The 111,580-nt window shown below is 37.7% G+C and overlaps 3 protein-coding genes across 3 annotated transcripts; 2 read left to right on the forward strand and 1 right to left on the reverse strand.

Annotated features, from left to right (window-relative positions):
- Positions 1–40,693: 40,693 nt before the first annotated feature.
- On the forward strand, positions 40,694–79,000 carry LOC140135638 (carbonic anhydrase 2-like). Its single transcript, XM_072157212.1, has 8 exons — positions 40,694–40,926; positions 63,850–64,056; positions 66,746–66,864; positions 68,002–68,097; positions 72,922–72,984; positions 74,352–74,403; positions 76,390–76,499; positions 78,728–79,000. The coding sequence occupies exons 1-8, from the start codon at positions 40,872–40,874 to the stop codon at positions 78,881–78,883; spliced, it is 858 nt and encodes a 285-aa protein (XP_072013313.1). The 5' UTR covers positions 40,694–40,871; the 3' UTR covers positions 78,884–79,000.
- A 5,684-nt stretch (positions 79,001–84,684) lies between these two features.
- Positions 84,685–97,528, reverse strand: LOC140135644 (peroxisomal multifunctional enzyme type 2-like). The gene is made up of 10 exons (XM_072157217.1): positions 97,386–97,528; positions 95,476–95,516; positions 95,073–95,119; positions 94,142–94,220; positions 91,310–91,479; positions 89,373–89,496; positions 87,955–88,064; positions 86,996–87,137; positions 86,428–86,534; positions 84,685–85,540 (listed from the first exon to the last, which is right to left on the reverse strand). The coding sequence occupies exons 1-10, from the start codon at positions 97,490–97,492 to the stop codon at positions 85,391–85,393; spliced, it is 1,077 nt and encodes a 358-aa protein (XP_072013318.1). The 5' UTR covers positions 97,493–97,528; the 3' UTR covers positions 84,685–85,390.
- A 7,129-nt stretch (positions 97,529–104,657) lies between these two features.
- LOC140135639 (interferon-induced transmembrane protein 3-like) lies at positions 104,658–109,656 on the forward strand. The gene is made up of 4 exons (XM_072157213.1): positions 104,658–104,814; positions 106,556–106,701; positions 107,321–107,455; positions 108,103–109,656. Exons 1-4 carry the CDS (start codon positions 104,805–104,807, stop codon positions 108,310–108,312), a joined length of 501 nt encoding a protein of 166 aa, XP_072013314.1. The 5' UTR covers positions 104,658–104,804; the 3' UTR covers positions 108,313–109,656.
- Positions 109,657–111,580: the final 1,924 nt, after the last annotated feature.

Here is a 111,580-nt window from a genome sequence, read left to right on the forward strand (position 1 = left end):
GTCATACGTCCTACCTTTAAAAACAAACTGAACCCACCGGGAATTTTTGTCATAGGCCTATCATACAAAAATGTCATTTTCCGTGTTAGGCCTGCCTCCGATTCCGTATTTTTTTCCGCTTTCTGTCATATCAACGGAAAACTTCGGACTCTATAACCAAACTCGCAAACGCAAAATCTGAATCAACTGAAATTTTGGGAGTAAGCTTTTTTTTGTGGATATAGGCCTATACTGAAAAATGTAATAAAAAGAGGATGCTGAAATCCCGGAACGAAATCCTCCTTTAATCATACACGGTTGACAACGGAAATGTACTGAATTGAGAGAATTCATGGCGTTCACCACCTAGAAACACTGATTTCAGGTACATACAATATCGAAGCAAGGTCACATCTACAGTCTAGTCTGTGTCTGACGTATCACGTACATACAGTCTTGCACACGTACAGGCGGCATAGGACACGCAATTCGGACGTACGAGGCTGGCGAAGATACAGGGCTGACAGCCCCATTCACAATACACGGTTAGCGATTATAAATGGACAATTAACATACTTGCAGTGGGGTACTTTGCAGAACCCCAACGGTTTTAGAGTAAGATAATTTTGCTTTGACACCACATAACAAATTTAGAATTGTTTGTGAAGATTTCATGATTATGTGTTAATCCAATGGCGACGTCAAAAATAACGATATCGCATCCACCATCATCTGCACACGTACACCACACCATCAAGCTCCCTCTTTCGTCCTCAGTTTGCTCATACGTTCACAAGCAAATTTTTCCTAGATAGAGGGCATTTAACGCAGGACTGCCAGCTTGACACGGGTGCCTGACAGACCCAGGCCAGACTTCCCTCCTCTACCTTGGTTAATAAATGCGTTTCACTATCACTTGTTGGAGTGAAATTGTACAAAATAATGTACGCGTATACTGAGATGTTGATTGCGTTTTAGCCATACCGATCTTTTTATAAAGGAAGGTGACTTGATATATTTGGAAAATCAAATTCTTTAAAACTTACGTAGGGCCTATAAGGCCGTATAAAATTAATGTTTTGGTTCTCGTCCAGAGGATTTTCATGAATTGATGAGGGAGGGAGGTGTTTTTTTTTTTTTTTTTTCAATGTAAAATTAGCATTGTCAGTAGTTTTCGGTCTTCTCCAACAGTGCTCGAGGAAACGATGAGGCCCTTTTTTTTTTCAAATGTGAGATTCTGAGGATAAACCCCTAGAGTACCACAAAAAGACTTGGAAGTGATGCTTGTTCTCTAATAAACTTATTTATATGTATGAAGATTTCATAAATCATTCCAAAGTCTTAAAAAATCTAAAAATCTAAAAAAAAAAAAAAAAATCTGACAAATCCCAGAAATTAAGAAGGAAGGGACGAGAACCAAATTATTAATTTTACACGGCCTAACATAAAATGTACAAGCACTCATGCAAAAAGAACATGTGTATATTTTTTTGTAAATGTGACTAATTCCTAATGGAATTACCGAAATTTATACAGCGTAGAATTGGTAGGCCTATAGTGTACATTGTTTTTATTACTGATAATCATCGTGATCATGTAATATATTGATTTCAAGTGAAAGGCCATATTTTTCTCATAAACATATTGAAATTAGAAGTTCTAACTCGGTGTAATTCCGAAGATATCATCAAAAAACTGCCTAATTAGTCTCAAATTATATGGTATGCATGTATACCATTATTTGAGACTAATTCGGCAGTTTTTTTGATGATTTCTTCGGAAATATACCGATTTGGAACTCCAAATTTCAATATGTTATGAGAAAAATACGAGCTTTCATCTGATACCAAAATCATCATTTTGATGAGGTTAAAGTGAGGGATGAGATTGCCAATCAGGTTACCCACACTGAAAACAAAAACTCGTATTATATAAGCTGAACTAAGCTTTTGTTTAGTATAAAGCCAAGAATTCTCCGCGTTGCGGAAATTCCGCGAAAATCGCGGAATTCGGAGGTAACGCGGAAAACGCATTTCTGAGAAAAAATAAGCAAAAATGACCCCAAAAAGAAAAAAAAAATACAATTGAAACTAGAGTCAACAGACGCTGAGTACAAGCCGCAATTTGACCTTTGACCCCTATAACTTGACCCCTGGGTCACGGATGGGGTCAACTGCTCTTGCATTGTGCTTAGGATGTCATAAGAAATATTCCTGGTGAATTTCAGCAATGATCGGAACTTATACATGGATTTTGATTTTTTAAAAATTTTGATTGACCTTTTGACCCCTTAATGACCTTTGACCTCAATGAAAAAAAACCTTATGTACACCGACAAAATGCATTGTTCCAATTTTAATTTAAAAATTCTATCATGTTCCTTTCTCGAGATAAAAATCCTTAAAGTTATTCAGCTAAAAACAGGAAGTGACCCCTTAATGACCTTTGACCCCCAAAATAAAAAATACCATGTATACATCAGGGAACACTGATTCATGTATGATGGTTATATTATTCTGGTCTGTTTACATTTTAAGATAAAAATTTTTTGATCATTTTTGATAATTTTGGTTTTTGACCGGAAGTAACCCCTTAATGACCTTTGACCCCAAAACTGTAGACATCCTAAAGACCCTGGCTAGTAGCAATGCATGTGTGCTAATGGCGACTCTCTGCTATGTAATTTGTAAAGACAGTGATTTTTTGAATATTTTTAGACTTTGACCGAAATGACCCCTTAATGACCTTTGACCCCTTATCTGAGCACACCCTATAGACACCGACTAAAGTCGAGTCACATGATATAACCATGTCCTCATCGCATGAAATTTGTGGAAGGAGCAGCATTTTTTGTGAACTCAACATTTTTGGCCATAAGGTCAAGGTCAAAGGTCACAGTCAGGTCAAAGTCAAATGTAGGGTTTGGCCTATTCCAGTGGTCATTTGGCTCAAGTATGGTTGAAATCTGTCGAAGCATAAGAGAGCTAGGGCGAAACGTGGCAAGTCACGCAAAATGTCACGAGTTGCCAGAAGAAGAAGAAGAATTGGGAAGAGACAGAACAAGCCGACGTTCGTCGTCGGCTTGTAAAGAAATAAATAAAATACTAAATGAACTGGGTCTTCAAAATTCATCAAAATAAAGTAAAATCCATCATAGATTTACCGTACAACGCCTGTTCTACCTCCCATTGCAGCCATGATACCCAATCACCCATCCCAACTATGCAACATCGCAATGATCGCGTTTTTTTTTTAATGGGGACGTTAAAGGGCGACTACAGTAAAGGTAAGATTCTTGTGAAATTTTATTACGTCAGAAATGTGCTAAAATTACAAAGCGGAGAAAAGCGGAATTTAGCATTTGTAAAGCAGAAAATTCTTGGCTTTAGTTTAGTAGGACCACTAGTTTCCCCTGGTAAACTAGTTTTTAATGTCGAACTAAACGTCCATCTAGTATGCTTGGCTAGTACAGCATGCAGTGAGGGAAATTGTTAGTACGGACATGCCGAACTATGCCAAATTGTGGTACTTTACTAATAAGTGAAAATTAGTTGCACCGCAAAAGTCGGTCCAACTACTAAGTAACTTTTCTGGCTTTACGAATTGGTAGAACGAATGATGGTTGTGGTCCGTACCAAGGGTTGTACTAACGTTGAATTTACCGCCCTTTTGATCACATGACATGACTCTTATGACAAATAAAGCTAGTAGAGCTAGTCTCTACTAGCTTATATACGTCTAGCCCTTTTCTATTCACAGATTATCCATTGTATTTCTTTTGTTTAAGGTTCGCTGCCCACACCACTACCTGGAGTAATGGAGGTGGCTAGCTGCCCAGAGACCATTATCAACACAATAGCTCAAGATAACGGTCTCGGGCTGCGAGCTAAACAAAAGGAATACCATGGACATTCTAGAAACACTATGGAAAGGATCACAACATACATGTAGAATCTGAGTTCGTTACTAGTCTCAGGTAGACTTAGAAAACAAATGCATTTACAGCTCAATTTAAATGCAAATGTTACATGGCAAGAGAAAATTATAGAGGGCTACTGCAGTCCGTATAACATTAACAATACTATTTTATAGAACACCACTGATGCTCAATTAATAAAGATAGTTAAATTTATGCAAATTAAAATTTAATTAGCATAACGAGGTAATACTCATAAATGAAAAGTAACCGTTTCGTTGAATGTATACTCAGTACATGTATATAAACTTGCCATTAGTTTCTAGAAGGGAATCTGTCTTTATCCTTGCCCAACCCAAAAACGCTCAACGGTCCATGCTAATTAGCTACTAGGCAAGAACCCCCGGGATACTACCCGACCAGGGGAGCTTCGCAACTAACCTGCGGTACTCATTACAAGTCAAGAGGCTGGGAGTGCAAAGCCTTACTGTGACCTACCCATAATGGGGAGCACCATTGGACACACGTTACTAGGTGTTTCAAATATCTGAATACTCACATTTTTCTAAAATATAAATTTCATGGTGTTGAAACCCTAGAACAAACGTTGACAACTCTTTGCATTATTCACTAATCATTTGAATAACAACGGTCACGGGGTGAATACACTCCAGCGGATTAAAAACCTACCAAACCACTTCAAATACAAATGTAAATTGAGATCAATAACTATTATTGATTTGATAATGCTGGCGTCTGAGGTGTTAGTGTTTTTAATTCAAGAAAGTACAGTTTGGCATTAAACTTATTTTTAAACAATTATATATACATATTTTGATGCAAACAATTTAATTTTGCTCGCCGTATATGTAAGATAAACGGTTCAAAACAGACCATTACCAGAAATAATGGGTGTGTTGTTCATGACTGGCTCAATGTTAGTTGGTTTGAGGTTTCGACCGCTATCGGGGTCTCAACCTCAAACCAACTAACATCTCACCAGTCATGAACAACACGCCCATTATTTCTGATAATGGTCTGTTTCTCACCCTTTATCTACTACATAGACAACATTTCACACAGCTGCAGACGATACCCGGGGAGGGGGGGGGTCACTCCCATTGTGGCCTGTACACCATCCGCGATAATGAAAACGCGTAAAAGGGTCGTTTTTTGTGGGTAGGCACGATACGCGCGTATCGCGTTTAGGGTGTCAAAAACATGAAAAAAAAAAAAAAAGGGTAGCAAAATTGCAATTTCTAAATACGCGGAAATGAAATTTAGGGTATGAAATTTGATGTTAGGAATGAAATCCCTGTTTAGGGTGTCGTTTTAGCCAAGGGTTAAATCCTTGTTTAGGGTGCTTTTCAAAAGTTGATTATCGCGGATGGTGTACAGGCCACAATGGGAGTGACCCCCCGGGAGACGATAGCACATCTAGCGTTTTGAGATGGACAATTTAGCCCAGATTCTAACCTATTAGAAATGGTCGAAGAAATGGAAAGGTATGTTTTATTGACGTTTTTCCCAAGCTTGTTTTTGAATAACTTACAAACCGTTCGAATTTGAAATGAGATTGTAAATCGGATCACAAATGTCATGATCATGGACCGTGGGTTTATGCATGATATGGTTGAGGCTGCCGTGGCTGCCGAATTCGTGGGAACCTTCATCATGCCGGGTGTAGTAGAAAACAGGGCTCGAAAAACGGGGCCAAATCTGTTTTGCAAATTCTAACCATGTTATAAAAACGGTTTGTAAGTTAATATAAAACACAAGGTTGGGAAAAAAGGTCAATAAAACGTATATCTTTCCATATCTTCGACCACGTCTACCGGGCTAGAATTGGGCTAGTTCCACAGGCTAGTTCAGTCAGCTGAACTAGTCAAACATCATTAGTACAGATTGCCCTATTAAAAAAAATAGTCGTACTTGACATCGTTTTTGATAGTATAGCCCATTAGTAGAACACCCCAATACGGTATTAGTTGAGCCTCTAGTAGGTCTCAGTTGAACTAATTTATTTATTAGTTGGTCAAGGTTGAACTAGTATATTTGATAGTTAGGGAACAACACAAAAGTTCGATGAAGCCCTATAAACGAAAGTCCTTTCGTTAGTGGGGGAGGGGGTCAGAAAGTCCGATTACGTTTGTAAAAAATTAGTTAAAACATCGGTCTAAGTTGATCTTTTTTAAGGATTTTAAAATATATCATTTTCAAATTTTAGTATTTTCCGAAGTACGATATTGACATTTTACAATGGTTTCTGCAAAATTATATATCAATTATGGAGTGCAGTACTCGCAACCTGTAACGCCATGTAAGGTAATTTAATCCCAGCAAACACAAAACGTTTTAAACATGTTATATTTTGGGGGTTTGGTTTTGGTTTTGGTAAAAACGTTTTAATAACATTAAAATGTCGGGTTATATCAGGGAACTTCGATATCTGGGAATTGCGACTCAAAAAGGTCACAATTCACACAAGTGGTATATTTCCCGGCATTTGGTCACATTTAATCAATATGATAAAATACTTTTAATATATTTTATGGTATAAGAACTATTCTATAGTAAATCATAATCAGTTATACCAAGTAACTGATGAGGCATAATAATGCAGGGTATCACACAGCGTCATCATCCCTATATCTTCGTGTCAAAAATTGTCGTGATAGTACGGCGAATCCTCTCGTTTTTCAACAGCTACGCATGGCGATTTTGTTCGAGACGCAGGCTAAGCATACCATTTACACGATATGAGATACCACAGAGCCAGAGGATGATTTAAGCACTTCCCACCACGCCACTGTGTTGACTTGCGGTTAGCACAGCTGTGTGAGTGAACATGACACCACTGCTCGCACATTGCATTGACGGGCATGGTTAAATTTGAATTGGACTGATATATTTAGGATGATTTAAGCACTTCCCACCACGCCACTGTGTTGACTTGCGGTTAGCACAGCTGTGTGAGTGAACATGACACCACTGCTCGCACATTGCATTGACGGGCATGGTTAAATTTGAATTTGGACTGATATATTTACAATAAAAACGCATTCAAAATGCTAGTCGATTTCACATTTTATGTTACCTACAGAAGGTGTGAATTATCCTTTATGCATATGTGACGGGACCGAGCGGCTAGGTCCTTAGCAAGTGGTTTTATAGGTGGGTTTGCCGGAGCTAGAATCCGGCTACGCACTGGAGGAGACTGTGATGGACCTCAAAGAAAACTGCAGTGATATCTCGTTTTACTTCAACAATGTATTATTGATTTATTCATGGCACTTGTCTCATCTATGTAACATACTACGGGTTCTCAAAATATACTTTATCTCCACAAAGTAGTACCATCTCACATATTAATCAACACTAGCTTTCAATCTGGCCAGCAGGCTGTTTCACACGTCACAGTAACCGGGCAGCAGGTAACAGTAAACACAAGTTGCCGTACCACCAATAGCACGCTACACAACGGCAACAATCTGATTGGTAAACCCGGGCCAAATTAACATGCTAGAATACGCCACACCAGAATCTAGAACGGTCCGCAAAGTTATTTAGTACAAAATGAAAATTTGGGCATAGTGGCCCCGCTAATATCGACGACACTTGCGTACGACATGCAAGCATGTAGTGGCAAGGTATCATCACAAAGTTTGACAAATATGATATAAAACACAACTACCTATTGGCATACGAAAAATTGGGCAGCATGGCCCCACGCCAATAGGTATAATACATGCAAATGACATACTAGTATGCATTGGCACATATTAATATTTTGAAAAATACATAAGTTTTTGAACGCAATTGAAAATGTGCACATAGAGGCTCCCCTCTAGGTGCAGACCAGATTTTCAACAATACATAAAAGATGACATACGTATGTATCTTTACGATACATGACGTATATATCTCTATGCATCGTCACTCTTAAAATTACGACATGGTAAACAATATAGATTTCAACAGACTATGTGTTATAAACAATAGCACTATACAAACCATTAGGCCCAACTATGCCATTAGGCCTTGTCACTACCTCCACCACTCAGTATTTGGATTGGTCAACTACTTCCATTACTCAAAGCTCAGGCCCTCCATCACTCAAAACTGGATTGGTCTACTACCTCCACCACTCAAAACTCAAGCCCTCCATCACTCAAAACTCGGATTGATCAACTCTCCTCAGAATACCCGCAGTACCAGGGCACCAGCCCACGTCGCACCAGGACACCAGTCCACGTCGCACCAGGACACCGTCGCACCAGGACACCAGTCCACGTCGAACCAGGACACCAGTCCACGTAGAACCAGGACACCAGTCCACGTAGAACCAGGACACCAGTCCTACCCGACGTGTTCCTCCTCTCTACTACCCTTAACTCTCCAAATATTACTCTCCGCAGCAATTAGGCCCCCAGACCTCCTCTCTGCTACCATTAACTCGCCAAATATTACTCTCCGCAGCAATTAGGCCCCAGACCTCCTCTCTGCTACCATTACCCGATGATGTGTCCCTGGGCTGCGCCACGCTACTGCATGGGCCCCTTGGTCCTTCTCCCTCTTATGGATCCGGGCTACTACCTTTTGATCCATTGCCTCTCTCTTTCCTTTCAGGTTCCTCAGCTGACTCAGTTGATATACCACTCAGAAATAACCCCGGGCGCCTCCGCAGCCTCGGCGTTATTTCCTACGGGGTGTCCTCACCCTTAGTTGATGCACTACCGCTCAGAAATAACTCCGGGCGCCCCCGCAGCCCGGCGTTATTCCCTACTGGGTGTTATTTCCTCACCCAGTGCACCACTCAGTAGATCCACACTCTCACACAGGCCTGTCTGAAGCACTGAAAAGCAAACATACACGTGCACGGAACCATAATATAACACAATCATGTCTGTTGAAATCACATATAAAAATAATAAAAATATACCATATCATCTTACCAATAACTTTCCGTGAGCACTTAATATTCACATATTATAAAAACAAAAATACATGAATATTTAAATATACTTCACACAATTTGTGGGCCTAAATAAGATCATAGGCCCTGTACATGACATGTTTTGTAATAAAACCCTAACTAATTTGAAATAGTATCTGGGTATGACTTGCGTGAGTTTCACATAAATACCCTGATCCAAATGTTAAAGCCTCTATAATTTGACAAAATATAATTTCGTTATTAACAAATGCTTTTAGCTGAGGCTACAATGTTTGCATACTAATAATCATGAATAATATCAAAAGTCAGACAATATAAATAAACACATAATAAATTGTGAAAAGTGAGAAAGAGAGTGAGAGTATTATTTTCCAAACGAAAATAATACAACGCGAAAATATAATAATCCCTATTAATATTATACGCAACTCGCCATCTCAAATAATTAATTAAATCCAAGATCCAAAATAATATTCGGGGAAAACCCGAGTAATTGACGCAATTAGTGCATGTACATGTATATGTGCTACTTAGTAATGCGCTGTGCGGTACGTATACCTTTGACCTCGATGACGTGACTATGCACCAATCTGCACGTACGCCATCTAGCAATAATGGAACCCAAATAAATTTAATTACAAAATAATATAAGATAGACGAACTAAATCAGCCATTTCTCTCTTTCCGCTTTACCTAGAAAATCCTGTTATATACCAACATGAGCAGCAAAGAATACTATATTGTTTAGAACATATGATTTTGAAATACGAACACGATAAAGCATGATTTTGGGGGTGAATTTGTGGCCAAAACGACAAGAATTGAGCAGAGATGCTATGCTTTCCGTATACACGCACACGGAAAATAAAACAACGAAGCATCACTCGAATTGCTCACAGAAAATCGCTCAAAATACATTCTAAAACTAATTTCACGACTCCCAAATCACCTCTGCGTGTTCTATACATGGTGAATAAGATCAATCAATCAATCAATCAATCAATTTTATTTTATCCATTCATCAAGCAACAAGCAACAATATTCATCAAGCTACAATAAACAATGAATTGTACAATTATGAAAATTATAAATATAAATATATACACAGTGTACATTGAAAAAGGTAAATATCAATGAAAAACTTACATGGGCAAGATGATGGATGAGGACACTGCTAAAAGCAGAGCGTGAGGTGCATAATAATCTAAGTTAATTTGGAATGACTTAATTCCCAGAACCATTTATAATAATAAAAATAATAAAAGAATAACGGAAGAACAAGAGAAATATAATTACCTAGAACGGTCCGCACCGGAGTGGGGAAATTTCCACCCTGGCGCGACCGCATGGTAAGCAGCCAATCAGCGAGGCGTATTACCAGTTAATTGATTGATTGATAATGACGTAATGCAATTCGTTTAAATTCGCCTTTAAAAAGGCGCGCTACGTGATTTGGGTAATAAAATTAAAGGATACTAAATAATAATATTTAATATTTCGAATCCCGTCACACATACATCACTTTTGTTCTGAAATCGACCAAGTAATAATGACACACGCACACCATCTTTTGCACAGAATTCAATGGGATTTGAAAAGTAAAGTGGCAGTTGAAACTCTAGTGATAACACGTTTGCAGTGCATGATGGGGCTTCCTTAAATCATCCTCTGCCACAGAGCCTGCCACATAGTTTCTATTCTACACGTTTTTACAATTTGCGCATGATCAGTACCCCATATGATATTGCCATTACAAGAAAATTCGATTTGTTGTCAGGTAAAATCCAGGTTTTGTTTCCAATACACTAACTGGAAATGCAATACACTAATTAGCGGGGATTGCTGTTTGCTGCGGATATATTTTACTGCATTTTATCCATAACGATTTTTAAATTGTTCATCAAAATTGTGATATATTCAACTGTTTGAGAATTACAATTATATAAAGGAACACTTGTAACCCATTCAGCTAAGATTCAGGTGCTGTATAGAATATTAAATCACAAGTCTATAATACAATGTACATATCGACACACTATACCACTTTCTTTATCTGCGTCAATAATAGAATATTGATTTCAATCGAATTGAATACATCTCTCCATTTTGAGTTTGTACTTCACCACTGAGCGATCTAGCGATCGATTTCTAGTCAATCAGATAGGACTCCTTTTCTTGCGTTCGGTGAAATACCAATCGCCCGTCGCTCACCAACGTAGTATTAAGTTTATATATATAATACAGGGTGTCGACACTGTGTATCATCTTTTTCCAAATTGTGACCTAGGTCCCGACATTTAACCTGACTCGAGCAGTCTCATCCCCCTGGTTATATAAAAAAATTTCCGTGCCAAAAAAAGATAATGAAGACAAATATTTTAAAATAGAACGCAATATTCGTTTCTTCCATAAACGTGATCAATATCCTAGCACACCCCTCCCCAACCCCATGCACCATAGCGACGGCCCCTGTATCCTCTATATGAATACGGGTTGGAATTTTCGATATTTGTCACTTACGTTAGAGGGGAGGGGGGAGGGGGTTAGCCTTCTAACGAAAGGACTTTCGTTTATAGGGCTTCATCGAACTTTTGGGTTGTTCCCTTAAGTAGCTAGTGTACCGATGTACTAATATATACCGTAGTTTAGCCAGTCCAGCCGTACTATACCCGGAGGGGGTTCTCGCTGGTTAAAGGTAGCCTATACGGGGATGTGCCACGGTTTTGGGGTACCTTTTCAGCAATTTTGGTATATCGATGGGTGGGTTTTCAGTGGAGACCAATGCGCCCAATTGGGCGGATTTGGGGAATTTGCCCATAAAAGCGCCCAATTAGGGCAAATTTGGGTGCATTTTGGGTGTTTTTTTGTGAAAAATTGGTATACTGATGGGTGGCAAAAACAGCAAAACGTAGGTATAGAGAAAGTCAGCATCCGAAAGTCTGCGTAGCACATCCCCGTAATTTTTTTTGAAGAACCCCCCGGGGTACTATAGGTATAGCTCAGTCGTACTTGACATTGTTTTAACTAACTATTCTTTAGTAGGGCACCCCAAGTTTTGTTTTCAGTGCACCTTTAATTGGTTAATCTCGTTCAACCTGATTTTATTTTGGCGCAGGCCTATTTGTTAGGCCGGCCGTATGTTTTTTTCCAATGTAAAATTACCATTTAGTAGTTTTTGGTTTTTCACAACAGTCCTAGAGGAAAGGAGGAGGATCTTTTTGTCTTTTAATGTGAGATTCTGAGGGATAAACAGTGGCATAGATTTCTTTGTGACATTGGGGGATGGTGATGTAAAGAATTCTTGAAGTATGTCACCTTACATATCTTTTGGCTCTTTGCTGTGTAACCTGCTGCAAACTAGACATCGCAGTATAAACTATCCTTTTTCTGAGACCTCTAAGCTAGGCGAACAATTTACGCCAACTTTTACAACAATTGTAGCACTGACCAATACACAACAAGCAAATCGACCTGTGACCTTCTGTGCCCCATAACTTCTTAACGATAGGTCGTATACACGCACAAACATTACATTTAATAATTCTTCTTGCCGCCCCTTCATCTTCCGCGCCCCTTCTTTTTTGCCGCCCCCTGCTTTTACCCAGTGGCGTAGCCAAGATTTTGGAACCGGGGGGCACAATTTGTAAATGTACCGACGGAAATATTTTTTGCCGACGGAAGTTGTGATTTGTTGACCCCAAAAATTTTTTTTGCATGGTTTGAAAAAGTTAGAGCAAAAAAAAAAGAAAAAAAAAGGATAATAGGCGGTACGCGGTACCAACATTAAAACACAAAGTTTTTACGTATAGTTCAATTTAATTCACAATTTTTCTTCATTTTTTAACAATTCTCCCCTTTTTTCTGTCATGCCCCCTGGGTAAAAATAGTTAATTGTTAACCCAATTTTTTTAAATAGCACAATATGTATGATAATGTAGCCTATGTGTTGCTATCCACCCTGATAGCATGATATGAGTGTATGTTACTATCTACCCCTGATAGCACAATTTATATGGCAGTGTGTGTTGCTATATAGTTGCCTCTGCTATTTAGAGAATAAAGGTATTGTTTTTAGCCGCTGGAGTGCATCTATCGTCTCATATAACACGGGCGACATCATTATTTTAAGTAAAACAACGAGGCGTAGCCTAAAATAATGATGTCGCGTGCTTGGGCAAACATTTTATCACCAAAATGAGCGCAATGGATGGATCTACGATTAGCTTAAGTCGTTTGAACGTAAATACGCATGTTTTTTTAAATTTTTATGGCGGATGAAAAACCTTTAGGGTGGTGCAACCCCCTACTTAGTTCTAGGATTTACTTCACTTATTGCGTTATAATGATTATTATAATGTTGGTCTTCAAATGCCCACGTTTAGAGATAGATATATAGTTTACATTTTACGGGATATACAACATTTTCGATCGTCTTGAGACTACCTTTTTAAATCATAATAGATCAATGGACATCAAATGTGATCCTTATAGTGTTAGTTAGTATTAACATTTGGTTAATGACGCCATTTTGAATATTTTGGGCATCTATGCTCCATTTATAAGTGATTATATTGAGACACGGCGACCTTAGATTTAAAACAAAAATTTAAAAACAAAAAAGTCCCAAGAGCTGAGGTGTCTATGTGATAATTAGATAAAATCAACATAAAATTTGCAATTTTGGCCACCACTTGATTTTTTTAGCATAGGGCAGCCATTCTAGATTTCGTCAACTATCTAAATGACTTGGTCACGTACACTATAGGGGCCGATATGTCACAAACATATACCTACCCAGCAAACGCAAAAACGTTTTTAAAACGTTTTAAATTTTGGCTTTTGGTTTAGGCGAAAACGTTTTAATAACATTAAAATGTCGGGTTATATAAAGGTCATGGTAACGTTTTAAAACGTTTTGCATGAAAACACACTACAACAATATTTTTAAATGTTTTCAAAAAATGTTATTGTAAACTATTTTTGCAAACATTTTTGCCAAATATTGTCTCAATACTTAAATAACATTATGTTAAAATATTTGAACCCAGCAATCACAGAAATGTTCTCAAAATGTTTTTTTCAAAACCTTTTAATAACATTTAAATGTCGGGTTATATAAAGGTCATGAAAACGTTTTTCAAACGTTATTGAAAATATTTTGGGCAAACGTTTTTCGCAAAATATTTTTTCAACCCCAAAATAACATTCTGTTAAGAATGTTTTGTATCAAGTTTTCAAGAATGTTTTTGGAATGTTATTAAAACGTTTTTATACCCTTTATATAACCCGACATTTAAACGTTTTCTGTAAAACAATTTTATTTGCTGAGCAGTAGATGTTTTTTAAGGTTATGAAAATGTTTTATACTCTTAATATACCCTTTATATAACCCGACATTTAAACGTTTTCTGACAACCTTTTATAATCTTTTGCGAATGATGTCGAAAACGTTTTGTGTTTGCTGGGTAGACACCAATATCCCTACCATCAGCCTAAGAATATCTTTCAAGTATTTGTTATTGAAATTCACTATTTTAGCCGCCATTTTGATTTTTGGACAATAGGGCATTTTTTTTAAATTTTGTAAACTAGCTGAATGACTTTGTCATGTCCCCAAACATATAACTGGACACCAAAATCGCCACCACCGGCCTGAGAATGCCGTTCAAATGATATAGACTAATATTCGACATTTTGATCGCCATTTTGAATTTTTGGGCATAGTGCAACCATTTTGGATTTTTATAAACAATATAAATGACTGTTTCATGTCCTCAAACATATACCTACGCCCAAATCACGACCATCGGCCCAAGAGCGCCGTTCAAATAAGTTAGAATAATTTTCGGCATTTTGGCGGCCATTTTGAATTTTTTTGTATAAGGCAGCCATTTTGGATTTTGATAAACTATGTAAATAACTTTTTCTTGTCCACAGACATATTCATAGACACTCAAATCACCACCATCGGCCTGAAAAAGCCGTTCAAATAAATTTGGTTAAAACTCATCATTTTGGCCGTCATTTTGAATTTTGGAACATAAGGAAGCCATTTTGGATTTCGTAAACTGTCTAAATGACTTTCTCATGTCCATAAACATATATTTAGACACCAAAATCACCACCATTGGCCTTAGAATACATTTTTAGTAATTTTGACCCCCCATTGTAGGGACAAAAAAAAAAAAGCACTTTGGGCACATTTTTAATTAAAGTGGACTACGGGAGCGTGTTCTACGCAAAATTTCAGTCTAGAAACCGTATCAAACATAAGTGAACACTATTTCCCATCCGCGCGTGCATGAGAGCCTGACTACGTGTGATAGTCTTTACCATCATGTTGTCTGCCGTAGTGCGCCTGCGCCAAGCCATGCGCTGACTCTTGGACTCGCCGATTTAGTTATGGGGTGGACCCCAAAATGTGAAGTACCGTATATCACCGCAAAACATGGTGTTATGTTGATGAAAAAAATATTTCCTACCTTAAATAGTATAATTTTAGTAATAGAATTTATGCATGAGTGATATAAAACAAATATTAACTGTCTTAAATTTGTGTAATGATCGAAATATAATCACGAGGTGAAAGATGTATTGTTCCGGCTCGTGGAATGGAACAATCCATCTTTCACCTCGTGATTATATTTCGACCATTACACTCATAAACAGTTAATATTTGTATAATTTATGGTAGTGCGTGTTGCTATTTACCCCTGATAGCACAATATGTGTGGTAGTGCGTGTTGCTATCTACCCCTGATAGCACAATATGTGTGGTAGTGCGTGTTGCTATCTACCCCTGATAGCACAATATGTATGGTAGTGCGTGTTGCTATCTTCCCCTGATAGCACAATATGTATGGTAATGTGTGTTGCTATATTTCCAAGTTCAAGGTAACTCGACTTGTGGCTAGAAATCTGACCCCTATTTTGTACGTCTAAGGAAAGCTATTTTGTGGTACGAACCCATATACATTTTTGTAACGCCTATTCTGATTGGCTACGTGGTTCTATAAAGAGTGTATGAAAGCTATAATCTATAAACGTTGTCCAGGAATTTAGTGCACAACTAAGAAGGCCGGTCGAGTGCAGATCCGTCGGAACACGCTTTTCAATACGGAATAGATGCTAACCTCATCGTGACATCATCCAAGCAGCAAAGTTCATTTCCCATTGAAAAAGCTTTATCCGACGGATGTGCAGATCACAAAATGTTAGTCCTCATGATAGTCACGTGACAATGAAAATTTTCAATTAAAGAGCCACACTTCAGTTACTCCAGCTCAACAGGCGTCTCCTAATTATCATGTTTTATTTAAGACCAAGTCCAGTCATTATTATTATTACTAAAATTTTATTTTATTTTATTTATACGACCTCCAAAGTCAACGGCAGTCCACTGGCGGATGAACAGAGGAGAAGGGAAATGGTGGTTATCCTTAGTCCACCCTGAAGAAAGCTACAGTATTAGCCTAGAGGTAGAGGGTGGTCATGTAGTTTGGTGTGCTAGGCTGTCGGAAGTTGTAAGATCATGAGCTTTCTCATTTATCCTCTATCCCACTCATTGTGGCCCTAAACGTGCAGACACCACAGTGGGTGCATAGCGTGCCGTGGTCCCGTGTACCAGACGAGCAATATCTCCATATGTAAAAGTTGCAGGCCTTTTCGTAAAGAGCAGGGGATCAGCCCGGGCTTGTTGTCTGTCACACTCAGCATTGAGGTCAACTTGCGCCGCCCTTAGGGGCTTGGCAGCCTATCGACCCTGGCGCCCTTTGAGGGATGATAAGCCAGAAAGCGTGAATAAATGCCGTTTTTTTATTATTATCATTATTATTAAAACATGTCCTATTTTACAAAATTTCTCTTCCACATCATGCATGGGCGTCAATCCTGGGTGGGGGTTACCCATCTTGTGTGCTTTTGACAACACATTTAAAGACGGATTGACACTAATGCGAGCTGTGTATTAACAAAAGTAATTAATATTAAATTTAAGCACGGTTTAAGACCAAGAGAGTGACCTTATTTAATTATCTATAACATTTATTAATTTTAGTTATTAATCTGTTCGACGTAAATTATGTAGCGTCTTTTTATTATTGTTTTTCTCTTCTTTCAAATCGACTGCTCAGTGCCAGAAGTGGGTAAGTGCAATAGCTGCCCTGGGAACATTTAGGAATATACACACAATCACACATCATATTGTACTCATTATACACCTGTAAGCCACACATGGCAGCTATTACACTTACCCACTTGGTATACTGAGCAGTCGAAATATGGTAGGAACGGGTTACATCTAAATTCTGCAACTATACAGTCATGGACAAAATTATGCCTGGATTTTTCTGCCATGGCATTGCTTAAATCGTGTTTTACTCCATAACGAATCCCCGAAACATGTAAAATCAATCAGGAGATATGTTATAGTGATGATAAGTTCTACAAAGAAATAAGTCCTACTTGAAGAGCTTGTTTCCAAACCATGTTAAGTCCACAACCACATGTTTCTCATAGTGATACAATAGCTTACAATCACAATTACTATGACAAGTTTGACATAGCAAGAATGTCATTATTTACCACAACAATGTTGTTAAACAATATGCAGACTATTGTACTCATTTGAGAAACAAAGGCCTCACACAGTATTGTTACTGTAGTGCATCCATCCACCCACTGTTTGCTTTGTAATGGTGCATCCAACTGAAATTACTATAATTATTAGTATCATAACCAACTGCAATATCGCACAGGTAAATCAGAAACATGTGTTTGTGGACTTAACATGGTTTGGAAACTGCAACAAAACATCTTGTTTTCGTACTATTTCACAAAAAACGTCATATTTTTAAAATATAACGTTTTTTTGTACACACAAATGTCATTAGAGACCTATTTTTTGTTACATGCTGTCATCCTAGTAATTAATTTGTCTGGTAAAGATGAAAGTATTCTAAACCTTTTTCATGACTGTATAAAACATCAATAGGTCAATAACAATTAGGCATAGACAATACCTTTATTTCAATGTTGTTTAAGAGCATATGAAAAATATTGGTTTTTATTCGGCGAGCCGCTAAACATCATGAAAACAATTTATCACTATATTGATCTTAAATAGGCAGTTAGTTTGAATGCGAATGACAATTACCGAAATGCTGAAGTAGTGAATTGACAAGAGCGTCATAATATTTCCAATATTCAAGACAACGTAGCCATGGTTACTCGTCAAAGTCTCAATTTTTAAAATGAAGATATAGTTTCACATAATATACGATGATTGATTACGGTGTAACCGGCGGTAAAGGCTTAATGACCACACTAAAAGCACCTTGAGTGTCTCCATCCAGCCTGTGTCGCCGGTTAGTTATTTTCCATTATTCACTTAACACCTGAACCTTTATAGCTTAGATGTTTGATAGCTCATCAGTATTACTTTCAGAAACTTCCGAGTGATTCCTGACATTATTATATTCTAAACTGTAGTGTTTCAAAATATAACGCTATAAAGGTTTCGCCACTAGGAGAATGGCACTAAATTCGTCGTCAACAATACCACCATGGCAGGATCAGATTGGTGTGATTGAAGCCTCAATATACGCAACAATTTTGTACATTTTTGCCTTCTTCGCAATCGCGGAAACATTATCGTCTGTTTTACAATCCTCAAAGTAAAATATCTTAACATGGCGGCCGGGCATCTTATCATCAGCCTTGCAATAGCCGATATTTTAGCCGGATTTTGCATTATGACTGTTCACGCGACAGCATTAGCTTTACGGACCTGGGACGTCAAAGAACCTCTTTGTCAGATAGTTGGATTTGTAAAAATTGCCACTATCTGTACATCTTTGTCATCTCTTATGGTTATATCGATAGATAGGTATCTGTGTATTATTTACAACATGACTTACGCACGTCAGGTTCGTCGCAAATGGATAGCAGCTTTACTGGTATGGTCTTTTTCCTGCCTTTGGGCATCGTTCCCTTTATACGGCTGGGGCGAATACGATAAACTTGCAAACAAATCTATTTGTACCGTAAATTGGCTAAAAGATATTTCATATTCAATTGCACTTTTTACAATATTTGGGTTCGCACCTATTGGGGTTATGTTGTTCTCATACGCCGGTATTGCTTGGAAAGTACGCCAAAGCCGCTTAAAAGTGCAAAATTCTGGCCCCACCAACAACCATAACAGCAATGCAGGGACAAGCGAAACTGGTACTCATGGTACTCGTGACTCTGGTAGTGATCGTTCTGTTGTTGTTGCTGCGCAGTGTGCTACCGCAAATGTTGGTTGTATTTCAAGGGATGAGATCAGAGTCGTGAAGACAATGTCTGTTATTGTGACGTCTCTTGTGATCTGTCTTTCTCCATACGTCTTCGCGGAACTTGTATCCATCGGAAGGGAACAATTTCTCAGCGCTAGACTTGAATTATACATTACAACGATCTTATACCTGAATAGTTGCCTCAATCCGTGGATATACGGCGGCACTAACAGACGATTCCGATGGGCTGTAAGAGCTCTCTTCCTCAACACTTCTAGTACCAATAATAGATTCTCTGCTTCACATAATTCAGTAGGCCCTACACACTGACAATTGAACGAAATAAAGTAGAATTGTCTTGAGCACAATGTTTGATAATATTAACAAATTCAACCAACTTGATTATCTTCGGCTGTTACTATACATCAATCGATAGGTATTTGTGTATTTTTCACAACATGACTTACGCACGTCAGGTTCGTCGCAAAAGGATAGCAGCTTTTCTGGTATGGTCTTATTCCTGCCTTTGTGCATCGTTATCTTTATACGGCTGGGGCGAATACGATAAACTTGCAAACAAATCTATTTGTACCGTAAATTGGCTAAAAGATATTTCATATTCAATTGCACTTTTTACAATATTTGGGTTCGCACCTATTGGGGTTATGCTGTTCTCATACGCCGGTATTGCTTGGAAAGTACGCCAAAGCCGCTTAAAAGTGCAAAATTCTGGCCCCACCAACAACCATAACAGCAATGCAGGGACAAGCGAAACTGGTACTCGTGACTCTGGTAGTAATCGTTCTGTAGCTGTTGCTGCTCGGTGTGCTACCGCAAATGTTGGTTGTATTTCAAGGGATGAGATCAGAGTCGTGAAGACAATGTCTGTTATTGTGACGTCTCTTGTGATCTGTCTTTCTCCATACGTCTTCGTGGAACTTGTATCCATCGGAAGGGAACAATTTCTCAGCGCTAGACTTGAATTATACATTACGACGATCTTATACCTGAATAGTTGCCTCAATCCGTGGATATACGGCGGCACTAACAGACGATTCCGATGGGCTGTAAGAGCTCTCTTCCTCAACACTTCTAGTACCAATAATAGATTCTCTGCTTCACATAATTCAGTAGGCCCTACACACTGACAATTGAACGAAATAAAGTAGAATTGTCTTGAGCACAATGTTTGATAATATCAACAAATTCAACCAACTTGATCATCTTCGGCTGTTACTATACATCAATCGATAGGTATTTGTGTATTTTTTACAACATGACTTACGCACGTCAGGTTCGTCGCAAAAGGATAGCAGCTTTACTGGTATGGCTTTTTTCCTGCCTTTGTGCATCGTTCCCTTTATACGGCTGGGGTGAATACGACAAATTATCAAACAAATCTATTTGTACCGTAAATTGGCTCAAAGATATTTCATATTCAACTGCACTTTTTACAATATTTGGGTTTGCACATATTGGGGTTATGCTGTTCTCGTACGCCGGTATTGCTTGGAAAGTACGCCAAAATTCTGGCCCCACCAACAACCATAACAGCAATGCAGGGACAAGCGAAACCGGTACTCGTGACTCTGGTAGTAATCGTTCTGTTGTTGTTGCTGCTCAGTGTGCTACCGCAAATGTTGGTTGTATTAAGGGATGAGATCAGAGTCGTAAAGACAATGTCTGTTATTGTGACGTCTCTTGTGATCTGTCTTTCTCCATACGTCTTCGCGGAACTTGTATCCATCGGAAGGGAACAAGTTCTCAACATGTTGCAACATGGCTTACGCACGTCAGGTTCTTCGCAAATGGATAGCGGCTTTACTGGCATGTCTTTTTCCTGCCTTTGTGCATCGTTCCCTTTATATGACTGAGGCGAATATGACAAACATTTAAAACTGTACGGTAAATGGGCTCAAAGACATTTCATATTCAAGTTTTACAACAGACTGTAACAATACAAATTATACAATTGCAACAAAAAAAATCAATTCAAAGGGATCATGGCAACAATATTAAATAGTGTAATAAGTAATATCTTGGCTAACAGGAAAACTTGACTTTACTCGGGCTCAAACGCTATGGTCAATTATCTAAATCGTACAGAAAACGTGTTGGGCCACTTTTGACATTTTCATGCATATCAAGCTTGCATTGCGCAAAATCGACTTTCATAATTGACATTTGCATTATTTTTTGCTTCTCAGAAAAAAATAATAATAAAAGAGTTTTATAAATCTAATGATTATATTCTTAAAGTATATCATGTATATGTAGCTGGGAGAAAAAGCCGACGATCAATTGAAAATTTTGACCTTACATATTGAAGATATGGATGTTTTTCCCCAAAAGACCTAATTTTTTTTGGTGTTTTGGAAAAACAATTCATATCTTCAATACGAAAGGTCAACATTTTCAATTGATCGTCGGCTTTTCATCCCACCTACATACACTTTAAGTATAAATCATCAGATTTTGTCAGTTTTGTAACGGAATAAATCTAAATGAATACGCATTTTATTCTGTTTAATATTTATTCCGTAATTTCCATCATTCTTCTGACTTGCCCTCTATCGGGTAATCCATTGTCTGAGGCCCGGTCTGAGGCCGATCCCGTGTACATAAGTGCGCCCAAGTTACTCTTCACAGTTGTGTAGTAGACCATGAGATTTCATAAAAAAGTGAGGGTAGACTAACCGTCGTTTTATCAGGGGGATGACACTCTTATTCACATTTTCATTTTACAACGCAAACCTATATCGAATCCCGGTGGTTTGCGAATAATGAAATGTCCGCATCCCAGATCAATTAAACCCTGGTATGAATTATTTATTAGCTTTCGCCACGATCCGTTTTGCAATAACATAAAAGCACTTCAAATAACAGCCCGTTGAGTTCAATGAACTACGCCCTGAAACCGATAGTGCCCCGTAAAGAAGCTCTAGCTCCCATTGACCTCTATACAGGTCAGTGAGCTCTCCATACACAAATGAACAAGTACAATAGGACAAGGCCAGCACCTATGACCTGCTTAGTGACATGTTATTTTGAAGTCTTCTAAAGCTTAATATCTTGAAGATTAGTATTCGTTTGTACATATGGACTGCGCATTTATGATGCAAAATATTAGTTCTTATATAAAATTACAAAATATTGGTATTATGACACACGGTATAGGTGATATAAAACGACTAATAAAATCATGTCATCATGGCGTCATGTCAAAGGTTCATTATATCCCGTATGTTTGTCTAAATTAATTAATATTTTCAGAACAATTTCTACACCCATTTAATATGTACTCAGGTGGAACCCGACTTTTTTTAATTTTCATTTCTTTTTATGTAACAAATTCAGGTTTTTCCACTGCGCGCGCTGCCGGCCAATACAAATTTAATGCTAACATTGAATCAACGCGGAATTAAGAATATGCGTTTCTAGTATATACAGCGTCTGACCATAGATGAACTCCTGGATGGGGCAGCTTTAATTAGCATGAGGCCGCATTGATATGTAAATAGCGTATTGTTATTTAAATTTGCGATCAGACGTATTGAGGGCGACAGTCATCTTATCCAGACGGAGAATGGCTGCATATGCCGGCCATGTCAATTTGCTGAGTGAAGGCTGATAATCACCTTTCTGTAAAGGCAATAAGCTAGTATATTTCGTGTACCAATTGGTTATAACAAAAAATTAGTATCATATTAAATATATTAAATGTATAAACTTTGAAAGTTACATGAATTTGAAGAGCAGAGCTTCGAAATCTAGCTAGCTAAGCAGGTGATGTGAAATTCTGCTGCGTGACCCCTTCTGCGTGGTAGAATTATATTCATAAAACATTGAATTTAACAGATATCATGGGCAGCCAACCACGATTTATCAGCATTTAAAATATATGTTAATTAACAAAGATAAATAATAAAGAGTACAAATGGTAATTAACTAGTAAACAAGCCTGAAATCTTAAATGTTGCCACGTGTTTTCCCGAACACATGATATGTGCAACATGTGACCACTATTCAGATTTACCGTAAATATTTGGAGTAGGCCTATGGCTTGCACATCACTGCATATACACTGTGCATTTCTTTACCTCCGTATAAAATCAATAATTCATGTTGGGAGCCAAGTAACATTGTCTGCTCAGTGCAGATTTGTATTTTATTTTACTTGAGAGCATAATAGAAATACATAAGACGAATCATGGCGCCATGGTGGAAGGTCAGGTCGGGTATCAAAGGTTATTATAACTTAAATACTACTTGTATTTCCCACCTTGCCTCTGTCACATATTTCCTTCATATTATTGACAGCAAATGTATTTTCTATACAGAGATGAAGCATACATGAGTAAGCATTTATTGATAGCGTAATTGTTATCAATTAACAAAGGCGTTTCAGACTTTGTTCACTCAGGCATGTAAGGTGATTCGGAAAGAATCTAGGCGTTGTCACTGCACTTGATGTCTTTCGCTCATAACAGCTAGATCGGTACGGAGTATTGTCCTTGTGCGTGTATGCTGGTTCGATTCGTGGCAGTCAGTTAAGTTGTACGTCGGTTATTAATTACTATGTCCGAGGAGGAATCGGGACCAAGCCAAGGGGCCAAGAGTAAACCTACTGGTTCTACACAAGAATTCGCAGGATTGTTGGACAATTTCAAGTCTTACTTTGAAGGCAAACTGGATAGTTTTCGCAAGGAAATTACGGATCAAAGTTCGCTGACCAGGGAAAAAGTGGAAAAGCTACAAACGCCAGAACCGGAATTTAATTATAAAAGCAACAAGAAACAATGGCGCTTCAATACTGAGGTAGGAGATAAAGTTGAAGAAGCGAGCGTATTTCTTGAGAAGAATAAAGTGGGTGAAGCAAAAGAAGTGCTGAAACAGGCTGCGGCGAGTATTAAGCACAGAAATAAGCTGATTCGTCTCGCAGACAAGAGTGACGGGGGCTGGTTGGCGGTAGAAGAATACGAAGAGGATGACCTTGCGTCAGATAGCGAAGATGACAAGCGTATACGGTCAGCACAGAATCGTGGGGCAGCTCGTAAAAAACGCCAAATTCGTCAAAAATCAGATTCGTCCAAGCGCCGTGCTCAAGACCCAAATTTCAAATCCAACATGGCGGGTACTTCTGCTGATTTTTTTCGCGGCTCTAACCAATTCAACAGACGCAGTTTTGGAATTGGATTCTCACCGCAAAGCTCCGGTAACTGTTTTGGATGTGGGCGACCAGGGCATTTCAGAGCAAACTGTCCGTTTAAGCGACCCAGTGGCACCCACCCCCCACCTACTGGCCCCCCAGTCAACAACCACTGATTCTCAGAAATCTCTGCAAAGGACAACAGGTTAGTTTTTTAATTAAAATGTGAATTTTGCACTGGCATGAATTGATATGGTAATGATAAAATAATTGTTCCATGATGGATATATTATCATGCAGGCCTAATGGTCTTGATGATCGTTATTGTATATGGGCGATGGCCTTTTTAAGAAAGCATACCAGTGTGGGTGTGGTCGCTGACGCGGCAAGTAGTCTATGCCTATATAAAAGGTTGGCATAGGATATATTTTTTGTTTCTTTTTTCTTGCCTTGTTTATAGATCTTCCAAGAACATCGGTTTTCAACGCCTCTGATATCATTAATCTACCGGAACTTCCATATTTTTTGGACTTTGATGACATGATGAAGAATTATTATGATTACGAAGCGGGTACTTCTGATCCTTTCATTAAAGGAAGACTCAAAACGTCTGTTCAATTTTGGCGCTCAATTGGTGCAAATGAATTTGTAATAAGTATTATTGAGCAAGGATACAAACTTCCACTTATTTCATTACCAACATCCGTAGTTCTTAAGAACAATAAGTCTTCCATAGCTCATGCAGAATTTGTTTCTAAAGCTATTTCAGAATTAGTAAGTGCAGGGCTAGCAGTGGAAGTAAATAGTAAACCGACTGTAGTTAATCCACTGTCTGTTTCTGTGCAGAAATCGGGAAAACTTAGATTAATCTTAGACTTAAGGCATGTGAATGTCCATACAAAGTATATTTGGAAAGATAAAGTGAAATTTGATGATTGGCAGACTGCTCTTAGTTATATTTCAAAAGGAGATTTTTTATTTTCATTTGATTTGAAGTCCGGTTACCACCATATAGATATATTCCCCCCTCATCAACAATATTTAGGGTTCTCGTGGTTTCTCAATGGTAAAAAGAGATTCTATACCTTCACCGTTCTCCCATTCGGGTTGACATCGGCTCCCTATGTCTTCACAAAAACTTTGAGACCATTGGTAAAATACTGGAGAAAGTTGGGGTTTTTCCTTGTTTTATATTTAGATGACGGTTGGTGTCGGGCTCCAGATGAAGAATCATGTTCTATTATTGCTAAGAAAGTGAAGTCAGATCTGATTAGCGCTGGTCTTGTTCCAAATTGCGAAAAATCTGTTTGGGTTCCCACACAGCAGTTGCAATGGCTCGGGTTGCTGTGGAATAGTAAAGATGGATATCTGCAGATATCTCATAGTCGGATTCAGGATATTATCGAGTCAATCAATTCCTTGATTTCTTCCCTGCCTAAAACATCTGCCAGGAAGTTAGCATCAGTCACTGGCAAGATTGTTTCAACCTTTCCTGTTTTAGGTAATACCACCAAGCTTATGACACGGTTTCTGCATCACGAAATTATTAAGAGAACATCATGGGATGATCTTTTTAATATTCCTTCCAGTAGTTTGAGTATTAACGAGTTGTTTTTCTGGAAGTCCAAGTTCAAAATTCCAGTTAAGCGTGATTTTGCTAAGTATCTTGTCCCACATACCTTTGTTTTTAGTGACGCCAGTGGTACAGGATGCGGAGCTTTCATTTTAGGTTCTGACGTCATCAGTAATCGGACCTGGGACGACACTGAAATATTGGAGAGTTCTACTTGGAGAGAGTTGCATGCCATTCTTTATGCTTTGATTTCTTTTTCTTCAAGGATCACTTCCAGTTCTGTCAAAGTTTTTACAGATAATAAGAATGCAGTTTCTATATACCAATCTGGATCCATGAATTTGAAATTACATGTTTTGAGTCTAGCTATTCACAATTTTTGTAGAGATCGGGCAGTGACGTTGGACGTACAGTGGATACCTAGAGAAGAGAATCAATTGGCAGATGAGATCAGTAGATTTGTAGACTGGGACGACTGGGGCGTGTCATCGGAGTTTTTCTCTTTTGTAGACAACATTTATGGTCCTCACACAGTAGATCGTTTTGCCGATGAAATGAACTCAAAACTACCTAAGTTCAATTCCAGGTTCTGGTGCCGAGGGTCAGATAGAGTCGATGCTTTTTCTTTATCTTGGGAAGGAGAAAACAACTGGATAGTTCCCCCATTAGCTCTCGTCACAAAAGCTATTTTTCATTTAGTCGCTTCCAAAGCAGTAGGTACTTTGGTGATCCCTGTATGGCCATCTTCTTCATTCTGGCCCATTATTTTCTCCAGATATAGTAGTGTGAGATATATAGTATCAAGTGTGTTTGAGATTACAGATTCTCGTGGTGTGTTTATTCATGGTCGTAACAACCGCTCATTGTTTGGGTCAGACACATTTCAAGCACCAGTTATGGTAATTAGGCTAGATGCTAGATAAATTGCATCTGATGACAATTATAAATGTCGTGAAGCATGAACATCGCCATTGGGTGATGGGTAGTTCGATGGACAAATTGCCACTGGGCATCAAGGCCAATGGGCCAGGCGATGGGTTAGTCGCTGTGAAAAAATTGTGAAGAAAATAGCCACTGGGCTAGGTATATTGTGACTGGTGTAAGAGACAAGTCACTGGAATTATATAAAAAGCCATAATTGCAAAGGAATATAATTATATGTAAATAGAATATGGGTTTTTGATGAATTGAGGACATTACAATTAAATTGGACCCGTATCTGTTTTGGCTTTAAGATGCGATTGCATAGCCAACGGCCTTGTTGTTTTGTTTTTGTTTTGCTATTTCAGTTTACGTTCAACCCAAAGCACCTATGAGTAAGAATAGTACCAACATGGCATCTCCTAACATTCCAAACGATTTTCAAAGTGTTCTAAACCATGTGTTACAGTCTTCAAGAGCTACTTCTACATCTTCCAAGTACAATGCGGCGTTTGATTCCTGGGAAAAATGGGCAAGCAACAGAGGTTTTCTATCACTCCCGAGCAATACTGAACATGTCGCAAGTTATTTAGTTTCAATGTTTCAAGAAGATGCACCGTTTTCAAGAATAGAGGCAGCGTTTTACGGTATTAAGTGGAGACATGATATTGCTAATCACGATAATCCTTGCGATTCAAAATTCTTGCATTTAGTTGTTGAAGGTTTAAAGAGAATTCTATCAAAACCAGTTGTCAAAAAATCCCCAGTCTCTGCTTCTATGCTTCTAAAGATTTGTTCACAATTTGCCTATCCTTCCGCGTCATTGCTGGATCTCCGCGTCAGTACATTGTGCTTATTGGGATACGCGGTTTTTTTAGGTTTAGTGAACTGGTAAATATTAAAAGATGTGACATTCAATTGCATGAAGAATTTGCTCATATTTTCGTGGAGAAAAGTAAAACGGATATATACAGACAAGGTGCGTGGGTTATCATATCGGCTACTGGGAAAGTCACTTGTCCGGTAGCTATGGTTACGCGGTTCTTACAATTATCAGGGTTACTGGAGAATGAATTATCTGATCAATTTATTTTTTGTGGGCTTTCTTTTTGCAAGAAATCATCCTCGTTTAAGCTTAGGAACAAACAACTTTCATACACAAGAGCGCGCGAAGTATTCCGTGATGCTATAAAGAAGATAGGAGAGGATCCCAAAAAGTTCTCTCTTCATAGTTTAAGAGCAGGAGGTGCTACGGCTGCGGCTAACTTGGTGTCCCAGATAGGCTTTTAAAAAGCATGGAAGATGGCGTTCAGAGAACGCTAAAGATGGCTACATTCAAGATTCTGACGATGTCAGAAAATCTGTGTCTCTCAATTTAGGCATTTAATGATTGTTGTTATTATGTTTGTATAATCTAAAATGAACAATAAGCATTTGTATCATGACTATATTTTTGGCAAGTCAATAATTGATTCTTGATTAGTGTTAATAATAAAATGTTGAGCATCCTAATGTTTTCTCCTGATTTTCCCGTTCTTTAATACACTTATGAAGGGGAGCTAGCCCTTAGCTGCTGCGGTAAGACGACTCCCCAGTATAAGGATTTCAATGTTTGTGTATATAACATGTGGCGCAAGCGCGTTAGAAAATGTTTTATTCGCGTTTAAGCAGCGCGTATTTAGCGAATAAATGTATTTTCTATACAGAGATGAAGCATACATGAGTAAGCATTTATTGATAGCGTAATTGTTATCAATTAACAAAGGCGTTTCAGAATTTGTTCACTCAGGCATGTAAGGTGATTCGGAAAGAATCTAGGCGTTGTCACTTGATGTCTTTCGCTCATAACAGCTAGATCGGTAAATTTTCCAGAAGTGGGTAAGTTTTCAGATTTGATTTGATTCGGTAATAAGGAGGCCTACAATAAAGTCAGGCCTAGTGCGTTTTATAGACTCCGGCCCTTAGCTGCTGCGGTAAGACGACTCCCCAGTATAAGGATTTCAATGTTTGTGTATATAACATGTGGCGCAAGCGCGTTAGAAAATGTTTTATTCGCGTTTAAGCAGCGCGTATTTAGCGAATAAGTCATAATTTTGACTTTGCTATTGCAAAATGTCATTTCATATCAAATTAGTAGACTTCCTTTGAAAAAACATATCACTGGTGCCTGATGGGAATACCCGTCCGCCATTTCATTAAACTGGATCGTTTTCGCGTGATTTGTGCCCAGATGTATTGGGGGCGCGCTATACTCTCATTGAACAGGCAAAGTTCGCAAAACTAACAACGTTGTTATTTGCCAAACTCAATTAACATGATCCATGGGGTCGAACATGAATTATTCATAACGAGCTATAACGGATCGATAACTGGCCTCACTTTCTAGCTAGTAAACCAGCTGAATTTTTCATAGATTTTGCGTTGCTAATAGAACAACCGTGAATTTAGTGTCACCCCCTTGGTCTGACTCTACCTGAGGACCTAGCCTGAGTCCCATGGGCTCCAAGAATGGCTCTCCATACACAAATGAACAAATACAATGAAGGGTCGCCATTGCTCTCCATACACAAATGAACAAATACAATAGAGAGTCCGACTGCCATGCAAACGAGCCAAGTGTCCTCTCAAGGTATGCTCTGTGGTTTTATCTTTCCTGTTTCTGTTTCGGTTTCCGGTTTCGGATCTCATTGTTATTTTGAAGTGTTAGCATGGTACGCGTGAACAATCCTTTTATTCTAGTCTTTTGTTGACTACAGAAAAGTTGAACGAAGATAACTTCCGTTTCGGTTTCGGGAGTTATGTTAATTTCTGACATGAAAAACGTGACATGAGAGGGTTGATGCTAATCTAGACAAAAGAAGTGTCTTAATTTTACAGTCGTAAATTCGTGATAAATTTTACGGCTTCAATTGACTTGCGTTGGGTGTATAGGTACTCCAGCCTAGGCGGGAGTAGCTCGTGAAAATAGCCCAGCGTAGAAATATACATTAACATAATTAATATAAATTAATCAATAGTAATCAGTGTTGCCAAGAATTATGAATTATGTTCGTGCAATCGCACAAAAATCGGTCATATTATGATTATACATGAAGAGATTAAACGGGGAATTATTTTCGTCCCAAATACACCTTAAAACTTGGTAATAATTATGCAACACCAGAGAAGTGCGTTGAAGTGAAACTAATAGGATTTATTTCATTGGAATTGGTAATCTGATAATTGCTCCAGGCAAAATTGCCAGACTCAAATCTATTTTAAATGTATATTATTTGAGAGAGTGGGGATGATGAGACGAGGAGATGATCTGGTGGAGGAGATGATCTGGTGGAGGGGAGAGGAGAGGAGAGGAGAGGAGAGAGAGGAGAGAGTTTATTTTAATTTTTCCTCGTTGATCACAGGCCTACTGCTAAAACAGAAGGGAGAAGGGTAAAGGAATTACAACATTCAATTCAGATATCCACATAATTCAAAAGATGGCACAGGTGAGAATTGGGGAGGGGGAGAGACAGACAGACTAGAAAGAGAAGAAAGCGAGAGGAGAAGAGGCAGGGGTCCTTTTTTAAATGTCACAGTAATATAGACCATGCATAATGACACCAAATTTGCGTTCGGACCTGATGTAGGCCTATCCTGCCTAGTTAAATGACTGACATGAGTAAGATTGCCCACTTGAGACGCCAGTGTTGCATATAATTGACTTATCCAACCTTGAGTAGTGGATGCCGGCGCAGCCGGTATCCACTACGATAAAAATATTGGACCTGCCTGTCGTCTATCATAGGTAGAGGATAGGCAAAATAAAAATTCCTATCGTTTATTCTCATTCTTAGTCAGTTAAATATTATTTTAATAACTGTAAACAAATTTTTAAGCAAAAACTAAGTTACCGTCATAAAAACTCCCTCATTATAAAATGAACGAAACTTGTTTACAACTTCACGTATTCTGTTGCGCGTACTGCTAGCGCGTTCGCGTATTCCGCACGAGTCTACGCATCCAGCGCGATATATACGCGTACCTCTACACGCGTGTTACGCATTATCAAGACGCATGATGACGTGGGGTCGTCTACGGCCTGATAGACGGCACCCGAAATCATGCGATTGTCCAATCAGAAATGTGTCTACGAACTAGACCACTCCCACTGACTAAGAATGACAGACATAAGTTTGATTGGCATCACCTATTATTACCTCTTCAAATGAGAAGCATGATGCCCCAAACGTAACAATGAAGTCAACTGTAAACACACCATCCCACTTAATCCCTTGCGTTTTCGTTTCTGAACAATAGAGCTCCCGAAACAGAAAAGATAAAACGACAGTTTGTGTAACCTGTCAATAACTCCGATAGAGGGCGTGTTCATAATGGCCAACAAATCCCATCAGACGATGGTGGACTACATTATTCACTGTGGCAACAGCCAATATCGTAAACAAAACAGACAATATGACGGCAACACTGCCTGGACATTGGACGCCCCGTGCTGAGTTGTGTTTTTAGCTCTATTGGCCCCGTTACAGAAAAAAATGCACAAAATATATTTCTCAGTGAATGTATAAATTTTCACATAAAAATAAATATTTTTGGATTCAAAATAAATGTGAAAAAAAAAATTATAGCCGGGAGTGAGCGGGACTCGATCTCGGGACCCTATGCACCGCAGGCGAGACCCGTTACCATTAGACCAAGCGAACCGTGATACACAATGGGGGAAATTTTAGGTATATAGGCCTATCATAAACATACCGTGCGTTATTCATACAAAACATTCAAAAAACAGTACTTACAACGAGGTTCACTGGCGAACCTCAACGGATTTAGACTGATAAAATAGTGCTTAATAACATACGTACAGTTTTGGAATAATTTGAGACATTTTGTGTTTACGTGTAAAACCAATGACAACGTCAAAATTCAGCCAATCTTGGCCGGCCCCCCCTGAAATCCCATTGAATTATGTGCTAAAACTTAAATACATGCATTAAGGGATCCAAAATGAGCGTTTATTGCGTTTCGACAGTATTTTTTGTGGGACATAATAGCATCTCAGACCTATCGAATTGCATTCTGAATACGAAGCATGTCTTTCTGATATCAAATAATTTTCATTTAAAATCACAATATAATACAAATTTTATGACAAATTATAAAAATTTGATATTTTTCAAATTTTTGATATATAACAGTCCTCGAAGTAAATTATATAAATCTAATGATATATTCTTAAAGTGTATGTAGCAGGGAGGAAAAGCCGACGGTCAATCGAAAATGTTGACCTTTCATATTGAAGATATGGATTTTTTTCCCAAAAAGACCTAATTTTTTTTGGTGTTTTGGGAAAAAAAATCCATATCTTCAATACGAAAGGTCAAAATTTTCAATTGATCGTCGGCTTTTCATCAGATTTATAAAGTTTACTTCAAGTACTGTTAAATATCAAAAATATCAATTTTAATGATTTGCCATAAAATGTGTATTAAATTGCGAATTTCAAAAAATCAAAATTATTTGATATCAGAATGACATTCTTCGTATTCAGAATGCAATTCGATAGGTCTGAGATGCTATTATGTCCCACAAAAAATACTGTCTGATGTGCTCTAATCTCCCAAAATAAATACTGTCCAAACGTTCATACCCCAGCCCTTAATGAATGCGAACTGAGTCTTTTTTTAACTATTTATTAATGACAAGCAGGCACTATGACTAAATAAAGACTATAATTGGGATGTATATGTAGAGGGTGCTTTCAAAATGGCTCCTAGATCCCATTAAATTACGTGTTAAGGCTTAAAACAGATACAAATTAATGCAAACTGATTCTGTTTTTAACTACTTATAAATCATGTTAATTAATAGCATAGGTACAAGAAGGCACTATAAGTCAATTTCGACTATTATGGGAACGTACATGTAGAAGGCGCTTGTCAAAATCCCATTAAATTATGTTTTAAGGCTTAAAACAGGCAAAATTTAATGCAAAATGGTTTCTTTTCAACTATTTATCAATGGAATAGGTTTAGGAAGGCACTATGACTGGGACGTAGATATTGAGGGCGCTTTTCAATGTGGCTGCCAAAATCCAGATGATGGTGGATGCGATATCGCTATTTTATACGTCGCCATTGGATTAACACATAATCATGAAATCTTCACAAACAATTCTAAATTTGTTATGTGGTGTCAAAGCAAAATTATCTTACTCTAAAACCGCTGGGGTTCTGCAAAGTACCCCACTGCAAATATGTTAATTGTCCATTTATAATCGCTAACCGTGTATTGTGAATGGGGCTGTCAGCCCTGTATCTTCGCCAGCCTCGTACGTCCGTGTTGCGTGTCCTATGCCGCCTGGCCAAAATCCATTTAGATTATGTATTAAGGCTTAAAACAGGTACAAATTAATGCCAACTGATTATGTTTTCTGAGGTACTAATGAGTACAAACTGATTCTACTTTTGATTAAAATCCTGGGGGTACTCCCATACAAAAGGCATACGGGGATGTGCCGCTCCAATGGGTTACTCTCTTGCAAAAAAATCCTTAGACATGAGTCCCTATTTTTTTGCTGGAAAATTCTTGGACATGGGTCAGTTTTTAACATAAGCAACCCCTTTTCCACGTGCATAACGAGTAAATCTCGATTTTTTTTCGGGGACAATGGGAGTATATTTCAAAAGAAATACTTTATATTTTTGAGAAAATCCTTACAAATGGGTATACCTGCATTTTGGGATGTCATATAGGAAACCATTTTGTGTTTTTTATCTAAAACATTTTACATCCTGATGGATTCTTACAAGCTGAAGCTGATTCTTCAACACAATGGCATTTGCAGAACTTGCAACACGGAGGGCCTTTTTCCGGCAGATGCACCTAATATATTAGCACATTTTGCAGTGCTAGTTCGGTAGGAACTGGCATGGTCTGAGGGCCATATCCGGCATTAGCAACTCTTCAACCTCTGCAAACCCAAATAGAGTTGGATCCAGTACTTGAAGGTTTATAGGCTCAGACCAGCTCCTATGGAACTTGCACTGTAATGTAACTGTGTAAAATATGCTAATATTAGGTACATCTGCCAAGTTCTGCAAATGCCAGGGACTCAGCTTCAGCTTGTAAGAATCCGCCAGGATGTAGGTAAAAAACGCAAAATGGTTTCCTCTATGACATCCCAAAATTCAATATTGAAAGCGGCATAACATGTGAATTTTTAATCAAATTTGGTGGAATGAATGGGATACAGGTAATGTGTACTTCAGATCAAGATCAACCTTCTTACCTGTATAGTTTACATTATTCGGTAAGTTTTCTGTTAGGGTCACTAGCTTATTTTTATATTTTTCGGTAAGATTTCTGTGTGAGGATCACTAGCTTATTTTACAGCAATTTGGCAACCATTATGACAACCACATACCTTTCTTGAGTTTCTTCATTGTCTTTATTGAGTCATACTGCCTTGCTATGCTGTACCTCTTATTTTAACCAGCATTTCAAAGTAGAATCAGTTTGTACTCATGTACAATTATCTATGATATTAATATAAAATTGTTGAAAACATGTACAAGTATCTATGATATTAATATAAAATTGTTGAAAACATAATAAGATGGCATTAATTTGTACTTGTTTGAAGCCTTAATACACAATTTAATTTGATTTGGCAGCCATTTTGAAAAGCGACCTCTATATCTACGGCCCCATTATAGTCTTTATTGAGTCATAGTACCTTATTGTACCTATTCCATTAATAAATAGTTGAAAAAAAATCATTTGCATTAATTGTACCCTGTTTTAAGCCTTAACACCTAATTTAATGGGATTTGGCAGTAATTTTCAGGATGGGGCATGTTCGCCCTATATTTTCCCCGGGCGGACTTACCCCCAAACTGGTGGGCGGACCTGCCCCATCACCGTATTATGCAAAATATGGATAATTATACCATTAAACAAGGTAAAACTACTGAAAAGCATGTTTTTTTTAAAAAGTTATGTGGTATCAGTATTACTCATACCACTGTGTATGTCCTAATCCATAAGACTATAATCCCCCCCAAAAGTTGTAAACATGATACGTTTAAGCTCACTTTGGACCCCTACATTTTACCCGATCCCTGCAACAAATTTAGTGACTCCCCATAAGAGAATGAATGCCCTGTATACTCTTGCTAAATGTTTGCATTGAATATGTTATTGTTATGCAATGTTTAAACTTTTTAAACTTGAACTTACCCCACCATATGGGCGAAGTCGAACCTGCCCCAACATGGGGCAAGTTCGCCACTTGCAAAACTTTTTTGTTTACTCCATCTTGTTGCTATTGTAAGGCCTATAGTTCTGGGATTGTGGTCGTATATAGCTAAGACTTAGGGCTTTCATATGGGCTAATCAGTTCATCCATAACCTTAAAATTGACATAGGCTGATCCAGTGGCGGCTGGTGTTAGTTTTTTTACTTGGTGTCGCCGCCCGGAGCACTTGTGCGACGCAGGGGGGTGTCTGAGGGGGGATGTGCCCCCCTCCGAAATTGAGAAATTTTGAAAAATGAAGTTAAAATGGTGCGATTTGGTGCATGCTTTTAGGGCAAATTAAAAAAAAAAAAAACCTCATCTGGAATATGACAAACACTGAACATATAATAGGTTAATTGATTCTTCAAATAAAACTTACCTTATTATATTGTCATCATGTATAGAAATGTGATTTTGAAACAAATAGTCAACAGTAGTCATCTTGAAATTGAATAAATTTGTAAATTGGCTTGCAGAATACTAGTATATCTTGAGCTACACACTAGTATAGTCATGCTAGCTGGTATATTACTAGTTTCAATAGCATTTTTGGTGTATGATGCATGCATTTCACACCAAAAATATATAGGGCACATCGTCATCATCCCTATATCTTCGTCTCAAAAATTGCCGTGATAGTACGGCGAATCCTTTCGTTTTTCAATAGCTACGCATGGCGATTTTGTTCGAGATAGGCTGAGCGACTCAGGCTAAGCATAGTACGACTATCATATGAGATACCGCCAAGTTCTATTCTACACGTTATATACGATTTGCGCATGCTCTAGTATCCCATCTGGTGTTGCTATTACAAGGAAATTCGATTTGTTTTCAGATAAACCCAGGTTTTGTTTTTAAATACACTAACTTGAAATTAAATACACTAATTAGCGGCCATTGCTGTTTGCTCTGGATACATTTTTACTGCATTTTTGGCGTAACGATTTTTAAATCGTAAGTTAAAATTGTGATATGTTTAATTTTGAGAATTACAATTATATAAAGGAACACATTTAGCCCATTGACCTAAAATCCAGGTGCATGTATTATAATATTCGATCACACGTGTATAGTCACAATGCATATGTAAACTTTCTTTATCTATGTCAATAATAGAATATTGATTTCACCAACGGAGTATGGACCTGTATGAACAAATATTTATAACATAGGGTGTTGACGCTGTGTAGGGTGCAATAAATTCTTGCTTAGTGCTTAGTAGGTCTGCATGAGGTTACATTATTATACAGGTTTAGTTTGAACAATATTTTGACATAATTGTGGCACTGACTCACCCTGAATGATCACACACCATGACACTTCCATTAAACTTAATCCAAAAACCTTGAAACCACAATAACTTTCTTACAATAAACCACAGTCTATATTCCATCTGTGAATAAACAAGCTGATGTCTATAGACTCCACAGAAACCTCAACTTTTTGACTATTGAGTAAGGAAATTCTTCTTGACTCTGTGGGCCACATAAGATGTTGAACTGTGTTGAAGATTATGAAAAGAGGAGCGAACCTATTTTCTGCACCACGGTGTAGTGTAGGGGTCGCATAGAAGCTAATGGAAAAGCTTTTATAGTCATTGCATAGTGGGTTTATGTGGGAGAGGAGCGAAACTGGAATCTGAACCATTTTGAGGTTGCCAGTTTACTTCTAATTATGCACTGGACAAAAACTTAAAAATCCCTATGATACACGGTTAAGACTCACAGAATAAGCTAGAATAGCCATTTTTAGTGGAATTTGTAGGGTTTTATTGTGTTTTAAGTAACATGATAATTACATATATTTGATCACACTATTTTTTGGAATTCTAGGGTGGTGCGCTGCACCACCATAACCATATCAAGATCCGCCCCCCGGTCCCCGCACTCCGTGCATCCGCGGGTATTCATGCTTGTCGAAAATTTCGCGAAATAAGGGGTGTATTCAGATGAAGAAACGCGATTCGCGAAACACACAAAAAAGGGGTGTTTTTTCAAACCACGTGTTCGCGAAATTGAAAAAACAAAGGTATTTCCATCGAGCAGCCGACGCGTTTCTGCCAGAAAAGAGTATATTAGAAATATCATTCGCGTTTTAGCGAAAATAGGGTATTGTCGAAGGGCAAATAATTCGCGAAATCGCTAAAAAAGGGTGTTTTTCCCTAAAACTTCGCGAAATGAGATGCAAAAGGGGGTGTTTTTAAAGTTCACCGACAAGCATGAATACCCGCGGATGCACGGAGTGCGGGGACCGGGATCCGCCCTGGGCTGATCAGAAAAAAAATAGGGCGAACACTCCCCGCTATAGCATGATAAGTAAGCCCGCATCTTATGTGCGAAAACCTGTGCCATTGAAGAAGCGATTCATGCTTTTCTACGTGTGAATAATGAACAAATTTTAATCAACTGATTCCTGCTAGAATTATGTTTGCAAACACGTAGCTTTTATTAAATCAAGAAAAGAAGGGTCGGAGTATTCAGTTACATGATTACTGATATTTTATAAATAATTTTTGTCTGAGTGTTACGACTTTCAAGTCAAGGCTCCCCGCTCTTAATCATCATGATCATGTGACACCTGTATTACACATCGCTGTTTCATAGAAATGGTGATGTCCATAGGGTAGTGAAAGGAAATGCAATGAAATTATTGCATCAAAATAAACGCCTTTATATTGGTAAAATAGCACCTGTCTATTTCAATGTGCGTCTCACATTAAGGTATCGGATAACACCCTCCGGGAACACCCTTTGCACAGTATTTTTCTGAGACATGAGAGCACATCAGACATATCGAATTGCACTCTGAATACAAGGCTATCCTTCTCATATATTACCGCGATATTATGGCGATATATTAATACACATTTTATCTTAAATTATTAAAAATTGATATTTTTTATTTTATTTTTCATATTCCAGTCCTCGAAGTAAAATTTATAAATCTAATGATATGTAGGCCTACTTAAAGTGTATTGAAGATACACATGACATATTTTGTTCCCAAAATGACCTACATTATTTAGGTCTTTTTGGAAAAAATGTATCTGATGTGCTCTCAGGCCTCACAAAAATACTGTGCAAAGGTATATCAAACCACGTGGCTGCTAACAACAACCAGCGTTCGAAATAGGGCCGGTCAGCCGGCCATTGGCCTGTAACTTTTTGGCCAGGCCGGTAACTTTCCTGACTGACTTTTTAAAGCTCAAAGTTTTAGTTTTAAACATCTATCTGTCATTATTTGTTGAATTACTTACCAAGCACGGTATAAAATAAATTTAATAGTTTCAATCCGAAAAAATTCAGTCCTGATCTTGCCAGAAACATTTCAACGGTCAAACCACCGCTTAGACCAGCCTAAGTTTTATTTTGTACATTATATTAGTAGGCCTACCAACGTATTTTGTCATACTTATTTGTGACGAGATGCCCGTTTTGAAAGTACTTTTGAACAGCATGAGTCGAACTCTAGAGTCTCTGAGATCAGTAATGTGGATCATGATTCAATTATGTAAGAAGTTTACGGTGAAGTGGGCGTGCTAGAATTACGTTTTGGCAGGGTGTGCGGCTGGAACTCTGAAGCCGCTACCCGTTCTTGACTACCATCTTATTTCTCAAATCGGGACCCACGTTTGATTTTTACCTATAAAAACGGCTGATTAGACAGTTTTTGACCAATTTTTCTCAAATCAAGACCCTGCATGTTTCAGGATTTTTTTCTCAAATCGGGACCCATGTTTAGGGACGTGTTACAGTTGCCACTTTAGTTTGGACTCCCAAACTTACAACTGCGACAAATTCCCAGGAACTGGGGTAAAACTAAAGGTAGTAACCCACACCTTCCTGAGGTACCTATTCAGAATTATTATTATAACTACACAGTTCATTTTAAATATGCATGACAAATAATTCCTTGGTTTAAAACGTCACTATTTAAATTGTTGTAACTTGTAATTGGCGGAAATAATTTGATATGTGTCCTAGCTTATAATTTCCCGTTTCAAAGCTCTAAAAAGTTTTGGCCGGTAACTTTTCACCCGAGCCTGCAACTTTTCAGAGTTACAGGCCCGACTGGCCTGTAACTTTTTGGGGCATATTTCGAACACTGACAACAACGCTCGCGCTGATAGTATGAATATCCCTAACAGCTCCCCACTGTACACCTGGGTGGAGTGAAGCATACGAGATTAAATGCCTTACCCAAGGATATAACACTTTAGCCGCGATTATCCCACGACCTTGTTATCACTAGGCCACCTAAATCCCGTTCATCGTGTTTTTATAGTAGGCCTATTATACTTGACTCTTTTTTTTCCAAACGAAAGTGGGCTTAAAGAATCGGACACATATCAGACACAGCAAATTGAATTCTGAATACTAGAAAATATCCTTCTGATATCAAATAATTTTGATTTGTTTAAATTCGCCAAACAATAACAATTTTATGGCAAATTATTAAAAATGGATATTTTTGATATTTTTGATATTAAACAGTTCTCGAAGTAAACTTCAAATCTAATGATATGTACTTAAAGTGTATGTAACTGGGAAGAAAAGCCGTCCATCATTTGAAAATGTTGACCTGGATATAGATTTTTTGGTTCGGTGGCCACGGTAGGGCCTATGCCCCTGCATGTACTGGGATCGTAACTTACGATTTGGGTCCGACACTTTAAATCAAGTCAGTGTTCACGTGTTTTTCATGAACGTCAGACCACTCGAATTCGAACTTTACATGTGAAAGGAGCGTGTGCCATGGTTTGAGTCATATTTATCAGAATAGCATTAAGATACCTTAATAGCACGTTGAGCAGACAGAACCGCGGGGGCACTCAACTTTTGAAGTGACGGGTATGTGCCTGTCAATATGGTCCCTCTTTTGTAGTCGAATATAGCTGATGAAGCCTTTGTTTAAAAGTCCTACCCGATGACTCTCCTTTTTAAGTTCGCCTCCCCATTGACCCTAGAATGTTATCTTCAAAATGCCATAAAACAATGTAAAAACTTCACAATTCTCAAATTTGTATTGAAAATTTGGCAAAATTGAAAAAAAAAATGGAATTTTGCCCAATGGTTTGAATATCTGATGACCAATTTTTCAATTATTTTGACCCAATGACCCCCTTTTCCATTTCTTTATACCAAATATGATGAGCCCCCTTTTTTCCAAACTATATATGCGATTGGCCCCTACTTCCCGACGCTGGTAGGCACATACCCGTCACTCTAAATTTGAGTGTACCCCGGGACAGAACACGTGTATCAAGTTTAATCGGAGACATCGGAAATAGAGAAAAAAAGTTCACTATCCTGTCAAGCAAACTGTACACGGCCCGTGATTGGTTTAGAAGCGCATAACTAAGGGAGGGTGACGCCCTAGTTACACGATTCTAACCAATTACCGGTCGTAGTTTGATTGATCTGGACGTCAAATGCGATGCGAACTAGTTTTTCTCCTGGGGTTTCTCTTTTCTATTTAACTCGGTCTTTTTAACCAAGTCCACCCCCACATACTAGTCGTATATAGAAAATTCATATTTCTAGTCTAAGGAAACGTCATCACTGTGGGCGTTTAGTATACTAGGCTCCTCCTTTATCAACAGCAGAGGATGCCGGTTGCTCAGTAACACGATTGCCAGTTCGTTTTCAAATACGATCGTGGACACATCGTCACTCAAATGGCTCTCATTTTAATTCAAAACTAGACATGTTATATAGAGAAGTACTGACTACCGTATGAGGATTGTACGAGAAAAGAAATATTGATTTGAAATTTAGGTGATTATAATTGCTCACGGTTTTCCATCATGACCACGGCCCAATTTCATTGGGGGTACGATTCATTCAGCGCCGAATGTCAAGGTAAGATGTTACTTTTTATTAGTTCTTTTAAAAGATTTTGCATCTTAAATTTTAAAATTTCACAGGAAATTGAACGCCTCATGTTTAATTTGAATATCCACCGGAAAATCTTCAGCACGCATGTCTACACATGAGTGCCTTTTTCCCAATAGAAATCTGTAGATTTCTATCTTTCCGTTCTGGTCTTAACCAAGTTAACTGGACATGTTTGACGCGCCTCTGGCTCATTTGGTTAAATATAGAACGTCGTGCTATTATAGTCATGGATACGCATGTTGCCGGCGACTTGCCGGTTCGAAACCGATTAGATGGACTTGGTTATTTACTATGTGCGCTGGGTGCTCTAAGATTAATAATCATCTCAAAAAAATAATTACCCCCTTTAAATAATGGCCATTATTCAAAAACGGACTATTGTATTACAAATCTGTAAAATGCGTTGGAAGCAGAATTTATTTGTACACATTTTGACCTCATTTGTAGCAATTGACTAAATATTGACGTCACAGCGTACATTTAAATCAATGTAACCCAAGATTTGAAAGTTGCAGTAAATTCTGTTGATTTGTATTCAATATAATGGAACGAAATCTGTGTAATGATATCTGAGTGTTTTTGTATTGCTGTAAGTGCAACTTTCAAATCTGGACCTCACTACATTAAATTGACCGATGTTTTATTGTTTTCTGGGCTATCGTATCAAATGAGGTGTTCAAAATGCGCAGAAATAAAATCTGCTTCCAACGCATTTTACAGATTTGTAACACAATAGCCCGTATTTGAATAATGGCCATTATTTAAAGGGGGTAATTACTTTTTTTGAGATGTTTATAAATATAAAACATTGTTAATACTTGCTGATGTTTTCATATGATTTCTGCATTAAATAAAGTAACAATTTAGTGTCTTTCAATTTTTTTTAAGTTGGCCGACTGATTTTGTTGTTTTTTTACCACAGTATAAAACATTTTTTGATTTTTAGCTTTGAAAGTGATCTGTACTTTAAAACTTCATTTTTTCAACTGTGTATTCAAATGATTATATTGATAATTATGATATGATGGTGAAATAAACTTGAACTTGAATGATTTACCAACTGTTGTATCATGAGGCACAGGTGGATGGCGAAAGGAAACAAAATGTTGTTAGTATATATAAAGCAGCTTTGCAATAATTAACCGTAGGCTATTCTCGTTGAAAGACATGACCTTAATTCAGGTAACTCTATTTCAAAGTCACAGTTTCAAGGTCATGTCGTCATATGGATGTATGGATTACAACTGGAATTCCCCATTTCCGAACGATGTGCCAGAATTGCTTGCCCCCGTTCTTGGTGTGCCAACAATTGTACATTGTTTAATTAAACGTTTCTTTGCCGTCTTTAAACCCTTTTAAGAGGGTATTAATGAAAAGGATAATATGCGCCGTAAATTACTTGGCAAATTTATCTTGACCCTCGGGGTTCATATAGGGCTATTATTATTTCACAACCCTAAAGTATTAAAGGGGGGTAACCCTATTGGTTTTGGATATGGATTGTCTTTAAAATTACATAATAATATCAAATATCTCCCCCTTTATGCTGCTTTGTGAAAAAACGAGAGCATTTTCAGCGTAAATGTGAATAAATAGCCAAATTTGCAATCCAATACCTTGTATACGTGAATTGCATTCTGGGTAGGCATGCAACAACAACAATTCCCGTTCGTATGACGAATGCTGACATGCTGCAATGCCCGGCCCGTATTGAACGGAAAATATTTGTTTTTTTTTGTTTTTCGTACCGTTTCAGAAAAAAGGAAACAAAATATATTTCCCCTTGCAATATGTACATTTCAAATTAATATAAAAAGTTTGGGTTAAAATGGAGAGGAAAAAAACCTTCCGATACCGGGTTTTGAACCGGGTACCTCTTGGGTAAAAGAACGGCGCGCTAGCCAATTGAGCTATTTCACCAACTGAAATAATCAAGGAATTGTTTTAATTATATACGGCGGACCGTCTCCTCAGCACTTAGCGTAGTCTCCTACACAGCCAGTTTGCGTCGGTCTGACACTCGTCGATCCTCGTGATAGCCACATACAGTCTGGCCGCGAGACTACACTTAGCGTAGTTCGCTTTTTTCTCTTCCCATGATCCGAAGTAATTTTTATTGTTTACAAACTGGTATAACAGTAAAAACCGCTGTGATTCATGATTTCTCCGGAAATACATCGACTTGGAGCGTCAAATTTCAGGATAGTAATGAGAAAAATAGTATCTATTATGTGATACCAAAACCTCATCAACAATGAAAAAAATCGGGGGATGATGCTGTCGATCGGGTCACGGACCTTTAAACTATGAGGAGGTATTACGTGAGATTTACGTCCCTTAAACTGTGGGACGAATTCGTCTCCGGGGGGGGGGGGGCACTCCAACTTTGGAGGTGACGCAAAGACCCCATATGTTTTTACGAACACATGCTCTGTCACCCGAAGACCCCCTATGTTTCCATTTGATCTGTCACCCAAAGACCCTTACAAGTTCAATTTGAACAGCAACTTTCATTTATCACTGATTTTGTTACGTATTTTGAACTAAAAAAAAACCCCGAAATTTGAAGCCATTTAGAACTAGATTTTCGATTTTCGAGGTTTCTGTGTCGCTGTTTCGGTTATCACCCAAAGATTCCATTTAAAAAAGGTCATGTTCTCACCCAATGACCCCATATTTTTTACATTTTGCTCTCACCGAATGCCAAAAATCATGCTCTCACCCAATGACCCATATTTGTTTACATTTTGCTCTCACCGAATGCCGCTTAGTGCGAAAGCGCCAGCCCTACATCTATATCCATTTCAAATTTAAGTGCACCCCCCCCCCCCGGGATTCGTCTTTGTCAAAGACGCTCGGAAAGGGCGAAATGAGAGCGAAGCCCAAGCATGTTGTACTCCTAAACATGTTGGACTGTTGGTAGCTTGCGTGTATTATTATTTTCTCCAGTCTGTAACACAGAAGAATTTAAGTTAGAACATGCAGCACGATTTTGTGCTAACTTATTTCTTTCACATACATTTTAAGTGGGGAAATATCGCACGCAATTGTATAGGACTACTCCCTATTCTAGAAAAATACTGCACCTCTTGGATGAAAAAAATTATCCTGTTTTGCCAAATGAATTTAGCTCAATCCTAATCCTAAAGTTAGTTCTAATTGGCAATGAAAGTCAAATTTTAATATTTGGTCAATAATATTGGTAAATAAGGGCCCAAAACAAGTGTTTTTAGGGCGGTTTTTTGTATGCTATGACAATCAAGCCCAAAGACTTGTACAAAGACTAACTTCAAGTTATGCATTCTAATGTTTTGGAAAACACATTTTCTAATTTTTGGAAAACACATTTTCTCATTTTTTGGAAAACACATTGTCTAAACTTTTTCACAACCAATTATCAAAAATAACATACAATATTAACATTATGCGCAAACTCTTAGCCTATACAGGCATTTGGGTGCATAGACTTGTGCCAAGTCTTAAACTTCAAGAACTGTAAGAAAACATGCAAAATTGCATGTTTGGGCCGGCTTAAGGTTATTAATTATTTTAAACTGTTGTGATTTGGTAGTTCACAGCATCTTACGAATGGTAGTGCGCTTTGGCAAAAACTGCATTGCTCAATTCATAGCGAGCGTGTAGAAGAATTAAAATGTCACAGATATACTTTTATAGGTGCTGCGGTTCTTGAGTTACGTTGTAAAGAGGGCTGAAACAACAGCACTTTTGTAAAACGTACATAACTCATTAACAACAATAAATTAAGCAAGTTTGCAAAATATACGATTTGTAAAATGAACTTTTGCAAAACATCAAGGTGTTAATTTTCAATAATATATTGATCTAGATAATGAAAATCGATTTTTTTGGTTGCTTCGACCAACAATACCCTTAATGTAAAAATATTAAAATTTGACTTTTATTGCTCTTGGGATTTAATTATGGTTGGCAAAACAAGATAATATTAATTCCAAAAAATGAGTGTTGTATTTATCTGGAGTTTGAGTAATTATAAATCAAACTAGACATCTTTGATGATGACACTGAAAATTTCTAACACAATTAGGCATTATATTATAATCCAGGTAAAGGTAAAGGTAAAGGAGGCGAACCTGTATATAAACAGTGAACGGAGTGCCCATCTCTCTTTCATTGGCGATTGGGCCAGACTCCTCCATGCAATGTTGCTATAGGGGGATCGCTACACCTCCTCCACAGCGAGTCTGTTACCTTCCCAGCATTTAAGAACGCCGGTACCCATTTATACACCTGGGTGGAGTGGAGTAATCGAGATAAAGTACCTTTCTCAAAGGCACAACACGATGGCGTCAACGGGGCTCGAACCCGCAACCTTCTGATTATGAGTTTGAGCCCGTTCCGCTCGGCCACCGTGCTCCCTTGAAGATATATAATAAACTTCCCACAATGCATTTCGTCCGTGCATAAACCTGGATTTTGTATTAAAGCCATATTGTAACATTTTCTATAGAAATAGATCAATATTTCTTTTCCATAAAATGTTAGCTTTTACTGTCAGAGATAATGTTGGTTTAATACAGAAAAGTAGTGTATGATAACACACGTATATTGTACTATAAACCTTGTTATGACTATTCTTTGAGTATTTTACTTGTGATAACCATCTGTGCAATTTCACTGAACATGCTGAATGCGTTCATAATGTATAACATTGTGTTGTTTCTCAAAATTCGCACTATCGTATAGTCCACTTTGTGTGGCGTGTTATGTTGCAACAGGGATTCTGCTTTCTTCACTGATGATATTCCTATGGTAACACTCTACCTTCAAGTTCATGGTCTGATCAACAGGATCTGTGGCCTGACTCAAAATCTCTCAGCGTGCAGTATATTAATGTCAATCGGAACGTAGGCATAATCGGAAGTAATTAATCATAAAATTATATCTTATTTAATATTTAACACGTTATATTAAAGTCCTTGCGTAGATATTATGCTTGGCAACCTATGACATTATCGAAAGATGAGGTGTTAAAAAAACGAGAAAAAGGAAATTAAGAGAAAAGGGAAGAAAGAACAAGAAAACGGAAAGGGGGAAAGAAGAAACATGTATAAAAATAGATTCAAATCCGAGGGGAAAAACATGATAATATTAAAACTAGTCTTTTACCAAGACTAAATATAACTGAATTTTTCGAATTTCCATTTACTATTTTTATTGTACTTATTATTTATTATTCTCCTATTTTATGTTACGTTTTGCATTTCACAGTTTCAAAATGTTAATGACTTGTTAGGGTTACAGTAAATTACAGCGTAACTTAGCGTTATATAATAACAAATTAATGACATTTACTCCCGGCATTTACTTCACATTTTCCAATTTTATGATCCATAAGTATCTTGAACTTATCTTAATGTCACCAGTTGCTAATGCTTAAGGCAGGTCGGGGGAAGCATAAGTTTGCACTCAAATATTGAGACAAATCAAGTTGGCACACAAGTGGAATGGTATCTAGCCTTGATATAAGTGGTGTTATTTCATGCGCATGATTTTTCTCCGAAGGGCGAAACGCTCAAAACGTTCGCTTTGATATATTGTGGGTCTTAACTCAAGAGCCGTACACATGGAAAGATTTCTATACAAAAACGATTCTCTTATAAACCATCATGCGCACAGTTTCCACCTCGATACACCTGAGTACACATTTTCGTCCAAAATCTTCCAAGCAGAGAACAACACTGTCTCCGCACAGTCTTTGATTGCACTACACGGTTGAGTGCATAGCAATGTAACAGCTGAAAAATGGGCCTCTTTGATCGGTTTTTGTCGAAACCTCAAGGGTTCCCTTCATCCAATCAGATTTTTTAAAATATCAAACGAAAGCTAACACTTTCCCCTAAAAACACTTTTCGTCACTAGGTCAACAGGTAACACAATTCAATGTTATAGCAAGGCCAATGTGGAAAATCTGTTGAAAACTACCCATCCAAGCACATTTTTTTGACCAAAATGTAGGTTCTAAAAGTTAAAACCTCCAGTGTTCCTTACAATATTTTTCAAATTTTATGTCATTAAATGAAAAAGCACACATTAGGGGGGGCTATATTGTCCATATACTAGCGTCATTAGAATGAGCAATGGCCAATTCTCTTTAAATTGCAAATCTCGTGCAAAAAGTTACTATTTTCGCCTGTTTTGTCATACGGTTGTAAAGTCAATGAACTATGACTTTGCTAAAGAGCGCTAGTTACAAATTGATATGGAATCTATTGAAATATATGTGACCTGCTCTCATCATGCTCATTAAGTTGACAAAATAACTTTCTGAGATATAACTTGTTTTGTGGGAGCCGGTCACATTATATTATTATTATTTTATTGGCTTCCGTGACTCGTTTCACACTGCGGTTTTTTCGTTTACAGCTGAAACGTGAAAAATATAGATCCTCCCACTCACCTTAAACAACAGATATTGAAACAAACCAACGTCATCAGTTGCATGATAATGTGTTTTTCAACGTTTTTCCCAAGGATGATCTTTGTGAGTCATTAGTGTGTAATTTAACACTAGGTCTATTTCCTTTACATTTCAGGCCATTTATATGTCAGGGTGTCAGTATCTTACGCACACTAGCACAGACTGTATTTATAGACAAAATAGTATTATTTCGAGACAGCACAGACTATATTTATAGACAGCCATCATTTCTATTATACATGTAGCAATAAATTTCCAGCATTATCAGATTCTACATTTTCATGTCTATTTTTCTCTTCTAATTTTGCTTCTCCTTTAATAATAATGCTTCTTCTCCTTCCTTTCCTATTTTGTCTTCCTTTTTTCTTCCTTTTCTCATTCTGTTCTTCTTCTTATTTTCCTTCATCATCCTCTTCTCATTCTTCTTCTCATTCTTCTTCCACGGTGACACCCTTCTATTGGATAGTTCCCTGGGGATAGATAGTTCGTGAAATCATAGATTATAATCTACTAGGCGGTTACCCGTATTTCGCGGTTCTCGGCTGTCATAGTTATTGGCTTTTGTAGATCTCAAACCTGGGCTTCCTTGGCCAAAGTTACACCTACCGACCAAGTTTGAGCTCCATAAGCAATTTGAAATCTTTGTTTTTGACCTATGACCTCTCAATCGTAGGTCTGACAAAAAGGTCACAATGGAACTTTTGTTTGTTAGTCCAATTCCACCTACCCACCAAGTACATGTATGAGCTCCATAGGCAATTTGAAATTGTTACCTTTTTGACCTTTGACCTCTTAACCTTAGGTCTGAAGAAAAGATCACCGTGGAAACTTTTGTTTGTTAGTCCAAGGTCCACCCACCCACCAAGTTTGAGTTCCAGAGGGCAATTTGAAATTTTGACCTTTCTTGACCTATGACCTCTTAACCGTAGGTCTGACGAAAAGATCACCGTGGAAACTTTTGTTTGTTAGTCCAAGGTCCACCCACCCACCAAGTTTGAGCTCAATAGGAGCAATTTGAAATTATTACCTTTCTTGACCTATGACCTCTTAACCGTAGGTATGACGAAAAGGTCACCGTGGAAACTTTTGTTTGTTAGTCCAAGGTCCACCCGCCCACCAAGTTTGAGCTCCATAGGAGCAATTTGAAATTGTTACCTTTCTTGACCTATGACCTCTTAACCGTATGTATGACGAAAAGGTCACCGTTGAAACTTTTGTTTGTTAGTCCAAGGTCCACCCGCCCACCAAGTTTGAGCTCCATAGGGGCAATTTGAAATTTTTACCTTTCTTGACCTATGACCTCTTAACCGTAGATATGACGAAAAGGTCACTGTGGAAACTTTTGTTTGTTAGTCCAAGGTCCACCCACCCACCACGTTTGAGCTCCATAGGGGCAATTTGAAATTGTTACCTTTCTTGACCTATGACCTCTTAACCGTAGGTCTGACAAAAGGTCATTGTGGAAACTTTTATTTGTTATTCCAAGTCCCATCCACCGACCAAGTTTGAGCTTCATAGGGGCAGTTTGAAATTTTTACCTTTCTTGACCTTTGACCTCTAAACCGTTGGTCTGACAAAAGGTCACCGTGGAAACTTTTGTTTGATAGTCCAAGGTCAACACAATGGCATGGCTAGATTTGCCGATTAAAGTATTTGAATTTAGACTTCAATTGAACTTGACCCCGTCCTTGACCTTTGACCTTTAAAAATATAAACTCGTTCGGTCTCATACCAAGCTGCACCCACCCACCAAGTTTGAGCCCCGTATGACCTACGGCGGCCTCACATTAGCAGTCACAGACAGACAGACAGACAGATCTACAGATCTACAGACAGAGAATAGCGTATTATTATATAGATCATGAAATGCTTACTTCGCCGACGTCTAGACGATTGCATAGCTATATATTTATTACGCGTATTGTATTTATAGGTTAATGAACGCGTATTGTATTTATAGGTTAATGAACGCGTATTGTATTTATAGGTTAATGAACGCGTATTGTATTTATAGGTTAATGAACGCGTATTATATTTATAGGTTAATGAACGCGTATTGTATTTATAGGTTAATGAACGCGTATTGTATTTATAGGTTAATGAACGCGTATTGTATTTATAGGTTAATAAACGCGTATTGTATTAATAGGTTAATGGACGCGTATTGTATTTATAGGTTAATAAACGCGTATTGTATTTATAGGTTAATGAACGCGTATTGTATTTATAGGTTAATGAACGCGTATTGTATTTATAGGTTAATGAACGCGTATTGTATTTATAGGTTAATGAACGCGTATTGTATTTATAGGTTAATGAACGCGTATTGTATTTATGGGTTAATGAACGCGTATTGTATTTATAGGTTAATGAACGCGTATTGTATTTATAGGTTAATGAACGCGTATTGTATTTATAGGTTAATGAACGCGTATTGTATTTATAGGTTAATAAACGCGTATTGTATTTATAGGTTAATAAACGCGTATTGTATTAATAGGTTAATGGACGCGTATTGTATTTATAGGTTAATAAACGCGTATTGTATTTATAGGTTAATGGACGCGTATTGTATTAATAGGTTAATGGACGCGTATTGTATTTATAGGTTAATAAACGCGTATTGTATTTATAGGTTAATGGACGCGTATTGTATTTATAGGTTAATGAACGCGTATTGTATTTATAGGTTAATAAACGCGTATTGTATTTATAGGTTAATGGACGCATATTGTATTTATAGGTTAATGAACGCGTATTGTATTTATAGGTTAATGAACGCGTATTGTATTAATAGGTTAATGAACGCGTATTGTATTTATAGGTTAATAAACGCGTATTGTATTTATAGGTTAATGGACGCGTATTGTATTTATAGGTTAATGGACGCGTATTGTATTTATAGGTTAATGAACGCGTATTGTATTTATAGGTTAATAAACGCGTATTGTATTTATAGGTTAATGAACGCGTATTGTATTAATAGCTTAATGAACGCGTATTGTATTTATAGGTTAATAAACGCGTATTGTATTTATAGGTTAATAAACGCGTATTGTATTTATAGGTTAATGAACCCGTATTGTATTTATAGGTTAATGAACGCGTATTGTATTTATAGGTTAATGAACGCGTATTGTATTTATAGGTTAATAAACGCGTATTGTGTTTATAGGTTAATGAACGCGTATTGTATTTATAGGTTAATGAACGCGTATTGTATTTATAGGTTAATGAACGCGTATTGTATTAATAGGTTAATGAACGCGTATTGTATTTATAGGTTAATAAACGCGTATTGTATTTATAGGTTAATGGACGCGTATTGTATTTATAGGTTAATGAACCCGTATTGTATTTATAGGTTAATGAACGCGTATTGTATTTATAGGTTAATGAACGCGTATTGTATTTATAGGTTAATAAACGCGTATTGTATTTATAGGTTAATGAACGCATATTGTATTTATAGGTTAATGAACGCGTATTGTATTTATAGGTTAATGAACGCGTATTGTATTTATAGGTTAATGAACGCGTATTGTATTTATAGGTTAATAAACGCGTATTGTGTTTATAGGTTAATGAACGCGTATTGTATTTATAGGTTAATGAACGCGTATTGTATTTATAGGTTAATGAACGCGTATTGTATTAATAGGTTAATGAACGCGTATTGTATTTATAGGTTAATAAACGCGTATTGTATTTATAGGTTAATGAACGCGTATTGTATTTATAGGTTAATGAACCCGTATTGTATTTATAGGTTAATGAACGCGTATTGTATTTATAGGTTAATGAACGCGTATTGTATTTATAGGTTAATAAACGCGTATTGTATTTATAGGTTAATGAACGCATATTGTATTTATAGGTTAATGAACGCGTTTTGTATTTATTTTGTAATATGATATGCATTACTCCAGTCCATCCAGTACTATACAAGAACACTTTGATGTAAAGCTAACTAACTATATAATTATATACAGGCAGTAGTTATTAAACCAGACAGTATTTTTAACTCACATAGAAAACTTTGTTTCATTTGCTGCTGTGTGTGTGTGTGCTGGATTTTCTCCAATTGGGTACTTACACCTTGTCCCATTTTGGATGCTCCTACCTACACTACTCTATTTTTTCATCTTTCAACCTTCTCTACCTTAAACTTCCTTTCGCAACACAGCTAGTTAGGAAAGGTGAGCCAATTTAGTTGGCTTGGTAGCTTGTTCTTTGTCTGGTGTTGTTTTTGGATTGGAGCTTTCGTCCTAAGTTTCGTAGAGGATGGGAGTTCTTATTCCACATACTAGGGTAAAGGCGCTGAATTCCAGTACTGATGGGCACATAACCCATTTCACACTGGCGGTACAGGATACAGATCTCCAGTGTGAAGGTGGCGGCGCAACCCCACACGGACATCAGGAAATGGGCGATGCTGTCAAATTAAATCCGGACTGTGGACTAAAAAGTTGTCCACAGACCGACAACATCGTCCATTTCCTTTGTCGGGTAAAAGCTAGTGTGGGTGCCAGCTTGTGCTGTGACTTTTATTTCTTCTCTTCATCTTTTCTTTCTTGCTGTCCCAATCATAGTGTTTTGTGTAGGAATGTGGATTCTCAGGGGGCGCTGAGACCCCCTGTAGGTATAACAGCAAGAGCTGACTTCAAGAACTTCTCTCTTCCAACTCGGAGCTCATCCAGCCTCTACCATGTTACCTCGCCAGTGTGGTATGAGTAGGCAGAAGGAAGGGACACTTTTTTTAGGGTGAACCTTCTTTAACCCAGCTATGGGTAAATAGCGAATACTAGCTATGGGTTAAATAGTCGTCAATGGTCAACAGCATTGATGTATGTGTTGCGCCGGAGGAATCAACGGTATGGTCAACGACAAAACACAATTACACAAAGCTCACATCTGGCATCCAGGGAGATGGTTTGTGTCAAGAGGAGGCTAGTACTGAGAAAGAACTCAGGAATGGCCCTCTACTGTTGGTACGGAAGAACCTGGCCACCCACCGTACTATTTGGCCTCGAATGTAAACATGAGAGTACAAAATCAAAAGAAAACGTGGGTATCGGAAGGTGCGACCCGCAGGCCGGAAGATACGTCAATGGCTACCGGGGAAGAGTACACCTGTTGGTGATGACAGATCAGGATTGAAGCCTCCTACAGGAAGTCCTGTTCTTGATGGTCCCAGGAAGGAAAGGAACAGCACCCATTTAAGGAAGCCAATAAATATTGCTACATGGAATGTACGCAGTATGTCAGGAGGAAAGATTGAAGTTGTGGAGAAGGAGATGGTTGCAAACAATATTAAGATCCTAGGAGTAACAGAGTTGTGGTGGCTTGGACGAGGGAGGTTCACTACAGATGATGGAAGTATGTTCATCTATTCTGGAAAAGATACTGGAAGGAAACGAGGAGGTGTGGGTTTCATAATAGAAAAAACCACAGCCAAGTGTGTTTTGGGATATAATCTAATAAATGAGAGAGTGATGACTGTCCCAGCAAACACAAAACGTTTTCGACATCATTCGCAAAAGGTTATAAAAGGTTGTCAGAAAACGTTTAAATGTCGGGTTATATAAAGGAATATTAAGAGTATAAAACGTTTTCATAACCTTAAAAAACACTTTTTGATAATCTACCGTTCAGCAAATAAAAATGTTTTACAGAAAACGTTTTAATGTTGGGTTATATAAAGGGTATAAAAACGTTTTAATAACATTCCAAAAACATTCTTGAAAACTTGATTCAAAACATTCTAAACAAAATGTTATTTGGGGGTTAAAAATATTTTGCGAAAAATGTTTGCCCAAAATATTTTCAATAACGTTTTAAAAACGTTTTCATGACCTTTATATAACCCGACATTTAAATGTTATTAAAAGGTTTTGAAAAAAAACCATTTCTGTGTTTGCAGGGTTAAAATATTTTAACATAATGTTATTTAAGTATTGACACAATATTTGGCAAAAATGTTTGCCAAAATAGTTTACAATAACATTTTTTGAAAACATTTAAAAATATTGTTGTAGTGTGTTTTCATACAAAACGTTTCAAAACGTTATCATGACCTTTATATAACCCGACATTTTAATGTTATTAAAACGTTTTTACCTAAACCAAAAGCCAAAATATAACTTATTTAAAACGTTTTTAAAACGTTTTTGTGTTTGCTGGGTAAGACTGCAAGGACATCCTTTAAATATTTCAATCATACAAGTTTATGCACCAACATCAGATGCATCAGAGAGCGTGATGACAGACTTCTATGAGATGGTACAAGGAGTTATGGATAGTATACCTAGAAGAGACATCAAAAGGCGAGGGGTTCAGTATAGTTCTCAGCTGTTTGAGGCACAAGATGACAAGGTGTATGTACAGTGTGAAACGAGTGAGGAAGAACCTCCACCATTGAGATCTGAAGTTGAGCTTGCCATGGAACAAATGAAAAATGCTAAGTCACCTGGCATTGATAATGTAGCTTCTGAGTTGTAGAAGGCAACTGGGAAAGAAGGATAGACCTAATGTGGCGTCTATGTGGTATCATCTGGAAAAAGAAAAAATGGCCGAGAGACTGGTGCAGGGCAGTATTTATTCCACTGCCAAAGAAGAGAAATTTAAGTAAAGTGTTTCTGAAGATCATCATCAAGAGAATGAAGAACAAAATGGGGCAAGAAATATCTGATGAGCAGGCAGGATTTCGTGAAGGAAGGGGGACTAGGGACCAAATCGTCAATATCAGGAATGTGATTGAGAAATGCAGAGAGCATAGACTTCCTCTTTACTTGTGCTTCATAGATTACAGTAAAGCTTTTGACTATGTTAGCCACCCTCAGATGTGGGAAACTATGAAAAAGATGGGTTTCCCAAGTCATCTTGTGGATCTGATCAGCTGCTTAAGACCAAGAATCGGCAGTCAGAACAAGTAGTGGGGACACAGATTGGTTCAAGATTGGAAGAGGCTTACGACCGGGATGTGTGCTATCACCAAACCTACATCTACTCTGAAGACATAATGAGAACAGCTTTGGAGGGGTTTGGAGGTGGAGTGAAGTTTGGCGGTACAAGAATTACTAACCTACCTGAGGTACGCCGATGATACCACTCTTATTTGTAGCAGCAGAGTAGAGCTGATTGATCTTTTGAAGCGCATCAAAGAGGCCAGCGAAGAAAAACACCTTCTCCTGAACACAAAGAAGACAAAAAAATGGTTGTAGACAGAGAGCGGAAAAGTGATGAGTTTGTGATAGATGGACAGCAGATTGAGGAGGTGAAGCAATTTGAATATCTGGGTTCAATGATTAACAACAGTGGTGAAAGCACAACTGAAATTAAGAGAAGACTGGCTATTGCAAGGACAACTGTGCAAGTCATGTCAAACATATGGAAAAGCAGAGGCCTATCCATTGACCTTAAGGTACGCTTACTTCGTCCATTGCCACTTATGGATGCGAGTCTTGGGCTATGACCAAGAATGAGAGGCTTTTGAGATGTGGTGTTACAGGAGGCTTCTACTAGTGACATGGAAAGACAGGAGAACGAATTCCTGGATCCTCGACAAGATTGGTACAAGTCTAACCATCAGAAGCGGCATAATGGAGAGAAAGGTGAAGTACTTTGGCCATATTGTCAGGAAACATTTTGCAAGGGGCTATGGAAGGCAAACGAGGAAGAGGACGTCCACCAACATCTTGGACTAATGACGTGAAGCTGGTTTCTAACCAAGGAATGCAAGGTGCAACGCACTTGGCATCAGATCGAGTGAGATGGCGTACTCTTGTGAAGACCACAGCAGCGCTACACAGCGCCACCTGATACAGAGAGAGTGTGCAGCATTAGTTGTGAAGAGTCACTGATTGTGTGTCTGAGAAATGAAACTATTGGAACAGAGGAGGCTTAAAGGCATTCCTACAATGCACTATGATTGGGAAATTTGATCAATATAACCTAATTTTAAAGGCAAAGTCCCCATTGCTACACACACAAAATGGTAATTTTAAAACTGCAGCCAACGAGCTAATAGTTGAGACTTATAACTTATATTTGACTTTCTTACAGGAAACATTCATTATTGTCCCACTGCATTAATTTTATTCATAAGTCTCAATGTTTTGAATGTTAAATAAAAGGATGAAAACACCAGATATTTGCACACAATCCCAATGCAAGGTATGGTCAACTATGCCACACGTGTACAAAGGCCAGACATACCAAGGTCAGAAACCCCAATTTAGTGACATTTCAAAAAAGCGACATGGCAAAGACAACTCTTTAGGCACATACTTTGTTATTGTTAAGCTAAAGCTAAAGCTGCCCTCGCGAAGTAAACAACGCAGACGACGCAGACCCATCGTTATTAATCAGTGACGAACAACGGTGACATGATTGAATCCCTAATTACAGAACACCTGACTGCTATGGGCTCAGGTGCAACTTTTAAAACGGCCTCTTTTCTTACATAATTAACCATTGTGACTGAACGCAATGATGTGTGACGCTAGAAATAGGTCCACAGGGGTAAAACAAACAGGGCTATACATATCTTTTTACATTTTTACATTTCGTAAAATATTTTTCGACTTATTTTAAAAAGTATTAGGGGGAACTTAGAAGTTGTGTTACCTGTATGTAAATTTGAGAATTAAGAACAATACCACCAATAGAAATGCTCTTTATACCTAAAAATTTCAACTTTCCCGGTGTATATAATTCTGGGATACTCTGTATTTTGAAGGAAGATACCGTAGACCCTCACGATTTTCAGTTTGTTTTGCAAGTAGGCCTACTCAGTGGCATCTCTGGGTGGGGTATGGTGGTAGGGTATTAGAGTGGGATAGGCCTATAAGGGTAAGGTGGTAGAGATTAGAGTGATGTGGGTAGTGGATTTTAAATCCATTTTGTGCTACTAACAAACCCTCTCTACCATAGTATCCACCTCAAAATCAAACTATAATTATGATAATCAATTTCTTGCATTGGTTTAATATTCAAATGGCACAGACAGACAAACAACATCGCAAAAAAAAAAATTGGGCACATTGGGCCTATACAAGGTTCTGAACATGCCGACCAAGACAGCACAAATGCCTAAACCAACCAATCAGAACACACCAACCAGAATCACACATCGCTACCCTTCCACAACCCGTATTTACCGAGAATCGCCAATGCAGGGAACCGCGAAAGCCGAGAACCGCTCTAGTTGTTTTGCTTACGATCATGAGATGTTTTTATATTTTGTTCAAAAGGTACAGTGAGTTCGGCAATCAAAGCCTTTTTGGCAGATTCATTATACAAAAATATGTCCGGGCGTTGAGATGTAGGCAAAATATTTGGAGGTATTGTACACCCGGAAGAGGTCATGCCCTTGATGTCCGCAAAAACCTTCACATCGTCGTTTTTAGAAAGGGAGATCAAACACTGAACAATGTGGTTCAGGATCGAATCGTGTCTCCAAGTATACCTCCCTTGCTTAAATCATCATTCACAAAAATACTATAGTGCATGTATGCAGTTTAGTATGCATAGATGCTAGTTGTGGACCTGATTTCCTTGGTGAACTCCCACCAAAGGGCAGTGCACTCACTTTTCATTTAGGGCAAGTACGTGAAAGTAAGTACGCATAAATCTACACCACATTTCGCCATACTGCATTTTAGAAACGCTTGCTGCTAGAATAAGAAAATTTGTAATTGTAATTATTGCACATGTCACGGCAGCCCTGTGACCTTTCCGGAAAAAGGCGAGTGGCAGGTTTTTCAAATAAATATTTTCTGTGTAAAAACTGTACCATCAGATAGGTAATGGAATATATGAATATCATAACAATTTTTGATAACAACTTGCGTCACAATTGATCTACTATAGAAGGTAGAGAATTTATTTCAATCTTATATACGCCATTTTGTTTTTGGAATTAACTGAAAATAAATTCTGTAAAAACGGTATTTTTTATGTAACATTGACATTAGACCCCACAAAAGATTACCGCTTTGTTGTTATGATAATCTAATCTTTTGATTTCGTAAATAAAATTAGGGGTCTAATGTGGATTCTGGATGCAAACTGGAACAATCCAATCCCTTGTCAAAAGCATTAACTTCAAAATGGAGTTCGGATGCACTTCGTAATACAACTTCCGCCAAGAGCACGTGGCCGAAATCAAAATCGATTTTATGTATTGTGTATGTATCATAGGACGCCGCGTATTAATTGTCTCTATGCGCTTGAGAATTCAACAATATAAATAATGGTAGCTCTATTATAATACACATTAATGTTTTAAGCAAATAAAATTCCAAAATATAGTACGTTTTCTGCCTTTGCTTGTCACGTGGTAGGCCTATGTTGAAGTTGCGATTATATGTTCAAATAAGTTTCAAATGGATAACAACAAGACAAGTGGCCGAGTGGTCTAAGGCGCTAGGCTCATAGAGTTCTAAGCGGTGCGCCGTGAGTTCGAACCCCGCCTCTGCCAAACTTTAAAAGAAGTAAATTAAAATTTTACTTTTTTTAAATTTCATATTTGGGAAATGTGACTGGGAGAATTCATGTATGGCGTGGAGTGGTGTGACATAAATCATTGCCAGTTTATAAATTGAGCCGAATCTCTGCAAGGCAAAGTTACAAAATTTAAATGGTAAAAAATGTTTATTGGCTTTGGGTATGAGAGTATTGTATTTCTGGCATTACTTTGCTGTCACATCCCAAGATCCAATAACATTAATACAGATAAAAGTCAATGAACTGAGAACTCGGCCATTGTGATGTAAAACAGCAGGACCAATGAGATGCCTTGTTACGTTAAAACAGAAGGTAATTGTCTCGGCTACATCTCCGGGCCTCCATGCACTTTCATGACTATTCACCCAAGCAACTATTCGACAACCTAGTGTACAAGAGACAGGCCTCTTAACAGTCTCTTTCTCACACATATAATTCACGCTTCAAACAAGTTTTACAAACAGGATATGATGAGAACTGGTACTGGACGTTTTGATCAATCTGAAAATATAGTTCTTGCGGAACAAAAATTGAATATGCTCCAATCTTGTCATCATTTTTGTAATTTGATATATCTAGCGTAAAACGTACCCTACAATTGGAGTCCACTGCCCCCTAGCACTCAGTAGCAGTGATCTAGATAGAGGGTCTATACCATGTATACTAACACCTCAAGGTAACAAATATGGGTAGACATGGGTGTTGAATTCGATCATTTTTCAAAACCCCTTGCTCCTAGACTAATAAATTTTGGTAGCCTCCTGGCCTAGTAGTATCAGTATGAAGTCGACATAGTCAGATAATTTATCTCACCATCATCCATGTCAACTTCCTGAAAGACCTCCTCAAGGTCATTGTCCGAACTGGACTAGGTACGTTGTCATAGCAACTAATGGATTTTACCACTTGTTTAAGGTTTAGACCTTTTTAGCATACTAGTATAATACAATTATTACATCAGTGCACCTGTCCCATTACATGCCATTTAACAACTGCTTTTTTATGTGTTTCTACACCCCATGCAACTAGTTCAGCTAAATTATATCAATGTTAATCGTTTTAAACAAACACAAATGATTCATTTGATGCTTGTTTAATGTGTTTTTGTCGACGCATTTATACATATTACAAAATGATTGCAATTCACTACCATGAGTCAAGAAAAGTAGATTTTGATTTATTTTTAATACCAGTAGGCCATACCAAGGGGGTGACACTAACTTCACGGTTGTTCTATTATCAACGCAAACCTATGACAAATCCCGCTGGTTTGCTATTTAGAAAATGAGGCCAGTTATCGATCGGTTATGAATAATTAATTTCGATCCCTTTTAGGGTTGGCAAATAACGACGCCGTTAGTTTTGCGAACTCTGCCTGTTCAATGCGAGTACCAAGCTTGAAAGTGCGCCAGCTAGCAGAGCAGGGAGCAATCCGGTGATGGCGCACTAGTATTTCCCATCAGGCACCAGTGATTTGTTTTTACAGAAAGTCTACTAATTTGATAATGGAATAACCTTTCGCAATAGTAATGTCGAAATTAGGAATTGGTGTCAATAATACGACGGTAGTGTATCACTTGAATTTGATACGATATTCAGCCAGCGATTTAGCGATAAAAAACCTTTGACCACTGACCTGACCTGAAGCACGTGAGGCGCCATATTCGTTTGTTTTATTTCCTCGTGTGATAATAAATATCATTCAAACTATAGTTGTCGGCCGTGAACGTAGTTTATAACTGGCCTAAGAAGTTTGTTTTAAAAATAAGTAAATAATCATCACTCACCGTTCTATTTGATCTTGTGGATTTCCCAACACGTAATAAATTGAAACGCCACTACCGGATTGCTCTCAGGTAGTAAAGCGGGCGCACTTTCAACCTTCGAAGCTTGCTATTCACTACCGGTAGTAATATTAATTAAGTGATGTCACTGATGTGCAGCGTTTCTGGAATAGCACTTGCATCGTGCATGTATAATTTGAATGTAGCTTGCTGTATTCAATATGTGCATGCATATTACAGGAGCTTAGGTCCATCGAAAAACAATAATGAATAATTTAGGAGATTATCAGGGGCTGTGAATAATTATGAGTCCTGGGGAGGGTAAAATTGGGGTGAGGGGTGCGATTTTGGCCTTAAAACGCTTTAAAAGGCTTAGGATAACCAGGGGGCGGGTACTTGGATTATTTTTCGACGGAGATGTGCGGCCCGAGCTTCCGAACCCATAACCATTTCTAAGGGTCACGATTTTACCGAAAATAGGTAGGCCCCCTACCCATATCTAAGGATTGTCAGGTAAGGACCCATATCTAAGGATTTGAGCTTGAAAATAGTAAAAGCAACATGTTTTCCGGCATGTTTTTCACACATAGCACCGAAAATCTAAAAGAGAGACCCATGTCTATGGATTTTTCGTGGAAAACCTTATACGTGAGTTCCCCCCCCCCCTGGGGGGGAGGGGGGAGGATAATAGTAAAGGTCCGGAAACGCTTATGATATGGAAATTTTATTTTGAACAAAATTCTTTAATCACTATTGACGGTTTCGCCTACCATGGTCAATAATGAGTAAAATATCGGTTTAGTTTTTAAAAAAAAGTTTTTTTTTACTGTAGGCCTACATCTACAAATCTGATGTATTTAATCATTATTTGGGATCCCAATAATTTGAATGTGCAACAGGGGGTGGTCACAATATTTTTTGCAGGCTGAGAGGGGGAAAGCGATTTATTTATTTATTTATTTATTTATTTATTTATTTATTTATTTATTTATTTATTTATTTATTTATTTATTTATTTATTTATTTATTAATTAATTAATTATAATTATTAAGGCTTGTTCAAGTAACTCACCTCTAACATTTCACGCACTCACTTGCACCGGCTCAACAAATCAATCAATCAGTTAATTAATCAATCAATTCACAAACAATGAATATGAATAAATTATATGATATTCAATTTCAATCAATAGACATATCATATCAAACCATCAAACAATGAATAAATGAACTGATCGACCAAGAGCCCTTTTTTCTAAAGAGTGTGAGTGAGTGATTAAACAAAATAAACACAAGCATAATTATTTACATAAATAAACAAATAAATAAATAAATAAATAAAAATAGAAATAAATAAATAAGAAAAATTTGAACAAATGGTATCGTAGCATTGCATTCACAAAAACAAACATTGCTGACAGGAGGACTCGAACCAACAACCTTTGCATCACCAGTCTGATGCTCTACCACTGTGCTACGACGTCGTCTAGTGGTGAGGACCTAGTTTTTAGCCTATACAGTGTTCGTCTGTGACAATGCCGCCTCGTGAAATGAATTGAAAGTTATTTTGATATCAATCTTTTTTTTTTCAATAGGGCCGTAACATTTTGTTTTGAAGATCTCAATTTTATTTTCTTTAGAGCAGAGACAAATATTTCCCCTTTTCTACAATTTGAGCCCAAAATAAGAATCTACGTCTTTTATTACTGATTTAATGTTACACGTCTCACAACAGATATTTAGCTGGCTTGGCGGTCTTGCACTGTGCTTTTTAACCGGGAGGTACCGAGATCGATTCCCACCTCTGCCTGTAATTTTTTTTCAAGCCTGGAAAATAATAAGTTTATTTGGCTTCACAACGCTAAATTATTCATGACTTGCCCAACCTGGTGGTGTAAAGTGCTCCCCATAACATATGAATATTAAGCAATAACACAATGGCTAATTTAAATCAGAAAGCGTCACAAGCAAATGACGGAATGCCCTGTCCAGGAATTGCTTCATGGCCATACGCTGGCGAAGTTACGTAATAAATCGGATTAACTGCCACAGCAAAAACAATTTTGAACATATCGCGCTTCACTACAAGCAGGTTGCATTCATCACCTGTGTATGTCTGCAATCATAGATTGAATACAATACTGGTCTTTTCAAAGATAATAATCTTACAGGTGCAAGTGATCAGCATGATATGGTTCAATGCAGAGGTATATTCAAAAATTGTTTTGACCTATTACTATGGTAGTTAATCCGATTATTACGTAACTTCGCCAGCGTATAGTGGAACTTTGTCCTTTTTAAGGACTCTTCTTGTTATCTCATGCCCTATTTATGATCGATCAAAATTTCGTCATACTCATCGAATTTTGTGATCAAACAGCTTCCATCGATAATTTTTTGTGATAATTTCATCGAATAAATCCCATCGAATCAGGTGGAGCTGTTCGATCATATACGTACAGTCACATGCAATGAAAAGATCAAATAGAACAGTAGAAATAATGTTTCGAGAAACTACAAATTTAACAAAGTTCTCACGACTTACATTGTGGAGGTTGGTGGTCTGTCGTGACCAGCATCCATTGTTGTCTTCGCTTGTTTCGAGGAATTTTAGCATAATTTGAATTATTTTTGATTGTCAATAGATTCCAGTACCTTATCATGTCGATCCACTTTTAGAGAAGTCGACTTAAAAATAATCCCGCTGTTAAAATTAGGCATGAAATTTGTGTTTCTAGTGTAAGATTTATGATTTTGACAGCCTTGATCCTGGCCCGTGAGCTTTTTGGGGGTCAACGTTTAAAACTAAGTACGAGTTCGCTAATGAAAGATTTATCCCAACTCTATAAGGCACGTCGTACGGGTCTTTATATTATATAGGCCCTATAGTTTTGTCAGAATTCCCCGTTCTGATTTCACCATTTTTCACTTCCGACTGCCAAAAGTCAAACTCAGTACTTAAAATCGACCGCGATTTTGAATAATTGGCAGTCGGAAGTGAAAAATGGTGCTATCAAAACGTAAAATTCTGACAAAATTATATTAATTCCTCAACAAAAGTTTGGAAAGTTTTTTCAAGCATCCATATATCTCAGATTATTTATGATATGTTTATATCGTGTTGCATATCAATAAATAACTAATTTATTGCCCTTTACGACATGTACAATGACACCACTTTTGAAACAATTTTTATCATCTTTATCCCGGCTGTATTCACGTCTTGTGAATATACTGGGGACTCAAACAGAATGTGCCAAATTGACCATTATTCTATGCAGCAAGCTGCAATTCCTATATCTTCGCAATTTGGGACCTAATGCAACCCTCAAAGATAAGATGACATCGCTCGCTCCACAGAGCCAGAGTAATCAACGACTTCCCACGAAACAGGACAGAGAGAATGGAATGGTCTGCCATCAGCCCAGACCTCAAACCGATTGAACACTTGTTTGACCAGCTTGGTCGTGCTTTTCGTGTCAGAGTAGCCAACATGACCAATGCAATCACATTGAATGACCTGCGACGAATCCTGGTTGCAGAATGAAATGACATCCCAGAGCAACGTATGACCATGCTGGTGAGCAGCATGGGGATGAGGTTCCAGGCTGTTGTGGCTGCGCATGGCTTGTCCACCCACTGTTAATGTTAGTGACTAGTGTTGTTTGAGCACAGAATAATGGTCAATTTGGCACATTCTGTTTGAGATGCCACTATGTTCATCAGACGTGTTCTCAGCCGTGAAAAACGTGATTGTTTCAAAAGTGGCGTCATTGTAAAGCGGAATAAATTAGCTGTCCATTGATGCAACACGATATGTGTCACAAATAATATGAGATATAGATACTTGGAAAAACTTTTCAAACTTTTGTTGAGGAGCTATATAATATATCTGTGTTTAGCTTTTATAACAAAGCTCCGTATTTCAAATTCAAACTCCACTGTGAAACTCCTATAAGTAGGTAAGCTTAGAATTTTAGCGAACTGTCCACATTTTTAAAAACGACGCATACACCATTGTACACGGAATGCAGCACATTTTGATATGAAAGTGACGTTCCTGATTGTATATAACATAGGAAATATCGTTATCGTAACATAATTGGTCTTATATTGTCTATTCTCTATATTCAGTCAATTTCACAGGACCATTGGACTGGGGTAAGAAGTATCCATATGCATTATATGGCAAGAAGCAATCTCCAATAGACATCGACACAAGTACAACAAGGATTGACCTCAATTTGCCTAACCTGCTATTATCCTACGACCCGTCCAAATGTGTGACGATAACGAACAATGGACATTCATTTGCTGTCAGTGCACAAGAATCAGGAACAAGTAAGAATATTTATGACCTGCCACAGCGAAATAAGCGTAAAGTCGCAAGTTGGTAGTTTCGAGACATTCTGCCTGCTGAGTTGATGTTCTTTGTTTGCCCCGCACCTGTATATCTTCTGTGAATGGCCCATTGTGCCGCCATTTACAAAGGACATACATGTACAACCATACGTAGTGGCTGGAACAGGTGCATGTGAAACAAAGAAAACTAATGCAGCAGCCAGGACGTTGTGACTTTACGCTTATTTCGTGGTAGCAGGTCACATTTAAACATTTACACCACGTCTGATTTGATCCTATACACGAATCCAATTTCACGCATTCCTACACCTCAATGGCAGCCATTACCTGGGTCCCCGTCGGCTCTATCTCACCTAAAATGTGAAATGATGCGGCCTTGGAGGGTATTTTAAACTGCATTCTATCACCTGTGTTACACGTAAACAAACGAATAATGACAGTGTACAGCACAAAAGAATCTAACATCGAATTTAAAGCGGCTTCAATCCACCCAATTGGGCAGTCACTACATCAGTTTGGTGCATGCGGGGACCCGTCATGGCCGACCAAATCCTGACCATGACTTGGCTCGTTGGATTCGTCTATAGTGCCCTCTGTGCCCGTTTAGGTACCGATGGCTCTATCATAACCGGGTGATGTAATAAACTGTATCAAGCATAATAATTAACATTTGCATAAATAAACAACGAAAGCATGGTGCATGGTACGATCATGATGATAGGGAGAGCCATCGGTGCATCGATATATACCGTAAAGATTCGCCTAATGGTGCGTATAACTGGAATTTTTGTCACAAGCTAAACGCCCCCTTCAGTGAGAAAAAAAACACCAGCAAGGGCATGGACCCTCAACTCAGGTTGGGATTGTCAGAGGAGGAAGTTCTATATTTGTACATGAAATTTGCCCTAATAGGCCTATATTAGGCAAAGGAGCCCATGTGCGGACATTTACCGTAGGCCCTATACTATATCAGTATTTCTAAAAAGGCTTCACTGACATTATAGCGGAAATATAGGCCTATTATTAGAATGCACTATTAAGTATTATAGTAGTCATAACTTGGAAAGGTGCCCGTGATTGTACTGGGTCTACGAAGAAAATATTTATTTCCATCATTTACTTAAAATTTTATTGCACAATTTCCTGTTTTAATTCAAGTTTTAATTATTACATTATAGTCATGCTAGTTTTGAATAGGCCTATTCGTAATAATAGATTGTTTTCATACAACGATTGCATTCTTGCCAATAGTGAAGACTGACTGATGGCAATCATGAATAGCCTATATTCATCAGGACTGTTCAGATCAAACTATAGAGGGGGTGTAACGACCATGGATCTGATGGGATTTTCTAAATTATCAAATCGATTGGGGGACACATGCCCCTATGACGCTACGCCACTATGCAGACGTTTTGATAACTGTTGATTGAGAATTCGTCTCGCAACCCTATTGCCAAGCAGTGATCAGCAACTGCTGTTCAGCGATCTTCCCATCAACGATAGCATCGATAACTGCCAGTTGAAACGTCTAGACTGGACTAGTATCACTATGGACCACAATAGTCTCATTCCAGTGGCCTAGTTCGATAACCTTAATTAAACAATCATGCTGCAAAAATTGACCTCAAGTTTTTGTGCTCAAATTTTCAAAGGTCATTCAATGAATGTACAAATGTATTGGGGTTAAAGAATTGTGCCTTGATAGATGAGCATGTCAATTTGTGGATCCTGCCTAGTATATATGAACAAAGTACAATCAAATGTGCGGAGCCGAGGTTCGAAAAGAAGGTGTAAGTAACATGACTGTACTTCGTATGTTTAGAGCCACGAGGGGCAATTGGGGTCAATTGCGATTTGCGAACAAACTAATTCGGGTTTTTTTTGGAACGAATATGAATGAAAGCAGAACTGAATATTTATAATTAGGCCTATATATAGAACTAATAGTAATAATCTTTATAAAGATACATTCAGATTTTGCACGTCAGAAAAATGACAAACTGTCATAACATCTACGTATATAGATTATAATACAATATATTTTGCTCCATTTTGCCAACATTGTGGAGTTTGCATGAATTTTGCCAAAATAGTTGGTTGGTTGCGTGTGAAATTTTGCCAACAAAGCGTGGTTGTATGACGATTTCAAATTACAAAGAATTCACAATTGTAATAAAACTATTTGGTGCATTGATTTCAACTGAACTCTTAATTCTAATTCATTTTCATAATTATGCTAAAAAATATCGCAAATTTGCAATTTAACACTATTTTTTTTAAATACCAAAATCAAGGTGTTTCCAGAATGTGTGTGTATCAAATCAGTACAAAGATCAAGGAATATTTTTTCCGTTGAGTTGTCGGAGGAGAGACAATAAATAAATAATAGATTATATAGATAAATAACACGATTTCCCTGATTATAGTAAGATTAGTTAAGTATTGTTATAGAGGATTATAGAGGATTATGTATTCAAAACCAACTCTGCCATTAAAGCCTCTAGAAAATCTATAGTGATCCGTAAATTATGAACGAAAATTGGAAATCTAATGACTAAATTAGGGTAAAATAATTTTCTGTTCCAAACGTCAAGCTTATTATTATTATTATTATTATTATTATTATTATTATTATTATTATTATTATTGTTATTGTTATGCGTAGATCTCACTGGCGGACCATTAAGACACAATTACAGACTTGCACAATTCCATTGTCATTGGGGTAGCTGTGATGAGAAGGGTGCTGAACACACAGTCGATGGACACCGATATCCAGCAGAGGTACAAAGTAATATTAAGCATATATTATACAAATCGTCATGAGTTCGGCAAACAGCCGAATCAGTATTCGGCTTTTGTTACGCATGAATTGTTTCTGAATTAGCGAACAAGGGGTGTGCGTGATTTATGTGATGTTGAGGCTCCTAGCCGACCGACTTTATCGACGATCAACGGACAGGAAGCCGCTGACACACCTTATAAAACCTTTAGCATCAAATAGAGATTTTCTTTGTTTAACCTCATTTTATTCGGGGTGCATATCTAATGGGGAGAATTAACATTTTTGTGGGCTAAAAGGAAATATTTGTTTTATAGAAATGTTACAATATTGCATATCTGTTTCACGTACGTGTCGCTAATATTCGAGTATGATCACTGATTAGGGAACAATAGAATTGAATACCTAAACACCAACATGCTATGAAAAACTTAGAAAATAATAAGATACGCGTTTGGTAATAGAAGCCTAAAAATATGTTGCAAAATTAGGTTAGGCACCCTCAACGGTCAATATCTTTTACATGTAAAATAAGACTCCTTGATTTGATTTGATTTGATTTGTTCGGGTTTTGACAACCCTGGATAACCCAAGAAAGCCTCTATTGAAGCTTATTTCCATTGGGGACCATTTGAACACCGGGGCGGGTTGGGAACAGTCAGGGGTTAACACCCTACTCTTTTCGAAACTGGCTGCGAGATACATGTACAGGTATGGCTCTCTGTACACGGGACCGACGGCTTAACGTCCCCTCCGAAGGACGGAGTACTTTCATGATTCATTTACCCAATTCTAAATGAACCATGGGAGAGCGGAAGTCTGAATTTAATCTACAGAAGTTGCCAATTAATTTCAGACTTTTTTCTTCTTTTTTTTTTTTTCCAAGTCAATATCCCAGCAAATCGCCACCGCCTTCAAATGCAAAGTGCAAATATAACAAGAAAATACCCTCTGGGTAATGTGTTATATCCCTTCAGAGAAATAAATTCAGAATTGAAAGGGTACAAAAATGGAATATACCCCTTCAGTAAAATGCTATATAGAAAACCCAGCCCGTCAGTACCCGTTCTTTACTTTCTAAAAATATCAAAACCAAGGTAGTTTTGATATTTTATTTTTCTTATTATCCTATTTTTCAGCTGCACTTAGTACATTGGAACACAAGTTTATACGCAAGCTTTGCAGATGCAGTACGGAACCCAAACGGGATTGCAGTGCTGGGAGTGTTCTTAAAGGTATTACTGTTTTAATGCTAAGTTTGCATGTGCATATTGTCAACAAAGGATTTTAAATTTAAGAAAATTATTTGGGAAAATTCTGGTCATTTTAGAGAACAAAAGGGTTAATCAGTGAGAGCTAATATAAAACCCGTTCAAAACTACAAGAAGGGGTCATTCATTTTAATCTCATGCGAACTACCTGCCGATTGGCCAAAATGAATATTGTGTCCAATTTTGAACCAATCAAGGAGGATATTAATAAGATCATCTGCAAATGCAAGTTTGACCATAGATAGTTAAAAACCTTGTCATAATTGGCAACTGAAATGAGCATTTCAAGTTATCAACCAATCAGAAATGCTGTTAGATGACCAATAGTGCCCAGGGTGTTAATCTCATGCGACTACAAAGTTTCTCCAAGCACCACGATCCACAACTAGTGAGGCACCAGTGTCTGATTATATATAAATCGTTATTGGTATTCAACAACTTCTGTTTATCCAGTTTGACCTTTTTCTCCCTAGACTCCTTTTGCAATGTCATAATATAAAGAGCATATCATTTACAGAGGGTCCTCCACTGGCATCCTCAGGATGTGTCCAAGGAAGCGAAGTTGACGCTGTCTTGCTACATTAGGATGATGATGGCTGGGTGTCAGTCATAGCATAGATCCGCACACTTGCACACACAGTCAAGGCGCTTGGTGTTGAGCATACTCCTGTGGCATGATGTGGCTAATGCATTTATCTTATTTTCCATGATCCATGTCATAGAATATTACCCAAGATTCACAGCCAAGTTAAAGATCTGTATACCGCTGGTGTTAAAAAGCCTAATTTTGGTTGCGATGGATATTGATGGACTTATGCAAAAGTGCTCTAACTTAAAAAAATCAGGCCAATCAAGTGCTTTCCGCCTAGTTATATCGCTGGCACAAGAGCCCATCATTGATCCCAAATATGTGAAGTTGGATACCACACCACTCCACGCCATACATAAATTCTGCCAGTCACATTTCCCCAATATGAAAGTTTTTTTAAAGTAAAATTTTAATTTTAATTTTACTTCATTAAAGTTTGGCGGAGGCGGGGTTCGAACTCACGGCGGCGGACTGCTTTGGATACACTATGAACCCAGCGCCTTAGACCACTCGTCCACTTGTCTTCTTGGAATTCATTTGAAACTTATTTGAAGATATAATCGCAACTTCAACATAGGCCTACCACGTGACAAGCAAAGGCAGAAAACGTACCATATTTTGGAATTTTATTTGCCTAAAACATTTATGTGTATTATTAGAGCTCAATTATTGTTAACTGCGTGTTTTATACAAAAAAAAATCCAATAATAAACATGATAACTGGGCGTCTGTATGGACAATACATTATATCGATTTTGACACGCACGTGCTTGTGTCTCAGTACATTTCCATGGTTAGTAAAATACTATAGAGGAAAACCTACCATTTTCTTGTATACACGTTCGATGTTTTATCAATTACATAAAAATCCATTTTAGACCCCAAATGTTTTTTCAGGAAATAAAAGATTAGATTACCATAAAAACGAAACAGTAATCTTTTGCCGGGTCTAATGTTATATTCACATAGGATTTTCAACGTTTTTTCTATCCTTATTTTTGCTCAATTAAAAAAATATTTTGGCGTATATAAAATTGAAATAAAATTCTCTGCTTCTTAAACGACATCAAATGTGCCCCAATTGGGTATCACGAATCGTTATATATGATGTGCAGTTAATATTCATATTTTCTTTTATACAGAGGATGCTTCAGTTTTGACAGGAAAAATATTTTCTTGAAAACCCTCTCACTCGGTTATTTTAAAAAGGTAACCACGCTTCCCTAGAATGTGCAATAAATTAGCATTAAAATTTTTCTTATTCTAACAGCAAGCGTTTCTAGAATGTATTATGGCGAAATGTGGTGTAGTTGGATACATGCTTGAAAGGCCATCCATACACTTTATATGGTGTCTGTGGCTTTGGGTCGCAGTTCACTGTCATGTACTCAGTTTATGGGACGCTGATAATGAGCCTAGATTTTGTTAAGCCTGTTGTTCTGGTGAGATGAAAGATTCAAACAATCTCGTCAGTAAAATCCAGATCGTTTATAATCTTGGCTGGATATCGACTTGAAGGCGTATACATAAGAGGCGGTAGCCTCAGGTACTCTATGAACAAGAATGAGGCTATTATTGATACGATTCATCAGTCAAATTAGATCAGTTCTGGTACAGATCCAATAGAAATGAAAGTACTTACTATTTCAGTTCCTATACATGCTATATGACCTTGTTCACTCTGCAATGACTGTAGTGTTTCTAGATGCCGGCAGTCGGCAGTTTCTAGATGTCTGCAATGACTGTAGTGTTTCAACACCATCACAGCCACCATTTATTAGAATTGGGCTAGATTAACATCCTGCAGTACCCGGGTGGATTCCTGAAATGTTGCCATCCACCATAACAGCACTTTTCATGATCTTGGATTTCTTGTACACATAGCATTGACTAAGGTTTCTGGAATACCATAGTGGCAAAGAAATTAAAAAACATGAAACTCCTGTTGATTGAATCAAAAGCCTTCTTAAGGCAGCTGTGTACTCTCAGACATGCATGTAGTAAAAGTGCCATAACTTTGTAATTATTCACGCAAGACATATAAAAGTATACATTTTTATAAAGGCAATACATCAATGAATCGTAATATAAATACAGATTTGGTGTAAAAACAACAATTATGAAGAAAATCACAAAAAAGTGAGTTTTTGGCCATTTTTGTTCGGTACATCATAACAAAAAAACACTCTTTCCAAAAATGTTTGTTTTGTTTTTTTCTTAATCTTGAGACACCATTCCAAAAACGTTTTTTTAGTTTTTGATATTGGCCTTATTTTTGAGATATTGACCATATAAGGCATCAAAATGAACTTTTAAAATTCACAAACGCCTATTTGCACAAAATGATGCCTAAAATCGGAAATAGATCAAAATATAAAAAAATGAGAAAACCGTTTCTTAAGTCGATCATGCTTTTTATGATGAGCATAATTGCTTACCTATAGATGCTGTATTTATTGAGTTATCGTGTACCTAAATCGTCATTTTACCGAGAAAATGAACATTGAAATAAAGGCCGTTGAAGTTTAAAGTGGTCACATTTTGCACTTTGATCGAAGCTCACAGGAGAATGCGGCAGTTCTCGGTTTTCTACCTTACATTACGTGAACATCGGGTTAATCCACAGCCCCTTGAGAAGTTTGGGTGAAATCTATTCATATCTTGATGTTTAAATCGGGGGAAAGAACTTGAAAAACTTCACATTTTATCAGCTAAAACGGAGCCATTTGACCGCTAGGTTTTTATGACATCAGTGCTTCCGTGGTGATTCCATAAGATGCGCCGCGCATGCAGATAAGCGTTGCGTATGCGTAGCGTATCTGTGCGTTAACAAATTGCGCGTCTACAAAACGCGATGCGTTGTTGCCCGCGTACACCCCGATGGTACCCCAGACAAACAAGAACCTAGACCTATGACTTTGGTTCGCGTAGTGAAGTCAACACTGCTTAGCAACAACTTTGACAAGGACGCATACCCGGACGCAAGCAAGCAGATATATTCGCGTCTACGGAACATGTCGCATTTGACGCGGGCGATAACGGCGCAGCAATCACGCAAACGAACGCGTCAGACATGTATGCGATATTCTCCGCGCCTAGTAACCCCGTCAATCCGTCAATATCACCTTGGATACGGGGCTTCACCTCCCGCTGTGGTAAGGGATGGGCAGTAATAGGTCTAGGTGGTATGTCTATGGATGGTACAACAAAGATTTTCTTTCCTTTTAAATTGCGGAAACGAGTGAAATAGTGAAATAAAATCCATAAAATAGAGCAGTCCTTGTATTTATAAAAAACATAACAAAGTAAATACATTTCAAAAAAGCTCAATTTCGCGAAAGAAACAATGTCTAGAGTACACAGCCGCGTTAAAATCGATAAATGTGATGGTGAATGGAAGTTGAAAGCTCTGGAAAGATGCAATGATTCTTCTAATGATGTGGATTTGATGTAAGCAATTTCTGCCTGATAACCCGGCCTGGTTCTTCGTTATCATGGGATCTATAATGACGGTCTTGCATACTTTTCCCGCAATGGACATCAGGATGGTCCTTCTATAGTTAGTCATGATGCTGGGGTCTCCTTTCTTTGGAAATTGAACAATGATATTGGTGACCACTGTCAGAAGTGTTGCGACTACTTCAATACAGAATTTGAGTGTGATTTGAGTGCTTCTGAGGTAATCACACAATCCTGCCCAGTATAGGTTTCTTGATCTTCCTGCTCTGGATGGTATCTCTCGTTTCCTCAAGAGTGGGCAGCTTATCACAAATGGGTATGCCCTGTTCCGCATGTAATGGAAGAGCTGATGTTATTGATCCATTGTCATTGTTGCATGAGCAAGGTGGAAAAGTACTCTTTCCACTCAGCAGGTAGTTCCTAGTCACTGGACGGGGCTAATCCATCTTTTTCTTCACCTCTGGGTTAGATCATTTGTTCTTACCAGAGATACTATGAGTGATTTTCCAGGTGGTGTTATAGTCGCCCTTTTAATCAGCTTCCTGCAGATCATCCATCTGCTTTCATAGCGAATCAAAAACGGGGTCATTGTGAGACAGAAAAAGAAACATAAAAGGGGATTATTGGGTAAGTTGAAAAAGGGGGGTCAATGTAGCTTGTGGATTCCCGTCACTCATTTGCAGTGAGGGCCATCCCCGGGTGAATTTTGCCTTTTAATCAAACATATTCTTACTTTTCAGACAGGGAGAGAGCATCCGGCCTGGGCAGAATTAGAGCCCCATTTTAAGGAAATCAGATATATGGTAAGTCATGACATTTTGAACACTCCTTTAAAATAGACCAAGAAATAGTTTTCTTATAATCCCGATTTTTCTTCAAGCTCTAAACCATTCAACTTCCTTTCGTGACTTCCTTGCCTTGAAATTCCTATTCTGAGCAAAATGAATGCATAAAATGTTTAATATATTCCTTCCCCTAGTACCGGTAATATCACAATATTCAATGCCGCATTTAGCTACATTTGAAATTTCTGTCTTGATTCATTAATCATCAAACCAGGGTCATTCAATAAGTTCTGCATCAACTGTTTTAACTAGGTAAATGGTATACACCAGGCACAAAAAGAAACTCCTCAATTATATTCATCCTTGCTGTTCAATAACTTGATAATTTAGGATTATTCTGAAATATACATTTTGTTAATTGGACTTTTTTTCTCATTTGACACCCTGTTCGTGAAAAACATCAAGAATTGACCAAGATATGCGCCTCCAAAGCCCCAACCCCCAAAATCGAAAGTTGCATTTTCAACGATTTTCAATGGGAACGCATCGTTGTATTGCACACAAGCACCACGGGCCAATCAATAAATCACACAATGTAACCGGCACAATGGAATCGTTAAAATTGCAACTTTTCATTTTGGGGTTTGAGAGTTTGGAGGCGCATATCTTCGTCAATTCTTGCTCAATGTTCACAAACAGGGTGTCAAATGAGAAAGAAAAGTCCAATTAACAACATGTATATTGATATGTCAATTACAACGAGGGTAAATGCATATGATATTGATATCTTAATGCCATTTTACGGTCACTTCAATTCGATCTACTTATTGGCCTTTTTTTTTAGATATTTATATAGATTTCCTTCATTTCCGATGCAGCGATTTCATTTTCCTTCGCTTACAATGAATGAAAAAAAGATATTAAAATAATTTATTTTAAATATTATGATATTATGTAGATGAGACTCATGACTATAATCATGATAATCATGAAAATTATGAAACATGTTAGAGGGCTATACAATTTCCAGTAGAGCTTTGAGGGTTGAATGACCTTGTACAAATGACAGTAGGTTGGCCATCATTATTTTTACGACTGGCCCTCGAAGTCCGTGATGTCTGAGACTCGCATACAATCTATGCAAAATCATGCTAGAGTTTCTAGACAGGAAACAGAAGAAAAGGGTGCTTAAAATCAAGAAATATATTAATAATCTGTCACATCTGTGGTAGACTTGCAGTAAACACAACCGGCAATATTAAATACCGATTTCACCTGACCAGCTTTCTATAGTTGGTGATGTGGAATCTACTTGCTTTCCTCGGGTTTTCTCTCGAGGTTTTCCCTCAATTCTGATGGACAATATTTGCTTGCATTTCTTTCAGGGTGATTCTGTTAAGTTGAGAAAAGGCTTCAACCCTGGCAGGTTGTTTCCAGGCAAGTTTTGATTACACTATTTGTATCAATAACATTTGTGACCATCCACCACAAACTGCTCGTAAAGCCGGCAAATTGTATTCTAAGTTACAGTACAAAATGTGCATTAAGGTTGTATTCATATAGGTACCTCTACTTGGTGCTACATGTATCTCATTTTGCTAGTGCCAAACAACTTCTAAACTAACCATTAATCCTATTGTTGAAGAGGAAAATAAGCTTCTACCTATGTCTATAGGATTTTTAAATAGCTCTAGTCTTTGTTTGCTTTGGCTTAATCATGTTCAAGGGGTGGGTTACAAAGCATTGTATTTTGTCTAGGTATGTATTACCCAACAATATTAACAATGAGAGGACATTCCTGAACCTAGTTGACATGGGGGTGATTTGAAGTGACCGCCAATTATACTTGTTTAACATTTATTACCAGCAATGTGGAAAAAGAGACATATATGTAGAACCGAAATAAGGTACAACAAACCATAACTCTGAATGATATATTTCATTTTAAAGCTGATGATATATATTTTCTAAAAACGAAATAAAACAAAATTGACCGGACCGACTTTACGAGCGTTTTGTGGTGGACGGTCACATTTATTCATATTCATGCCCGGGGCACGGTTGCGCAGCGGTCTAAGACTTCGACTCATAATCGCGAGGTAGCTCGAGATCGTGGGTTCGAACCCAGCGTCGTCAACGTGTTGTACACTTAGTCAAGGCTCTTAACCACCTTTGCCTCTCCCCACCAAGGTGTACAAATGGGTACCAGCTTACATTCAATGTCGGGAAGGTAACAGACTCGATGGAGCGATCCCCGGCAGCAACATTATATGGTGGGGTCTGGCCCAATCAATTCGAATTAGAGATAGGCTGCGAATACAGGCTGTGGATTTACCCGATGCTCACGCGATGTGAGGTAGAAAAAAAACGAGAGTTGTCGCATTCTCCCCCGGGTTGCATTGTCTGGAGATTACCATGATTTATACACATGGGCTATATAAATGGCCAGGCCTTTAGTGGGTGAGTTATGTGCAGATTGACAGACACACTCAGCAAGTGGTCAAAATGCCCGAAGCAATGTGGGGATATAAAACGCTGCACGGCCCTACCCCTAGAGCGCACCATCCGGTTAATCCCTGTGTAATCCCAGTTTAGGGAGTGTTCATTAATACTTTGGTAGGGGGGGCTGGTCTTCCTCAAATTTTTCACCCGAAAACTTTTTTGACCCCCCCTCGATAGACCGCTAAACTTTTTGACCCCCTCTTTGGACAGACAAAACTTTTTTGACCCCCCCCCCATTATCGTATAACAAACATTATACTTAAGTGTTGTTTCCAGTGGTGTGGTATCTGAGTCACATCTTATACTTAATTTAGATTTGTCCCAAATCAGGGTGGTTATCTGATTTTACAGGGATAAATGAAATAGAGGATTTATTTGGAGGCACATCAGCATAATTTGAATTAGGTGTATTTTGATCAGATTGGTACATAATCATGTTTGAAGCCTACTTTGAAGAGATATAAAATTCTATGATAAAAAGTGCCAGTATGTGCCAGAAACTCAGATGTTGCATGTTGCTGATCATCTTTAATGTTATATTAATTAATAGATATGTGTACGCTAAGTGCCATAATGTTTTCAAACAAAAGCACTGAAAACGCAAACTTGCCCATGTTAAAAGTGATATAGAGGGTCTCAATGCGCGCGAAAATTTTGGGTTTTAAAGCGGAAAACTTTTTTGACCCCCCTTTCCTACCACCTAAAACTTTTGAGGTTCAAAACTTTTTTGGACCCCCCTCCCTTTTTACCAGCCCCCCACCAAAGTATTTCTGAACACTCCCTTACAATCCCATTCATCAGTGCCCCATATTTCCTGGGATATGGGAGATATTGGCTAGGGGGCGCGAACTTGAATAGGCTTGAATAATGAATGAAACAAGCATTATAATTCACCACAGGTTCATTTTATTTCAATAACAGAAAACAAGCAGGACTACTGGACGTATGATGGTTCGTTGACGACTCCTCCGTGCTACGAAAGTGTCAGATTTATTTTATTTCACGAGCCAGTTGAAATATCGACAGAACAGGTATGTCGCTTGTGTTTTTCTTGCTCCGTGACACACCCAGTAGTTTGATTCAAGCCTTTGATTTACTATATGCACTATGCAATTATTGCTTGGGGTGGGTCTATTACAAAATGTTGACGAGATTAGTAAATTGACATAAATAGGATGGCTGTTGACATGATTAACGGAAGTGTCGTCCAAATGTTTTAACTTTGATTATGACACACGAAAAGGTTGATTTGGTCTTAAGCTACAAAGCATTCAATAGAATACAAAAACCAAAACCAAAACTAAATGAAACACTTGAGTCAAGCGGGTGTCGTAGAATAACATATTGGTTATTCTGTCCTCGGGAGTACAGCATTTATTCCGTAGATAATACGGGAAGATCTCTCGCATGATTATAACCCGGATACCGTAATCACATCATTATATGCATGTTCTGGCTGTAAAAATAAAGAAGATTCAAAGTGCCTGTCCATGTGTCTTGTGAAACTAGTTAGATTAGGTCCAGAGGATGATTTAAGCACTTCCCACCACGCACTGTGTTGACTTGCGGTTAGCACAGCTGTGTGAGTGAACATGACACGACTGCTCGCACATTGTGTATTGACGGCCATGGTTGAATTTGAATTTGGACTGATATATTTACAATAAAAACGCATTCACAATGCTGGTCGATTTCACATTTTATGTTACCTACAGAAGGTGTGAATTATCCTTCATGCATACATCACTTTAGATCTGAAATCGACCAACTAATAATGACACACGCACAATTCTTAAACAACGTCTTTTGCACAGAATTCAATGGGATTTGAAAAGTAAAGTGGCAGTTGAAACTCTGGCGATAACACGTTTGCAGTGCATGTTGGGGCTTCCTTAAATCATCCTCTGGATTAGGTCTAGATCTTACAGTGGAGATGAGTCCTACGGAGAAGGAACCTATTGGTATATACATGCCTTATTCTACACCAGAAGAAACTAGTCAGTTATAGTCATCCTTGCTGTTCAACAACCTGATAATTTTGGTTCATTCTGAAATATACAATTTGCTAATTGGACTTTGTTTTATCATTTGACACACTGTTATCATTTGATACCTGTAAGGTATGCAAATACCAAAGCATACCCAAACCAGTGGAGGTTAGACTAAGGGCGGAGTCCTTGTGCCGTCTTTTCCTTTCCTCCTTGACTCACAACAATATACACCAGGCACAAAAAGAAACTCGTCAGTTATATTCATCCTTGCTGTTCAACAACCTGATAATTTTGTATTATTCTGGAATATATATACATTTTATATGTTAATTTCTCATTTGGCACCATCGAGCAAGAATTGACCAAGATATGCGCCTCCAAACCCTGTAACCCAAAAATCAAAATCGTGGTGCTTGTGTGCAATACAATGATACGTTTCCATTGAAATTCGTTGCAACTTGTGATTTTGGTTCGGAGGCGCATATCTTGGTCAATTCTTGTTCGATTTTCACGAACATGGTGTCAAATGAGAAAGCAAAGTCCAATTAACAAAATGTATATTCTTGGATGTCGACCTTTTCCCATGATACATCACGATTACATCGCAAACCGCTGGCGGCGTCCCTATTGCGAATAGCGAGAATTAATTAACATATAAAATGTATATATATTCCAGAATAATCCAAAATTATCAGGTTGTTGAACAGCAAGGGTGACTATAACTAACGAGTTTCTTTTTGTGCTTGGTGTATATTGTTGTGAGTCAAGGAGGAAAGGAAAAGACGGCACAAGGACTCCGCCCTTAGTCTAACCTCCACTGTTTTGGGTACGTTTTGGTATTTGCATACCTTACGGGTATTCTATATTATTATAGATCCTGGTAAGGACAGCTACATTGAGCTTAATATTAAATGGCCCCAGTCTAACTTTTAGACTTTGATAGGAGAAAAGGAGGAAAGGAAAATAGTAAAAGGATCCTTCCCTAAGTTTAACCTCTATAGTTAGACCAGGTCTAACGTTTTGTGCACATGAACCTGACTGAGTAATAGATATTTAGTTGAAATTAATGTTCCCAAAAATAATAAAAACTTAGTTGTTTTTACCCATTTATTAAGAGTTTGCCTTGGAAAGTTATGTTGTGGCAGTAAATGACATAATAATCTTCACATTATACCTCTTTCTGCGTAATAATAATTTAGTAATATCTTCCTCGGTAAAATTACATGTTTATTGAATGTAGTTCCATTACTTTCTATCTTTTCCCTCAGCTGAAGGAATTCCGCTCTCTATCTTATTTACCAGCAAGCGCTCACAAACGACGTTCTACCTGCCGACTCGTTGACAACTTCAGACCATGCATGCCTCTCAATAACCGTGAGGTCGTCACCACATGGCTCGATAACTTCAATTTTGACCTATTTTGATAAAGGGACGCGAAAAAATGCTTCCAAGTAATTGAAAATTACAATTACAACTCGCCTTGCTTGTATGTACTCTGGGAAATTATTTCAGAGCTTAGGGACCGTTCACAAACACTTGTTGGGGGGTGGCGGTGCTGATGCAAAACAAAAAATTTCATCGCGAAAAATTGTCAGGGCCCCCCTTTACAGACCTCAAAAATTCCAGCCCCCCCGTCTTTTTTGACATGAAACCCCCATAGAAAAGCATATAAAGTCAATTTTCCCAGGAAATTTTGTGGTAATTTTAGGAGGGTCAAAATTTTTCAGGGCTTCCTTTTTGCATCAGGCCCCCCTAACAAGTGTTTGTGAACGGTCCCTTATCGGCACGGTCCCTTATCGGCAAAAGTCGGCTCGCTCTTTGCATGATGGGATACAAAAGGCAGCAAAGGCTATCGAATTCGATACCCGTGCAAGCGGCTTTGCTTCCTTTTGTATAAGTGCAAGCCAACCTTTTAGCTATTCGCCGTAAAAGTGATGATGTAACATATGAACAGGATTAACTACCATAGCAATAGGTGAATACATGTTTTGAATATTTCGCACCGCATCAGTATGTTCACGCGGTACCGCTGCATTGAACAATAGATGTCAAAGAACAGGGATAAAGACCTGGATCATAATTTTATGGAATATTCATAACATGCTGATCACTCGCACATGTGAGATTAGTATACATCATCACTTCTACGGTGAATACCTTAGAAGTCATTTTCAGTGAACGGCTCCAACATATCTCCAAAACAATTATAACTCCATACCATATAAACATGTCGTCGTAAATGGTTGAGGATCTAAATACAAGACAAGATACCATTAAAAACGTGGCAACTGTGCCTTTGTTATAAAAAAGCGGTGTTGAAGCAAAAAAATTCTGAACTTGCAGAGTTACTACTCCAAGATAAACTCCATAATGGATAAAACTTGTATTCAGTTTTGAAGGTTTTACAAACAAATAATAATAGTTATGTCTTCAAATTAAAAGAAGACGGTATGATATTAAAAAGTTGTCATGAGCACGTGTTGCAAGTTTTTAAATCATTCAGTTACCATAGTTTGGATGCATGTTATGAATAGAGAAAATTATATATATTACTTAGTTTTTTCTTCGTATCTCTTTCAAAATTAGTAAACTCACACTTCCCCGTCATAATATTTGGACAAAATAATAATGAAATCAAATCACTACAAAGTAGTGTCTTATGTTCGACTTTAAAACTGTCACATACGTTACAATGTAATACGAGTATACCATAATGATTTACAGAGGGTATGCGGATAAAAATGTGTATTGCATTTTGATGACGAGTTGTTATGCATACAAAAGCAATATGATTCAATTGTAATCATACTTTACTATTAGTTTATTCAGTCAAACATTTTGGCGCTGTCATTTACGTTACCACAATTTAATGTACGATACCGTTGTTTGTTTAAGATTCCATTCTTGTACAATAAACCATAGAACGACACCTAACCTCGTTGTATGCTATATACACTACTACCAGATTATTACGGCCGCCTGCAGAGGTACACCTTCGCCAAGGTACTTGGCTGGTACCTTGCAGTACCAGTGTAGTACCAGTGCAAACCACTGCTGGTGGGTCCTGTGCAGTAGCAGCGGTATTGGTACTGTGTAGGTCCTCTGTGTGTACCAGTCAGGTACCTTGGCGATAGTGTACCTGTGCATGTGGCCCAAATAGGAATCTTGCAGTTTATAACACATTACATCCGGAGTTTGAAGCAAGAATATTCAGAATGATATTGTCAAAATTTTCAATTTTCTTTCTTAATGTATATGGCGTAATATGTATTATGAAAGACTAGGCAGCATTTTCTTTTCCATGTTCAATTCTATTTAATTTTAATCAGGATCTCTGTCATCTTATTTTTTCCCGTCATTTATAATACCTCAATAAATAGATTCACCAGGTTTGTTGGTAAACATTATAAATGATTTCATTTGAACAAAACCAAAACTTTGACTCACTTTTGATGGTTTCGCCTATCATGGTCGGTAGGCTAGGCATCATCAGAATGATGGTTGTTGATCCCTACTTCCGGTTAGACGTATCTAGTCTGAAGAGGGTGTATTATCAGCCAGGAGAGGATCATACACATGACTAAGGAAGTTGCCCCCCTCGAGAATCCATTTGGATCAGAGGACGAGCACCCAATGTCATGAACAGAGATGAGGGGGCCCACTTCCTTAGTCATGTGTATGATCCTCTCCTGGCTGATAATACACCCTCTTCAGTCGGGATACGTCCAGCCGTAAGTAAGGATCAACAACCATCATTCTGATGATGCCTACCGACCATGATAGGCGAAACCGTCAAAAGTGAGTCAAAGTTTTGGGGTTTCTGTATTTAACTAACATATTGAAACTGACATAAGTCATATTAATTGCCGTAAGCGTAGCAATATACATTTCCATAAGCTTACCAATTTCCTCTCAAAAGATGCAGTAGCGTAAATAACGAAAGCGAGGACCAGAAGAGTAAGCAATAACGAGAAAAGTTTATTTGTGTATTTACTGTGTACATTTCTTTAAGCACTGACTAATTACTAGCTGGTCTATCTAGAAAGTGCGAAAAAGATATTCACATTTCCTAGGAAGTCGTGTATTCGTGTTTGACAACAAATTTGTTTACCCGTCTTGTCTTCGTTTTTGGTGTGTTATCATCACGTGATATCGATGTTCACCCCATCAACGGCAGGAAAGTGCCAACTAAAAGAATGGTTTATAGACTACTGTTTTTCAGTCCTATAATTGGCTTTTCAGGCCTCTATTTGCTTGTAGCGTAGCGTCTAACGGATGTAATGACTGTAATATATGTTCCACACTATACAGGAGTTTGACTATTGATATTTAATATTTAGCCAGGAAAAGGAGTGGATTCACGGTTGTTTGATGTATATAGAATTGGCTTCATTATTAACTAAATGCAATCTATAGATGGCGCTATTTATCCTAAATCATATTTCTTTATTTGCAAGGGGTAGGTGCTTAATACTGCCATTAAAACAGCTGAAATAGGTAAAACAAGCAACAAGGAAAGCTTGAAAGAATAATTTCCAGTAACTAAATAGCGCCACCAATTTTGTCATTAATAGATACATTTATATCCGAAAAAGCTATAAAAATACTATAAAAGTGAATAATTTTGTAAAAGAGGGGAAATTAAAGTTGAGAATGACTCAAAAGCATCTGTATACGTTAGTATGATATCACATTTAGCTGTTTAAGCCTAAAATTGTTGTACATGATGTTTTGTTTGAAAAACTAATAAATGATCCCATCAAACAACCGTGGATTGGTGCGGGGTTGATTGGGATGACATGTAGGTGGGGAGGGATGTGTGTATTTGCTATTACTCCTTTGTTGGAGGAAGTTAAGCATTCAATTTTACACTTTCATATATTTTTATTATCTTTTTATAATATTGTATATAAAAGAATTTTCGTAATTTAATTTGTACATTGTGTGCTATGGCCACTATCCTTTTTTAGATTGTTTTATTCTTTACGCTTTTGTTGTTCCCTGGTGACCCCTGCTTGCTGGTCCCCTTTTTGATGTTGTTTTGTTAACTTTCGAATGCATATTAAATCAACAAGTAAATGAATAAATAAATAAATTATTATGTGTGATTCTTTCTAACTCAAACGGTAGCAGAAAAGTGTTTTTTAAACCTCTCTTTGGTGATTTTCTTGAGTGTACGTTTCGTGCAGATTTGTTTGGCAAGTATATTTTCAGGTATACGCCTTTATTTCAAACGTAATATTGTTTCACATAATAAAAAGTAATAAAAATCATATTAAATTACAAACACTACAAAAAGTATGCCAAATTGTACACTATTTAAAGACTAAACCTGGCGATTGCAACCAGAATCCACAATAAGAGGCGTTACTAGTGGCAAGTTCTCCGTGTCACGGAAAAATCCACGGAATTTAAGAAAAAAACGGAAAACACGGAAATTCGCGGAAAACGTGTTTTTCCCGGAGAAAAATAAAAATGAAGAAAAAATAATGAGAATATGAGGTAAAAGTACTGAAAATGAAGTCTGTCTTCAAAGATATCAACTTTAAAACAACTAAAAATATAATGTAAGTAACTTCTTTTTACACTGATTTTTAGCGGTGCGCATCTTCTGTAGGCCTACCTAGCACAAGGGCATTCAATCCTTTCTAATGAAATCACGGAATTTTAAACCACCCAAGGGACATCGCGGAATTCGGTGGTTTAAAGTCACGGAAAACTTGCCACTACGTTACTCCCGGGCGTTACTCAAGCAAATGTATATTTGATAAACGAGTTCCTTACTGTATATATACGGTGTGCAAAAGTTCGTTCCGCCCTAATGTCCGGATTGCTCCAAGCATATCATCACTATAGTTAGAGCCCCATCAGCTTTTGCCCTCAGGATTACTTGCTATGAATGTTCTTAAGGCATGCATGGTGTAAAAATTCTCCAGGCATTTTTCATTTTTTTTGTAGTGTTGACAGACGTGTGTTTTGAGGAATTTAGATAACCACAAACCTCAGAGAATTTAAAGATGGTGTCCAAACAAATCCGACAGTGGCTTGTTCAAGAAGAGAGAAATTGCTAGAGAATGGATCAAGAAAGGTCTTAACCCAATAGAGATATTGTGTTCTATTCTCAAAGAAAGGTTTTTGTGAAACTCCTTATTGTAAAATCATAACACAACTTACAGATAGAGTCCAGAATGTATGGCCAAGCCTAGACAAGAATAAGGAACTTTTTGTGCTATTAGTGGTTGACCACCAAGAATACTATGACTTCAAATAAATTGGTTTAACATCTCTACTAATGTAACAAAATAACAAATAACAAAATATAGCCTAAACTTTATTGTTTGAGTTTGATTTTAAATACATTAAAGATGCTTTGAGGTGGGGCGGAACGAACTTATTGCACACGGTATAGCTCGGGGGACTCAAGTTTAGAAGTGACGGATATGGTCCCGTTTCTGGAGTCGAATATACCCGTTGAGCCCCTTTTGTATAAAAGCCAACCGTATAACCCCCATTGTTTAAGGTTCGGCTACCCAACATGCCCAAAGATCCACTTTTTCTAGAATAGGGCCTATCTTTAAAAATGCTTTAAAATAATGAGTAAACTTTGAAATTCTTTTATTTCAGCAATTTAATTTTTTGTATTATACCAATAGGCCCTATTTCCAGACGCTGCGCCGGTAGCACATACCCGTCACTTGTAAAGTTGATGAGGAAGTCTGTCTGCATGTCGAAATATTGACGATTGATGTAAATCTCAATTGGTTATCATGTGGTTATTGTGTTGGATGACTTTGTTTTCCTATCAACACGTATGCACGTTCGAACATTCACTTGAATCACATATGGAACCTTAAAAACAGTGTACTTCGGTAATATTTATAAATGCGCTTTTATAAATACGTGACCACCTCCGGAACTACATGAGACTACTATGCATCAAAATTGTCTATTTTGTTCAACTTTGTGATTAAATTGTAAACGTTTCCGTCGTTGAATTTTTTTTTCCTTCGTGAAATACTTTCAAAATGTTGTTTTTGATAACATATGACTAATTCGGAATCCCCCCATAATTTTGCTATTCAATCAATACTTAAATTTGATGATATTTATCTATACTGCGCCAATAAAGTATCCTTACACTTGGAAAAATAATCACAATTTTAAAACTGGACAATATTGGGTTAAATATGTTTTTGTAGTAGATGCGCTATCTAAGCCTGCACATTATGACACCACATTGAATCCAATGTGACCTCAAGAAGTAAAGTTACAAGCAACTGAATAGACAAAGGTCCAGTTTTAAAAGTGACAAACTGGTCTATACAAGGCGCAAAATGATTCCAACAAGCGAAACAAAGAGACAACACAGTTTCTTCAATGAAGCGTTATTTAAGGCAGTTTTTATTTCAGTTTTTACTTCTCTGTACTTTTCATAACTTTCATTTTATTTGTCAGTTCTTTTGTTTCAGTTTTCTTTTGTTCCTTTTGTTTTAAATTAAAGCCAAACGCATAAATTGGCCATCCACCACTCTCAAACCAGATGTCTAGTCTGTGGAGTTTTGAATAGGCCAGTTTGTTACTTTCAAAACTGGACCTTCGTTTAATCAAATGCTTGTAACTTTGCTTCTTGAAGTCGCATTGGATTCAATGTGGTGTCATAATGTGCAGGATTAGCTCGTGCATCTATTAAAAAAACAAATTTACCCTAATATTGTTCAGTTTGAGAATTGTGATTATTTTTCCAAGTGTAAGGATATTTTATTGGCGCAGTATACATAGTTCCTATCCTTTTCTGTATAGTGGTCAATGAATGATTTGGTCAAGCTCGCTAGTCTTGGTATGTTGTGCCCGTGGGTCACGCGCGAATTTATAAATATAACCGAAGTACACTGTTAAATCTACCATATCTAGTTCGCAATATTGTTTTATTTTCAATCCATTTTATGGAAGTCAACGTAAGCTCCTGTTATCACTACATCCTTGGTCTCAGTCACTTCACATTGAAAATGCACTCTGTTTCCATCCCTCCACATATTTGTCCTGATAGTCTGACCCGGATACACTGGCTTGGAAAAACGGACCTAGTAATCAAAAGATCACAAAAGACTTGTTATAATTGAAGACCGAATTAAAAAACTAGTTTGCGTATGACGTCCTCTCAACCATACCAAAAATGCCGTACTGCGCAGGTCAGCAACCAAGCACGCCGCGCCTTTGCCCTGATGTCATTACAGCAACTGATGTATCCAGTGATCCACTAGGGGCTGTGCAATAATTATGAGCCCTGGGGATGGTAAAATGGGGGACAAGCAATTTTTGGGAAGCCGATAGGGGGGAAGCGATTTTTGGCACACATTCATGGGGCGCCTTTTAAATAAAACGCTCTGAAAAGGCTTAGGAAAACAGTACGGAAATGTATCTAGCAAGCAAGAGCCTCGGGGCCCATGGACAAGGAGCAGTGCGGGCCCTTGTAACATCTCCTAGCTTCTCCTTTATCAGCCATATCTTTTACTATTCTTTAGCTAGCTTTGACCACGCCTATCGCTAATAGTCTGTCACCGTTGTCGTTTGACACACGCGTCCAATAATAACTTACATTATGTGCGCTTCGGCACCTTTTATTTGTTTCATAACCAAAGGTATAGGACATTTTGTTTTGTTTTGGCTATAGCCCCCTCTTCTCAAGTAACGTTTCATGCAAATTTTATTACACAATTGTATGCGGTTCTCTTTTTATGAGCCTTTGAGTGCCTTTGAGTGCCCTTTCCAACTCTTTCTAATCTTCAGCTCCATAGATTTTGCATGTAGAATGAGAAGGTCTACTAAAATAGAACCGCATTAAAGTTTGTAATATAATTTGCATAGAATGCTAATTGAGCAAGTACACATGCAATGGACTAGTACGTCAACGAGAATTATTTAGAACTGTTGCAGTTTACGGAAACATTTGCTCATGACATCAACGTACCTTAGTTGCTTTGAACTTTGTAATGTCATTATTCCCATACGTCTGAACAATGTGTCGTATGGCAAAGCCGAGTGTGCAAAGCCCATGCAGAATTGGGCCTGAAAATCCTGGTATTATTGAACAAGAATATAGAACAATCAGAAAAGGATTGATTATGGGATACACATTATTTCATCATTCCACGAAAAGATTACACTCTTCCGAAGATGGCTCTCGCTAGAGTTCCGAAAGCTCAGCCTTCTGAAAAAGACGTCTATATAATATTATAGGGATAGATGAAAATCCTATTCAGATTACACACCAATCATGTACTTCGGAATATTAACCCTATGAGAACTACCCGCCGATTGGCCTAAATGAATATTGTGTCCAATTTTGAACCAATCAGGAGGGTATTAATAAGATCATCTGCAAATGCAAGTTTGACCATAAATAGTTTAAAGCCTAGTCATAATTGGCAATTGAAATGAGCATTTCAAGTTATCAACCAATCAGAAATGCTGTTTGATGACCAGACCAGTAGTGTCCAGAGGGGTTAAGTTTTACTGAATTAAGCCACGACACTTACCCCCACTTTTGGCAGTTTCTGGGTCAATGTGCAACGCGGGCGGGCCCCATCTGCATTCAGCATGTACAAAAGCGGCTTGATCTACCGACGTAGTCTGCGATATGGTACACTCTGGCGACGTTGATGGCGGGGTTATTGAGGGCTGTAATGTCAATGGATATGGATATAATTAATGTATTAAATTGCATGAGCGTCAATTATATGTTTTGACCCAACAATCTAAATTTTAGAAATTAAAGAGAGTATCTTTCCATTAATCTATGTTGTTCAAGCTAAGTTGAGTCCACTGAGGACCTTTATATCCTTTGCATAAAATCCACCCACAGATGACAATCTCCACAATGGTGCTATTGTCAACTTTCACAGATTTGCTAAATTATTGTTTATTCTTTCAAAAATAATTATCATCATAATTTTGAAATTGTAAAAATCTATTTGACACCTGAATTACTAGGCTACATAGCAGACTCTCTTATCATACTTAGTACCCCTTGGCATACTGCGCACTGCAGGGGTAGTCTAGTTTTGGGGCAAAATGCTCACTAGGCAAACTTCCTCCCTAGCTCATGAGCTACCCAGCGCTGTCCTTCACAAAAAATCTGACCTGACTAAAAATCTGAGGGAGTCCAGTATGATACTACTACCACTGATTGATATGAATGGAGAGCACACAAGAAGGAAGCCTTGATCAAGGCTACTTTCGCACAATTTCTTCAGGAAACCAGACTTCAGCAAGTCGACAATAGAATATATATTCCTTTTTTGGAAGAGGTACACACTTTGACGTATTCTAAATCTTCTCCGATATTACTGGATATTGACTATATAATATATGTCTGGTTCGCAATTTCCTTTTTTTTTGAAGGCGCGTGGACTGTAAGCACACTAACTAGCCCAAGATTGGCAACACAAAATGCGCATGTTAGCATTTTATCATTAACCAATTTTCCCATTCATACCTTTAGACGGTCGCTGGTTTTCCTTCCACCGAATCCCCCAGCACCAACGATGAATATAGAAAACTGATTGTATGAAATCTGTTTGTTGTCACTATCATCATAAGTATTGACTGGAAGTAAAGAAAATATTGCATCAAAGGTACTTTTAAAGCATAACTTGTCAATTTAAGGGTAGAAGCGGTATTGTTGGTTGAAGCAGCTAAAATAGCGATTTTCATTATCTAAATCAATATATTATTGAAAAATAACACTTTGATGTTCTGCAAAAGTTCATTCTACAAATCATATATTTTGAAAATTAGCTTGATTTATTGTTGTTAATGAGTTATGTACGTTTTACAAAAGTGATGTTGTGTCAGCCCTCTTTACAACATAACTCTGACGCGTCGTCGGGAAGTAGTCAAATCATCCAACACCTCGGGACCAGTAGTTTTGACTACTTCCCCTCAAAACATGTTGTATTTGTATACTATGGAAGGACATATTATCATAATTTTTAAATTATGATAATATGTCGAACTTTGCTCTGTTGACCTACAAAGACAACAAATTTGGTCAATTCCATTTAGGTGCAAGTTGGGACATATGTAAACATTACAAATATGCCCAAAAAAATAAGGTTTGAAAAAAAACCCAATATCTTATTATAAGATCGTACATTATGGCTTTAAAATAGTTGCTAACCTTAATAATAAACCATCATGTTTATTTGTTCGATTGTCTGTGACATAGGTTAGTCCATAAGGGACACCACACCAAGTAGAACCCATAAATTCAGTAATCACGGATGTTTGCGCATGGGGTGTGTTTGTTTGTGTATCAGATGCATTCATTTATTCGTCATCAGCAACAGTGAGTATCTAATCTACGTCAGATTCATGGAAATAGGTTTGCAGAAACACAAGCCTTCCACAATAGTTTCCAACCACAAGCCTATGAAGAATCACCCGGAAATCACCTGGCATTTTGAGCGCTTAGACCCAAAGAAGCAAAGATCTTCAACAGAGTCTTGCAACTTACGATTTGAACATTAAGGTGGTCTACATCAAAGCTAATGAGCCGAAAGTCCAAGGTCGGAAAAGTCACGCCCATTGACCCGATGCAGATTGCAGGCTTACTCTCGCTGAGTTCCATGATGATTCGTATTTTGTGTGTTAATAAGCAAGCGCTCTTAGGCACCACAAACACATTTGTTCGATCTTTGGATCGACAATCAACTGCTTCGATGATTGTTATTAATGGACTAACAACAAATTAATCAGCATTAATGATAAATCTATACTTTCCAATATCAAATCAAAGATTTGTATGTTATCACAATTAATAATGGTCAATAAATTGATTTCATATATAATAAGGATCGGCCAAGCATCGATGGTCGATCGAGAGATCGAACTAATTTGTTTCTATTACCTTACCATCCAAAAGAACTAGTGCACCAGATCGTTTATCAAGAACATCAGCCACAAAACATTCATTCCGTAAGGTGGCAGCTGTTGGCATCACGCTGTGCATTTCCAGATATTGTTCTCCATGAAGCACCTAAAAAAGAATGCATTCATCACAGAATTAGAGAAGGAGAACCGGGACTCCCTATTTGACCTTTTCCCCTCTATCCCACAATGCACTATTCCAGGGGGGTATGACGTAGTTCATCAACCTCATAGATCGTGTGCATCCGATGGTCTTTGCCAGGCCTTTGCAATTATTTTGTCTTAATATGGGCATGCTAATTACATATATGCGGATTATCGTAAAGTTCATCGATGTTACTAATTATGCAATTATTGAATACACGAGTGATGCAGTTACGGAGCGACGCAGAACATCTGTGTAAGAGATTTTGTTTACATTTTATTTTCATCTCCGAAAAAAAAGTGAAACGGACGCCGACAAAATATCACTGCGTGTCCCGTCATTAGTTTTTCACCATTAGGTCTATAAAATGTATACAAAGTTAGGTTTCAATAACAGGAAACTTTTTTTGGCGACGACACCATGTCGATAAGGCATAGAAATGTTGTTTTTTGCCCCCAAAAGGTATTAGTGATCAAATGCGCCCTTCATCCATGTCGCGCTTGCATGACACTGAATGTCTCGAGTACATTCCGAGGGAAACCGAATACCCCCAATTTTTTTTTTTTTTTGCCTGTATCAAGATGGCGGTCGAGTCCCGATTCTCTGTCTTTAATTCTGTGGGTGCTAAACACTGGCTTGCCTCAAATTCGGTATTGGAGTCGGTGCGCATTTCACTGGTTGCAATATCGAATCACACGCGTAACGTTAATCAATGACTCCGTTTTAGCTGATAAAATATGAGTTTTCTCCAGTTCTTTCGCTCAAACTTCTCAAGGGGCTGTGGATTTACCCGATGTTCACGCAATGTAAGGTAGAAATACAAGAACTGCCGCATTCCTTTGTGAGATTCGATAAAAAATCAAAATGTGACCACTTTAAACTCCAACGGTCATTATTTCAATGTTCATTTTCACGGTAAAATGACGATTTAGGTACACGATAACTCAATAAATACAGCATCTATAGGTAAGCAATTATGCTCATCGTAAAAAGCATGATCGACTCATGAAACCGTTTTCTCATTTTTTTATATTTTGGTCTATTCCCGATTTTAGACATCATTTTTTTTTGCAAATAGGCATTTGAGAATTTTAATGCCTTATATGGTCAATATCTCAAAAAATAAGGCCTATGTATGTAAAAAAAACACCGGGTTTTGGAATGGAGCCTCAAGATTTAGAAAAATTTTTTTGGAAAGAGCGATTTTTTGTTATGATGTACCCAAAAACAATTGCCAAAAATTCACTTTTTTGTAAATATCTTCATAATTGTTGTTTTTACACCAAATCTGTATTTATAGATTCATTGATATCTTGCCTTTATAAAGATGTATACTTTTATATGACTTGCGCAAATATTTACGATGTTATGGCACTTTTACTACATGCATGTATGAGAGTACACAGCTGCCTTAAGGGGGTACTACACCCCTGGCCAATTTTGTGCCTATTTTTGCATTTTTCTCAAAAATTATAGCGCATTGGTGACAAGTAAGATATATGTATATTATAGTTGCAAGGACTACAACTACTGTACTGAAAATTCAGCAACTCAAGGCAAGTAGTTATTGATTTATTGATCAAATATTGGTTTTCCTCATTTTTGACTGTAACTCCACAACTGTTGTCTGTGTTGAAATAAAATTTCCAGTGCAGTAGTTGTACATATAGTCCGTGCCCCTATACTATACATATCTTACTTGCACCAATGCAATTTTTGAGAAAAATGCAAAAATAGGCACAAAATTGGGCAGGGGTGTAGTAACCCCTTAACCTACCTTTGCAGGATTAATGTTTGCCACGTTTGTCAGACCTGGAACTTCTCCATACATAAGAAAATCTAGACATTTTTGTGCCGTTATAATTGCATACGACGGTAGGACACTAAAAGTATCACTTCCTTCGTAGAGAAACTTGAGGTTGTCACATTGGCCGGTAGATACGCCAACTATGAAAAACAATACAACGATTAGGCTAAAAAAACAAGACCTGTTGTTTCCTTTTGGCTGCGCACATTTTTGTTTAATTTTGTTTTGGGGCAATTTTACTTTTATTATTTGAGAACCCCCCCCCCCAATAAAATAAAATAAAATAATAATTTCAAGCAAAAAATTGTTCAAAAGATTTTGTTTGTTTTACAGGCAATAGGAATCAATAAATCCTATGCAAATCAATCTATAATCACTGATAATGTTTCTAAAACGTTTTTTATCTATATCTATAATTATGGTGGCATCTAGCATCTAAAACAAGAAATGTCTTTAAAAAGACAACGCCATGGATGAAGATCATGTTTCATAATTTTGCATTGCAAGTACTTGGAAAGCTAGTAAATTTGAATGTTTGGCACAACTAACCGGGTGCGAAATATTGGCATTTATTGGTAAATACCACCAATGACATACTAGGAAATACTCAAAATTTTCATGTCGAAAGCTGAATTGGAAAATGTGTGCTAAATTGGTCTACATTTAATTCATACTTGTAACAAACGGCTCAATTGAAATCACATCCTCTGAGTTTTACAACAATCCAACAATCTATATTCAGATAACCTTAAGAATGTTTGCTGCTTAATTAAGGGATTTCATATCAACCACATTTCATGACAATCCAATTATCTATTATCAGTAACTGTTAACCTTGATATTGAAGCATGGTAATTAATTTTAGATATATTTATTCGCAATGTATAGTTTACTGGTAGTTACAATCACATCATAAGGCCACTAACAGTCAATTTTGAGTTTCCCGTCACATAATTTCTGAAAACAAGTGAGGTAACTTTTTCATTATTCATTATTTTTCTGCCTTTCGTTATATGACTAACACGAATGTAAAATGTGTTGTTATTTGCCACTCATTCACTTGAAGATGGATGTTTAGCCCTAATGAGATTCATTCAAAAGTATATTAAAAATAGTCACAATAATGAATTCAAGTGAGGGTCAGAAAATGAAGTGAGGGCGGTGACAGGAAACTCAAAATCGACTTTCACTGGCCTAATCAAAAAGACTGATTACTCAATCCCAGGGATTCCCGGTTGCTCTACACGTACCAAAAATGTATAAAACCAAAGCCACTATCTACCCCAATTACTGGTATCCCCCCCCTCGACGACTAGTGTCACTCCCAACATCAATTAGTGTTGGTAGTAGTGCACTATTTATACCCAGCTCTGGTCAGATCAGGGAATGGTCAGATAATGCTCATTATTATTGTTTAATTAGTGGTCACACTTTACTTGTCAATGCTTGTTGACAGCTTATCAGTAGTCAGATCAGCAGGGGTGCGTGCAGTATCCTTTTTCATAGAGCAAAATTGTTCAAAATGTTCTAAAAACCTTATTTTTGAACGGATTTTAATCGTTAACAAAGCAAAATGTATGTTTAATATATTAATTATTTCATTAATAGCAATTTCCTAAATTTCCATCCATAAATAACCACAGAGCATTATCTGTTTACAAAATAAGTGTTTATTTTCAATTAGCCATTTTATCAGTAAAACTGATAGGAGGCCAAATTATAGTCAAATCAATTAGCCATCTTATCAGTAAAACTGATAGGAGGCCAAATTATAGTCAAAAAACAGATTCTTTGTCTGGTAGTCCCGGCAACCCAGTCTATATGTGGCTCAGTTGTAAACATACACAACACAAACTGACTGTGAAGGAGCCTATATGCACGTAAACAACTTTCTAGTACATGTATAATAAAATCCGCGTTTGAGTATAATAAAGAAAGTCATGCATTGGCAACATGAAGGAAATACCTATTGCTAACTTGGTAAAATGCATACTCGTAGCCCAATCTTGTACATCATAGCACCCAGTTTGGGTTTGTAGTTTCGAAATGTTGCAATTAAACATTAGTTCTTTCAAATATGAAACGCTAAAACACAAATCTAGAACAAACAATCATTATATTTAGAAAGATATAGCAAACTTTCCATGATAGAGATTGGACCCAAGACAAAGTACACCCAACTTAGGTGACAATTCGGAATTAAGCCATGGCTGGAAAAATTCAAAGCACTGGCTTGGACGGCTTTCTGGAAGCTTAGTTTGACCTGAGCTGATGACCTTCTACCTTTTTGATTACAACTCTAGAACGATAAATCGTGAATGAGTCAAACCATACAGCGGAAGGTAGGCATGTTGCCTATGGGATCGACGATAAGTGAGCGGTGCGTCAGCGAGCTCAAAGGCTGAGGGGAAAAGTAATTTTTGGCGGGCTGACGAGAGGGGGAAAGCAATATTTAACACGCCGTTTGGACATTGCGAGAGAGCGCGTTGGCAAAAGCGAGTTAACGCAGCCGTAGTTCCCTCGCCTTGCACCACTGAGGTCCTGGGTTCAAGTCCCGGCCATGCCTAGGGACTGTATGTGCATTTGGTTTATCCCGGGATATCCGGTTTCCACCTGCTTTCAAAAATCGGAATGCGGATAGGTTTGCGCTGCAACCGGACGGGGCCTAGTTGATGCGAACTGATTGTGATGATTCACCATGGCAGCGAATTTACAGCGCTTTGAGTCGTCTAAGATCTGGAAAAAGGCGCTATATAAATCCAAAATTTATTATTGTTATTTTACATAGTCCCTATTTCTCACCTCCAAGTGCATACAAGATAGCATTGCGAGTTGTGTAGCTGAAGCTCCAATCAGGAAAGCGATAGCCAATCGCCTTTGCCTATGAAGAAATCAAATTCAGAAGTTGTTGGTTATTTCCCGGGTTGTTTCTTGCTGTTTTGTTTACTTTTATTTTTTTAACTATTGTTTTTCTGTTGTTTTTCCGTCGTTATTTCTTGACTTTGGAAATTCCTTGAAACCAGGTGGCACAGCAAGCCTTGTCTCCAACAAAAAGGTACCAATTCCATTCTCCTTGATCAATTATAGGTTAATGAACGCGTATTACTTGTTGGGAGATAAATTAGACAAAATAATACACTTGCGCTGATGTTGATGCGTCTAATGCACGCTCGACTAGATGTTTTAATTACGTAACGCATAGAGGTTTTGGCATCATTGAATGGCTGCCTAGTGCTGTTATGTGTTTAGTTCTATAATAATTTTATTATTTTCTTTATTCATTCCTTTCTTTTTCTTTTCTCTGCACTTATTCTTTCTTATCTCCTCCCCTCCCCTCCAATCTCAATCACCCATCCGCTTCTCCTCTTTTCCACTCCTCGACCCCTCTCTCAATCCCTGATACCTCTCGCTCAAGTGGGCGCTTTCACATTACATTCTTTTGATTAGTTATTGACAGTAGCCTGCCTGGTAAAGCGTTAATACGCTGTCAGGTCAGTAACCGATATCATGGCGGAACCCTTTTGTCCTGAACAAAAGCTACCTTCCGATGAATAGCTTGTCGACAAATCAAATCGGCACAAAGGAACAATGCGTTACGTTATCTATTGCCCCTCCACAGATATAATAGCTCCATGTGCGTGATTGAGTATCATTATATTTCTTCTTGGTTTCGTTTAATTTTATAAAATCAATCCAAAACAAGTAGAAAGCGAAGAAAAAGACTCTCACGTACCGGATCAAATGTCATTGTAACGTCTTTGCTATATCGTCGAACAGCATCTGTAATACCGGTAAACACAAATTATTTATGAATCATTGACATAAAATTTTTCTATAATATTATTTACACTAGCAAGTTCAAGGTATAGCGGTAAAATTTGGACATAACTTTGCCATGTGCACTACGCTTTTAGCTGCTTTTTTGCACAGAAAAAAATTTAATGGTCTACATATTAATATTTTAGCATGGTCATAATTTTTGTGTTAGCTGTTTGGTACACCACACACACGTACCCCACACACATACACCCACCTCTATTTAAAAAACCCGAAAAACTGGCCTCACATGATCACAATAATTGTAATCATGACATGAGCTTTACCCTTAAGCTTACTTAATACAGGACTATACTTACAGGATTCTTGTCGTTTTCTTGAAAATATATAACTTCCACGATGCCCTTACGAAAATGGCACGCAGTTTTTGAATGCATGCAGTACGCAAGCAGCACGCGTGCTGCACCGTGTGCAGCATGTGTGCAGTGGGTAGCGTGCGGATGCGTATATTTGGAACGAGGCACGCATGCAGGAAGCATGCAGATGCTTGCTGCATGCATGCAGCAAAAATGCGTGCGCGCGCAGTTTGCATGCAGCATGCAAATCCATTAGCATGCAGCACGCACTGGCCATATATACATATGCGAGACAAAATCACGGAAAAAAAAATCAAAATTTATTGTTAACAGTGTATATTGTCCTTACATTAAGTCTTACATTACCTGGCTATCTATTTTACAATGAACCAAAATTGCCTGGCTTAATTTTATACAAGTCATTATCTAACTTTACCTACCTGATTTTGAACCAGGGACCTTCTGCATGGGAGTCTGATGCTTTACCATTTGAGCTAACAGGGGTGTTCACATTTGATAAAGTGTTTTAAGTTAATATAAGCAATATTTTGATGACTAAACCGGCCAAAGTGCATCATTTTATGAATATTGATCAAATTTACTGTAAATATTGATAACATTTATTATAAAAATGTTGAATTTTGTTTTGATTTTTTTGCAGTGCCAACTGTTGATTCATGAATGGCATACCAACATTGGCCCAATGTTGCAATGACAACTATCGAAACAGGAATGCATTCCAACATTGGGCCAATGATGCAATGCCTACTATCGAAACAGGAATGGAATTCCACTGAACATTGGCCCAATGTTGCATTGCCAACTATCGAAACAGGAATGGCATTCCAACATTGGCCCAGTGTTTCAATGCTTCAAAACAGGAATGGTGCATTCCAACATTGGCCCATGTTGAAATGCTAACTATCGAAACTTGAGGAATGGCATTCCAACATTGGGCCAATGTTTCAATGCCAACTATTGACTCATGAATGGCAAATCAACAATGGCCCAATGTTGCAATGCCAACTGTTGATACAAGATTGGCATTTCAACATTGGGCCAATAATGGAATTCCAAAGGCTGCTGAAAATTAAGATGCAAAAAAACCATGGGCCAATGTTGGCGTGCCAACCGCGATGGTCCTTCCAATGTTTGCCAACGTTGAACAAATGTTGTATTGATATTATGAGACGAGGTCTATTTAGGGGCTGTGCAATAATTAGTGGGTAAAATTTTCAAATACCTGCCAAAAATTGCTTGCCCTCCCCTCTAGACCTGCCAAAAATTGCTTGCCCCCCTCACCTATTGGCCTGCCAAAAATTGCTTGCTCCCCCCTCTTGGACTGCCAAAAATCTTGGTCTGAAGGTTAAACACTTAGAAAATTTTGGTCTGAAGGCTAACTTATTTATTCATTGTAAACATTTAAATATTTTCACTACTAGTTCATTGCCAAATTGTCACTTATGTCAGTTGTGTAAAGGTGAATTAGTCATTGAAAATCCTGCATGCATGCAGCATTTTACCTTTGCTGCTTCTGAAAACCCTGTATGCGTGCAGCATTCTAACTTTGTGATCTGGAAATCCAGCATGTGCGCAGCAATATGCGTGCTGCATGCAAGATGCGTGCAAGTTGGGAAACAATTTGCGTGCAGTCCTACAGTCCGCACACAAGTGTAGTCTGCATGTAATTTGTGTGCAGATTGGTAGTCTGCACGCAGGTTCTGCAAGCAAATTGTGTGCGCGGTGGATATTTGCGTGCGATGCCTGCATGCATACAGCTAGTTCGCACGCATGAACACGCTACCAGCAGGCCTTGCATGCATGCTGCGCACATCTGCATGTGTGCTGCACACTGCCGCACGCGTGCTGCATGCTGTCGCACACATGTTTCATCGCTTGCATTTTCGTAAGGGTGGTGACAATACAATAAAAGTCGCTCACAATTGGATTTGCTCCCGCATAATAACATAAAATGCGTTGATAACTGTTGATATACTCTCTTTATCGCAGTTTGAGCCATTGAACAGGCCTGCCATATTGAACTAAATTTTGACCTGAACTTCACCCTTGCAATGCACGACTGATTGGCAATTGCTATTGATTGTGAGTCACATGATTTGCAAGCCGAAGTTCAATCTTATCATGGTTATGCTAGGCAGGGAATGCTCACTTGTTTGTTTGTCTGTTTGTTTGTTTGTTTACCTGGGCTGATCCGAAGGGACACGCGTCTGGGAGTAGACCATGGAAATTCGTTGTTCTAGTTAACAGGTGGGGACATTTTTAAAAAACTTTTCCAGATATTTGTGCCAGGTTCACTATAAGTGAGTGTTTGCCTAGAAACATTTATCACAGGTATACAATTTATGGAGGAAATGCAGGAGAAAACTCGACAGATTATTCATCATGATTATTTTTGTAAACTTTATAAAACAAGCTTCTATATTCATTCAATGTTGCATTTTGGTTCACGCTATTTAAAAAAAAATATTTACAGACACTTCACGAGGGCCGATTTTCCTATAATATTGAGTAGGCGTGTCAAAAATGCCAAAGAAATAATTATGATGTCATAGGCGTGTGAACCGGGGGGACTGGGGGGCTCAGCCCCTTAAAGGTGAACCTCATTGAAAATAAAGTTATATATCAATGAAAAGCTTATGATGTCAGGATACTAAAAATAATTTTTTCCGATTTTTTTGATGGCCAATAAAGCTGAAAAATTAAAAAAATTAATGAATTTTTGTTCTTTTTTTAAGGCGCCCAAAAAGCACCCAAATCAATCGTCTATGACCTTGGGAATGCTCGTGACGTAAGCTCAGGGTTCGCAGTCACGTGATCCTACTTGGAAACACGTAAACAAGACTTGCTTCCTGTACTTTGCAAGCTGCCCGGCAAGTCTGATTTTCACAATAAACATGATAAAGCTTGAAATTAGAGGAATCTTCAAGTTGCTGGTTCCTTTTATATATATTAGAAATAATAGAATTATTGTCAACACATAAATTTTCCGTAAATTTTTGACAAAATCAGTCATAACTGGCTGGGTAAAACTGGGTAATTGAGTTTGAATTTCGCGCTGGGATCAATCCCATGCGCAAATGCTTGCTGCTACCAAGTACCGTTCATGTCATGGACTGAATCAGGGACTGAATAAACATGATCGAATAACAAATTAAATACTTGTTTGTGACATTCCCTATTCTTGATTCATTTTAAAATATCTGATTTGAAAAAATATCGTCTTGCAGTAATCAAAAAATTAATAAAGAACCGTCGATTTCGTCAAATCCAGCCCATATAAAGGTTTTCATATTTAGCGCATTGCGGTAATACATTCTTTCCACACAATCACGATTGAAAGAAACAGATACTCGGGCAGATACTTTATGATAAAATAAATACAATTTAGGCTTAGTAGACCGTTATTAAATGGAAATCTGAATAAAATTAAAACATTGTCACTTGTGTCACGATTCTTTAATGATAGTACAATCAGTTCAGTACGGTACTGAAAAAGTGAAACATTCATGTTTTATGGATTACCGAACACGATGCGTAAATTGCTGAAGAAATGGCAGGGACGGATATGCACAAACACAGCGACTCGCTTCGGGGCTTCGTCCGCCGGCAGCACTTGCGTTGTGTGTTCCATATATCTGTGGTTTCATGGGGTGTTTCAGCAGATTTGATCAATCGTTCCCTTATATTTGGAACATTTACAGGAATAAATTTTGCTGATGAAGTAGCAATAAGTTTGAAATATCAGAATGTGAATATCAAATCGGTCATTTTGTCTGCAAGTAAGTACAGTACAGTCGCGGATACTGAACACTCGGCGTAGTGAGACTCAGTCAGTCACTGAGCTCATCCCGTATGTATCTATATACAAGTTCGTCTATCAATCATACATGACCGGCCATGACCGGTTGTAAAGCTAAGAAATAATTAAAAAAATTTGTACATGTACCTTATTCTATTCCTTCATTTTCCTTTGATAAGTTCATCTCAACTTGGTGTGACGATCTGAACTGGTAGCACTAGCAGTTATTTTTTGCAATCTGTTTTCATTCGGCGAATCTTCGCTCTTCGTGCTTTACTGTAATATTCCCTATGCATATCGTGGATGGCTTGGCCTATCCCAAATCAACCCGGCCAGCACTTTTCCCATTTTTAAATCCCCACACTTTATTCAGGAACTTCATTCTTGATTTGATCATGATATCCCGGGGGCACTCCAACTTTGGAGGTGACGCGTATGTAGGGCTGTTAAGACCCCTTTTCAGCATCGCTGTCACCCAAAGACCCCATATTTTTTACGAACACATGCTCTGTCACCCGAAGACCCCATATTTTTCCATTTGATCTGTCACCCAAAGACCCTTACAAGTTCAATTTGAACAGCAACTTTCATTTATCACTGATTTTGTTACTTATTTTGAAAAAACAATGAAATTTGAAGCCATTTAGAACTAGAAATTCAATTTTCGAGGTTTTTGCGGCGCTGTTTCGGCTCTCACCCAAAGATTCCATTTGAAAAAAAGGTCATGTTCTCACCCAATGACCCCATATTTTTTACATTTTGCTGTCACCGAATGCCAAAAATCATGCTCTCACCCAATGACCCCATATTTTTTACGTTTTGCTCTCACCGAATGCCCCTCAGTGCGAAAGTGCCAGCCCTACACCTATATCCATTTCATATTGAAGTGCCCCCCGGGCATGATATTTCCTTGATGTAATTCTTATTTTATTGAAGATATTTTTCATGTAAAGTTGACAATGACTGAATTGGCCCGATGCATGCCACAGTAATACACGGACATTGTGTTTACAATCAAACCCGGAAGTAACTGTGTGTCCCTGGGCTGACGTCATCAACGAAAGCGCCCAATTTGAACGATTTCGTTTTGTAATTTAGGGGGTGCCAATATCCAATCTTTGCATGGAGATTATGTCTAGCCTGGTACGCTATGCAAATAAAAAATATTCTTTTCTGCTTCCTGACATCATAAGCTTTCCATTGATATATAACTTTATTTTCAATGAGGTTCACCTTTAATAACTTTTGGTGCGGGGGCTGGAATACCTTTCAGCCCCCCCAATAATCGTAGGTGACGTTTAAAAAATTGTGATAAGAAGGAAAATGGGTGTCTGTGACCTAACTTTTCTGATTCCCAGGGGAAACCCCCCTCGGGCACACCAGGCATGATGCACTTATGGTCCATGGCAAGCCCGATTCGACCTTTGTGGCATTAAACCCAGTTAACAGGAAATTAATCCAGTAAATCGATTCAATAAAGCAAATAAGCTCATGCATTCGATCACTAACGGCAACCAGCTTCGGTCGATTACCCCAGCTGCAGCGTGTGTAAACTCTAATTTGCATAGAGGCTGTACGTGAAATTATTGATTGGCTCCAAACAAAGGATTTGAACCGGTGCACGTAATCATGGCGCAGTCCATTCAATCAAATGTTGTCATCAACCTATTTGATCGCAGTGCATTGTTATGTGTGTGAGACGAACTGTCGCGGTTGATTGCAATCAAACAAACGATGTCTTATGTATTACTTTGTTCCGTGATGAAAATCGTGATGTTTTATTTAATCACTCTCGAAAAATGTATTTCTTTTGTAGGCCTATTACTTTGTTTTGTGATGAAAATCGTGATGTTTTATTTCATCACGCTTTAAAACAAACGATTTCTTATGTATTACTTTGTTTCGTGATGAAAACCGTGATGTTTTATTTCATCATCACGCTCTAAAACAAACGATTTCTTGTGCATTATATTTGTTTTGTGATGAAAATCGTGATGTTTTATTTCATCACGCTCTAAACAATAATAATAGTTACATGCATTTCAAGAAAAAAATCTTATTAAAACGGTAGGCCCTATGTTGTTTAGAAAAAAATGTAGAAAGTGATGATGATGTCGATGATGATGATGATGCAACCCATTCTCATTCTTATTTTGTACATATGATACAAATGGTCAAAGCAGTTAAAATGTATATATGATACAAATTAGACCATGCGCAAGAATGGATGCGCAGTAGTCAAGGATCATCATCATCATCATCATCAAATTATACGGCAGTAAATAGCGCCCTCTGTTTATCAAAATTCACTTTAGTAAGTACTTTTTAAGAGAGTTAATTAATATTTGAGTTAATAAGTAACACTATAAAATGTAAAAAGCAGAATTTTGTTAATTTAAAAACTGAAATGAGCTCAAGGACAATATTGTTCAAGGTTGCGCCGCAGGCCTATAAAGAAACAATGTTGCTCCCAATACAATAGCAAACAAGCTTAAACTGTAAATTAGCCACCGATAGAGGGCAGGGCCTGAAAAATGAGGGAAATTACGGGGTAAAATGTAAAATAAGTAGAAAGTGTGAAATGGGTGACGGGCTGTCTCTAAGTATGGATATGGGTGACGAGCTGTCGATAACAGAATCTCATTTTCGCTATCGACAGCCCGTCACCGAGTAGAGACAGCCCGTCACCCTTAAGGTTACCCTAACACTAACCCTAATCCTAATTCCCTTACCATAACCCTAATCCTAACCATAATCCATAATCCTAACCCTGACCCCTAACCCTAACCCTAACCCTAACCTCCTACCCCAACCCTAACCCTAACCCTAACCCCTAACCCCTAACCCTAACCTAACCCCTAACCCCTAACCCTAACCCTAACCCTAACCCTAACCCTAACCCTAACCCTAACACTAACCCCTAACCGTAACCCTAACCCTAACCCTAACCCTAACCCTAACTCCCTAACCCTAACCCTAACCCACTAATCCTAACCCTAATCCACTATCCCTAACCCTAACCTTAATGTAACATTGACCAACAGTAACCTTAATGTATAAAATTGGCCAACAGCACCATTAATGTAACACAGAGGGCGCTAATTACTGCCGTGCTAAATATACAAAATAAGCATCATCATCACTTCAGTGAAATGCGCAGAAGTCGGATTTTTCTTAAAATGTAATATATTTACATTTTAATCTTTCTATTGCGCATGCCTTAAAATGTATCATATAAACAAAATTAGGTGTTCACGATTTGTAACATATATACAATTTAGCTAGAGAATGTCTTGGATGATGATGATGATGATGATGATGATGATGATGATGATGATGATGATGATGTCTCCAAAAGTGTCCCGGTTTTTTATCTTGCCCTAAATCGTGCGTATCTATTAATAAGGCACTTCAATAATCAATAATCAGTCCCGTGACGGCCTCCACTAACTAGCTACTAACTTGGGTTATGGGCCCTGATTTTCATGTTCACTGTCACTTACTCATCAGCGAAGTACGACCCTTTGTCAATTACCTACAGTACCAAATTTCGGCATACTATTTAAAAACTCATCATGATGATCGAACAGAGAGTACTTTAAATGTAGCTTGTACCGTTTTCGTGTGGCATTCTTCAGAAGTGAGCGGTCCGTTTACCAACATTTTCGGTCAAATCTCCATTCAATTAACACGGGATTTGGCTAGCTACGCCTTGCCCTCACTCACTGTTTTACCAAAGTACGAATATTTCTGAACATCTAACCTAGCTGTAATTTTAGGTCATGTTAGAGAAATATATTTGCTAGAAGTTTTGAGAGTACTTTTAATATTGGCCGGTTATTTTTCACACATTGACGTTAACTAGGCAAATGCCTATCCTTTTAACGTGGCACGATTTGTAGAGGTCACAGCTCAATGGTGAGAGCACTGTGTATTGTGTATAGGAAAACGGACAGTAACTGCAGTATGGGTGGCCCACCAAATGTTTTTCAAGTTTCAGCCCCCGCCCCTGTTCAAAATGTTCCTAAGCCAATGATTTGTTATTTTGGAGGGCACCTTAACTATATTTCTGAATCATTGGACCAAAATATGTTATCGATTTCACAGAGAAATGGAGTGATTAATCTTCTTCTTCTGAAGAACAAGGATCTTTTTTACGTTCAAAATTAATGCCCCGTCTCTCTTTTGACAACAGATTACAAGCTTATTGATAAAATTGGCTAATAGTTTTAAAATGCTTTGTAATGAGCTTATTAACGAAGATTTGTCTTCGTCTGAATTTTATAATGTTTATACACTAAGCCAAAAAAAGAAACTTATAATTCATCTGTGCAAGGACCTTGTTCACATTCTCACAGATTTCTTGTGCTGGGTGCCAATTTAGACTGTGAATGTGGTCCAGGAAGCTGTTTCATGTCAGTGCATTTTGCTGTTGTGTCAGTTGGACAACTGCTTGTTTACTGACATGTGTTTAGAGTAGAGTATTGAAGTAATCCTGTGTGTAATTGTGGTTCATTTTGATGGACAGGATTGTAAGATTGTGACCTTGTGAAAGATTGTAAGTTTTTTTTTTTTTTGGCTTTGTGTAGTATTCCAAATGCTTTTTATTATTGGTAAATTGGAATTCAAATAAGTAGTAATAAAAATTATGTGTAATGCGGTATTATTATAAGAGACTAGAAACATCAACTCTATAATGTGATGCGATCAAGCAAAGTCAGTCGGAACTCTGAAATATTGATTTTGAGATATAGCCAAACAAAGGAAATATTTGCTTTTGTTTCCTCTTGTTTTGGAAACTCTTTAATTGCTTATGAGAACTGGTTGTTCAATTTCAATGGGTGGCAAAATCCAGCTTTGCTTTTTACTATCCTAAAAGAAACTGAACATTTAATATTTCTGAGTTCCGACTGATTTTTCTTGATCACATCACATATTATTACAGACAGGAAAAATAAGACAACAAAGAGATAAAAAGATAAAATAGACATAACATTGACCTTACTTGATTCTGCGGGTAGTAGGAAGTATTACAACCGTGATGGTTCCTGGATGGAAAACGTGCGTAAGAGGGTCTATGGTATTAAACATGTTAAAGAGCTTGTTGTCGTTGGCCACTATTACGACCGGATATCCGGACGATGTAACACTAGGATCCACTACATGCTCATCTATCAGGGGCACAGTTCTTTAACCCCAGTACATTTGTACAATGTACAAATGTACATCCATTGAATTACCTTTGAAAATTTGGGTACTAAAACTCATACTCGGTAACTTGAGGTCAAATTTTGCACTATGATTGTTTAATTGAGGTTATTGGACTATGCCATTAGGATGAGGCCATTGTGATCTATAGTGTAACTATGACCACATGAAAAGTTATTCGTTGCAAGTAATTTACATGTGGATACTGCAGAACCGCACACGATACCATTCTTTGCACTGAATAGGAGACACAAATAATACCAATCCGTCTACCTATCAAGTCTACTTCTACTTCAACCGAAATATGGATACTGGTATGTTGAAAACGTTTGTATTTACGGTATAAGCAAACCTTGTGGTATACTTTTATGCTGAAGGAATTGTATAGGCTACATCTGATATTACTCAGAACGCTACTGACCACCCTCTATTGCTATGCATAGTCGTACTGGAAGTCGATCGATACACGTTGAAACCAACACTTTTCTGAGATACACATTTTTACTTTGAAATTAATTTTCTCGGCCAAATAAAAAGCAATAATTGTGTTTTTCAGTAATGTCAGATAAAATTACAGTGTTTTGCTTTACCTATTTATAAAATAAAATCCTGGTGTTAAAATCAATGTGTCTTTTAGTGTAGGATTTTTTTGGTTTTTATAGCCCTGAACGTCGCCCTTTTTTCTTGTTAACGTTTTAGCGTTTCAAACTATAGTTGGTTAGAAAGATTTTCCCACCTCTATAAGGCACATCGTGTGGGTCTATATGTAGTGTGATCAGGCAAAATCAATCTGACGTCAGGCATTATTTAATTTTCAGTTCTATACGATTGTATAAAATAGTTTGTAAAGCTACATTTTGCAGAAAACCCCATTGAAATTGAACATTTAGTTCCAAAGATTATGAACAGTTAAAGTGTTTCCAAAACAATATAGGCAACAAAAGAAAGTTTGTTTGGCTATATTTGAAAATCAATATTTCCGACGTCCGACTGATTTTGCTTGATCACATCACAAATAGTTTCGCGAGAATTTCTGTTTTGATTTCACCTTTTTCACTTTAGACTGCTGAAATGCCCATCTTAGTACTTGTATTTCGAAAGCAACCAGCAGAAATAATCATCGATATTTCTATTGTGGTTTACAGAATCATTTTTTTTATATAGATGTATGCCAAACTATTCTTTTGTTTTATGATTTTGCAAGGGGAACAATATGAAACCATTTTGATCAAAATCGGAACATTTTGATTATGGAACCCAAAATTTAACATCGTCATCTGTCAATTAAACTCGAGCACGGTTTGTTTATAAGTGTCGTGATATGATGACTTGCTGAACGCGGCGGTATAACCAGGCGCCTTTTTGTTAATTTTGCACCTTCAAACATACAAACCATTTCAAAAGTTAGGTCTTCATAGTAGGAAACTTTTTTCCCGAAGGCACCATGTCAACAATGCCTAAAAAGTTGCTTTTTGCCTTGTAAAAGTACGTAATTTTCGCCATGTTCTGCTATTCCTTTTCTTCGATCGGCACCAGATAAATCGGCATTCCTTTTACGCGTAACCAGTGGCGTAACTAGACATTTTCATTTTGGGGGGCAAGCGGGGGCAAACATAATAAATGAGGGGGCAGGAATGCAGCACCTTTTGGCGACAAAAGAAGTGTATGGTACAAATGCGCGCGAAGCGCGCGAACATTTTTGGCATATTGAAGCTAAACTGGTGACATATGGTAAAAACTTTAACTTTTTCATTTGGGGGGGGGGGCAAACAGGGGGCAAGGGTTCAAAATGGGGGGGGCTCCAGCCCCTGCCCCCTGCTGGTTACGCCACTGGCGCTAACCAATCAAGGATCGTAGGGAATTTGATTGACAGTGACGTCAGACGCGATGTAGTCTTTTTTATCTCTGTCTTTCATTACAGTATGGAAATGCTTTGTAGTGAAAACATTCTGTTTCGTCACTTGCAAGACGAAATCTGTGGAGTTGTAGGAAAAAATATCCATTTCACATACTTTCTTACACTCGGCTGTTGTTGACACATTGTTTTTCATATAGAAAAGAGCTATCCACCTGAACAGGGCTACCCACCTCAACAGGGTTACCCACCTCAACAGGGCTACCCACCTCAGCAGGGCTACCCACCTCAACAGGGCTACCCACCTCAACAAGGCTACCCACCTGCAACTGCTCAATACAACCCTGTAAGTAAAATGGAATATTCCAGAAATTTATTCCACCGCAAGACATACGATTCCCAATAATTTTAGCCTGTGTTCTCCATTGGAATTCCCAAGAACAATAATCATTTAGCAGTGGGAATTCTCAAAAGATGTACCAGGTTGAAATGAGTAAAGAAGACATGGGATTTTCCAAAAATCTTTGTGAAAATTTACTTTTTTTCTGGGAAATCCCGATTTATTAATGGAATTTTCCCAAAAATGGGAATTCCCATTTGTTTTCCACTGAAATTCTGGTGTGGGACTTACCGAGATTTTAACGTAAAAATTACATGTCTCACTGTATCAAGAAGGGTGCGGTTAATTTCTGGAAAAACCCAATATCAGAACAGTAAACAACCAACAACTTTTAACTTAAAAGTTAACTTTCAGAAAATGAAATGCAAATTAATCGCTTTAATCATTATTTTCGTTGATATGTATTTAAATTAGGATTACAAAATAGGATCAAACGAGCAAACATTTTTCTATTATTTATATTTATACTGATAAATGTTCTGTAAAAAAAAAGTACGTGAGCGACTCGCGACTGCGAGTTTGGGGAGAAAATGATTAACAATTATACTTTGGTTTCGTTTTTCAGACTGCACCTACCCAAACTGTAATTGTGCGACAGACGCAATCTACTCAACCTAACGATTACCTGGCCTTTGCGATTTTTGTTACAATCTGTTGCTGTCTACCGCTTGGAATAGTAGCCATTGTCCAGGCAACGAATGTAAGTATCAATATGGACCACAATGGCCTCATCTCAATGGCAAAGTTCAATAGCCTCAATTAAACAATCATAGTGCAAATTTGACCTCAAGTTGCAGAGTATCAGTTTTGTACCCAATTTTTAAAGGTTATTCAATGGATGAATAAATGTATTGAGGTTAAAGAACTGCACTCGGATAGATGAGCATGTTGAGATCCAAGTGTATAAAATCTTAGGTTGTTTTGACCTCCACTACCAACAAACGTTTATGGAAGGCTCAATTTGCAATAATTTGAAAATCCAAGTTTTGCGCTTGAAAGCCAAGTTTTTCACCGATAAACCAACTTGGGTTTTCAGGTGATTTGAAAAACCAAGATTTTCGACGATATACCAAGATTTTCAATTTAAAACTTGATTTATCGACTGAGCAATTGATAAACCATGAGTGTGGTAACCCTAATACTGCCAAGGGTATTTTGGTTGGTGGTGGCCAGTGTGTTGTTCGCCCGCTCCGCTGAAGAGGAGGCACCCCCGGGAGTAGTATAGTATTTTGTGGTATTTGGCAGGGTAAGGGAATACGACGATGTTGATAATGATGACGATTACGATGATGATGTCATGATGACGACAGATGATGATGATTGATTCTTTTTCTTATTACATCACAGGTTCGCAGTAGGTTTGCAGCTGGTGATGTGGCAGGGGCCCAAGAAGCCTCCCGGTCTGCGAAATGTTGGTCTATCGCCGGATTGGTCACTGGAATCGTTTTGGAAGTTATCGGAGTCATCATCATAATCATATACGTTGTATTTATTGTATCAGTGGCTACTTCGGTTGCAGATGGCCTCGATGGCTTTGATTTTGATTATTATAAGTAGTACAATCGTTTTGAACATTATTTCATGTACTTCAAAAATTCCATTTTGATCGTTAGCATGTTGTAATTAAGGGTTCGGTCACCCACCTTTGCACATTTTTTTTGTGGGGCCTAAGCACATCAGACACACCAAGTTGCATTCTGAATGAGGAATGTCCTTCTGATATCAATTAATTGGTATTTTTTGAAATTCGCGAGTAAATTTTATTACAATTAATATATTTTACATTTTTGATATTTAGCAGTCCTCGATGTAAACTGTATAAATCTAATGATATGTTCTTGAAGTGTATGTAGCTGGAAGGAAAACCGTCCACCATAAGAAAATTTTGATCTTTCGTATTGGAGATACACATTAAGTTTCCCAAAAGACCTATTTTTATGTCTTTTATGACAATTCATGTATATCTTTAACACGCAAAGTTTTTCCTCAAAGTTTGAAAAATAAAATAAAGGCAATAAGATGAAGAAGAACCGTGAAAATTAAGCAACACTACAAATCTATTGGAATCTATCATTATATTCTATTCAAGTTACTTACTGTTAGTTTTGCGTGGTGGGTAAAACCAACATGACCAAGGAGCTTCTATATAGAAGAATAGATTACGTAACGCATTGTTCCTTTAATGACGATTTGATTTGCCGACTGGCTATTCATAGCAGTGGTACCATTGTTTGCATATTTACGCTTCCTCTGGCAGGTGAATGTCAATGTGATGAATAGAAAGTTATGCGTAAGCGCAATTCTTGAGAAAGTGGTACTATTGTCCTCACGTATCCCAAAGGTGTGTTTGTGCGGTTTCATTTCTATAAAGCAGGCTTTAGCTGTCGATGTACACTTATTTATCACCCACCTGACTTTAGGCACTTCTTTTAAATACTTTGAACGCTCTTGCTAATCGATTACACATCAAAATGTTTTAAGGCTGCCAGGTCCAATGGATCCATAATGTTTATCAGCTGTGCGAGTTAAAAAAAAAGTCCCAATTTACGCCCGCATAAATTCACAAAAGCGCCCGTCAGTCATACAATACGCAAAGCGCAGTTCACATTAATTATCTCAAAAATGAAACAGATTAAAATATAATGACTGGACACATGTGTGAGCTAGTACTCAGTACAATGATAAATGATACAAGTTAAACAAGAATCTGCGCATGTGTAGGTGGAATGACCGATACAAGATGCTGGATATGTATGAAAATGACAAAAGTTCATGTAAATAGGACTTAAAATATTACAAAAATGCTATGTAAATAGAAATTTAATATTTCATGTGATTTTTTATGGATGATCTCGACCTCAACCAGAAAGTTTTTTAAGAATAAATTTCTCATTCAAACGATGACCTCTCTCTCTCTTTCTCTCTGTACCACTACTTTTTGTATAAGTGTAAAAATAGTAGAATAACAGTTAAATTTTAATCACTCCCGTTTTAATGTTTGGGGATAGGCAACAAAGCTGGCCAAAAAATTTCCACGTTTGCTATTGTTGGCAATATCATAATTTTTTATAGAAAGAAAAGCCTTGTTTTTGTCAAAAATAACTCATATTTTGACCACACATTATAAATAAACTAAATTCTTTCCAGCCCGACAAAGCTAGTTTTATGAGCTGCTGGACATTAAGAGTTCTACTACTATTCCAAAAGGAGCTAAAAGGCAGAACTCTCCATGCTTTAATTCCCAAGAACATCTAAAATATACAACAATACCTGATTTCAGTCTCTTATTTCCCCCGGGTTATTTCCCGTCACTGATGAAAGGAACACTCTGGCAATCACAACATTAATTATCAATCACGAATCACGTGGTTTTATTTAAAACAAACTCATATTGACCTTAAAAACAAATAAAAACAGCCGTCTCTCACCACCCGATATTGAAATTTCCCGGGCACAGATATTACCTATGGCAATGATGTCCCAGTAACATTACGTTTCACTACCTGGAGAGAATTGATCAAAAAATTCCCTCTTGAGGTTCGTATCCGTCAACAATGGTCAATGAGTTGACCAGATCACAAGGATGTCATTTTAGCTAGAGGCAGTATATAACACAACTGGGTCAATGAGTTACATACAAATGACCTTGTGTGGTATTTGGTTCCCAGGAAGTGAGTTTTGCCTGAGGCAATTTGTGGTTAAATGTTGATCCCTCACTACAAGAGTTATTACCGTCGATTTGGTTGAGAAAGGAGGTGAGACATGATCAAAGCTCTCCAGGTAACAAAACGTAATAAACATAATGAGGGCTGACGACAATTGAGCACAAATAACCATGACGTCATTGCCACAGGCAATTTCGGCCCGGGAATTTTGAATATTGCGTGTTGAGAGCCGACTGTTTTCATTCGTTTTTAAAGCCAAAGCCTGCAGACCATTAATTTTATGGTAATGCTGTTACGTATGAAGGTAAAGTATGTGATATAAGTTTTACATGTGTTGTTTGAAAGATAAAGGTGCAGCTATATGTGATCATAGATGCCATGAAAATAATCCATATATGTGACTGTCCACCACGAAACACTCGTAAAGTCGGCCTCCGGTCAATTTTGTTTTATTTCCTGTTTAGAAAACTTATGGGACCTATCATAAGCTTTAAAATAATATCTCATTTGACTTCAAACGATATCCAGAAGCGGAGTTATGGTTTTGTTGAACTTTTCTTCTTCAGCAAAAGGTACCTTATTTCAGTGCTACATATGTCTATTTTTCCACATTGCTGGTAATAAACTTCAAACAGTCATAATTGCCGGTAATTTCAAATCATCCCCAAGTCAACGATATTTAGGAATGTCCTCTATTTGTTAGTTATTAAATCCCACCACTTGAACAGGGATTAGCCAAAGCAAACAGAGACTAGAGCTATTTAAGAATTTTATACATAGGTAGAAGCTTATTATCCTCTTCAACAATAGGATTAATGATTGGTTTATAGATGTTTGACTGGCACTAACAAAGTGAGAAACATGTCGCACCAATAGGTAGTACATTTGAATACAACCTTTATGCACATTTTGCGCTGTAGCTCAGAATACAATTTGCCGACTTTACGAGCGGTTTGTGGTGGACGGTCACGGTCACATATGGGTCAATTCACATTACATACTGACCGACCCTTATATATTTCATTCTCACACACGTCAACAAGATCATTGATGATGATGGAGAAACGGATTGGATCGTTAATTGATCCCTGGAGTACTGATGCATTGATGGAGGATACTCCATTTCAAATTGCATCTCAGTCTACATGCACAATGAATAA

This window comes from Amphiura filiformis, chromosome 16 (genome assembly GCF_039555335.1).
Source record: "Amphiura filiformis chromosome 16, Afil_fr2py, whole genome shotgun sequence".
Classification (NCBI taxonomy): Eukaryota; Metazoa; Echinodermata; class Ophiuroidea; order Amphilepidida; family Amphiuridae; genus Amphiura; species Amphiura filiformis.

Bases quoted from the DNA above. Each gene is read 5' to 3' on its own strand.
- LOC140135644 (XM_072157217.1), bottom strand. From the start codon at position 97,492: ATGGCTCAAACTGCGATAAAGAGAGTATATCAACAGTTATCAACGCAT. The intron at 95,120-95,475 runs GTAAGTATAGTC...CCGGTATTACAG, and splicing joins AAGAAAACGACAAGAATCCT to ATGCTGTTCGACGATATAGC. The intron at 86,535-86,995 runs GTAAGTGTCGTG...CAATAATACCAG, and splicing joins AGAAACTGCCAAAAGTGGGG to GATTTTCAGGCCCAATTCTG.
- LOC140135638 (XM_072157212.1), top strand. From the start codon at position 40,872: ATGACCACGGCCCAATTTCATTGGGGGTACGATTCATTCAGCGCCGAA. The intron at 72,985-74,351 runs GTAAGTCATGAC...CATTTCTTTCAG, and splicing joins TTAAGGAAATCAGATATATG to GGTGATTCTGTTAAGTTGAG. The intron at 74,404-76,389 runs GCAAGTTTTGAT...TTTCAATAACAG, and splicing joins CCCTGGCAGGTTGTTTCCAG to AAAACAAGCAGGACTACTGG.
- LOC140135639 (XM_072157213.1), top strand. The intron at 106,702-107,320 runs GTAAGTAAAATG...TTCGTTTTTCAG, and splicing joins CAACTGCTCAATACAACCCT to ACTGCACCTACCCAAACTGT. The intron at 107,456-108,102 runs GTAAGTATCAAT...ATTACATCACAG, and splicing joins CCATTGTCCAGGCAACGAAT to GTTCGCAGTAGGTTTGCAGC.